This window comes from Staurois parvus, unplaced genomic scaffold, assembly GCF_062004578.1.
Source record: "Staurois parvus isolate SC_StPar_1 unplaced genomic scaffold, SC_StPar_1.0 ptg000184l, whole genome shotgun sequence".
Taxonomy (NCBI): Eukaryota; Metazoa; Chordata; class Amphibia; order Anura; family Ranidae; genus Staurois; species Staurois parvus.
In genome coordinates this window covers 7,966,848-8,099,814 of record NW_028317980.1, presented here as the reverse complement: position 1 = coordinate 8,099,814, position 132,967 = coordinate 7,966,848, and the positions used below count along the sequence as shown (strand labels likewise).

The window sequence follows — 132,967 nt, the reverse complement described above, 5'->3', positions numbered from 1 at the left end:
TTCATATTTCCTCTGCATCCACTGCTGCTTTCCTGAGTCCATCCAAGTTCAAAGAAGAGATAAATAAAAACTTGCACCCTCAGAGCCCTAAAACTCTCAAAATATAATTCCTATGTATCTGAGTAAAGAGATCTTGTTGAGACGTAAAAAAAATGACCAGCTTTTACTTCTTTCTGATATGACAACTTACCTGCTTCCCAGGGTCATACTAGACAGGTTGCATTACACCTAGGTAATGAAGCATGTACTGTGCATACACATTGGAGGTGACACCTCTACAAGGACCGGTGATATCAGAGGAGGCACGATAAACTGCATCTCCTCAAATGCTGCAGAAACACCTGAGGATGGACTGCTGGAGATTTTTTGTTAAATTATTTTTTTTAAGGCTTGATGCACACAAGTGTTTTTTGAGCTCCTAGAAGCTGTTAGCATTTTATTTTTTTTTTGTTTTTTTTGCTATTAGAAGCTAAATGGTGTTATCCTAGATGTCCATGCACACTACTTTAGGCTTTTAGGGTTTTTTTTAAGCTTCAGCATCTAGAAGCACCAAAAAAAATTTTTTTTGTAGCGTTTTTCAGCAGAAAAAAAAACGCTGAACACTCCTAAACGCTAACCGCTTTTTTTCTATATTTTGTTTTCTTCTACATGTACTGTAAACATGCTAATTAAATGCTTCTGAACACTACTAAAAATGCTATTTGCGTTTTGTATCCAGCGTTTGAGCTCAAATAAAATGCTGGTGTGCATGGAGCTTAAATGCTACAGGGAAGCGATAGCTGAGGTGCACTTTAACAATTAGCCATAAAATCAGAATGTAGCCAGCAGGAGGCTGTTATACGTCCTCTGCATATTTGCATGTATACATATGTATATAAACCCTGCAGGAAGATACTATATTCCTCCTCCGCAGCTGCATATAGCTCTGTCAAAACTTGTGAATTTTATCATTTTTGTATTGTGGATGCTAAAAAGGCTTGAAAAATTCATTTTAACTTTTTTTTTTCTTCTTTGGAGCCCTGGTTTGCCCATTTAAAGGGGCTGGCAGACTGCGCCTACCTTTTTATATCCATACTTCGCTCCTGCCTTGTTCCATTTAAAAAGGCTCATACTCATGCTTTAACATCCCAGGTTTTTCACACCGCTTCTCTGTGCCGACCTTGTTAGAGAAAATTAACTGAACTGCATTGGGCTGTATAGTGACAGGAGGGGGTGGTTGAGCAAGTCTATCAATCGTCAGACAAGGGATGCAGTTTTGTGCATTTGGTGTGTTCAGTCTTTTGTATAGTTTACTGCAGTAGTCCCCTTTTTTTTCCATAAAAGCTGGATTCTAGAAATCCCCCCCCCCCCCCCCGTTCACTTACACCAGTGGTTCTCAACCTTCCTAATGCCGTGACCCTTTAATACAGTTCCTCCTGTTGTGGTGACCCCCAACCATAAAATTATTTACCCAGTGATTATAATTCATGAGTGTCGTTTTACCTCCAATACTGCTGCTTTCAACACAGTAGCTGCTTTCAACACAGTAGCTGCTTTCAACACAGTAGCTGCTCTTTACACATCGGAAATATGTGTTTTCTGATGGTCTTAGGCGACCCCTGTGAAAGGGTCGTTCGACCCCCAAAGGAGTCGCGACCCACAGGTTGAGAACCACTGCCTTACACCTTTCTTACTAATCTCTAGATTATGTGAAAAAGAATATATCTGTCCATCTCAAAAAACTTACCTTGATCCGGGGCCACATTATGTTGTGTTAGAGTAACTCCAATTTTGTTGTTTTATGTGATCTATGTACATTGCAGGAATTTTAACAAATGTTTTGTTATTCTGAAGAAATTACTTTTTGTCTGTGTCCATGTGCAATGTGAATGATTGTGACTTCATAATTATCAATCAACTGCTGCACTTGCAGGGCTCTGAGGAAAAATTGCAGGGTCTGCATCCCTTTAGACGTGATTTGCCTTTGGGAATATCTCTCACCAATAATGTAACAGAAACAATTGAGTACTGTCCGTGATACTTTTTTTTATTTGCACTGTCATACAATTTTGAGGACAAGCTTTTGAGGAGTGTCCCCTTCTTCAAGGTCCAAGCAGTACTATACAAATCACAAAGTTTTAGCAGAATGTTAGAAGTGATGAATAAAAAAAAAAAGAAAGATAAGACACAGCAAAAGCAAAGGGGGGATGAGACAACACTTACACAGAGGGAGTCAAGCTTGAGCTGATGGTCATAAAACTGTTGGATAATGAGTGAGGAATCCCATATCCAAATTAAGGCCGTTATCTCTTGTGTCAAATAGAATTATCATTCTTAGTTCAAAAGTTTTCCTTTCCTGAATGGAAATTTTTTATTTTTTTCATCTCTTCTAACATTTTGCTAAAACTTTGTGATTTGTATAGTACTGCTTGGACCTTGAAGAAGGGGACACTCCTCAAAAGCTTGTCCTCAAAATTATATGTTCGTGCAAATAAAAAAAAGTATCACGGACAGTACTCAATTGTTTCTGTCGCGAATGCACTAATACGGCTACAATCGCCTCAACCAATAATGTAAAAAATTTGACTTTGGGAAAATGCGTAAGCCAACCACACAAGTAGGAAATGACGTATCTGGGGGCGTTCTGTATACCATCTGTATACAGAACACCTCCAAGTACCCATATTGGATTTTACAGAAAGTGACAGCACTGCAGAGTAAAAAGAAAAGATTCTATTATAATATGACTTGGATCGCAATTATTTATGCTATGTATTTTTCTTATTTGCTATATTTTCCCATGAAAGTGGAGTTACCCTTTAAAGCTGATGAGGTTTTGATGTTGCAGTTTATATATACTTTAGGAGCAACACACAATCCTAGAAATTCCACGTTGCCGCTTCCACTTGTGCTCTTTTGTTTAGTATAATTAGGGAATTCCATTATTCCATATTGTTTTAATTCATTTTCAAAGTTTAGTATGCAGCACTCCAGGAAAGGTTATTGGTAAACTGCAGACAGCCTGATCTTGTTTCTGCCAGCGGTATTGTATAACCTGTCTGTAATCTCAGACGGTGTCTCTGGGTCAATAGCAGCTATTCATCAGATCAGTGATATACAGCAAACGGTATAGCAATCAATAATCTAATTTTGTATCTTGGTCACAATCCACTAATCTTCTCACTGCTTCCCATGTAATGGCAGCTCTGCTATACTGACGGGGACCCTAGTTGCCCTCTTAAAGAGGAACTGTTCTGTGGAAAATGTGCTAAAAGAAAACAAAAAAAAAGGACAATGGACTAGTCACCAGTGTTACCTGTGGTCTCCCTGCAGCTGGTCTCTTCCCCAATAATGACTTACCTGGCATTGTTCTGCATTTTTTTTTTTGTCTTTTGTGGAAGTGTCCATCTTAGTAGAGGCAGTGCTTTGGTTCCTTGTATCATAGCTGCCTCCATCCCCCCACGTATCCATACAAAGAAAGCCCCCACAGTGATATGTAATGATGATAAATGTCCACTTCACAGTCGTGCAAGCATCAACAGCACAAATCCTCCAATGTGATGCACACTCTTCTCAGTGATTGCCTTCAGCAGCAAGAACTCTAATAGAGGGACCCTCACCTCCACAGTTGGATCTCTATATTAAAAGAAGGTCACAAGTGCATGAGATAATATCCTAGTGACTGTCATGAATACACAGTCCCATGAGCGGTCATCCCCTCCAGGAATGTGGGTTCTCAAACATAAAGAAAGGACTCTATAGTGTTCTCATTGAGGTATTTTATATTAAAACCTATAGAATCAGAACATTCACATTACAACGGTCAAGAACTGTCATATAAATCAGCAAAGTCCTTAGTCCTTGGAGCCGCTGCCTGTCCTGATCTCCCTGCAGCATGGGATCAACAGCCTCAAAAGCCATAGCACGCTCCAGACAGCGTGGTGACGTCACACCCACTACCATCTGACACATTGCAACCTGATTGCACGTCTTCAGAAATTTGGGAGTTTTCTATAGGTAACAATCAGATGGAAATGAAAACACAATGTAACAAAAGTTAAGACTATACAATATCCCACCATTTAAATGCTGCCTACCCATTGCTTCTCATGTCAGTATAAATCACAATGAGTGGCTAATGGGAGGGAATTCTTTCACCCACACTGCCGTCAACGGCTAGAATCGATAGTCTCTGGTGGGCAACATCGTGCCTCTACTATGTAATGCAACCCTGAATTTGTCCCTCCATGTTACACAAGAGCCAGAGCTTTGTAATAGAAACATTAAATAAAGACATTCGCATTGTGAGTCATGGGGAGGGTATTGTATAGCCTAAATGTCCACCTTGAGGTGGAGAACTACGGTTACACAGCTCAAGTAACCCCTAGTTGAGAATGGCTATAGTTGCGTCAGCACTCTGTGAACAGGCTTGGCCCACTGTTGTCACCATTAGGAGACCTGCCCTGAGAAATGCCATGTAACCATCGTTGTATTGTTCATTTTGAACAGGGAAATGGCTGCAGATCAGCAGCACAGAGTTGTGACCCAGGAATTGAAAACAAGTAGTTTATTTTAACCACTTCATTACTGGGCACTTATATCCCATTCCTGCTCAGGCCAATTTTCAGCTTTCTGTGCTGTCGCACTTCAAATTGCGCGGTCATGCGACACTGTACCCATATAAAATTTTTGTACTTTTTTCACACAAATAGAGCTTTCTTTTGGTGGTATTTAATCACTACTGCACCGCATATATGTGAACAGGCACAATAGAAACCATTGTTATTTCACATGTCGTGCAAATTATATGCGGTTCAAAATGCATCTAATTTGCATATATGTGAACCAGCTCTGAGAGGCCAACTGCTGCTAAGGCTGGATGTTGTACTGGGTTACTACTAAGTATGGCACAATTATTGGATTCTTTGGGAATAGTAAGAGACCACATGGTGAAATGCATACAACCATTTATTGACACAAGTCATATATTCTTTTATAGGAGCCACCTCCGCAACATCGCCAAAATCCGCACGTTGCTAACTCCAGAAACCACTAAACCGCTCATCCATTCCCTCATCATATCACGACTCGACTACTGCAACTCCCTCCTCACTGGCCTGCCTCGCCGCTGGCTATCCCCGCTTCAGTCAATCCTGAATACGGCTGCCAGACTCATTCACCTTTCCAACCGCTCCGTTTCCGCCACCCCCCTCTGCCAATCCCTCCACTGGCTTCCGATTGCGCAACGGATCAAATTCAAAATCCTAACGCTGACGTACAAAGCTGTCCACCATACTGCCCCGAACTACATCACTGGCCTAATATCCAAGTACCACCCAGCACGCACACTCCGCTCCTCACAAGACCTCCTTCTCTCTAGTTCCCTGGTCTCCTCCTCCCATGCCCGCCTCCAGGACTTCTCCAGGGTGTCACCCATCCTCTGGAACTCCCTGCCCCAACCCATCAGATTATCACCTACTCTCCTCTCCTTTAGGCGCACCCTGAAAACCCATCTCTTCAGGGAAGCCTACCCCACCCCCTGCTAACTTGCCGACCTCCTCCACTCTTCCTACCACTCCATCCCCCACAGCTATCTCCTCCTGTGCCACCATCCCCTCCCTTCTAGATTGTAAGCTCGAAAGAGCAGGGCCCTCAATCCCCTCATGTTTTGCATTGTATTGGTATTGTTCTGTCACATGTTCTGTCCCCCTTTGTAATGTACAGCGCTGAGCGAACTATCGGCGCTTTATAAATACTGTATAATAATAATAATACAAATGTGCCCCTCAAGGAAAGGGGCAAAAACCATAATTTTAAGCACAATGCCTCTCACATACATATAGACCACTAGGCACATAGTTACAGTAATTGCAAAATACATTCATCAAAAAACGGTCAATGCGTTTCGCCTTTGCATTTGGCTTCTTCAGGACTGTAGTTTGAATATCGGAGAATAGTGCTACTGCATATATAAAGAAATGCGAAGTAAATATATAGACAATTACACAAATAATAAACAAAATACATGTATATAAAATCAAATTGTTTAGGGCAGTATGTTCCATGGGATGAATACCCACAATGCAAGCAGTCTGCATTCTGGCATGTGTCCCTGGGCGCATACTTCTCTATATACAATGGTACCGCTTAGTGCACCATCCAGTCAAAGCAGCTGGTCAGCCTCAGTGTTTTACAGGCTGCTGGGAGCAGGGCCGGATGGTACGACTGTGCCTTCTACCCATACCTAAATGCCAGAGTCTCATGGGCCGGGGCTAAACACCCAGTGTACATGAGGCATCCGATTCAAAGGTGGTAGTGGAAGGAACAGGATGATTCTATTGTGGGAGGAGGACAATTGGGAGACGTACATTAGATAATTCCAAAGCAGTAAGGAGATTTTTGCCAACTTTTCTTTCACTTTCCCTCTCTGTGACAACAGTAAACAGGATAAATAGAGAGGGGGAATCTCCCTAGGGCTAGGTTCACACTATTGTGCCTCCTGAAACACAGGGAAAAGGCCGCACTGCAGTGTGGGAGCGATTTCCAATGCATGCTATAAGGATTAATGGCACACAACTCCTGTGGTTTTCTGTGTGGGTGGTTGCGGCTGTGTGATCAGGTGCGGTCCCACAGCGGCAGTCACCCGCACAGATGTGAACCTAGCCTTACAGGGACACAGATGGCAATAAAAATCTGTTCACTCTACCCAAAACTAACATTTTTTTGCCTTTTAGTTACACGTTAGGACTGCGTTCACACTTTGCAACTTTGAACGCACAACACATGTTTGGGTGCCATTCATTCTTAATCGCACCTCAAACATGCTGCGATTGTTGCATGGCAAAGGGCATCATGCAGGAGCTTAATTTTGGGTGACTGCTTTGCACGATGTGTTTCGCCACAGTTGCATGTGATTCTAATATGCAGCAAAATCGCTTTGTGATTGAGGTGCCATTAAGAATGAATGGCACCTAAACATGCTTGTGTTTTTGGCCATGATTTGGAGTCACAGCCAGAATTGCAGAAATTCTGCCTGCAATTCAAAATTGCAAAGTGCAAAATTGCAGCACAGTGGCTAAATGGTTAGCACTTCCGCCTGGCAGTACTAGGGTCCTTGGTTTGAATCCCAGTCATGGCACCATCTGCCTGGAGTTTGCATGTTCTCCCTGTGCCTGTGTGGGTTTCCTCCCACATTCCAAAGACATGCTGGTGGGTTATTTGGCTCCTATCTAAATTGTCCCTAGTATGTGTATGTATGAATGTAAGTTAGGGACCTTAGATTGTACGCCCCTTGAGGGTTAGGGACTGATGTGAATGTACAATATATATGTAAAGCACTGCGTACATTGACGGCGCTATATAAGTACTTGAAATAAAGTGTGAATGCAGCCTAAAAGGCAGTGTTATTGAAAATAAAAGAATTTTGTAACTGGGTTCCCGTGAAGTCTAGTAGGTTCAGTGTTTGTAGCTTTGGATGTGAATTGTACAGCCATATGAAAACACATTAATGGCATCCAAATGGTTAGCACTTTGTCATGTGAAATGTGCAATTAAGCATCCAATGAACAGAAGTGTGATTACCCAGTGGGGATTGTGACAAACCAGAGATTTTTGCAGAAACATATAATTTCATTTGGACAAGCTTTGCATTTTAAGCGTTGAGGGACCAAAATAGCTCCATGCACTTTTATGTAACATCCCCCCATGTTCCCATTCGTTCTCCTTTATCTTTTTCTTCTGCTTCAGAATATTTGGATTAATTGCTTTCATTTCAATTCATATTCCATACGACAGGAAGGGGAAGGAAAGGGGGGAAAAAAAAAAAAAAAAACTATTTGCGTGTCACGGGTTAGAAAATTTCACAAAGCCCCATTTTTCTGCAAATGCCAAATTGTTGCAGATGTTTTTGTTCGAGCGATGAATGCAATCGTTTTCATACATCAGATAAAGTTCCCAGCTCTCACAACTGAATAAACGTATTCAAATGTCATTTTAGATGGTATTTGTAAGAGAAGTTTGATTGCTGTGTGTGTCATAAATTTCAATACATTCTGTAGGATTGCATGATCTTACATCTTTACGATCCTGAGAGAATTGGTTTTACATTTCTTACATTTTCTACCTCCACCAAACTTTGCAGTTGCTGTTTTCTCTGCTATATTTATTAGGCTGGCTACACTGCATGTAAATGGTTACTGGAAAAGCTTGACAATAGGTGTGATGAGTTTAAAATAAAAACCCAAAACCTGATGCTTCGTTAACCAATGGGCAGTCAGTCCTTTCAGTGGCATTATTTAACCCCTTGACGCTGACGGCACACAAATATGCGGTCTTACGGAACTGGGCTTTTTTCTGTGGGGCCGCATATTTGCGTATCTGTCTTTGTGCTGGGAGTGCGACACTCAGCGCGCTCCCAGCACAGAGACCGTGGTGTCACTGAGAGCCCCGCGTCCCGTTCTAACAATCGGGCCCCGGGACTCCTGATTCTGAGTCACGTGATGGCTGTGATAGCCTCCGATTGGCTATCACAGTGATCAGTCACTGTGCAGCCCGGCCCCCTTGTATTTTCTCACTTTATGAATGGAGAAGAGAGATAAATTGTATCTCTAACTCCTGACATAGATTAAAAAAAAGTTTGTAAAAAAAAAGATAAATAAATATAAAAAAAATAAAGAAAAATACTTAGATCAAGGTTTGATCTAGTTCAGTGCCAGGGTTAGTGTTTGGGTCAGGGTCAAATGTCAGAATTTAAAAAAAAATTGGGATCAGTGGTCAGTTAGCGTTAATATCAGTGTGTTTTTAGGTAAAAAAAAAGAAAAAAAAAAAAAGACAAAAACAAAATGCGCACTATTGTTTCTGGGCTGTACTACGGGTACAAATGACATACACATATATGGTATCGTTGCGATGGTCAAGAGCTGGAGAATTTATTTTGGGTTGTTCTATGGAGGTAGGTTATGGTCGTAACAAGAAACACCGCTAAATAAAAAAAAAACTTTTTTATTCTGGGCCAGTTTCCCTTTGATAATAAAAAAAAATTTGGAGTTATCCATTACCATTTACCATCAAATGAAAGCCTAATTTGTCTTGAAAAAAAAACAAGGTATAATCCACCTGGATGTACAAAGTAGTTGTGATGATATGGACGGTTTTACTAACACATGAAACGTTGCAGAATTGTGCTTAGGCATTTAGATTTGTTTTACCCTCAGGCATGAAGGGGTTAAAGTTAACCTGCACTTCAGGCCACAACACAGCTCTTGCCATTATGTGCAATAATGCTCATTATTTTAGTACATTATCCACTTGACAAGTGCAATATGTATATCAACTTTGCATATCTTTTTTTTTTTTTCCCCCAGTCATTGGCAGGCTTTCTAATGAAAGCGGTCTGAGCTGCTCATTAGCCACTGGATGTGATGGGAAGGGATCTTTTGCTTTTAAAGGTAAAGGAGAGATTTGGGGTCTTTCTGACCCCAGATCTCTCCTTAGGGCTCGTTCACACTAGGCTGTTTTGCCAACGCTTGCCAAACGCCCCTATAGCGTTTGGCAAGCGTTGGTCCGGTGTTTGCGGAGCGTTTTTAACGCTCGGCAAACGCTCCACAAACGCCGCATGCGCGGTTTAGCGGCGTTGCTAGGCGTTTGCCGAGCGTTAATAACGCCCCACAAACGCCTATAATGCATTTGAGTGGTGTTACCGCTCCGCAACCGCGTCGCAACCGCACCGCAAACGCCGGCCGGGCGTTTGCGGAGCGGCACCATAGACGAGAATAGGAGGCTTCAAAGCCTCCTGACTCGACCAGAGGCGTCCGTTTTGCCGCGACGCGACGCGACGCAAACGCTCCTGTTAGAACAGCACCATGTGCTGTAATGTGCAGAGTTGGCAGAGGCGTTTGGGAAGCGGTAAAAACGCTTCCCAAACGCCTCTCTGCCGCCTGCACACAAGGCTAGTGTGAACGTAGCCTAAGAGGACCTGTCATGCTTATTTCTATTACAAGGGATGTTTACATTCCTTATAATAGGAATAAAAGTGATTAAAAAAAAAAAAAAGGGACAGTGTAAAATTTAAAAACACATATGTAAACGGTGTTTGCAGCATGTGAGGTATCACCGCAAACATTGGAGTGAGAGCAATAATTCTAGCACTAGACCACCTCTAACTCTAAACAGGTAACCTGTAAATTAAAGTGTCGCCTATGGAGAGTTTTAGGTACCGTAGTTTTTCACCATTAGACGAGCGTGCGCAATTTTAAAAGCATGGCATGTTGGGTAACTATTTACTCGTTGTAACATCCTCTTTCATAGTTTGGAAAAAAAATTGGAGTATGTGTATTTTGTTTTTTTCTAAATCATTAAATGTATTTTTTTACCAGAAAATTGCGTTTGAAAACCGCTGCGGAAATACCATGTCACATAAAAAAAATGAAACAATCACCATTTCATACTGTAGGGTCTTTTCTAAAAAATATGCATATTTGTTTGGGGGTTATAAGCAATTTTCTAGCAAAAAATACTGATTGTAAACAAAACGTGCAATAAAATGCTTGGTCTTCAAGTGGTCATGACAGACTTGTCTTAGTGGGGTTTATTTACTAAAGCTGGAGAGTGCAAAATCAGACTCCCTTCTGCATAGAAACCAATCAGCTTCTAACCTCAGCTTGTTCAATGAAGCTTTGGCAATGAAACCTGGAAGCTGATTGGTTTCTATGCAGAAGTGAGTCTGATTTTGCACTCTCCAGCTTTAGTAAATAAACCCCTGTGTGTTATCCTTCAACCATGCAGGTTCTACCTTCTACTCCATCGCTTAGTGATGCTGTCTTTTCCCGATCTTCTGAGTCCAGAGTCTTCTGTCTTCGTCAACTGGTTTGCATATAGATGATGCAACACAGGGGTCTCCAACCTTTTGACTTTCCTGGGCCACACTGGAAGAAGAGGAATTGTCTTGGACCACACATAAAACACACTAACAAAAAGGATAGCCGATGAGAAGAAAAAGTCAAGCAGATCACAAGTGCATAATCCCTGATATCGATAATGTGATCTTTTTTTTTTTCTATTATAAAGGTAAAAGAGGGCAGCATAAAACTAGTGTGATATTTGGCACTGTTTTTCTAACGCATCAGTATATATTTGGATGGATGTAGTTCTCAATGAATTCTCAAAGTGTTCATATTTTGGTTGCTGCACGTGCTCTAAAGCATGCGCACATCACTCCCATACTTAAAAAGCCCTTCCTGGACCCACCAACATGAACACCTTAAGACCCATCGCAGGCTATCCCCTCTTCAGTCTATCATGAATGCTGCTGCCAGACTCATCCACCTTACTAACCGTTCTGTATCATCCACCCCTCTCTGCCAATCCCTCCACTGGCTTCCCATTGCCCAACGGATACAATTCAAAACCCTAACAATAACATATGAAGCCATTTATAACTCTGCCCCAAATTACATCACTGATCTTGTCTCTAAATATCACCCAAACTGTACTCTCCGCTCCTCGCAAGACCTCCAACTCTCTAGCTCCCTTGTCTCCTCCTCCCATGCTCATCCCCAGGACTTCTCCAGAGCTTCCCCCATCCTCTGGAACTCTCTACCCCAATTTATCAGACTGTCGGCTACTCTGCTCACTTTTAGGCGATCTCTGAAAACCTATCTCTTCAGGGAAGCCTATCCTGCCCTCAGCTAATCCTGGAATCCTCTCCTCTTCCTACCAGTCCATCCCCCACAGTTACTACCTTTTGTACCACTAGCCCCTCCCTCCTAGATTGTAAGCTCCAAGGATCAGGGCCCTCCTAACCCTCTTGTATTGAACTGTATTGTTGCTGTATTGTCTCCTGTTATAATATAAAGCGCTGAGCAAACTGTTGGCGCTATATAAATCCTGTATAATCATAATAATGACATAAATAAGGCATGATTGCAAAGAGTGGGAGATTTTTATTTGGGAAGATAAAACTTATAAAAGTCCAGTATAGAGACCCTATAAAATTTTTCTTCATCCGCATGTGTTGGCTAAGTAAAAATGCTTTTTTACAAAAAAAATTAATATTTTATAATTTTCTGTTGAGCTGCATTCATAGCCATCTTGGGCTGCAGGTTGGACACACCTGATGTAACCTCTCGGCATCTGTAAATTGTAACAGACTAGGTTTTTAATGGCAGAAGAAACCGAGAGAGGTTTTGCTGCCATAAAACCATGCATAACCAATTTAAATTTGATTTTTGTTTTGCTTTAAAGATAAACTGAGCCGTGAAGGCAAATGGCAAAGTTTTGGACATCGGTATTGCCTGTAGGCACCTTGCTGCTCATCTTTTTACCATTACTTACTTATTAAGCCTTTTTCTGCATTGTCTCTGTGTGGAGGCAGCCATCTTGGTAGAGGCAGGGCTTTGCTTCCATATATCAGATTTCCCCCTGCCCCATCACCATAATGACTGGTGGAATATTCAAGACACAGCAGAGTTGCAAAGAGCAACGGTCCACAGAATGAAAAAAAAATGGCTTTGTGCAGTGACCGCTTCCTGGCAGAAACGTTCAGGTGGATTCAGACTAGGATCTGAACAAACCTGAGCTCATCCCTGTTGTGAGTGTATATGCTTTTTTGCATTAAAGCTTTACTGTTTTTTTTTTTTTTTGTTTTTAAGGTTGAAGAAGGCAGCAAAAATGTGAGACTGGGATCTTTAATTGCACTTTTTGTGGAGGAAGGGCAGGACTGGAAACAGGTTGACGTTCCAACCGTTCAGAGTCCACCATCACCAAGTTCGCTCCCTGTGGCAGCCGAGGCAACCCCGACGCCAGCGAAGGCTCTTGTCCAGCCTGCCAAACTTGGGTATGTTTTGGAAAGACCACTGTGGTCTTATATATATATTTCTGGCACTGGCCTGGTTTCCTGCAATGGGTAAATGTAGCTTTGTTTGAATAAATATCATATGAATCACACATACAGTTGTGCTCAAAAGTTTGCATACCCTGGCAGAAATCGTGAGATTTTGTCATTGATATTGAAATTATGACTTATGTTTTTTTCTATTTAAGAATAGTGAACATATAAATCCATGTTTTATCATACAATTGTTTGGCTACTTTTTAAATCATAATAACAGAAGTCACCCAAATAGCCCTATTCAAAAGTTTCCATCCCCTGGAATGATTGGCCGTGATACAGACACACAAGGTGACACACACAGGTTAAAATGGCAATTGAAGGTTAATTTCCCACATCTGGGGCTTTTTAAATTGCAACTAGTGTCAGTGTATAAATAGTCAGTTTGTTAGCTCTCACGAGGATGCACTGAGCAGGCTAGATACTGAACCATGGGGAGAAGAAAAGAACTGTCAAAAGGCCTGCATAACAATGTAATGGAACTTTATATAGATGGAAAAGGATATGAAAAGATATTCAAAGCCTTGAGTGTGCCAGTTATTACTGTCACTTATTAGGAAGTGGGAAATGTGGGGATCTGCTGATACCAAGCCAAGGTCAGGTAGACCAAGAAAGTTTGCAGCCACAACTACCAGTAGAATTGTTCAGGATACAAAGAAAAACCCACAGATAACCTCAGGGGAAATGCACAATATGTTGATGCTTGAACAGAAATTAGCTGCATGGTCGAGTTGCCAGAAAGAAGTCTTTTACTGTGCCAATGCCACAAAAAGTCCGGTTACAATATTACCGACAACACCTTGACTCGCCTCACAGCTTCTGGCATACTGTAATCTGGAGCGACGAGACCAAAATAGAGCTTTATGGTCACAATCATAAGTGCTATGATAGTAGAGGAGTCAACAAGATCTATAGTGACAAAAATACTGACCCCACTGTGAAGCATGGTGGTGGCTCACTGATGTTTTGTGGTTGTGTGAGCTCTAAAGGCATGGGGATTCTTGTGAAAATTGATAGCAAGATGAAAGCAGCATGTTATCCAAAAATACGGGCAGACAATTTTGCATTCTTCTTTACAAAATCTGTGCATGGGACGTTCTTGGACTTTCCAGCAAGACAATGACCCTAAGCACAAGGCCAAGTTGACCCTCCAGTGGTTACAACAGAAAAAGGGAAAGGTTCTGGAGTAGCCATCACAGTCTCCTGACCTTAATATCATCAAGCCATTCTGGGAAGATTCATGCAGAATGACCAGTTTGTATGACCTGAAGGCATTCTGCCAAGACAAATGGGCAGCTATGCCATCTGCAAGAATTTGGGAGCCTCATAGACAACACTTACAAAAGACTGCATGCTGTCATTGATGCTAACAGGAGCAGTGCACAGTATTAAGAACTAAGGGCCATTTCATTTATTTACTTGTTGCCATGTTTTGTTTTATGATTGTAGCATTCTGTTATGACCTGCAGTTACAGAATATAAATCCCATGAGTGTTTTGCCTGCTCACTCAGGTTTTCTTTAACCCCTTGCCCTCCAGAGGATTTACCCCTCTTCCTGACCAGGCCATTTTTTTGCGTTACGGCGCTGCGTTACTTTAACTGACAATTGCGCGGTCATACAATGCTTCACCTGAATTAAATTTACGTCCTTTTTCCCATGAATTGAGCTTTCTTTCGGTGGTATTTGATCGCCTGTGCATTTTTATTTTTTGCGCTATAAGCAAAAAAAGACAATATTTTCGACTTTTTGCTATTAAACATGTCCAGTAAAAAAATTATAAAAATCAAATTTCGTCATAAATTTAGGCCAAAATGTATTCTGCTACATGTCTTTGCTAAAAAAAAAAAAATCCCAATATGTGTAAATGAATTGGTTTTACGTGAAAGTTATGGCAGTATAGATATTAGGTTTTTTTTCTATTAGTAATGGCGGAGATCAGCGACTTTTAGCGGGACTGCGGCAGGCATTCTGACACTGGGGGGGAACTAACTTGACATATTCCCAGTGACACCAATACAGTGATCAGTGCTAAAAAAAAAAAAAAAAAAAAACGCTGACACTGTACTAATGGCACTGGGCGGGTAGGGGTTAATGTGAGGGGTGATCAAAGGGTTAACTGTGAATGTTTTACTAGGGTGAGGGGGGTGTGCTTTACTATAAGCACACTGATTAGGATGGCTGTGCTGTGCACAGCCATCCCGAGCAGTGTGCTCGAGCTGACCGAGGAAGACTGTAAACAAAACAGTCTTCCTCCCCGTCGTTGATTGTTGGTAATCACTGGGCGCAGGCGGGTAATCAACCAGTGATTGACATCCACGGCCGCGAATGGCAGCGCGGTTAGGGCACGCGCCCCCCCTACCCGTATATGCAAAATCGTGTATATATATATATATATATATATATATATATATATATATATATACGTGATTTTGCGCACAGGTGCCGCCCTGTAGCAGTATATCTGCTATAGGACGGTTAAATTGGTACATACCGTATATTACCTATTCTCAAAGGGTATGCAAACGTTTGAGCACAACTGTATATAATCTCTCATTGCAAGTATTGTAGATCCAAGATCTATGCTTGTTTTCTTTACAGATATTATTATTATTATTATACAGTATTTATAAAGCGCCAATAGTTCGCTCAGCGCTGTACATTACAAAGGGGGACAGAACATGTGACAGAACAATAACAATACAATGCAAAACATGAGGGGATTGAGGGCCCTGCTCTTTCGAGCTTACAATCTAGATATTCAATATACTCAAAGTGGACGAATCCTCAGATATTTTTTCATGTTAGGTGTATGCATCTGTGTAAAGTGTATCACTTGATTTATTTAGGTATTTGCCTGTACTTCTGATCTAAAAGGGTTTACATCTTAGGGAATACCCTAAAACTGTGTTTGCAGACTTGTATAGTGACAACACAGGAACGTCATGGACCCAGGAGTTACCCATTCTTCCCTTGTCCTTCAGAATCCAGCAGGCTTGTCTTGTGGCCGCTCAGATGTGTGAGAATCACAAGTGTTTATTTTAATTGGTGCCCTGAGCCAGCTGCTGGAGATGGATCCTGCGTCTCTAATGACGCGCATCCAGCTGTCTCCTACTTCATTACGCTGTGTGCAGGACACAGACCCGGCTAGCCCAGGGCAGCGCCGGCAAGGCTCGGACAGACGAGCTAACAGAATAATCACACTGAAAAGGTCAGCACTGTGGTGCCGCCAGTGGCTTCTCCGCTGTCTTTAAGCAGCACTGGTGGCATGTATGCTAAAATGGATTAAAATTGTGTTTTGTGCGTCAAGACGTATCTGGGAAGTATAATCTAGTGTAGTTTAGCTGCATTCTTAATATTAATTTACCCACAGGATCTACACAGTCTGATGAGCTTTACAGCTATGTGGGGGAGAGAAAACACACACACTGCAAAATGCTTAGGATTTAAAGGGCATTTGATATTAATGTAAAAACCAAGGCGTGTTAAAGCTGAACTCTAGGCAGATGTAAAAAACACACAAATGAATGCAGCCTGTAATCATTTAATACATCATTACATTTATTTTTAAATGCACGCGGTGCAAGTGCCTGAATATGACCTGGGGCTGGAGTCTGAAAGGAACAAGCAGCACAAAGAGATGATCAGTTCATGTGCTCACCAGAACCATGCTGAAAGGAGGAGAAAGCAGTGACAGATATGAGCTCACCATTGTGCTGCTTCCTCTTTCACAGGCTGGGGTTGTGTCCCCGAAAATCTGAGCTCAGAAGAAGGGGGTGGAGTAAGACTAATACCGGCCATAGACGGTTCGAAAATCGGCCAATTTTCGCACTGTTAGTGGGTTAATTGGTCGGCCGGTTTCGGGTTTTTTGGAATTTTAGATTATCGGGCATGTTGGAAAATTCGCGGAAAACGGACGATTTTCGCGGCAATGATGGCCAAATCGGCCAATCGTTTTAACGATAAAAAATCTGCGCATGAGCCGTGACCTGCAAGGGACAGAAGTTTGGCTGTTATATGGGGTGAACTTTATGATTTAGTCGGCCGATTTTTTTAATCGGTGGTAACGTCGGCTTAACGAACGACCGATTTATCGTTTGAAAAATCGGCCGATGTTCGACCCATCTATGGCCTGCACAAGGGCATCTACTTACAGAAAAAAGTAAAACTCTGGATTGGAGATGATTATTTCAACAAAAGCTGTTTTTATTGATCTTTTTGAAGCTGGCCACATACTACAGCATGATTAGATGACTATATTCACGTTCAGCATTTCAATATGGAAAACTCTTTCAGTCAAAATGTAACAAATTTCTAGAGAGAAGATATTATTATAATGTGTGTGGTCTTTCCAACACACGCGGGAACTGGTTTAGGCAGAGCTTGAGCGAGCAGCTTATAGCAGTCATGTCTGTGTGCTTGAAAGAGAAGCTCTTAAAGCCGTATTAAACCCAAAACCAAAAATGTAATGGAAAATGGAAACACAAAAAAGAGGGCCCACCGACCTAGTGCATTATCAATTAAAATTATTTATTGAAAGAACAAAGTAAGTATCATACAATGGACATGAAAACACAGGCATATCACACTGAACAAGATGTTTGATCCAAACAGCTTCTGAGTCCATACGATGGAACCCTGGATGACCAACTGGCTAACGCGTTTCGAGGACAGAACCTCCTCCTCAGAGCCAACAGAGCTAAATTATTGTAAATGGGGACACAGAGAGAAATGAAAACAGGCGAACTCTCCTTTACTCTATCCAGGGCAAAAAAAAGACTTCAAAGCTTAAAAAAAATACAAACATTCGAACCTTAATCATGAAAGTGAATGGGGAAGAGTGGTATATGTTTCTTCCTTTCTTTTTTTTTTTTTTTTTTGAGTGCTTATGATGCATTATATCTAATAACATGATCTACATGTCAGTGTTTTGTTTTTTTTGTTTTGTTTTGCAGATTCCGTATAAGTCCAGCGGCTCGACACATATTGGATACACATGGGGTGGACCCAAAAAGTGTGGTTGCGTCTGGCCCCCGTGGGATAATCACAAAAGAGTAAGTTCTTTCCTGTGACCATTTTTAGTCCTATTTTAAACATGTTAATAGATCTTCATTGTGCATACAGTGGGGAAAATAATTATTTGATCCCCTGCAAATTTTGTAAGTTGCCCACATACAAATAAATGAAAGGTCTATAATTTTATCATAGGTGTATTTTAAATGATAGAGACAGAATATCAACCAAAAATCCAGAAAAAACACACGATACAAATGCTATAAATTGATTTGCAGTCCAGTGAGTAAAATAAGTATTTGATCCCCAATCAAAACACGACTTGGTGCTTGGTGGAGAAACCCTTGTTGGCAAGCACAGAGGTAAGACGTTTCTTGTAGTTGGTTACCAGGTTTGCACACATTTCAGGAGGGATTTTGGTCCACTCTTCTTTACAGATCTTCTCTAAATCCTTAAGGTTTCTTGGCTATTGCTTGGCAACTCGAAGTTTCAGCTCCCTTCATAAATTTTCTATAGGATTAAGGTCTGGAGACTGGCTAGGCTACTCCATGACCATAATGTACTTCTTCTGGAGCCACTCTTTTCTTGCCTTGGTGGTATGTTTTGGGTCATTGTCATGGTGGTAGATCCATCCACAACCCATCTTCAGTGTTCTGGCTGAGGAAAGAAGGTTCTTGACCAAGATTTTACAATACATGGCCCTGTCCATTAGCCCCTCAATGCAGCAAACTCGGGATATACCTTTAGCAGAGAAACAGCCCCAAAGCATAATGTTTGCACTTCTGTGCTTGACTGTAGGGATGGTGTTCTTAGGGTCATAGTCAGCATTTTTCTTCCTTCAAACATGGAGAGACGAGTTAATGCCAAAGAGCTCATCTGACCACAGTTCTTTCTCCCAGTCCTTATCTGAATCATTTAGATATTCATTGGCAAACTTCAGAAGGGGCCTGTACATGTGCCTTCTTGAGGAGGGGGACCTTGCGGGTGCTGCAAGGTTTCAGTCCATGGCTGCCTATTGTGTTAGCAATGATTTGTGTAATGACTGTGGTCTCAACTGCCCCGAGATCATTCACAAGCTCCTCCCGTGCAGTTCTGGGCTAATCCCTCAGTTTTCTCATGATCATCCTTACCCCATGAGGTGAAATCTTGCATGGAGCTCCAGACCGAGGGTGATTGATGGTTATTTTGTATTTCTTCCATTTACTAATAATCACTCCAACAGTTGTCTCCTTCTCACCAAGCTTCTTCCTGATGGGCTTGTAGCCCATTCCAGCCTTGTGCAGGTCTACAATCTTGTCCCTGACATCCTTTGACAGCTCTTTGGTCTTGCCCATGATGGAGTGGGCATTTGAGTGGAAGAATTCTTTGAACAGGTGTCTTTTTTTTTTTTTTTTTTATTGTTTGTTGGTAGGGTATGAAATACTTATTTTATTCTTTGAACTGCAGCTCAATTTATAACATTTGTATTGAGTTTTTTGGGGTCTTTTTTTGTTGATATTTTGTATCAGTTAAAATACACCTATGATAAACATTATAGACCCTTCATTTCTTTGCAAGTGGGCAAACTTACAAACCTGCAGGGGATCAAATAATTATTTTCCCCACTGTACAGCTGTCAGTTTCTTTTGTTTCATTAGCACCAACATATGCAGCAGCAAAGTAGAGTGAACGCTGAATGATGCAAATCTGTCCATGCTTTACTTCTTAAGTAAAATAAAGAGCAACGTGTAAAGTACCGGTAATCCTTAAGGGCCAGTTTACACCATGCCTGCACCTGAATCGTGGTGTGCGTTCTTGTGCAATTCACATGTGTTCTGTGTGGTAAGATTTCAGGCTATTAATTTAAAATGCATTGCAACCAGATCACATGGTACAAAAGTACTATGTAATCTAATGCGGGCAACCCGCTGCAGACCGTAAATTTAGTGCATTATGCAAGCAGTTTGAATCTCACAGGAACCCACAGCGTGGTCTTGTGCGATTCAGATGTGGGCAGTGTGTGAATCGGCCCTAAAGTGACCTTGTCACAAAATGTTATATTGCAAAAGACTGGTACTCCAGTAAAGGAGTGATATATTTATCTGTCCCAGTGCTTGAGCTGCCAATCTTCAAGAGCTATGGCGTCCAGAGAATGCTCCTTAGCCCACTACCTTTCCAGCGCCTTATGTCCCTTTCACATGGGTGGACCGATCGCAGACATGTCCGCTTACACCTGTCTGCATTTGATCCGATCTGCTAAAAACAGACACATGGAGGATCTGTTCTCCATCCGTCTATCAGATGACAGTCAAATGTAAATGGACAGGCGGTCCGTTTACATCTGACCACCCATAGAGGGAAGCGAGCTGTGTGTGCTCTGCATAAGCGGAGTGGACATGGACCTATCGTCTGCCTGCTCAGCAGGGATCGGCTCGTGGAGTCCGCCCGTGTAAAAGGGGCCTTAATCATTATTCTTCTCATGAAGAGCTACTATGTCCAGAGAAACCTCTTCATTCAACACCCTTCCCAATGCTTGAGCTGTCATTCTTCACCTTCTTAAAGAGCTATGATGCCCAGAGAATCCTCCTCATCTGACCAGCATCCCAGCGCCTAAGCTAGGGGTGGGCAAACTTTTTGACTTGAGGGCCGTAATGGGTTCATATATTGGACCCGGGGGCCGGACCAAGAGTAGATGAATGATGTGTATGTGTCATCCATAGTAAGTATAGTAATATTCCCCCATAGTAAGCATAGTAATTCATCCCCCATATAGTAATTCATCCCCCATAGTAATTCATCCCCCATATAGTAATTCATCCCCCCTATAGTAATTCATTCCCCATATTAAGTCCCCAAGTCCCCCCTGTGTCAATTCACTTACCTTTGCTCCGCGCGTTCCTCTCGCCGTGTTCCCGCGCCGTTCCGGTGTAGCATGAAAATCTGTCTCCTATGAGGATCTGTCCCCCTCGACGTATCTGCGCATGTGCCAGTTTCAGGCATTAGCAGCCGATTGGCGATCTCCGGCACATGCGCAGATACGTCGAGGGGGACAGATCCTCATAGGAGACAGATTTTCATGCTACACCGGTCTTCAGGGCGGACTGTGAGAGGAGCCTAGCGGGAGCCTAGCTCCGCGGGCCGGATTAAAAGGTCCGCCGGGCCGTAGTTTGCCCATTGCTGGCCTAAGCCATCAGTCTTCACTTTCTTCAAGAGCTTTTGTGTCGGAAGAATCCTTTTCATCCAACACAGCCCAGCACCTGAACAGCCAATCTTCTCTTCATTAAGAGCTAGTGTCCTGAGAACCCTCTCTATCCAACACCCTTTCCAGCGCCTTAGCTGTCAATCTTCACTTTCTTCAAAAGCTTTGGTGTTTGGAATCCTTTTCATCCAACACACTTCCCAGCATCTGATTGACAAATCTTCACTTTCATTAAAGTGATTCTAAAGTCATTACAAAAAATATAACAAACCTATTATACTTACCTGCTCTGCAATGGTTTTGCACAGAGCAGCCCCGATCCTCCTCTTCTCTGGATCCCCACAGATGCTTCTGGTTCCTCCCCCCTGCTGATTCCCCCCAATTGCAAGCAGATGCTCCCGAGCTAGCTCTGTGTCCATTGACACACAGTGTGGCTAGGCCCCATCCTCTTGCGCCTTGCTCCCTCCTCACTGGCTGTGATTGATAGCAGTGGGAGCCAATGACACATGCTGCTGTCTCTGAGCCAATGAGGAAAGAGAGATCTGCTGCTGTCTTGCACATTTCTGGTTTGAGATCAGGCTTGGGTAAGTATGAAGGCGTCTTTGGGGGAAGTTGCATGCAGAAGGTTTTTCAATTTCATGCAAAGAATGCACGAAGGTGAAAAACCTTCTTCCTTTAGAACCACTTTAAGAGCTACAACATCAAGAGAATCCTCTTCAGCTGACACTCGTCACAGTGCCTCGGCCATTAATCTTCACTTTCTTCAAGAATAAAGATGTCCAGAGAATCATCTCCATCCAACACATTGTGGGATTGTCAGATTGCTGGCTCCCCACCAGTTTCTGTGGTTCCTTCTGTCAGCATTGCAGGCCAGGCCATATTCCTTAGCAAGTTGGCGCTTCAAGAGAGTGAAGATTAACAACAAAGGTGGTTCCAAAGGCGAGTATTCTTTTCCTTCCAAGGTGCACTTTTTTTTTAGATTGCATCAAACGAGTACTTCTTGGCTGTTGACATGTCTACCGATTTACTGGTTAGGTTTTCCAGTTCATCATAATCACTATCCTTCCTTACAGCATACAGGACATGCTCATTTGGAAATCGGACATATTTCACCTACAGACTTAGGCACATTTTATCTGGCTATCGTAGATACATTGTGCTAGTACATATTGTTTTTTTCTAATATGGGCTGAATTGGATGAAAGCATCTGTACTCAGTTCAGTTTGGATAACAGTTTAGTCATCCGCTGTTTATTTTTCTTAATCTTTACAAGTCTGGGAGGATTCGGTCACCTCTCTGCAGTGCTGACAAAACTGTCTGTATTTTTAGAATTGCCTCAATGGTGATAATGACTCGTCCCCTGGAAAGTAATGATGAAAGTGACACATTATGAAACGTGCGGCTTAAAATATCTCATAATTATAATGTTGGGACTCTTCATGACAGTTTCTTATGCTCCTAATTGCCTGAAAATCTTACACTGTGAGTGTTGGGTCAAAGCAAGCAGGTTTCGTAACTGATGACTCCTGATAGAAGAAGTATGGCCAAAATATACATCTTCTGTGAGTCACTGGAGTGTACTTAGATCTGCACTCCTGTGACCCAGGTTCAGCCGATGATGGGCTAGACTCCACTGTTGGCTGACATCACAGAGCCAGTCCATGCTCTGCAGGGATCCCAACAATAATGTCGGGATCCTCCTAGATGCCTGACCAGCAGCTGGCTCAGCCTCTCGGTGTGCTGTTGGGAAATTGAGCCATGCGCTCTCGCCCCAGTGAGCGCTGGTGGGGGCAGGGCACAGAGTAGACCCAAGAAGTGAGTGATCAACAGTCTTTGATCACTCAGTTTTCAGTGTGGAACCAGCGGGGAACAGCTGCAGCATTGGATCCACCAGGCGAGTATGAATGTTTTTGTTTTTTTTAACTGCACATCTCTTGGAAGTGTTTTACAGAACTACACTAAAGCATTTTCATGTTACTGAGCTGGCCATGGAGTGGTGGAATCTAAAGGCCCAAATCAGCCAAGCTTGTCCCAGAATTCCTGGTATAGAAACTCGGGGTTGTTCATAAAGATTGTTTTAGATGTGCCTCCATGTGACAGGTTCAGGTACCTGTTGTAAACCGTTACGTGAATCTGGGGCACGCACCACACAGTGAAGCGCACTGACACCGAAGTCTCCATATGTCCTTAGTGGAGCTGAGCATCCTCTTGCCTATGCAGTTGTCACTCGGACAGCGTAACAGCCAAGGATTTTGATGCTAGGTGGGCGGACCCTGATGGGGATTGTGATTGACAGCAGGCAGTGGGTGGATCCATACTTAACAGACAGCCTGCTATTGACTATAGAGTCCACCCACTGCTTGCTGTCAATCACAAGGAGAGCGCGGACCTGTTGGGGAGCTAGTGTCTAAACATCCTCATTAGGCTCCACTCACTCTCGGGGTCACTGGTTACTAGGAGGCTATTGGCTGTGAATTCAACAGCGTCCTTAACCAACCAGTTACAGGTTGGGGGTTGGTAGCAACGGCAAATAGGCTGCCTGCTATATACAGTGTATGGAAACAGGCACTCTGTCTGTCTCTGTCCGGCAATTTAGATTTGGTCTTGATTACCTTCAGTTTTTGTTTTCTACCAACCGGTAGTAATTATTTTTGAATTTGATGCAGTAAGAGTGTCACTCTGTAAAAGTGGTGCTATATACAGCTACCTGAATCTGTCATATATGTCGCAAAGTTACTGAAACAGGTTTGGGGATTTTTTAATCTGTCACAGGCCATTTTATAGGGCCATAGTGCCAGAAAAGTGTCTTTAGAATGTCATTGAGTTCTCGTGAGTGTTTTTCTTCTCTTCTCTCTCCTCTTCACTCATTGTGTCTCCTTTCTCCTCTCTTCTCCTTTCAGTCATTTGGGGCTCGAAATGTGGCATCACCTAACACTATAGATTTTTTGATGCATGTGGCTGGATCTGTACAGTTGTAGCTGGTGTACACGTTGAAAGCCAATGTCAGGCTGGAGACCAGGATCAGCAACTGCATTAAAGCCTCATTCACCCTGTGCCATTCACTCTGGATTAGCTGGGTCTTCCATTCTCATTAGCATAGCTAGTAGGTTACTACACCCTTGAAGATATGTGTACCTCTCTGATTGTAGTGCAGAGGCATATTTACATACCATAACTACACCAAGATGCTGTCAACTCTCTGTAGCAAGCACTAAATGAATGATTCAGGCACCACGTATGACACTTGATGGACTGAGTACCCGTGGCCTGCTGTCTGATGGCAGATTTATTGAAAGCTTTATTGCCACAGGGTGAAAATAGGTTGTTGGTGGAGGTAGGATGCTTTTTGGCATATTAAGCATGATCCATTTCTTTCTCATACATGTGCACTTTCTCTCTTCTTCTCCTTCCTCCCTCTTTATTTCTGTCTCCTCTCTTGTTTTCCTCTTGTGCCTCTGTTCTTTCCCTTTCTTCTCTCTTTTCTGCGCGCTCTTTCATGCTGTATCTTACACTTTCCTTTGCTTTTTCTTTTGCGCATGCTTTCTCTTTCTCATGCATGCTCTGATTGTTTTGTGTGTTTGCTCTTATTCTTTTGGACGCTCGCTCTTATTCTTTTGGACGCTCGCTCTTATTCTTTTGGACGCTCGCTCTTATTCTTTTGGACGCTCGCTCTTATTCTTTTGGACGCTCGCTCTTATTCTTTTGGACGCTCGCTCTTATTCTTTTGGACGCTCGCTCTTATTCTTTTGGACGCTCTCTCGCTCGTATCCTTTGCCGCTCTCTCGCTCGTATCCTTTGCCGCTCTCTCGCTCGTATCCTTTGCCGCTCTCTCGCTCGTATCCTTTGCCGCTCTCTCGCTCGTATCCTTTGCCGCTCTCTCGCTCGTATCCTTTGCCGCTCTCTCGCTCGTATCCTTTGCCGCTCTCTCGCTCGTATCCTTTGCCGCTCTCTCGCTCGTATCCTTTGCCGCTCTCTCGCTCGTATCCTTTGCCGCTCTCTCGCTCGTATCCTTTGCCGCTCTCTCGCTCGTATCCTTTGCCGCTCTCTCGCTCGTATCCTTTGCCGCTCTCTCGCTCGTATCCTTTGCCGCTCTCTCGCTCGTATCCTTTGCCGTTCTCTCGCTCGTATCCTTTGCCGCTTTCTCTCTCGTATCCTTTGCCGCTTTCTCTCTCGTATCTTTTGCGCTCTCTCGCTCGTATCTTTTGCGCCCTCTCTCATTCTTTCGTGCCCTCTTATTCTTTTGCGCTTTCTCTTCCTTATTCTTTTTCTCTCTCAATTTTTTTTGGGCTCTTCTTCTTTTGCACCCTCTTATTCTTTTGCGCTGTTATCCTTTTGCACTCTCTCTTCCTTATTCTTTTTTTTTTCTCATTTTTTGTGTTATAATTCTTTTGGGCTTATTCTTTTGCGCCTTCTCTAATTTTTTTGGGCCCGCTCACATTTGTGTGCGCTGTTGCTCTCTTTATCGCACTCTCTGTTCTTCTTATGCACACACTCCCTCTTTCGCAGCCACTGTTTCTGTTGTTCCCAATCTCACTCTTTTGCACATTCTCTTTCAAGATCTTATTCTTTTGTGTTCTCTTTCAAGCTCTCATTCTTTCATCCTCTCTCTATTTTAAGTGCTTTCTCCCTTTCTCTTTTGTGTTTTTTTTCGGGCACTCTTTCTCTCATGCGCTCCCTGTCTCCCTCCTATTTCTCACCCTGTTAAATTCAAATATACTTTATTGGCAGGACCAAATATAGCGTTGCCAAAGCAACTGAAGTGTTATGGGTTGGATTGGGGGGTGGAAGGATTAACTCCTAGGACAATATAAAAACCTCTTATTTTCTCTCCATTTTGAATTACTGAGTTCTTGTTTCTTACGGCCCCTAACATCTCCCCACGGGATTTGTCATGTCACAAAGATCTGTCTATGCAGGACAAGCCATTTGGGGTCACTGCACTCATATAAAACCATCTCCTGTAGTGTTATCCCTTATGGCCTCTAATAGCTCTTAAAATGTTCTCATGAGACACGTACCGCAAACTCAGCAGTTGGCTGAGATAATATTGATGAAAATGCATTTTTTTCTTTTTATTAGAAAACACTTATTGGCCCTTTGTGATGTCATTGATTGCCAGTACTGGTACAATACTGCATTTCTGATAACACAGCTGACAATGCAACTCGGATGTTAACACCCTTAATGGAATATTGTCCTTGTTGCCTATAATGGCCAGGCACATAGGGGTTTATTTAGGAAACCTGGAGAGTGCAAAATCTGGTGCAACTCTGCATAGAAACCAATCGGCTTTCAGGTTTTATTGGCAAAGCTTAACTGAACAAGCTGAAGTTAGAAGCTGATTGGCTGCCATGCACATCTGCCCCAGATTCTGAGTGCTCCACTTTTAGTAAATCAATTCTTGGTTATTGCATTGATAGCTTGACAATTAGTTTTATGATAATGACCTAATGTATGGCCTTTTACACTAGATCAGTGGTTCTCAACCTGTGGGTCGCGACCCCTTTGGGGGTCGAACAACCCTTTCACAGGGGTCCCCCAAGACCATCAGAAAACACATATTTCCGATGTGTAAAGAGCAGCTACTGTGTAGAAAGCAGCAGTATTGGAGGTAAAACAACACTCATGGATTATAATTACTGGGTAAATAATTTTATGGTTGGGGGTCACCACAACATGAGGAACTGTATTAAAGGGTCACGGCAGGTTGAGAACCACGGCACTAGATGAAATGTTTTCCCATGTGTCTTTTTTTTAGGTTGTACATTTTATAGCTTTTATTTAGAGTGTACACTCAGCTGTACATTTCAGATTTGCTTTAAATCGGAAATTGAGTTTTTTTTTGTTTTTTTTTTTCCTGCATAGTTACATTGGTTCAGCTTGGGCCATTGTAAGTATCCATATCTCATACCTGACCAATCCCAGTCGTCGCTACTGCAGTGATAGCAGCAGTCATTTGGTTTCAGTGCCAAGCTGCTCCAATTCTATAAAGTAACCACAGGGGGTTTCATGCTCACAACTGCTACCATTCAAGGAAAGCCTTCTATTTTTTTTTTCCACTGAATACATGTTATTCTGTGAGTAGAGAAGGTAATGACACTACTCCACCTCATCTAATCAGAGAACACCTTGTATTCACAAACAAATAAAATACAAGGCTTTCTCTGAATGGCAGCAGTGCAACCCAGCCCCCCTATGGTTACTATGCAGAATTTCAGCTGCTTGGCACTGGACCTAAATTATTGCTGCTATCGCTACAGTGATTTACAGTAGGGTTGCACCAATACCATGAGTACGAGTACCGATACTTATGCTCAAGGACTCGCCGAAACCAAGTACTGACACCTTTTGCGGTGCGATTTCAGCCCATACAAAATGAATGACCTCACAGATGTGGTGCGATTCGCATGCGGTTTCTCTCCCCGCTTCTGTGTGTACCCAGGCTGAAGACTCTATAACAAGCCTTGGGTTCACACGAGGGGTTGTGAAACTGCCTGTAATTCAGACAGGAGTCGCACCACATTTCTGTTCAAATCGCATGGGATTCTTTGTAGTATGATTTGAGCCTTTTTCGTTTTGTATGGACTTAAATCGCAGCACAAAAGTACCAGTTTAGGTATTGGAGCATTTGCACCATTACACGTACTAGTGTAAAGGCTCAGTATCAACACCGATATCCGTACCGGTGCAACCCTAATTTGCAGCTTACACAGGGGCAGTCCAGTAGGAGCCGACCGATGTAAATAGGCAAAAAAAAAAAAATATCATACAAAAACTTCAGCTTTAGGCCCCACGCACACTAGCATTTTTTTAAGCTCCTAACAGCTGTTGTTAGCATTTCTCTTTCTGCTCCAAGAAGCTAAAATAGTGTTCTCCTATGTGTCCATGCACCCTACTGTAGGCTATTGGCGTTTTTTGAGCTTCAGCTGCTAGGAACAGGAAAAAAAATAGTTTTTTGTACAGTCTGGATCGTTTGGAGCGTTTTTCAAGCAGAAATGTTGTGAACAGCTTTTTTTCTAGCTTTTTTTTTTTTTCTTCTTTTCTACATATACTGTAAAAACACTAATAAAACGCTAAAGATCCTAAACACTTCTAATGCTACTAAAACATGCTAGTGTGCATTGAGCCTTAAAGCGGAGTTCCAGACATTTTTGTGTTTATTAAAAGTCAGCAGCTACAAAAACTGTAGCTGCTGACTTTTAATAGGCACACACTTGCCTGTCCTGGAGTCCAGCGATGTTCTCTCCTGCGCCGTCCCATCTCCCCGCAACGGCGCTGACATCTCAACTGTGGGCACCAGGCTGTGACAGCTTGCAGCTTCACAACCTGGTGCCCACTGCGCATGCGCAAGTCACGCTGCACCTCCTAATTGGTCCGGCAGTCTTCTGGGACCTGTGAAAGTTCGCAGGAGACTGCGGGAGGGAGGAGGGGGCTGAATTTCCGGCTCACTTTGCCACGCCGAACTGAGCGGGAACCTGGCAAAACCAGGTACCCGCTGACCCCCCGTCCCCAAAAGGCGCCAAACATGGAAGTGGAGGGGGGAGGAGGCAAATAAGCGCAGCTTCTGCTTTTGAACGGAACTCCGCTTTAAAGTAGATGTGAGCACTAACCCAATGACGTTTGGTTCGCTAAAGCACTGGATCATATACAGTTGCCATTGGTTTTAATACATACTTTTACTCCTCCTCTGTTGCATCTCGACTCTGCTGATCTCCTGTTGCCTCTATGTCGCCACATTCATTTTAGCTATGGCTTCATAGCTTTTCTCAGGGTGGGTTTCCTGACGGGTGGCAACAGTGGAGCATGCCTGACATGTAACAATGTATTCGCACGATCTGGAGACAAGGACAGATTGTTGTCACCCTATACCAGGATCTTCATGGCAGGATCACCAGACATACTTTTAATGGAAGCTGCAGATTCAAAAATATTTTTTATATATATTTTTTTTTTTTTATCTGTTCTATTGACATGTTAAAGCTTCCATAGGATTTTAGTGATTGGGTTTATATGTGCTTTGCAATGCATGGCAACCAAACATCACTTACCCTGGTCTCCTTAGTCATCTCTGCTTCCTAATGCATATACATGGTAACTGCATTAGCAGTACTTCATCTAGTCCTTTTTTCTGTATTTATTCCTGATTTTTTATTATTTTCTTTTAGCATTTTTACTGTATACATATTCAGTGGTTGCAACTACATTATTAAAGGGATGTTACAGCATTCTATTAGATGCTAAACACCTCTGTACCGGCTTGAAGCATAAATCCAATCTGAACGAGTCTGTGACATCAATTTTATGACAATTAACAAGTCTTGTTACTTGTGGACGTCTTCAGGTTAGGTAATTGTCCAGCAAACCATTAATTTGTGTTTCCTCAAATCTGCAGGTTCTTACCCCCCCTTCATGGCGCTCCTGGGACCCCAGCACAATATAGCGAATGTGTTCTAGTTGCCATGGAAACATGCCAACCGTTTAATTGGAAACCAGAATCTTATGACTGAGTCCTTCCCTTTTATCTGGTTTTTTTTTTCGTTCAACCCCCCCCCCCCCTGTTGAAAATTAGCTTGTTTGATCTTCCTAAACAGAAAATTGTTGCATGATTTGGTTTTATTTTTAGCCACCACAGCCCTGCCCGCTTTAGTCGTCACCTTGATGTTCCACTCGCTGTCACTTGTCTTCCAGGTTAACCCTTTCAGTGCTGCACCAAGAGCTAGTATTTATGTGGACGTGAGTTTTTTCCCACTCCAGTCATCAAAGAGTTAAAACCCCTGTTTCATGCAGGAATTGTGGAGCATTTGTTTTGCAGATGGGTGCAAGCTCAGCGTCGGACTAAAAAGCTCTTGGAATTAAACGCCCCGGGGGTCCAGTGTTACTTCTAGATGAATTACTAATGAGCAGGAGAATGTATTTTTAGGATCTGTTAAATGCATACTTCCCTGTCTATTTCTGGGAATGTATGGCCTTTTTATTTATTTACGTTATTTATAGAGCACATACCACTTTACTACTTTATAGCTATATACAGTGTATGTGTGTGTGTATATGTATGTGTGTGTGCATATGTGTGTATGTATATATGTGTGTGTGTGTGTATATGTGTGCATATATATATATATATATATATATATATATATATATATATATATATACACACACATACACTGTATATAGCTATAAAGTAGTAAAGTGGTATGTGCTCTATAAATAACGTAAATAAATAAAACGGCCATACATTCCCAGAAATAGACAGTATATGTATGTATGTGTGTATGTATATATATATATATATATATATATATATATATATATATATATATATATATATATATATATATATATATATAAAAAATTTCATGGTTAAAAATATTGGCACCCCTGCATCATTGCAATTACAAATGTTTAGGCATTCTCATGTTTATTTTGTTGGTATTGGTATGACAATCACATCCTGCAACCCTCAATGTGTTTTACACCTCTCTGCTGGAATTTTGGACCACTTTTCTTTCATCAACTGCTCCAGGTCTCTCAGATTGGAAGGGTTCCTTTTCCCAGCTGGTGTTCTGAGATCTCTCCACATGTGCGCTATGGGATTGAGATCTGGACTCATTGCTGGTCAGTTCAGTCCTCTCCAGTGCTTTGTCTGAAACCATTTCTGGTGGCTTTTTGATGTGTGCTTTGGGTCATTGTCCTGCTGTAAGACCCATGACCTCTGACAGAGACCCAACTTTCTGACACTGGGCCCTACATTGCACCCCACAATTCTTTGGTAGTCTTCAGATTTCATAATGCCATGCACACGGTCAAGACATCCAGTGCCTGAAGCAGCACAGCAACCCCAAAACATCAGTGAACCTCCACAACGTTTGACTGTAGGGACTGTATTTTCTTTTCTTTTCTTTAAAGTCCTCATTTGTTTTTCTGAAAACAGTAGAATGATGGGCTTTTCTAAAAAGCTGTAATTTTGTTTCGACTGTCCACAGCACATTCTCCCAAAAGGATTTTGGCTTCCTTGGGTAAGTTTTGCAAACTTCAGTCTGGCTTTATTTCTGTGTCAGCAGTGGAGTCCTCCTGAGTCTCCTATCATAGCGTCCCTTTTCGTTCAGATGGCGACATATATAGTGCGAGCTGACACATTTGTACCCTGTGCCTGAACGTCAGTTTAAATTTGTCTGGAAGTTGATTGAGGTCCTTTAGCTACCATTCCAACAGTCCTTCGTTGTAATCTTTGATCAATTTTTCTTTTTCGTCCACTTCCAGGGATATTAGCTACAATGCCATGGGCTGTAAACTTCTTGACAGTGTTGCGCACAGTGGACACAGGAACATTAAGATCTCTGGAGATGGACTTGTAACCTTCAGATTGTCCATGCATTTCAACAATTTTTGTTCTTAAATCCTCAGACAATTCTTTGCTACTCTTTCTCTTCTCCATGTGGCACACTGAGACACAACAGAAAGGTTGGGTCAATTTTTCACCATTGTTACTGGCTGCCGGTGTGATTTCTATATCGTCTGCACCTGTTAATTGATACAGGTGAGTTTCATTACAAACTACAGGAACATCACAAACGTGGAATGCAATTATGTCTTACAATTTTGAGAAGGTGCCAATAATTTTGTCCAGTCCATTTTTGGGGTTTTGCTCAGAATGTTTCAGATTTGACTGTTTCTCCACTTTTTTGTGTCTTACCAATATAAACAAAAGAAATAAACACGAGAATGTCTAAACATTTGTATTTTCAACAGTTTTCTTGGCCTGGTGCATTAACTGACAGAAATGCAGGGGTGCCAAAATTTTTGGCCATGACTGTATATTATTGTTACAGTAGTAGAAGCTGCTACAAAGGGGGCCAAAAGCGTGTAATAAAATATACAGTGGATATAGAAAAGAATCGCCTCCCTTTTTAAAATCACATTTTGTTGCTTTGCAGCATGAAATGAAGACGCACAGCTATTCTTTAATCTAGCTGTATTTACTTAGTGCAACTTATAACATCCAAGTAAGATATCACACCAACATGTCAGAAAAAAAAAAAGACTTGTAAACTTCATCCGGTGTAACTAATCACCTTCTCAATGGCACACAAAACCATTTGACTTTCTACTGTGATCAGCTGTGGTCATTTTGATTATCTCAGCATGAAAAGAGCTTTCCTGGAGCATTATAGTCCGGAAGCGACGTGACGACGTTGCTCCGAAATGTGGTTGCGTCACTTCCGTTCATGTCGACCGCTGCATTCCACCGCACTCTACAGTTGCATTCTGGCCTTGCTTCATCTCACAGCCGGCTCTGGACCCAGTTTCTGGATATCCTCCACTCGCAGCGTATCCACACCAGTCCCGGAAGATCCCTATAGACTTCAGATGTGCTTGTATAGATCTTCCCAAATGGGAGTGTATTCTCAGCTATTTTTCAATAAAGTGTACTAGAGTCTGCACTCAATGGTGCCTTCTCTAACTCCCTTTCCACAAGGTGCAGACCTGGTCACCAGCCATACTGAAGAACACAATAGAATCTGTATGACTGCACTTCTTGATGGCTTTATTAGTAAAAGCAGTACATGGACATCATGCACACTGTGGGGGACAAGATCAGAACGTATTTCACGTCTACGACGTGCCAGGTAGGCACGAAATGCATTTCTCTTTCTCTCCGTGTAGTGCTTTTAATAATAAAGCCAACAAGACGTTCGGTCATCTGGATTCTGTTGGTGTTCTTCTGGACTTCAAACACATCTGCCTTTGTCCATCCTATTACATGGGGGTAATGGTATTAGTAGTTTGTAAAGAAAGATAAATCTGTGAAAATTGTAACCACTTCTAAAAGGAGACCCTGTAAGGTTACAACAAAGCTGAATGATCCTGCAAAAGGAGTGATGATTTACTCCCCTCTTCTCTCTATCCCTGTGTTGCAGCCTCCAACAATCTCTTTGGCTTCAGAAACTTCCAGGAGTATAGACTGTGGAATGCCAAAACCTGCATGACTCCTTTATTTCTCCCACTGTGAGCGGCCATGGCTAGGCTAAATATTTTGGTTGTCATTTTTGCTGGAAAAAGTCATTTGCATGTTTTGAATCTGGATTTATCTTAGTAGGTTAAAAAAATGCTCCTATAATCTGTTTTCCATATTTACAGCATAGTCATGTAGATGTAAATTGTAGCTTTGGGTGAATCAGGTGGTCTTTAAAGTAGGTCTAAAGCCCAAACATTTTTTCTGGTTTTGCATAGAGCAGGGAATGGTTAAAACCACTATCAGATTTGATTGATGCCTGTGTCCTGTCGGGAGTCCCGGTCTTTCAGTTGTGTTCCACAGTTGTCCCCCTGTTAGAGCATTGTCCTGTGAAAACAAGTGGCTATATTAACACACTTTACACAGGCATGCTGCACAGTTTTAGGCAGAACCTCCAATTTTTGCTAATTTTTATATTTGGGGGTTGAAGGACCTCATAATGTTTGCATGAAAAGTGAGTAACCCACAACAAGAACTTGGGGTTTCTCATGATTTAAAGTTTTCTTTGGAAGCATGAGTGCCATTGTCATAGGGACATCCAAGAAAGACCATGTTTCACTCTATGGAACATGTTACTGCACAGCTGTGGCAGTGTATATGTGAAGGCCTTTGACCAGAGTGTCTCATCCCTTGTTAATTTGGAATGACCTGAAGGGGGGGTATGGGGAGTTGGGAGGAGGTGCAGACACTGATTCCTAAGCACCTGCTTCGGGAAAGGCCATCATTCTTGTAGCATCATTACAATGGAACTTTATAATATGGTCTACTCCAGTAGTATTTTCAAGAGTTGTGTGCAAGCTCTGTGTTAAAAAAAAAAAAAAAAAAAAAAAATTTGTTGTGTGGGGGGGGGGGTGCCTGTGAGGAGACATTTTAGCTAATACAGCAATGTCCAAGAGATATCCATAAGCCTCATCAAGCCTCAACAGACTCTCTAGCAGCTCTGCTGAGCCAAAGGCAAGGATGTCTTCCTAATGACTCTGAAACACCAGCAGAAACAATAACTCACGAATGAACCCCTAACCCCTGCTGCATCATCACAGCAGTAGAGGTGGAATAATTCTACAGTAATTCCAAGATGTAAAATCAATCTGCAAATTCCTAACGTTATGGCAGCGAAATGGCAATCACAGTAAATCCAGAAGGTACACGGTTTACCTTTCAGATGGGTTTTCTGTGTTCCCTTGTGTCAGATTTCTTATAGTACATCCAAAGACTTCAACCTCTTGTTACATGAAGACCGGCTATAAAGGTCTTTTTCATGTCCAGATCTCTGTAGATAAGGTTACCTTGGTGTCAGAGAGAGGGAAATGCTAGAATTGGGGAACACTTGGCCTAAATTTTTACTATACTTTTACTATACAACACCAAACTCTGCGATTATGGTTAAAATCCTCTTTACAATTAAAGTGGAGCTCCACCCAAAAGGGGAAGGTCCGCTTTAAGCCTTTGTCCCCTGCTCCCCATTAACGATTGGCACCTTTGGGAAGCGGGAAGGGGGGGAGGAGGAGGTACCCGAATTTGACAGGTACCCGCTCCCAGTTCCGCTGTGATCGCCTAGGCGATCGGAAGCAGAAGTTGTCCTTCCCCCTCAATCCTCATAGTCTTCTGGGACACGTGAGAGGTCCCAGAAGACTACGGGGCCATTCACAAAGCGCAGTTCTTCTTGCGCATGCGCAGTGGGCACCCGGCTGTGAAGAAGCCGCAAGCTGTCACAGCCGGGTGCCCACACTAAAGATGCTGGCACCAGGGAGAGAAGACTGCTGGTGAAACCAGCGGTGGTCAGGAAACCGCTGGATTGAGGGACAGGTAAGTGTCTGTATTTTAAAAGTCAGCAGCTACAGTTTTTTTTTTTCAGGTGGAACTGTGCTTTAAGCTGCTAAGTCCACAAAAACTTTAAGAAAATTGGTGCTGTGCCACTTAAAATAATATTCCAAAATATATATGCCTTTTACCATATGTTCAAAACCATAAAGTGCAATCAAAGTATAAACTGCTGGATATCCATCCAATAAATTCCTTTGCCATATGTGCCTCCAAAACAGTCGCCCATAGTCCATTGGCAAAAATCTATGTAACCAAATATCTCACTACAGCATTCTTATTTTTAAATAAAGGTAAAGTGCTCTTGTGATGCCAGTAAAGTGCTCTCAACCAATGGCTTTATCCACAATCACTCTGGCGCTCTTGCTTCACCTTCCATCTTTCACCCTCTAGTGCCACTCACCAAATTTGATGCGACCCCTTACATACATAAGAAGGTCGAATGCGCTTGTGTAGTGCCTCCTCAGCTATCTCCTCCCAACTCTCCGCCAGTTCTCCACCAACTCCAGGCCATTCCACCATAAAGAGAGGACTTTCAATAGTGTTACGCCGTCTGGTGCTTACTGTCCAAAGCACCAACAAACTAGTATGAATACTACAGTCCATATCATCCTATTTGCTCCTTAATTCTCAGTAATCAAAATGGCCGTGCTCTACGCGGCACCTGAAGTTACACAACTGGCCGTTACGTAGCAAGTGAGGCTCCGTCCAACATGTTTCATCAGATCCCCTGATGACGTCATAACCGACGAATGTGGATAGATAAAGTATTCGGGAAGGGGGGGTCCACCACAAGTGGCAAAACATTTTAATCTTTATGCAGGGAATGCAGTAAGGTAAAAAAACATTTTACCTTTACAGGCACTTGAAGGCTGAATTCACACTTTAGCACACAACTCTTGGAGCTCTTCACTGCTCCGGCAGCTGTCCATTCCTGGCTGTGTTAGGGGGCATTGTGGTGTGCTATTCAGCGCTTCGCATACCTCCCTGTTTTTTGGAGTTTTTTTTTTGTTTTGTACAAACTTTATTTAAAGTGTACAAAACAGCTAGAATTACCATAGCGAAGTATTGGAAACAGTCGGCAATTCCACCTGACTACGGCAAAAATAAACTCAACTGGATTATGGTTAACAACAGACTCACCTGTATTCTCTATAATAATACTAAAAAGTTTGATATCCTATGGAATCCGTGGATTCAGTATATTCCTGTTCCTTGAGGATCCCGGGTTTGACCCTCCTTCCTTATCCATTTCTCTACTTTCTCTTTCTTTCTGTTTCTACTATATGTGATTAGTCGTACCTTAGTTGGTTCTACAAGGGTTTTAATGCTGTAGAGCAGTGTTTCTCAACCTTTTTTCAATCAAGGTGCCCTTTAAAATTATGGACAGCCTTGAGGCACCCCTAGACTGTCCATAATTAAAAAAGGGCACCCCATTGTAAAATGTGAAAAAAGATTCTACTAGTTTTATATAACGCAGCAACATCCACACATGTAGGACACCCAACATTAGAGTTGATTTATTCTTTCAAAGTAAATACACTTTTGCAGACTGGTACTGACTAGCATTCCATTGTTTCTCTTCTCCCTCAGTTTTCTGCATCACTGAGCTAATGTGACCCCCAGAGCTCATAGAGAGGGGCAGGGGAGGGGCAAACTAGGATGCTATGCAGGCAGCTGACGCCCTCCTTATTAACTGATGTCATTGGTTGTCAGGATGCCGGCTGCTAGAAGGTCGTAATGGTGCACAATGAAAGCCTGTGGCTTTGTGTAACTAAAAGGCAGGCTTGTTCTATCCGCTGGCTTGTCTAAAAGTTGCCCAAAACTTGTATACATTTTGCCAAGGCACCCCTGAAGAAACCTCATGGTATCCCAGGGTGCCTGGGCACCCTGCTTGAGAGAGACTGCTTTAGATGACTATTATTATTTAATTATTATTTATTTCAGGTACTTCTATAGCACTGTCAATTTACACAGCACTTTACACATATATTGTACATTCACATCAGTCCCTAACCTTCAAGGGGCGTACAATCTAAGGTCCCTAACTCACATTCATACACATACTAGGGACAATTTTGACAGGAGCCAATTAACCTACCAGCATGTCTTTGGAGTGTGGGAGGAAACCCATGCAAGCACAGGGAGAACATGCAAACTCCAGGCAGGTGGTGCCGTGGTTGGGATTTGAACCAACGACCCTAGTACTGCCAGGAGGAAATGCTAACCATTTAGCCACTGTGCTGTCATGACTATTAAAGACTATGACTTAGTCTGTAATTTCAAACTAGTGACCAGTGGTTTTCCCCTTATTCTATGTCTCCTACCTTTTCCCCTCCTGGTTTCCCTCCCTTTTCCCAACCCCACCAGTGTGTTAGCTGCCTTTTGATGTTTTTGACCGCGCATAAGTGATGTACACTGTTTTTGCGCAGGGATTAAGCATTGCCTCTAACGTTTTCTGTTCAACCCATGTACTCTTTATTGCATTGATTAATTACTATGCTACAACCATTGTTCAACTGTTCTCTTAATTGTAAAGGAAGAAAACAAAACTCTTCTTCAATAAATACTATTGAAGTATAAAGTGCACAAAACATACACCTCATTCATGGCTCTGCACAACAGCTCAATGTGCCACACAGTGCCATGCAATTCTGTATAGTGCGCTGCAATAAAGTGCAGCATGTCTGCTTTTTATCGCAGCCCTAGGATGTATTGCAGTGTGAATGGGGCACATAGGAAACAATTGTTCTCTGTGTGAATTAGCCCTAAGTATATCTTTTACCATCTGCGCTAGTTTATTAAGTTAGGAAAATTGAGTTAAAATAGATCCCCAGTCAAAACAAAAAAAATAAACCGTTGAAATCAATATGCCAGTTTGTACCTGATACAAAGATTTGAGAGATTGCTTATACCTTATTACATTTTACACAACCCTGCCACACTGGAGCCAGGAGGATCCCTCTGCTGCTTCTGTTCAACTTTAGTTCTCCATGGGTCCCCTCCCTTTATTTTGGCAGGGGAGATCATGCTGATCACTGTCCATTGAGGAGGCTGAAGGCAGAGAGCTTACACTGGAAGTTGTATTGATAAATCAGGAAAAAAAATTGTCCCCATCCTTGGAATTTCACAGACATTTAGTTTTTTTTATTTTTGGGCTGGAATGCCCACATTCTGTAGTCAGATGTTTGATAAAGGCTCCCGTAATCAACTGATATGACAGCTTTGAGTGTTACCTGGGATAACCCGGACTTGCAGGAAGTTTGTGTGCAGCAAGGAGCATGCACAGGTATTGCAGGTGTCCGTTACTTAATAAACCAACCACCCCACCCACCAAACCAAAAAACATCACAAGACACAGCCCTACGTTTAGAAAATTATAAAATTGACGAAAGAAAGAATGTTGGTTATCTAGAAACCTCCAAATTGAAAAAAATATATATTTGCAGCTAGAAATCACTAATATTAAAATGTCCCTTTTTGGAACAATACCAGGAGTTCTTTGTAAGCCTGCCTTTTATAAAGGGGCTCATGCTTGGATGTAGTTGAAAATGTTTGTTTGTTTTCTAAGGGACTATTCATTCAGCTAGTCTTCTGTTCTACAATGCACTTCCCCCAGCTACCTGCAGATGACAGTGTTATTATGCCAGAGAGGCTGCGCTGATCCTTTTCATTAACTCTGACAGATTTGTTGTGGTTTTTACCGCTTTGCATCTGATGTCGGATATGCAAGACAAGTAACTGTAAATAATGCTGCAGACTTGGCACACAGGTAATGAGAGGAATGAGCATGCAAAACAGAGTGAACAATCCAGATGTGCCAGCGTAACCTGTGATTTGTACCATGTGACTGCTTGGTACAATTTTAGATTTTATCACATAGGGGGGTGTGGTATTTTTTTTTTTGCAAATGACTTATTACTTCAGTAATTTAAATTATAAGTCATTTCTCTTATTCACATGCCTTGAAGCCTTAAAGGACAACTACCCAAATAAGAAATGTAGCGGCATAATTCAGACTCACAAATGGCAGGTTTAACGTTGGAAATTCTGTCCTTAATTCTATGTTCTAACATTTTGCTTTCAACACATCAATTTCAAGGACAACATGTTCCCTTGCCACCTAATATATCCCACCCACTTTCAGATTCCATTGTGACAAGATAATCAATGTTATTCACTTTACCTGTCATTGGTCATAGACGTTATGGCTAATTGGTGTATTTGTTAAATATCCGCTTTCTGACCCCCTCACCTAGGAGTATGGCGGCAGAGCGACTCTCCTGTGCCAGATAACGTATCTAGTACGTGATCCAGCAGTTCCGGGTAGCAGGCACGCCAGCTGTGATTAGTCACAGCACAAGCCAATCAGTGGGTGCCGGACAATGATTGGGGAGAGCTCTGTCAATGTACACAATACAGAGCTCTCTCCTGTCAGTGGGCATGTGTTGTTGTGGTTGTTTTTATTTTTCCCTGCAAGGCAGGGAATACAAACTGGCACATCCCTTAGTGAAAGCATCTCATAGTACACACACAAACACTGGTTAGGCACACATTTAACCCTTCGATTGCCCTAGATGTTTAACCCCTTCCCAGCCAGTGTCATTAGTACAGGGACAGTGTATATTTTTTAGCACTGATCCCTGTATTCGTGTCACTGGTTCCCGTCAAGTGTTAGATTTCCCGCCATATTATCACAGTTCCGCCTTACATTACTGATCACTGCCATTACTAATATTTAAAAAATAAATAAAATTCTAGTAAATACACCATAGTTTGTAGACGCTATAACTTTCATGCAAACCAATCAATATAAGTTTGGGATTTTTTAACCAAAAATATGTGGCCTGAATTTATGAAGAAATTAGATTTTTTTTATTTATTTTGTATTAGATATATTTTATAGCGGAAAGTAAAAAATTTTTTCTTTTTTTTTTTTATAATTTTCAGCCTTTTTTTTTTTTCCATGAACGCGCCATTGTCAAAGTAACGCAGTGCCAAGTAGCAAACAATTGCCTGGTAATGATGGGGGGTAAATCTTCCAGAAGTCAAGTGGATATTCCACTTGAAGCCTCCATCAGAAGCCTGTGTGACAGGAGCACAATTGGGAGATAGAGATGCTAGCGTTCTATAACAGGAGGTGATTTATCAGGAACCTTAATGGCAGGATTACTAGGCATTTTAATGAGACCCCTGGGTTTAAAAAGATTGCAGTGGCTTTTGAAATTACTTTAACTTAGTAAATGTTGAACACAGCCATTTGGTTTACATCTACTTCAGGTTGTTTGTTTGGATAATGTAATCACTCTTCCACAAACAGTGACTGGTTGTTGCACTTCTCTCTGTGATAATTGCAACTAAAGGCTTCCTGTAGCTGTCCACCAGATCCTGCTATCACAGTGGAGCAAAGTTGATTTATTCTTCCATAAACGTCTACTTTAGCTCAACAAAATCTGCAGGTCCGCAAGCAATAAGATTCTCTTGAGTTTTTGCTGATACCTCCATCACAAAGATCCTTCAAATTAAATGATTATATTAAGAAAGGGAAATTCGTACATAAATGGTCATACACCTAAGGGAACACATCTTGCCAAAACTGCAGGGGAGTTCACCGCATGTTGAGGACAGCAGCTCTTTTTAAAATTGGCCCTATGGGGGGGGGACAGTCGGCCCTATGGGGGGGAGGGGGACAGTCGGCCCTATGGAGACAGTCAGGATTTTGCATGATAACCAGCCATAATGGCCTAAATTCTAGCATGATATTTCTTGCTACATGAACTGTGCACACTTTAGTCAGCTGATGACCAGCAATGAGTTGGACTGTTATAACCACCCTGTGAAATCACTCCAGCATATATTACCCCTGTCATTCCCATTGCAGTGTTCATTTGCATTAACTGTTTATTGCCCTACCGTTCACAATCCTTACCTGCACACTGTCATACCCACCACAATCCTCTCCTGCACATACTGCTCACTGTTGTACCTTCCACAATCCTCTCCTGCATTTACTTTCCATTGTCCTACCCTCCGCAATTCTCTTCTACGCATAATTCTCACGGTCATACCCTGCCACTATCCTCTCCTGTATATACTACCTACAGTCATACTCACCACAATCCTCTCCTGCACATACTGTCTATTATCATGCCCGCCACAATCCTCTCCTGCACATACTGCTCATGGTCATACCTTCTACAATCCTCTCCTGCACATACTGTCTACTGTCGTATCGTCCACAATCTTCTCCTGCACATATTGACAATAGTCATACCTGCCACAATCCCCTACTGTACATACTACCTACTGTCATACCTGCCACAATCCTCTCCTGCACATACTACCTACTGTCATACCTGCCACAATCCTCTACTGTACATACTACCTACTGTCATACCCGCCACAATCCTCTACTGTACATACTACCTACTGTCATACCCGCCACAATCCTCTCCTGCACATACTGCCCATTGTCATACCCGCCACTATCCTCTCCTGTAAAATACTGCCTACTGTCATATCCTCCACAATCCTCTCCTGCACATACTGCCAATAGTCATACCTGCCACAATCCTCTCCTGTACGTACTACCTACTGTCATACTCACCACAATCCTCTCCTACACCCTACACATACTGCCCATTGTCCTACCCTCCACAATTCTCTTCTACGCATAATTCTCACGGTCATACCCTGCCACTATCCTCTCCTGTATATACTACCTACAGTCATACTCACCACAATCCTCTCCTGCACATACTGTCTCTCATCATGCCTGCCACAATCTTCTCCTGCACATACTGCTCATGGTCATACCTTCTACAATCCTCTCCTGCACATACTGACATAAGTCATACCTGCCACAATCCTCTCCTGTACATACTACCTACTATCCTACCCGCCACAATCCTCTCCTGTACATACTACCTACTATCCTACCCGCCACAATCCTCTCCTACACATACTGTCTACTGTCATAACGTCCACAAATCCTCTCCTGCACATACTGCCAATAGTCATACCTGCCACAATCCTCTCCTGTACATACTACCTACCAGGGGCGGACTGACAACTCATGGGGCCCCCAGGCAATAGGGGATCATGGGGCCCCTGTGTCCTTGCCCAAACTCAAAAAAGCCTATGAAAAAGGTATCAGGGAAATCTCATGGGGCCCCCTACTGACCGTGGGCCCTCGGGCAGTGCCTGAGTTTCCAAATGGTCAGTCCGCCCCTGCTACCTACTGTCATACCTGCCACAATCCTCTCCTGTACATACTACCTACTGTCATACCCGCCACTATCCTTTCCTGTGTAATACTGCCTACTGTCATACCCGCCACAATCGTCTGCTGCACATATACTGCTCACAGTCATACCCTCCTGTACATACTGTCTTCTCTCATAGCCTTCACAATCCTCTCCTGCACATACTGCCCATTGTCATACCCGCCACAATCCTCTCCTGCACATACTGCCCATTGTCATACCCGCCACAAGCTTCTCCTGCACAGCACACGGTCATACCCTCCTGTACATGCTGCCTTCTGTCATACCCGCCACAATCTTCTCCTACACATATACTGCTCACGGTCATACCCTCCTGCAGTTGTTGCCTTCTCTCTTACCCTCCACAATCCTCTCCTGCACATACTGCCCATGGTCATACCTGTCACAATTGTCTCCTACAGTCATATCCTCCATAGTCCTCTCCTGCAGATATTCATCACATTATTTCTAGTTCTATGTATAAAGAACATTGTTTCTAATATCCCTATTCTTGCCCATTATGGAATGTATAAACCTTTGCTTGTATAGAAGATGAATATCTAAAAGATCATGAGTTTGACACGGCTGTTCCATAGCATCAATAATTTTGCAGCCACTCTTAGTTTATGTACTTCTTTTTGGATCATTGCCTTGCGTTATCTGAGCCATTGATCAAGTTGTATTACCTCCTAAGGTTTGGCGTGTTGTCTGAGATTTTGCATCATTCACTTCACTTATGCACCTCTGCTCTATACGGTGCCTTATTTTTGTTGTGTTGTTCTATTGATCATCAAACGGAGGCTGTTAATAGACCAGTTTTTACTTCCCTAGCTACTGTATGGATTAACTATATCGCCGCCACAGGGCAACCCTGTGGTGTGTCCCGCCCAGTTTTAACTCTAGTAATACATCAGCTGATATTATCCATAGATTTTGTGACATAGGTTACTACTACAAGGCAGTCCAGCAATTAATCATTAGAGGGGCCACAATGAAGGTTGATGTTTATAGGCAATCTTTATGGGAAGGAATGATGGATGGTGTGTATGGTGTGAAAAATGAGCATATCTACTATTGTCTTTTCAAGGGTCAGTCTACCCGAAAGTTAGTTGGATACATACTGTTTATGTAAACCAGGCATGTCCAAAGTCCGGCCCGCGGGCCATTTACGGCCCGGGGGTCGGTTTAATACGGCCCTCCAACAGCCCTCCCTGCTCTGTGTAATGTGGCCCTCCCACGGCCCTCCCTTCTATGGCAGACAGTCTTCTGCTTGAGAGCAGTGCGCATGCGTGACTGCGCCGCGCTGGGAGCGACAGAGGGTGGTGACATCAGGGCTGGGCTTCCAGCGTGAAGTGTGTTTCTCTTCCCCTCCCGGCTGCCGAGCAGAGACTTCAGCTCCAGCTACCTTTTTCACCCTTCACATTAGTGCAGGTAAGTTTTTTTTAAATTTATTTTCAATACGTTGTGAAAACTCAGCTGTCAGTTGATCTTAATGTTATGAAATGAAAAGTATGTTGTTTGCAATTAACTTGGCATAAAATAATTTATTTGCATTTAATTGTAATGGTTCAAAGAATGTTCGGAAAAATGTTCGGCCCACCACCATGTTCACTTCATCCAATCTGGCCCTCTTTGAAAAAAGTTTGGACACCCCTGATGTAAACCTAATATACATAAGTGAAAAGGACCATGATGAAACATGTTAAGGTCACATCCTGTTTTTAACCTGATGTAAACAAAGAACATTGACCATGTTCCAGAGGCTTCCTTCTGAGCACAGGAGCCTGTAGGAACTTGGTAAAAGAGAAAGCAGGGAAAGGTGATATAGAAAAGGCAATAACTAAAGAAGGGAAAGAAAGGAGAAAATGAAAAGCAGATAAAGGGAGAGAGCTTTTTTTGGGGATTGGGTGGCCAATTAGAAGCCCAGCTGGAGAGTTCTGTTAAATAGCTGATTGATTTGGGACAGGTTCTCCATTGTTTCTGCATCAAAATTAAAGTGTAGCTAAACCTACATCATAAAAAAAAAAAACCTATCAATAAATGCTGTGTTACATGATGTTCGTACTCAGTCACTATGAGATTCATATTCTGTATTCTGCAAAAAACCTGGTTGATCCTGCTGCACTCTCTCTATCCACCTGCTTGTTCATGTCCCCAAATCGGTTAGGGATTTTGCAGCTATAGAGGCAACTCTGCACATGCTTAATTTCCAGTGAGTTTCTATGCCAAGCATTTCCTCCCTATCTCTTTTGAGCAGCCCATGTGACTATAGAGTCACACATGTGGACATAGAGTGGTAAATGACAGCCCACTCCCTCTCTCCTCCTCCATACCCACTAACCAGCTAAACACAATGGGTGTTGGGATTCTACATGTAGATTAATGGAAGAATTATCTCCGTTATTCTAAGAAACGGGCTGGAGGGGCGTGAGCCTATGACTGGCAGAAATCCACCCACATCACGTAAAGATTTGATTTCAAATATATATTTGTATGATGATTTAAAACAGTTTATTGATTTTATTATTTTTACTCTGTATTCCAAAGGCTGTTTTGGTTTTTTTCTTTTGTTTTTTTTTTTTTTTTGAACATGTGACTGGCAGCAGAGGACTTGACGCTCCTCCTGCTTATGTTTCCCTGCTGACAGGCTGGGAAAGAGTTGGGTCATGTGACGGCTGTATGTCAATTAGGAAAAAGGTACTTAGATGGGTTTTTTATTAAAATAATTACAGTGCCATCATCCACATACGAAGGAATTGTTGAAATTAAACGGTGTGTGTTTAGTATTACTTTAAAGAAAGGGGTTGATGTTCAGTAGTAGGCCATCAGCTTCAAACATAAATGTTTATAAACTGTTGCATACCTTTACAGACTACATAGTTGATGTTTTTGGAACTGCAAGAAGAAAGTGGATAAATACTAAAACATTGTGTCTATTAGAAATAAGGGATACCCCTAATATGGGCAGGTTGCAACCCTTGTATGGATTAGAGTACCTCAAAATTATCTGCCTGGGGTCCTAGAACAGATAGCTATGGCAGATTTCCAATGCTTGCTATTGCAGAAATAAGAGAGACCAACCCTGTGGCCCCATAGGGCAGCACGCAGTCCCCAAAGCTTTCATAGTGGTGGACAGCCCTAGAATGGGACAGCAATCCCTTATATTGTTCCTCAAGAGAACCTATCAGGGAAGCTGTTACCTGGCATAGCTGAGGCTCCCACGGGGTGCTGGAGGTGTGCATTGCTCCATATTAAGGAGTCATAGAGGAATGTACTAATGCTGCACAAGAGTGCTTGGTCCTAGTACTTCTTTCAAGGTTCATGGCTATAATAGTCTGTAGCACTGCCTTGTATTCAGCTGTGACTAATACCTTCTGTAAGCCCACCTTTCAGGCAGCTAGACATTGGCTTGGGAACCAGTTGGTTGACGTCAGGTCCAGCCTCGTACTGATTAGGAAATCAATGTTCTGGAAACTGTTGGCTTCGTCTTGTCGTTTTTTTTTTTTGTTTTTTTTTAACGCCCAAAAACTGATTTAGTAATCAACTACATATCACTACATAATTTATCTGAAAGTGGACATACTGTTGTTTAATTAAAGTTGTGTGTCCTTAGAGATGCTCTTCGGGCCGTGTCGCAGAAAAAGGACGTTGGGGAGAAAGTTGCACAGCCAGTTCAGGCCACACAAGCAGAAAAGATGGCACCAGTAACTACATCACAGCCGTTAGTATCTTCACCGCCAGCTTTTCCACGTCCACCTGACCCACCAATGTCTTATCCTGGGATGCCGTCTGCAGCGGTAAGAGTGTCCGTTTGACGTTTATACGCAGCCAGAGAATTTCCTTGTTCTTGTGTGTTCTCCTTTTGTATGGTTTTAGAAATATTTTCTAACAAAGAGCCACTTACTTAATTCACTGCCCTGGGGGAGTTTACAATCTTATGCTTTAAGCACTGCTGTAAAAGTGCAGATTCTAGCACAAATTTATCTGAAGAGGACATTTGCCATGATACAGCAGTGCTAACTACTGGTCCCTCCTCTTTGGGGGTGCCCCTATGGAAAAGAAAAAAAAAAAGCTTCTGTTGCTTTAAAGTGGTTCTAAGGGCTGCATGTTTTTTAACCTTCTGTGTGCACCCCCCCCCCTCAACTCTTACTTGAGCCCCATCCCGATCCAGCAACGTCCATGAGAACCTCGTTTCTCCAGGGACTCTTACTCCTGGTTGGCTGAGGCAGCAGTGGGAGCCAATGGCTGTCAGTCACAGCCAGTGAGCCAATTGGGAGAGGAAGGGGTGGGGCCACACCTTGGCTCTGTGTGTGAATGGGCATAAAGAGTCATGACTCGGTACCCCTATAGCAAGCTGCTTGCTGTGGGGCCTCCCAATAGGAGGGATGAGCCAGGAGCACCAGTAGAGGACCCAAGAAGCCAAGGATCTGGGCTGCTCTGTGCAAAACCTCTGCACAATGCAGGTAAGTATGACATGTTTGTTATTAAAAAAAAAAATAAAAAAATACTAATAAAAAAAATAATAGTATCACTTTAAAGCATGATAAATACCACAATGCTTTTGTACTGTATTTGGTCCCATTCTATGTTGTAAAATACCTGGTTAATCCTGCCTGTTCCTTTGTCCCCTCTAGGTGTACTGACCATGGTTATCATGGCTGCTGATCCATGATACGTGTCTCCATCACCCCCTGTGTGCTTAGTTTCTCACTCTCCCTCCCTGCCTGTCATTTCTGTGTGTGAGTCGATCTCCTCTCCTCCTGCCGCTGTTCCCTGCTGCTGTAAAGTAACATTTACAAATAATTGGCATCCCCTCTGTTGTATGAAGATATAAAATACTGTGTGCTAGTTTTTTTTTAAATTATAACCCTAAATACCTCTTTGCACAGCACCACTGTGCGTTCACATGATCTCCCTTTGCTGGCTGGCTGACATTAAAGGGGAATCTCAGCCCCTCCCACTGCTCTCCTTAGATCAGGGAAGGAGGGCGGAGGGAGGTCACATGACTGCACAGTGGCGTTATGCAAAAAGGTATTTTGGATTATATTTTTTATAAAACCTTGACACACAGTACTTTATATCTTCATACAACAGAGGGTATGCCAGTTATCTGTAAGTCTTACTTTACAATCACTTTAAGTGTGCAAAAAATTGTTTCCAAATATAGTCCAATTAAAATCCGCAGTGCTTAATCCTTGTGTGTGCATCCATGCAACTCTGACTGCCAGTGAGTCCATTGGTCTTCACAGTGATTGTGGCTCTACCACCTCTGTGCCCTTTTTGGGTGGAAGCTCACATATTTTGTTGGACCTCATTTTTCAAGTAAGGTCAATCACAGCTCAGTTTGTCGTTCCTCCCATTGAATTCTATGAAGTGTGGTACATTCTTGCTCCCTTGTTGTTCACACCATCCAGCTTATATAATCAGCAGCCCAGTTAGAACTTGGGAGGAACAACAAATTGAGTTGTGACTGACCTTAGTTGAAAAAGGAGGTCCATCAAAATAGCAGAGACTGGCCTTATTTCAATCCATGTATATGACCGTTCCCGATCTAGACAAGTTAGTCTAATTATCGACGTCTCTTATATTGGGAATGCTGGAAAAATTTCATTTGATCAGCACCTTCGGCCAATTGGCTGCAGTGCTAATCAGTGCAGGGGCGGACTGACCACTCATGGGGCTCCCGGGCAATAGGGGATCATGGGGCCCCTGTGTCCTTGCCCAAACTCAAAAAAGCCTATGAAAAAGGTACCAGGGGCATCTCATGGGGCCCCCTACTGACCCCGGGCCCTCGGGCAGTGCCCGAGTTTCCAAATGGTCAGTCTGCCCCTGAATCAGTGTATTCTAACAGCGGAGGAGTGCCCATCGTCCCTGCCGTCAGAATATTAAAGCACAGCGACTAGGATTCCTCTAAACGCCTTTTTGTGTAGATGGGGGAATCCGTTTTTTTTTTTTTATGATCATCCTTCTGGCTAAATAAAATAATCTATCTATTGCCAGCTTTAGTCTACCCTATATACTAGCTCAAGTGGATATATGTGAAAGAAAAGGGGGTGGGGGGTCTTTAAAATCACAGTTTATATCTATACACAAGCCTGTGATGTCACTAGACACAGTACTTTGGAGAGTCCATGACAGATATTAGTAAAGGGAAAAAAAATATCTGAAGAAAGGCCACAGCTCAATCATACATTACAAAGACATGCTCTGGCCAGTGACTTGAAAGATTCACCTGTGAGCTGTCTTTACTTTGGACCAGGTATTTTATATCCCATTATATCTCAGTGAGAAAACCTTGCAGAGTTGCGTTGGGTGTGGCCAGTTATGATTTTCCACAGTCTCTTATTTTACAATGCCAGAGTTTACAGCCTGTATGTATCACTTTGCTTGAGGTGTCTGCTGACTACAGCATATGACGTTGGTGACGTAATTATGAATGCATTATCTTTAATGCCCCCTAATCTCACCCCTTTAGGCAACATTTTCTGAAATACCAACCAGCAACATCCGAAAGGTTATCGCCAAAAGGTTAACGGAATCTAAAACCACCATCCCTCATGCCTATGCCAGCACAGACTGCGACCTTGGAGCGGTTCTCAAGCTGAGGAAGGAACTGGCTAAAGGTCAGTAAGCAGGTTCATAAGGAATCACACCGGAGGGCGGGGGTCTGGCACAGGAGCCAGTTATTCCCAAGTAAACTAATTTGTGTGTGTAAACTATATGCTCCAAGTGCAGCCATAAGGGTGATCTCTTCTATAAAAACTGAAATAAAAAGGGGGTGTAGCCCATAGCAGCAAATCGGATTCCATTTAGTTTTCCCATTGCCAACTATGAGGTATGACCTGATTGACTGGCTGTAAGCTGTATTCTTTTTACCTTGACCTGTTTATAGAACTCTACAAAATCATGTCAAATCTAAAAAAAAAATTTCACATTTTATATGAATGTGATTTAGCTTAAAGTGTTATTAAACCCACAACAGTAAAATCAGCCTGTATATGCAGTAAAGCATGCTTGTTATACTTACTGTGGAACCTAAGGGGTTAATCATATTGTGTAAAAAGGTTGTTTGATCCTTTCTTCTCTGATCCTCCCCTTCTTCCAGTCTCCAATCCATCGGCTCATAATACAGAGCTCTAGGAGTCGCACTGCACATGCTCAATTTGGTGTGTAAAGCTAGAGAGCTTTTTACTTTGGGGAGGGTGCATGTGATCAGCACAGGGCCTATCAGCCGTGTCCAGACAGAGGGTCAGGGGTTATGTAGGCTCATAGGACAGTCAGAGCAGAATGAAAACTCTTCCTACAAGATTAACGAGTGCTCTGTAGAACATTTAATAGAAGTCACAAGACTGCTATATACTGTTGATGAGAAAAGGTATTTAGAAGTTTATATTTCCTAAAATAATTGCATTTCCATGTTCTGTGTACTGTGGGAGGCCAGATATGGTGAATGGGGGTCCTGCGTTTAGTAACTCTTTAATGCAGAAAATTGTATAACTGAGTATTAATGTTTCAAATCCCGTGTTATGTGTGTTTACACAGAAGGTCTGCAGACCCCGGAATTTTTGTGAAGAGACTTTGCCAGTAGAGCCTCTGAGAGATGCACTATACAGCCAGCTCTCAAAATTGATTTCAGATGTTTTCATTGAAGGGTGCTAGTAATGCTACAGAATGCAACGTCATTGTAAAGAATTTAGCATTTCTAACTGTATGGTTTAGGATAGGCCTTCTTCTGTTCCAGTATGGCTGTGCACAAAGCCAGCTCCATGAAGATATGGTTTGATAAGGTTGGTTCGGAGAAAGCTGAGTGCCCTACACAGAGGCCTGACCTCAACCCTACTGATTACATTTAGGATGAACTTGACTGCCAATTGCAAGCCAGGTCTTTTCATCCAACATCAGTACCTGACCTCACAAATATTCTTTTGGCTGATTGGGCACAAAGTCCCACAGACACATTCTAAAATCTTGCTGAAATTCTTCCTAGAATAGTGGGGCTGTTAAAGGATAAGTTCACCTTTTTGGACAAAAATAATAAATGCACATTTTTTTTTGCAGGTAACAAAATGTGCATTTATTTTTGTCCAAAGGAGCCTAGAAAGCATTACCATGCAGGTCTCCTGCACACCTGTCAGAATATCTGCTTGCCGTACGGGATGTACGGTCAAGCAGATATACTGACAGGAAGCTTCAAGGACCTACCATGGCGTTCCACAGCACCATGGTAGTTCATTGAAAACTACAAGCCGCCAGCCGCTAAGGCTGTCAGGACTTGTAGGCTTTCATTCATGGAATTCTGTGAAGTTTCCCCGTACTATCTGTCAGAGGGAAGGGGGGCGGTGGGTGTGGCTGCAGCTACGAAAACATGTTACATGTTCCACATAAAAACGTGTGGAGCATGTAACATGTGCCAAAGGTGAACTTATCCTTTAAGCTTTAATGGCAGACAACTTTATATTAATGCCATGGTTTTTGAATGAGATGTCTGACAAGTCCAGACAGATGTGGTGGTGGCCAGTTGTCTACAAATTTTGGCCACATAGTGTACTGCATATAACAGGCTGAATGAAAATTTTGAATCTTTTGTTTTTCACATCATTAGTGTTCCAGCTGTTACATGCTATTTTTGTGCTGCAAGCGAAAGTGCCTTCTATAACATTATGGATTTTTATTTGAAAAACAAAACCATTGATGGCACAATTGTATGAACTATTTTCGTTTTTCACTTGACAGAACTTTCGGATTTCCATCCCTATACCTAATGGCAGAGGTCTGTGTGTCCCTCCATGTATAAGCCTCCCCAGACCATCACTGACCCATCACCAAAACGGTCATGCTGAATGATGTTACAGGCAGCATAACGTTCTCCACGGCTTCTCCAGACCCTTTCCCGTCTGTCACATGTGCTCAGGGTGAACCTGCTCTCATCTGTGAAAGGGACAGGGCACCAGTGGCGCACCTACCAATTCAGTGGCAAATGCCAATCGAGCTCTATGGTGCCGGGCAGTGAGCACAGGACCCACTAGAGGATGTCGGGCCCTCAGGCCACCCTCATGAAGTCTGTTCCTGATTGTTTGGTCAGAGACATTCACACCAGTGGCCTGCTGGAAGTCATTTTGTAGGGCTCTGGCAGTGCTCATCCTGTTCCTCCTTGCAAAGGAGCAGATACTGGTCCTGCTGATGAGTTAAGGACCTTCTACAGCCCTGTCCAGCTCTCCTAGAGTAACTGCCTGTCTCCTGGAATCTCCTCCATGCTCTTGAGATTGTGCTGGGGGACACAGCAAACCATTTGGCAATGGCACGTATTGATGTGCCATCCTGGAGGAGTTGGACTGCCTGTGCAACCTCTGTAGGGTCCAGGTATCTCCTCATGCTACCAGTAGTGATGACACTGATCCTAGCCAAATGCAAAACTAGTGAAACACAGTCAAAAAATGAGTAGGGAAAAAAATGTCAGTGGCCTCCACCTGTTTTGGGGGTTGTGTCATTGTTGCCCATCTAGTGCACCTGTTGTTAATTTCATTAACACCGAAGCAGCTGAAACTGATTAACAACCCCCTCTGCTACTTAACTGACTAGATCAATATCCCAGGAGTTTCATTGACTTGATGCTAGACTCTGATTACAAAGTGTTCCTTTAATTTTTTGAGCAGTGTTCATAAATAATAAGTAATGCATAAGCTGTGTATATCTTCTCTAATTCCCATATAGTATATCACTGCATTCCACTATTTGTGATACTTCACAACAACATATATGGTGATACCCACCACCATTCACCACTGTGCTCACCTCCGAGATTGGACACGTATAATTACAGGTCTCAAATGCCTTTCCCCTTATTTAGGACTCCTTCCAATAACTCTTCCGTTAATGCAAACTCAGATGTTTACTCATAAGATGTTCAAACGCAAGATTCATATGTTCCATATGTGGTGGTCTTCACCTTTTTAAATCACGATCCCTTTTACTTTTGTATTATCCTCTCATAAAGCAAAGAAGTTATTCATAGTGTAATATGTTCGCATAAAGATATTTATTGTTAAAATGCACTTACAAGTGAAGTAAAAACACAAGCCCTCATAAAGACAGCGGGGTCGCGGCTCCCGCATCACTTCGGGTTTTGTTACCAGTGACTCCCGGCACCCCCTAGATGTGTGTCGTCACGTCATGTGACTTCTTTCTCTTTATTCCCGGAAGCTGATGTAAGACAAGTATGTGTATATAACAATGGGCATTAAAGTATACATAGAGCCTCTCCTTGCAAAACAAACTGTTCAGTTTAAAATTGAAATGAAAAGTAAAACATTTGTGTATACATTTAAAAAAACATTAGAAATACCCTTCTTTCCCGTTTTATGTAAGTGATCATGTTCCCTCTATGCTCCTTATTCAGCTAAGGACAGAGAGGTGGGGGAGGAGAAACAGCATGACACTGAACTTTTAAGTGAATGAGCTGTGCAGGGGGAGGAGGGAGGTGTCAGTTCAAGTCTTATTGTTGGAGGAGAGCAGACTGAGTTCCCAGCACAGCTAGAGAACTGACCACTGTGCTCTCATGCCAGGCATGGACACCAGGGATTTCACATAAAGAGAACAGGATACTTTTCCATACAAATAGATGGTATAACAGGCAAATATCAGGAATATGAATCATTGGGTTTACATACTCTTTAAAGTTATCGTGTTGCTTTTCTCTGTGTCATGTCTACTGAGATGCGGACACTGCTGGGGGTGGTAAATGTCTGTGTTCCCTCAAAGTTCTTCTTGCTGATCCATACGTCACAACAGGACTGTAAGGTTTGCTGGTTGAACCATTGAGAGCCATGGGGGAAGAAGAGATCAGCGCTCCCGGAAGTGTCGTTTTCCAGCAGACTTCCAGCGAGGAGTTCTCTTTAACAGAGCAGTGCATGACAGCAGGGGCAGTAGGAGAGGGGAGTATGTATATTCTGCTTTTGAAGAGAGAGCTTTTTGCAGACCTTTATTCTCATGACAAGGTCACTATGAAAGGAACCATGGATAATGTCTAAGACATAAACAGCTATTTCTGAATTCATATAATACAGTTATAAAACAATGTAGCATGGGTTAAAACTAATACAGCTTTGCTCAAAAACATTTTTAGATTATTCAGTAAAAAGCCATCAGATTACGAAAAATAGGTTAGTCTTTTTTTTTTTTTTCCTCTGCGTGGTTTCTATAATCCTGTGTGTTCTGCTCAGTATTGGCCTCGTGGTTAATGGAAGGGGTTTAAATGCTGACAAATCATCCATCTTCTCAGACGAGGGAGAGTTTATTTGGTTGCTGTGAATTGTTTTAAACCAAAGTTTTGGATCTACGTACTTTGGCACAAGGTAGTGTAATTAGGAGGGAACAGAAAGTATCCCATACCATAACTTCATAGAAATATATTTGCTGTTGGCAGTACCAAGGCATGCTATTATGTTCTGTCTAGAGTATGCATCTGTTTCTCTTGAATTTCAGTTTGCTGTAGTAAGGAATAAAATACAGCAGACTGTTCTACTTTGGTCTCAAATGGCTAAGAAGCAGTTTCCAGTTTTCTCACATTAAAACTTGAAATTGTCTTATATTCTTAAGGACCTTTTCACACTATGGTGCAGCTGACGTTACATAGCAGCTCTATGAAAATGCAGTATGTTTTTAAAAAACACTTAATGAGCTTTAAATGGATTCCATTACAGCACATATGCTTGAATAGCTGGTTGTTAAAGTGTTACTAAACCCACAACAGTAAAATCAGTCTGTAGATGCAGTAAAGCATGCTTGTTATACTCACTGTGGAACCTAAGGGGGTAATCCTCTGCATTGTGTAAAAAGGCTGTTTGATCCTTTTTTTATCTGCACCTCCTTTTGTTGAAATGTCCAGGTGATACAGACGGAATCCATAGGCACATGCTCACTTTGCTGTGTATTGCTAGAGAGGTTTTTTTTTTCTTGGGAGAGTGCATGTGATCAGCACAGGGCCAATCAAAACTGTCCAGGCAGAGGGTCAGGGGTTTCACATCCTCCTAGAGCAGAAAGAAAATGCCTCCTACAAGCTTTAACCGGTGCTCTGCTGAAGTCACAAGACTGCTCTAACTGCTGATGAGAAAAAGTATTTAGCAGTTTATATTTACTAAAATAATTGCATTTCCATGTTGTGTGTACTGTGGGAGACCAGATATAGTGAATGCAGGGTCCGGGGAGACCGGCTATAGTGAATGCAGGGTCCGGGGAGACCGGCTATAGTGAATGCAGGGTCCGGGGAGACCGGATATAGTGAATGCAGGGTCCTGGGAGACCAGATATAGTGAATGCGGGGTCCGGGGAGACCGGATATAGTGAATGCAGGGTCCTGGGAGACCAGATATAGTGAATGCAGGGTCCGGGGAGACCAGATATAGTGAATGCGGGGTCCGGGGAGACCAGATATAGGGAATGCAGGATCCGGGGAGACCGGATATAGTGAATGCAGGGTCCTGGGTTTAGTAACACTTTAAGAACGTTATCCGATGCTCTTTCCTTCACAACCAGCTATTTATTGGTTGTTAAGTATGCCAGTGGTTGGTTGTTATGGAGCTGGAACCCGCGGACATCCTTACTCAGTGATCATGCCTTCCCCAGTACCTCCTTGGTGGTCCGCATGCTCCAACTCCACTTGTGCAGGAGCGATGCTACCACTGAAACGGAAAGGCGCCAGAAAGACAGTGGGTTGCCCCTTCTCCTCCCCTTACATTCTTAGAACAGCGGCTCCAAGAATGTGAGGGAAGGAGCGGGGGTGACCAAACCACAGGAGCTGGATGGCTAACAAAGATGGCAGAACTCCTGCACTACCTCATCAGGGATGGAAGGTATTATTTACATATCCACTGATTAAGGAAGCTGCCATGTGCCAGATCCTTAACAATCAGCTATTCTTGGTTGTGAAGGATGCCAGCGAGTGCCCGCGCATTAACAACATTACATCTTTGTGCCATGTGACCCCAAAAGCTCACTTAAAAACACACCCTTGGGGTGTTTTTGTTGCATTTTTAGTGCATTTTCCATTGACTTAAATGGAAGGTGCATCTTTGGTGCATGGAGGACTTTTCAAACCACAGCCCAAATGCAGTGCAGCAGTGTGAAAAGTGACATGATTTAAAGGGAAATACTTTTGATGCACTTCTGTAACGCTGGAAATGTGCCTTTTAGCCTTGCAAAAGCTCATAGGTGTGAAAGGACCCTAACATTTGACTTTTATAGTAAAAAGCATTATAGACCCTACACTGGATGGGAGAGTCACTAACTGCCACTGATGTCTCTAGTGATATGAATGCAGTGATCAGTGATAATACGGCAGACTAACACTACTAATGACAGTAGCTGGGAAGGTGTTGACATCAAGGGGCAATCAAGGAGTTAACTGTGTGCCTAACAATATATGTAATGTGCGCTGCTTTTACTTACTAATCTGGCTGTTTTTTCCCCTCTTTTCAGGGAGAAGAAACAGCCAGATTGCGGTTTGTAAACACAGACTCTGTATGTGATTGGACCCAGCCGATCAGCAGGTTTCAGCCCAAATCATTGGCTGAAATCAGCTGCCAAACTCATGTTGAGTCCAACCACAGCACGGGTCGGCAAGCAAGCCCGGCAATGTACATATACGTTTCCAAGCCTGCAAGTGCTGCCCGCTCGCAATAAATTTTCTGTGAATGGTGGGCAGGAGGTTAATGAGGATGTGCATATTACATGAGGCTCATTCATTGTGCGATATAAGCAGCATAGCCCCTATAGCTTTAATTTTCTCTATTATTTAGATCAAGACCGTATGTACACAATAGCAGACCCGATCAACCCCATGGTACATCCTTCAATCCAGACTGCATGGATGTATACACATCACGCAGTTCCAATGCGAACACAGCAATGCTTTTTTTTTTTTTTTTTTTTTGCATTTTGGCTCTGCAGCGCAGGAAATGCATAACTACAGACGATTGCGCCTTCCCTAACTTGAGTTGTTTGTGAAGGCAGAGCCTAGAAAACCTGACTACTTTTACTGAGGCCGCTCTGGTAATTTATCAGCGATCCCTAACAGGTCACTGCCTCGGCTTGACAGCTACTAAATAAAGCACGTTTCCCACAGTCTGCTGCTGGCAGCTGTGGTTTCCTGGTGAAGGGTTCCAGCGAGGGCAGCATGCGCGCAGCACAGGGGACTCTGAGATGGATTATTAAATCAGAATTGTGTAACAGCAAGTCAGTGTCCTCTTCCACAGAGATTACAGGCTTATCCGCCTTATTGTTACCAGGCACCTGGAGCTGCCTTCTTGTTTGCTTGGCAGATCTCTGTGTGTATTAATTCTCTCCTTTTTGCATCACACCTCTGTGGGGGAAACCGTGTAAATCTGTATGACAAAGCGTATCTGTCATTTAAAGCTGATGGAAAGGACAGAAACAAATGCAGTCCTGTAATCAATTAGACGTCACTAAATGCATTTTTTCTTAAATGCTAGCGTTGTAAGCACCTGAATTTGACTTAAATCGGTTGTAAAGGCTCAAGGTTTTTTATCTTCATGCATTCTACTTACCTGAGCCCCAACGCGATCCATCGATGTGCACAACAGCCTCGGCTGTCCCGGGTCTCTGCCTCCTCATTGGCTGAGACTGCAAGCGGGAGCCTGAAGAGAAGGGGGCAAGGAGCTGAAATTACATCAGTGAGGAGAACTCTGAATGTTGATTGGAGGAAAGGGACACACACCCCCTCCACACAGCACACACGAACAGAGATGAGGCTGTCAGTCTGCTGGAAGTCCCTCCCCTGTCACCATTTTTCTCTTGGTGTCTCTAAACCTCAGAAGCAACTCATGCTTATAGCAGAGGAAGGAAATAGAAGACAGCAATGACACTTAGTATTCTGGATTGAGACAAGTACACACGTTGGAGGAATGTGCTTTGTTCATACTTCATGTCTGAGGTTTACAACCACTTTAAGTCAGGTTGAATGTTCTTGGAAAGCCCAGAGTTAGTGCACTCACTTTTCCAGTGGCTTGCATCTCCCATCTTCCTTTCTTCTAGTGCTATAGCCTCCACCAGTCTCTTCAGCATTCAACTCTTTGGGGAGTGTCAGATGCCTGTTTTCCCCACCGTACCCTGTAGTTCTTTCCCCTGACCCCTACATTACAACAGGACACCATAAGGATGTAGAGGACAGAAGAAGGATCCACAGCATCCAACATTTCTGGAGGTTTTGAATTCTAAGGAGATTGGGAGAGGCTGCAGAGCTGAAACAGAATGATGGTAGGAGATATGGGTCGCTGGAGAGGTGAGTATAGTACCTCTACTCTTGCAGGGAATTTTCAGCTTTTTTTTACTTTTCATTTTCCGCTTTCAGTAAAAATTGCTGGTGATCCCGTCCTTGTGCAGACAGTTCAGGGGTGAGCACACTCTTGCCGGTCTCCCGTTTGTTCTACTGTGTCATCGCCCTGTCACTTGGGCTTTTGGTGGTGGCTACAGCGAGCCTTTAAAAAAATAAATATTATGTAGACATGGTCTACCATCAGGAAATCCACCCTGAGAAATACTCTAAAGCCACCTCTGGAGTGAATGTAGACAGGAGGAGGCTGCAAGAGATCATCAGAACTAAGATCTATCAAAACTATGAAAATATGTGAAAAAAAGGGTTTTATTTAAAAGTAAAATGGAAGTTGTCTGTAATACAGGGTGCTGTAGCACAACATTTATCAACATTTTTTTTTAGTCACGGAACCCTTTAAAAGGATGCAAAATCTTGAAGCACCAAGTCTTAAAACCTAAAAAACATAAATGTTACTGATCAATGAGAAACCTGAACCTGAGATGACGCACACAACTGTCTTGATGAAATTAGCTTCACACCAAGTCCCCTCCAACACATCGAGTCCCCTATTACATCAGAGGGCCCTCCATCATATCATAATCTCCCCTAAACATCTCCCCATCATATTAGAGTACCCCTATGATAGAATCCCCCTAACACATCAGAGTCCTCCACTGGTTACTGAGCTCCTCATCACAGAGCCCCCCAATCTCAAAGTCCCCCCCCCCCCAATTAAATTAGACCATACCTTTTTGGTGGAGCATATGGGTTTTGTTCTCTTCTAATTACTGTGGGTGGGCCTATGTGGATCAGCATCTTGCTTTGCGGGCAGGCTAGCTGCTAACGCCATAACAATGAATGACACCATGCGTCCTGCCTTAGACCATCATTGGTTGTTTGGTGCTGGTGACCGTCCCATTAACACTCTGGCAAATCATGGCGCTGATCCAGGGCAAAGTGGGTTTTCTATTCACCGCATCCCAGAGGTGTCCACACAGTGCCATGTGTCCTTTAAGAAAAAAAAAAAACACTGTAAATGCGGTAAAAATTTGGCAAAAATGCATATGTGTTTTTGCCGTGAATCAGTGTGAAAGTATCCTAAATCTGCTTTATTTTTCCTTTCCTTTGTTAGCATCAACATACTAAAGTGTTTTTAGAATAAAACGTTTCCGTTTTCATTACATATCCTTTATCCTCGGTGTAATTTTTTGGTCTTGTGCTTCTCTATGCAATGCAGAGAGGTCATGGCTGGCAGGGTACTGGAAGCATCACTGCACCCTGCCTCAGTACTCCTCCGAAGAGCCATCAGGCCTGATGCAAGCAGTGAACTGGATCTTGGGAGGAGTTGTGGAAATGTTAAATGCCTTTTATGAGTGGATTTCAGCCTATAGGAGGCGGTGTTTTTAGGCAGGCTGTATTTACATTTTAGACCAGCTTGTAATGGCCACATTGAATACTGAGCCTGCATGATTGAGAGAACGGAAATGCAATAAATGAAAGGCGTGGGCAAGGGACATTCAGGCTGGGGAGGAGAGCGCTAAATGATGGGCATCCTCCAGCCCAGAAATGAGGTGGGCTCTGTCTGACTTGCTGTGGCTTCCAATGCGCACTGTGAGCAGTGAAACTGGAGTGCAAAAGAATTTTAACAAAATAAATTGGGTAGTACAGTGGTGGGCAACCTTTTTTTTCCAACTGAGCCAAATCTCGCCAAAACCACGATTGAAATTTATTTTGAGAGCCACATTTTTAAAACTGAAAATACATAGGATGGTACACTGTTTTTAGTTTCAATAAGTTTTTATAGTAATTCATCCCCCATAGTAATTCATCCCCCATATAGTAATTCATCCCCCATATAGTAATTCATCCCCCATAGTAATTCATCCCCCATATAGTAATTCATCCCCCATATAGTAATTCATCCCCCATATAGTAATTCATCCCCCATATAGTAATTCATCCCCCCTATAGTAATTCATCCCCCCTATAGTAATTCATCCCCCATATTAATTCATCCCTCATATAGTAGTAGTAAGTAAGTAGCAAGTAGTAAGCCAAGTCCCCCCTGTGTCAATTCACTTACCTTTGCTCCGCGCGTTCCTCTCGCTGTGTTCCCGCGCCGTTCCGGTCTTCAGGGAGGACTGTGAGAGGAGCCTAGCTCCTCTCACGTTTGTCACGCTGCCCCGCCTACACACATCCTGACAGCCAATCACTGGCTATCAGGATGTGAGTGGCAGCGAGACTGGCCAATCATTGCATTTGAGCGCGCTGCCCTGGCTGTTTTTTTTTTGGATCACGCTGCAGAGTCCCTGCCGCCCGAGAGGAGGGAGGGGAGCGGGCGCCCGGCACACAAGAGCCGCATTAAAGCGTGTAAAGAGCCGCATGTGGCTCGCGAGCCGCGGCTTGCCGACCACTGGGGTAGTATATTGTGTTTGTGCACTAAAACTAATTGGAGAATTTTATACTGAGAATATAGATGTGATAAATAGAAATGCAAATATAGTGTAATGTGCATTTAACGTCTGTGGGGGGGGGACGGCAGTCTCTGGCAAGGAAAGGGTTAATGGTAAGCGCACAGATGTGTACCGTGCAGCAATAAGCACAGACAGTAAAATGTTGAGTGGACTGGTTTTCGACCTTCATCCAAGGCATGTCAGCATTGGTGGGTGAGGCCATGGCATATACAGTATGTTGTGTATATACACTGTATATACTGGATATGTAATGATCAGTCTCATTTCCCATGTTACCCTGTTAGAACGTCTGCTACCATGTTGTCCAGTTCCAATGAACTTTGATCCCACTCAAATTAACTAATTGCTGTCCACTCCATAGCATATATACAGCTACAGGGTGGCCGCGCTGTGCAGAATCATGTGCACAGCCGTGGCCAAACGTTTTGAGAATAACACAAATATACATTTGCACAAAGTCTGCTGCTTCAGTGTTTTTAGATCTTTTTGTCAGATGTTTCTATGGGATACTGAAGTATAATTACAAGCATTTCATAAGTGTCAAAGGCTTTTATTGACAATGACATGAAGTTAATGCAGAGAGTCAATATTTGCATTGTTGACCCTTCTTTTTCAAGATCTCTACAATTTGCCCTGGCATGCTGTCAGTCAATTTCTTGGCCACATCCTGACTGATGGCAGCCAATTCTTGCATACCCAATGCTTGGAGTTTGTCAAATTGTAGAGGTTTTTTTTTTTTTTTTCGTTTACCCGCCTCTTCAGAATTGACCACATGTTCTCAATGGGATTAAAGTCTGGGAAGATTCCTGTCCATGGACCCAACATTTCGATATTTTGTTCCCCAAGTCACTTAGTTATTATTTTTGCCTTATGGCAAGGTGCTCCATCATGCTGGAAAAGTCATTGTTCATCACCAAACTGTTCTTGGATGGTTGGGGGAAGTTGCTTTCGAAGGATGTTTTTGGACCTTTCTTTATTCATGGCTCTGTTCTTGGGCAGAATTGTGAGTGAGCCCACCCCCTTGGCTGAGAAGCATCCCCACACATGAATGATCTCAGGATGCTTTACTGTCGGCATGACACAGGACTGATGGTAGCGCTCATCAAGGTTTTTTCCAGATGCCCCAAACAATCAGAAAGGGGATTCATCGGAGAAAATGACTTTACTCCAGTCCTCAGTAGTCCAATCCCTGTACCTTTTGCAGAAAATCAGTCTGCCCCGGATGTTTTTCATGGAGAGAAGTGGCTTCTTTGCTGCCCTTCTTGACACCAGGCCATCCTCCAAACGCCTTCACCTCCATTTGCATGCCAATGCACTCACACCTGCCTGCTGCAATTGCTGATCAAGCTCTTCACTGGTGGTGCCCCGATCCTGCAGCTGAATCAACATTTGAAGACAGTTTGGGCACTTGTTGGACTTTTGTGGCCGCCCTGAAATTTTTTCACAACAATTGAACCTCTCTCCTTGAAGTTCTTGATGATCTAATAAATGGTTGATTTAGGTGCAATCTTAGTAGCGGCAATATTCTTGCCTCTGAATCCCTTTGTGTGCAAAGCAGTGATGATTGCATGTTTCCTTGCAGGTAACCATGGTTAACAGAGGAAGAACAATGATTTTGAGTGCCACTGGCTTTTTAAAGCTTCCAGTCTGTCGTTCTAATTCAGTCAGCATGACAGAGTGATCTCCAGCCTTGTCCTCATCAACACTGACACCTGTGTCCTTTGTGGCAGCACTGAAATGCAGTGGAAATAAATTATTTTTTTTTTAATTAAGTTCATTTTCGTGATAAAGAGGGACTTTGCAATTGATTTCAAATCATCTGATCAATCTCCATAACATTCTGGGGTATATGTAAATTGTCATCATAAAAACTGAGGCAGCAGACTTTGTGAAAATTATTATTTGTGTCATTCTCCTAGATTGTAAGCTCGAAAGAGCAGGGCCCTCAATCCCCTCATGTTTTGCATTGTATTGTTGTTGTTCTGTCACATGTTCTGTCCCCCTTTGTAATGTACAGCGCTGAGCGAACTATTGGCGCTTTATAAATACTGTATAATAATAATAATTAAAACGTTTGGCCATGGCTGCATAAACGTGATTCTGCACTTCCTGGTAGATGCGTTTGTTTTGGGGTACAAATGTATTGTGTTTATCCAGTTTCATTGATTTTAACAATGTCTGATTTTTACATAAAATCATATGTAAAAAAAGTGATTTTTATGTAATACATATATTTGTGTTGTAAAGTTTGGCACCTAAAAAGTCCCATTTTATTATTGTTCTTTGAGTTGATCACTAACTGAAAATGTCACCAACCTGACTCAAGCTTATCTTCATGTCACGTTATCTATTTAAACGCTTAAGGGCCACCCTATAGCAGATATACTGCTACAGGGTGGCACCTGTGCACAGAAACACGTGTGTGTGTATATACGTCATTCTGCATTTCCGGGTAGGGGGCACGTGCGCTCTACCCGTGCTGCCATTTGCGACCGCGGATGTCAATCACCGGGTCCCAGCCGGTAATTGACATCCTTCCCTGCCTGTCAGCTCAAGCACACTGCCATCCCAATCAGTGTGCTTACAGTGAAGAACACACACCCCCTAGTAAAACACTCCCAGCACACAGTTAACCCCTTTGATCGCCTCTCACATTAACCCCTTCCTGCCCAGTGTCATTAGTACAGTGCAGTGCTTTTTCTTTTTTTTTTTTTTTTTTTTTTTTTTTTTTAGCACTGATCACTGTATTGGTGTCACTGGGGTGTCATTGACACCAAGTTGGTTCAGAATGTCCACCGCAGTCCTGCTAAAAGTCGCTGATTGCCACCATTACTAGTAGAAAAGAAAAAAATACCATTATCTATACCGCCATTTGTAAATGCTATAACTTTCACGTAAACCAATTCATTTACACGTATTGGGTATTTTTAGCAAAGACATGGAGCAAAATACATTTTGGCCTAAATTTATGATGAAATTTGATTTTTTTAAAAATTTTTTAGGACATGTTTAATATCAAAAAGTCCAAAATATATTTTTTTTCTCAATTTTCGGTCTTTTTTTTTTTGCTTATAGCGCAAAAAATTAAAAATGCACAAGCGATCAAATGCCACCTAAAGAAAGCTCAATTTGTGGGAAAAAAGGACGTAAATTTAATTTGGGTGCAGCGTTGCATGACTACGCAATTGTCAGTTAAATTAACGCAGCGCCATAACGCAAAAAATGGGGTAAATCCTTAGAAGGGCAAGGGGTTAAGCAGTTTTTTTCCCTTGCATGCACAACAGTGTGGCGTTGAAAGGGTAGAGGAGCTTTGCTAAAGTAAACTTCGTATGTTCACGTTGATCTTTACCATTTTTCTACGTCACATAAAGGTCACCCAAATATGATCTCATTTCAGTTAGCAGACTTTATCAATTATCCCTCATCCCTTTGCTCTCTCCTCCTATCAGCAATATGTTCCTTGTGCTGCTGCACAACTGATCAGCTCCTTGTGCTGCTTCTGCCTCTTTTTGAGCTTTGCTGCTCAGCGATGGTAAAAAGCTGACATCAAGTCCAATTCAGGCACTTGTGCTTCTTTGACTTCAACTAAATATTTATGGAGCTGCATTGATTTGAGTCTTTTGTTTCTGGCTGGAGTTCAGCCTGAAAGGATTTCCCCAGGAAATAGAACTTGCAAGTGCAGTGGGAAGTAAGGGTGATGCATTAATTATACTTGCCTCTGGGCTGTCCTATCAAAGATCCAAGTCCCCCAAAATGGTTCTGGGATGGCATGGGTGCTAATTAGTTCAGTTCTTAAGTTTTGTGCAGTCTCCATTTCCAGTCCTTGCTATTTTTTAATGAAATTCTTTGCCTCAATTGGTGGCCCCCATAGACTGCCATTGCAGCGGCTAATAAGGGTAAGGCTAGGTTCACATCTGTACGGGTGGTGCTGCTGCAGATCCGCACAAAAATCCATGCAACTGCACCACCCGCACAGAAGAATGCGGAACCGCAGGTGGGCGACAGTTCTAATGGCATGCCGCCCGCACTGGAAATCACATCCGTACTGGGAACCGAGGTTCCCGTGTGGGCTGCGGTTTCAGAAGAAGTGCAGGGACTTTTTCCCTGCGTGTCCCGGGGCACAGGAGTCCATTCAAATGAATTGGCTCTCGTGCCCACGCAAAACAAGACCCACACGGCCACATATATGTGAACCGGGGGTAAGCGAACAGAACACATGGCTCTGAAAGCATTAAGTTAACAGGTGCCACATGATTCTAATCATTTCAATAAAGACACTTTAAAATGATGGCGGTAGAGGTTGATTGATACATTTTTTGTTTTTCTCTTTTTTTGCAGATAATATAAAAGTCTCCGTAAATGATTTTATCATCAAAGCCACAGCTTCAACCCTCAAAGTAAGTTTCTAACATGTCATTAGCTGATTATCAGACATGTATTTCTCCTACCTGTCATCCTAAATACACCTGAACATTTCATATCATTCACTCTCTGGCCTAGTATATATTATCACCCCACTTGCTTGCCAAATACTGTGCGTTACCTCATTTTGCAGTAATCCACATTAAAAGGAAAAGAATCGGGACCTAAGGGCTCATTCAGATGGTCATCAGACCCGTCCTCTGCTTTGAGCCACTATCTGCTGTGTGTGAATCCACCTCAGAGCTGCATGCAGGCAGCCCATAGAAGTGAATGCAGACGCTGCAGCTGCATGAAAGTCTAACATTCTAGCAGGATCTGGTGGACGGATCCAAAAGCAGACATTATGGGGTTGATTTACTAAAGGCAAATATACTGTGCACTGCAAGTACAGTTGCTCCAGAGCTTAGTAAATGAGGTAAACCTTCACTTTGCAAAACATACCTAAACACATGCAGGGAAATAAAAACAGCATTTTTCTTACACATGATTGGATGCTAAAAATCAGCAGAGCTTCCCCTCAGATCTAGAGCAACTTCGCTTGCAGTGCTCAGTATATTTGCCTTTTGTAAATCAACCCCTGTGTGTTCGGTCCTGTGCTTCTGCTCACATGCCTGATTTTGACATGTGACTTTGTCCGTGCAGCCGCTGTATTTGCAGCCACTCCTGTGAGCTGCCTGCATGCAGCTCCAAGGTAGATTCACATGCAGCAGACGGCGGTTCAGATAGAAGGCTGGGTATGATCACTCGTTTGAATGAACCCCAAAAGTGGCCTTCGTTGCCTTAAGTACTATTTCCCCCCCCCATCCCATCCTATCCCCACCCCCACCCCCACCCCCTTCCTCCTGGTAAGTCCTACACAGAACTTATGAACCCGATGAAGTGTTTGGATGCCTGAAACTTTCTTGTTCAGCATACCTGCCTTTGCACGTTCCTTTGCAGTTTCAGAACAAAAATACATTGTATGAATATGCTCTAACTATATATATATATATATATACAGGAAGTGAAAAAACTAAATAAATAAAAAAAATGAAATTTGTCCTAACCTAACCCCCCCGCTGCACAAAATATATACATGATTAAAGGTGCACTATTAATGAAAGAACTGTAGCTGTCTTCAGTGCTGGTCTTGCGATGAAGTACTGAAAAATTGCCCACGGGAGCTTAACCACAGCAGAGGTTCTTTTTTCAGTCAGACCCACTAAGAGGGGCCTTAAAAGACTTTTTTTTTTTCTCCTTTTGATTTAACCAGCCATTTGCTAGTTCTGGCTCAGTGACGTAAAGCCCAGGTCTGGGGAAATAAATATTAATTGCTCGCTTAGAGAAAGAATAAAAGGTTGTTTACATGGTCCCCACAGTGGCTTCACCCCCACACCCCAGCAGTGGTAGGGTCCTAACGTCATCAAGGTCCATAGTCATGAATATGCCAAGGGGCATTCCACATTCAGATAGTAGGCTGGATGAGAAGATCAGGTAATCAAAGGGTTTCTCCTCTTTACTAGACAAAATTAGCAATTAACACTTGCAGTGCAGGCACAGCCCAACTGCAAAGGCTAATTTTATAGTATCAAAGCCACGGGCGGCCAGGCAGTTAGCATTTTAGTAGATAACTATATTTCTCCCAAGTACAGGTTATTTAGGGGAGCAAAAAAAAAGGAAGAAAATGTTAAAGCTGATCTCCAGGCAAACACCTGAATACACAGGTGAAGTGCATATATGGGAGCTTTTTTATCTGCTAAAGAATTTGTATTTCACACAGCACATGGCACAATTCTGTCTAATAGGGCAGGAGAACTGATATTTCTCTACTGCAGTTAAATGATACATCTAGATCTCGTCTCTTCCAGCCCTCGACTGGATAGTGAAAGAGAAAGCAGTAGCCTGGTGAGCTTATCTCGCTCACTCTGCAATCTCCTCCTGTCCGCATGTGCCCCTTTTTACTGCAGCACAACGTATCACTCCTTGTTCTGCTTCTCTCTCTCCTAATTTGATTTCTGCACAAGACTGATATCAAATTCAGGTATTTGCACTGCTTGTATTTGAAAAAATACATTTAAAGGGTAAGTTCACCTTTAAAAAAAAAAAAAAAAATAAATAAATGCACATTTTTTCTAAGGAGCCTCCGGAGCATTGCACCCACGATCATCAGATCCAAGTGCAGTCTCAGGATAGCTGTCTGCCCATACCTCGTATGGGTAGGCAGTTATTTGAGAACAGGAAGAATCAATGGCGCACAAGAGCACTCACCAGCTCCCTCGCAGTTCATTGAGAACTACAAGCTGTCCACCGCAGTGGCTGATGGTAGTTGTAGACATTCATTCACAGGAAACTGAATAAATGACGATGAGCCCCGCATGGTTGCGTTATTTTCAAATGGTGACAGCGGGTTCGGGGATAGGATCCCCAGCCTGCTGTCACAGGGTGGGAGGGATCAGGGGGAGAGGCTGCCAATGCTGGAACATGTTACATGTTCTACCCTAAAAACGGGAGGAACTTGTAACATGTTCCAAAAGGTGAACTTATCCTTTAAGGATGTATTAATGAATACACAGCCTAAAGCATTTGTGTCTGTTATATTTGCCTGGATTTTAGTTTAAATCAAAAACTAAGCAGTGATTTCTTGAGGGCCTATGTACATCTTTGTGGTGCTTTAACGCACAGCATGCCTGCTGTAATGTGTGAAGGTGGCCCTGTATATAAGGTAGGAGGGGTGCTTTATGCAGTATCCACCTACTTTAAAGGAACCCCATATTGAGAGAAGTATGAAGCTACCCTTAGCTGCCATTAAGGAAACTAGTCACCTGGCTGCCCGATGTGCCAAAAAAGTTGCATGCTCCTTCTTTTTTTTTGCAAAGCAGCATACCACAACACATTTAGGGTGCATTGAGATGCCATTTATGATGCAGTTCACCAGCACTCATGAAATGTGCTGTTGGGTGTTGGGTTACCGCAGCACAGCTGTTGTGTCTACATACTTGCTTTTAGTCTGTGCACCAGAAGACATTACATTCATTGGATTCTGCATGGCAGCCAGGCATTTTCAGTAGGGGTTCATTATGGCAGACTTCATATTTTGTCAGTGCAGGTTTCCTTTAACCGCCTTCTGCCCGCCATATAGTAATATGACGGACGCAAGATGGTTCTCTCATTCTGGGAGGACGTCATACGACGTCCTCCCATTCTAACCACGCATGCGCAGCTCCCGGAGCACGCAGCATAGTGATCGGCGGTGCGCTGTGTCCCTCGGATCCACGGAAAGTGCCGAAGATGTCGGCTCGGTCATGTGATCAGCTGTGATTGGACACAGCTGATCACATGTAAACAGGGAAATGCCTGTTATCGGTATTTCTCTCCCCGCGAACTGTCACGCTGACAGCTCGAGAGGAGAGCCGGTAATCTGCATTCCTCGGAGGGGACATGTACACAGATCATCAGTGCACTGATGATCAGTGTGCCCTGATGATCTGTGTAGCCCCAGCAGCGCCACCTGTCAGTGTCCATCAGTGCCACCTGTCAGTGTCCATCAGTGCCAGCTCTCAGTGCTCATCCATGCCACCTATCAGTGCCACATTTCAGTGCCCATCTGAGCTGCCTTTCAGTACCACCTGTCAGTGCTGCCTATCAGTGCCATCTAACAGGGCAAGTCAGTGCCACCTATCAGTGCCATATATAAATGCTGCCTTTCAGGGCCCATCAGTGATGCCTGTCAATGCCCATCAGTGGCTCCTCATTAGTGCCACCTATCAGTGTCCATCAGTGCAGCCTATCAGTGCCCATCTCTGCAGCCTCATTAGCGCACATCAGTGAAGGAGAAAAATCACTTATTTAGAAAATTTTATAACAAATACTAAGAAAAAACTTTTTTTCAAAATTTTCAGTGATTTTTGGTTTGTTTAAGAAAAAATAAAAAACCCCGAGGTGATTAAATACCACCAAAAGAAAGCTCTATCTGTCACAAAAAAATGATAAAATTTCATATGGGTACAGTGTTGCATGACCGCGCAATTGTCACTCAAAGTGCAACAGCGCTGAAAGCTGGAAATTGGCATTGGCAGGAAGGGGGTATAAGTGCCCTGTAGGCAAGGGGTTAAATTGACTTGTAGCTATGGTGATCTCTTCCTGCTGAAAGTAGTAAGTAATATCCACATCACAGGCACTAGCAGATTGGGAGTCAACCTATTAGTGAATTTATACTTGGCAATGCCAACTCCCTGTGATAGGAGAGATTGCAACACGTACTGTACACGGGCGGGCAGTGTGTGAACAGGGCCAAGTGTGATGCATTGGCAGCAGCACTAATTGTGTGGAGTCACTTTACAGTAAATATTACATCAGTCACCTTAACCCCTTCTTTTCTGCTTCACTGTAAAATATATTATCTAATGATCACGTGATTGGTGGTATCCTTTAAAGCGCACCTGTCAACATTTTTCAATGCAATATGTTTCTGCGGTGCATCTGAAGTTAGCTGCTGGTCAAGTTTGAGGCCACCTGTTCAAGTTTGTTTGATATCTCATTGTAAACCCATCCAATAATACAGAATTGCCCCCCTCTGTGTCTATAACCGCCTTCACTCTTCTGGGATGGTTTTCAATGAATGTGAAGTGGTTCTGTGGCAACCTTTGCCCATTCAAGCAAAGGAACGTGTGGAGTCATGTTGAATGAGAAGACCTGGTTTGCAGTCAGCCTTCCAGTTCATTCTAAAGGAGTTTACTGGGGTTGGGGTCAGGAGTCTGTGCAAGCCATTTGTGCTTCTCCACCCCAAACTCCTCAAACCATGTATCTATGGATCTGACTTTGTGTACAGAAGCACAGTCATCTTTGAAGGGTAAAGTATTCAGTAGGGTTGAGACCAGGGATCTGTGCAGGACACCCACGTTTCTCCACACCAAACTCATCAAACCGTGTGTTTAATGTGCACAGGGGCACAGTCATGCTGGAAGAATAAGTTGTTCAGTAGAGTTGAGGGCTGTGTGCAGGCCACTTGCATTCATCCATGCCAGACATGTCAAACTTCCCCTTTGACGTTCCTGTTGCTACAAGGTTGAAAGCTCACAAAATGTCTTTGCATGCTGTTGTATTAAGTGTCATGGTCTTGCGTCCACCAACCTTTGGCCTTATAGTGCCGGAAAACTGTTTGATAACCATAACTAATTTACCTCTCCACCCCTCCAGTCTCCGCCCGTATCACCCACCTACTGAACGACATATCAGACTGGATGTCGCTCCATTTCCTCAAATTGAACCTTTCCAAAACCGAGCTCCTGATTTTCCCCCCAGCCCGTGCCCCCCTCCCCCCCACCCTCTCCATCATGACCAACAACGCCACCATCAGTCCCACCCCACAAGCCAAAGTCCTAGGTGTCACTCTGGACTCAAACCTGTCCATCCAACCCCATGTCCAATCGTTGGCAAACTCATGCAGGCTCCACCTCCGCAACATCTCCAAAATACGTTCGTTCCTAACCCCAGACACTACTAAACAACTCGTACACTCCCTTATTATCTCACGTCTGGACTACTGCAACTCCCTTCTCACCGGCCTGCCTCGCCGCAGACTATCCCCGCTTCAGTCTATCCTGAACTCAGCGGCCAGACTCATCCACCTTACCAACCACTCCGCATCTGCCACCCCCCTCTGTCATTCCCTCCATTGGCTCCCGATTGCCCAACGCATTAAATTCAAACTACTAACACAGACATACAAAGCCATTCATAACGCTGCCCCAAACTATCTCACCGACCTGATACCCAAATACCACCCTACCCGTAATCTTCGCTCCTCACAAGACCTCCTACTTTCTAGCTCCCTGGTCTCCACCTCCCACGCCCGACTGCAGGACTTCTCCAGGACTTCCCCCATCCTCTGGAAGTCACTACCCCAATCCATCAGACTGTCACCTACCCTCCTCACCTTTAGGCGCACCCTGAAAACCCATCTCTTCAGGGAAGCCTACCCCGCCCTCACCTAACAGCCGATCTCCTCATACCACTCCATCCCCCACAGCCACTTCCTCCTGTGCCACTATCCCCTCCCTCCTAGATTGTAAACTCGAAAGAGCAGGGCCCTTGACCCTCTCGTGTATTGTCTCATGTTCTGTCCCCCACTACAATGTACAGCGCTGAGAATACCTTTTTGCGCTATATAAATACTGTATAATAATAATAACTAGACCGTCACCTTTGCCCTGTTTATAAGACTGCAAAGGACATGGAGTACAGCCACAGTATGGCCATGCCAGACTCATCAAACCACCCCCTGGACTTTTCCCAAACTGTTGCTACAAGTTTGAAAGTTCTCAATTGACTAAAATGTCGTTTGCGTGCTGTAGTGTTAATAGTTCTCTTCACTTGAAAAACCTTAACTCAAACATTTGGAGGGATGTCTACAAACTTGGCCATATAGTAGGTATCATGGTCATGTGTCCACCAACCTTTGGCCTTATGGTGCCTGAAAACTGATAACCATAACTTGACTATCACCTTTGCCCTGTTGTATATGTCTGCAGTGGACATGTACGGCCACAGGTGGTTAATAAATCTCCGCCAGTCGGCACATGTTGTGCTCCCCAATCCCAGCAGATTCTCCTTGAGCAGAACTTCTGTGTGTATGAGCAACGGCTGAGTCCTCTTCGCCCCCCCCCTTCCAGCCAACAGCTTAACAGCCTGCTCATGTCTGCCAGTACAGAACGCCTTCTCCGTTGTGTGTACTGGATAGGAAAATTCATTTTACTGACACGGGGCATTTCACAGTCTACGGGAAACAAATGTATTCCTTCTGCCGTTGTTTTAGTTTGTAGAAGTTAATCTTCGGGGAGTTCCGGATGACTTGCTCTTTTGTTCCACTCGCTGGCTTTGTGTAAGCAGAGCTCGGTCCCCTCTCCTGTTACTGTATCACAGACGTTCCAGACAGGGATTTACCCATATGCCATGTTTTGTATAGGAGAGGAAGTAGATCTGTGTCTAAGGCATCCTGCTCAGAGTGCTTGTAAAATCAAATTTCCACATAATACGCTGGAAGTCTAACTTACAAGCTGCTTTAAAGGGAAAGTATGAACATTTTCTTCTCTTTAGATATGCATGTAAAAGAGATCAGCTTGTAAATTTCAGCCAGCAAGGGAGCGACACAGTAGGGGGTAGGTAAGTGCTCTATAGCGATCCTGTTACTGGGAAGTTGCCACCAGTAAAGGAATTGTTAAAATGTGACATAACCCTCCTGAATCACATACATTCCCTCTCTAGCACTCATCTGATATCAGCTACTGTGATTAGCCACTTTGCTTAAAGCAAGTCTCTGGCCAAACTTTGGACATTCAAGTATTTACATATTCTTCCATAGTAAATGAGCTGTGAAAGTGGATCTCAGTGACCTCTGTTGTTGCAGACACTGTGGATCAAATTATCCTCAAGTTTCACAGTGAAGACCTATAAGCCTCTCTTCCTCCCTCCCTCCCACCCTCCCTCTTCCTCCCGCCCTCGCCCTCCCGCCCTCTGTCTCCCTCCTGCCCTCTCCCTCCCGCCCTCTGTCTCCCTCCTGCCCTCTCCCTCCCTCCTGCCCTCTCCCTCCTGCCCTCTCCCTCCCTCCTGCCCTCTCCCTCCCTCCCGCCCTCTCCCCCTCTTTGCTTCTCTCTCCCTCTCCCCCTCTTTGCCTCTCTCTCCCTCTCCCCCTCTTTGCCTCCCTGTCCCCCTCTTTGCTTCTCTCTCCCTCTCCCCCTCTTTGCTTCTCTCCCCCCTCTTTGCTTCTCTCCCCCCTCTTTGCTTCTCTCCCCCCTCTTTGCCTCTCTCCCCTCTTTGCCTCTCCCCCCCTTTGCCTCTCCCCCCCTTTGCCTCTCCCCCCCTTTGCCTCTCCCCCCCTTTGCCTCTCCCCCCCTTTCTTTCTCTCTCCCCCCCTTTCTTTCTTCCCCCCCTTTCTTTCTTCCCCCCTTTCTTTCTTCCCCCCCTTTCTTTCTTCCCCCCCTTTCTTTCTTCCCCCCCCCTTTCTTTCTTCCCCCCCTTCCCCCCTCTCCCCCCTCCCCTTCCCCCCTCTCCCCCTCCCCCCCTCCCCTTCCCCCCTCCCCCCTCCCCCCTCCCCTTCCCCCCTCCCCCCTCCCCTTCCCCCTCCCCCCCTCCCCTTCCCCCCTCCCCTTCTCCCCTTCCCCCCTCTCTCTCCCTCTCTCTCCCCCCCTCTCTCTCTCCCCCTCCTCCCCTCTCCCCCTCCCCCCCTCTCTCCCCCCTCCCCTTCCCCCCCTCTCTCCCCCCTCCCCTTCTCCCCCCTCCCCTTCCCCCCCTCTCTCCCCCCTCCCCTTCTCCCCTCTCTCCCCCCTCCCCTTCCCCCCTCTCCCCCTCCCCCCTCTCTCCCCTCCCCCCTCTCTCCCCCCTCCCCCCTCTCTCCCCCTCCCCTTCCCCCCTCTCCCCCTCCCCCCTCTCTCCCCCCTCCCCTTCCCCCCCTCTCTCCCCCCTCTCTCTCCCCCTCCCCTCTCTCTCTCCCCCTCTCTCCCCCCCTCTCTCTCTCCCCCTCCCCTCTCTCTCTCCCCCTCTCTCCCCCCTCTCTCTCTCCCCCTCCCCCTCCCCCTCTCTCTCCCCCTCCCCCTCTCTCTCCCCCTCCCCCTCTCTCTCTCCCCCCCCCTCTCTTCCCCCCTCCCTCCCTCTCTCTCTCCCCTCCCCCCCTCTCTCTCCCCCCCTCTCCCCCCTCCCCCCCTTTCTCTCTCTACCCCCCCTTTCTCTCTTCCCCCCCCTTTCTCTCTTCCCCCCCCCTCTCTTTCTCCCCCCCCCTCTCTCTTTCTCCCCCCCCCCTCTCTCTTTCTCCCCCCCTCTCTTTCTTCCCCCCCCATCTATACTTTAGAGGTTACAAAGGCAGTAGACTACTGAGTTACTGCTGGTAGGGAAGAGCAGGGTGAGCTAAGCTGCCAGGTCACTACTAGGAAGGAGGAGCAAAGCTGCTAAGTTATTTCTGGCAGGGGAAAGCTGGGTGAGCTGAGCTTCCCAGTCACTTCTAGGAGGAGAAGCAGGGTGAAGAGAACGTCTGAGTGTCTGCTGGGATTGGGTAGTATGGTTTGCTTAGGTGTCAGGTCACTACTTGAAAGGAGGAGTAAGGAGAGCTGAACTGTCAAGTCACTACTTTGAGGGGGACACAGGGTGAGCTAAGCCTCCCATTCACTTCTAGGAGGAGAAGCAGGGTGGGCTGAGCTGCTGAGCCACCACTGGGTGGGGATGAACAGGGAAAGTTAAGCTGTTTAGCCACTGCTGTCTGGGATGGGGGCTGGAGTGGAGTTGGGGGGTTGAGTGAGGGCTGACAGGGTGTTCTTAACTGCCAAGTCACTGTTAGATGAAGTAGCTGGGCTTCTGAGTGGCCTGACTTGAATTACTTCAGTGCTTCTGGTGTGAAATTTAAGGATGAATTGCTCCACAGTGCCTGCAGCTACAGAGGTCAGTGAGAATTTGTTTCAAAGCTCAACCAGTGCTCATTCAGAATACATAAATATTTGAATGTCCATAGCTCTGCCACAGATTTGCTTTAATGAGTGTTTAGGTGTGCTCAACTAGCCTTATAGATGGGGTCTGATTTTCATCCTTGACAGATCTGACTAAAAGTTGCAATGAGAGGAGAGAAGCAGAGTTGCCCCCATGTGTATAGATAACTGCAAACTGTACTAAGAAACAAGCATTTTAAAACATTAACACACATTGATAAGGGTAAGTTACATTAAAGTGAGCACACTAGTTTATACCCTGCAAAAAGGGCTGTAAATTCACTATAATGACAATGTTGCCTTTATGGTAATTTGTTAATGTAGAAAAATGGTCATATCCATTATAAAGCCAAAAGATTACAATCTTTGCATCCACATTTTAGCTTTTGTATTGCGCTCACTTAAATTATCTGGTCTTCTGAACAGATCACTCTAATGGCATCCTCCTTTCTACCCCCAGCAACTGCCTGAGGTGAATGTCACATGGAATGGAGAAGGCCCCAGCAAGTTGGAGTCCATTGACATCTCCATCGCCGTGGCAACCGACCGAGGCCTAATCACTCCTATAATAAGACAAGTCAGCAACAAGGGAATTCAAGAAATTGCAGAGACTGCAAAGGTGAGACACATTAGTGACACGTGCCCCGAGTGTGTCACCGCTGCTTGACAGCTGCGTCTGAGCTATTTTCATCGAGAAGAAGAAAAAAAAAAAAAACATTTCTGCTTAAAGCGCCATCCTTCTGTTTGCTGCAGAGGAAATAAGTGCTAGTCAGTAGGTGTAAATTGCACTGACTAAACATTTAGCAGCTTGTCATAGGCTTCATGAATAGAAGTACCTGTGCTCGAAACAGGCGCTGGTTGTTATGAACAACAAGAACAGTTTTTCTGTCAGACACATAGTGCCTTTACACACCTATAGAGGAGAGAAAAAAGGAGGCGCCAAAAACTAAGTGCAGATTATTGTTGTCACATTTAACCCCCCTGGCGGTATTCCCGAGTGTAGCTCGGGGTAAAGTTTCAGTACCAAAAGCGGTAACCCCAAACTACACTCGGGCTTACCATGCGACACTGCTCCAGGATCTGTTTTTCTCTTACCTTGTCCTGCGCTCCCACGATGTCCCTCCTGCAGTGTCCCCTGTAATGTCCTCCAGCGGATGCCGGCATCTGTCTTCTGGGTTCTGCGACCTCGGGACATACGGGGGACGGAACAGCGGGAAATTTGAAAATGACAAAAAGTAACATTCACTAAAATCACATAGTAAAACATTCCTGTATCAAACCATTTCACATACATTTTGTCCCGAGTGCTTTGTCCGGCGCCCTGACTGCATTTTTACTGTTCTTTCTGCCTGGAAACTGAGAAACATCCATGGCGTCCAAAAAGCGTCCCTTTATGTCAAAAGCGGTTTTAGACCGGCTAGAGAACAGCGATAGTAAATTAGAACCACTTGCAAAATTGAGTGATAATGATTCGTGGGGGAAATTCATCATCAGACACTGAAAACGATTCTGCGACTTTGCTCAGTGATGTGCGAACTTGGAGCTATATTTCACATTTCAGTGTTTTGGTTTGATTATATTATTAAATTTATTATTATATTATTTTTTATGATTATTTATTAAATTATAATTTATGATTTCGTGTTTCAAATTTTAACATACTCAGGATATTTACTAGACTCTTGTTCAGACATATTTCAGTGGGTTGTTCCTAAAAATTACAGGTCTACAATAAAAAAAAATATGTATTTCCATGCAAAAAAAATGTACCGCTTTGAGCACAGAAATACGGACATAATCAGACCACTAGTGAGGTTAATGGATAGGTATAAAAACACTCACAAGAACAAAGATATAATAAAGCTCATCTGTATAAGACCACTCTCCTCTGTCCTGTAGGGTACCGCCGGGCAAGCCAAAGTGACAGCTGGAGCCGTGGGTGTTGTGGAGGGAACTCCGCTGGGTATGTGGCTGAGCTGAAGCTGATCAATGGCGTCTGTATCCAGGAAGTGGTCACATGACCAGCATGGACGTCACCGGAAGTGGTAGAGTCAGTAGGAAGATCTCGGGAACACAGAACAGAACCCACGGCTCCAGTTGTCACTCTGGCTTGCCCGGCGGTACCCTACAGGATGGAGGAGAGTGGTCTTATACAGATGAGCTTTATTATATCTTTGTTCTGCACTTAGTTTTTGGCGCCTCATTTTTTCTCGCCTCTATTTCTGCATACAGAGTTGGCCTTGCTGTATAGGATGGCAGCCATTAACCAATAACCACATCATTATACAGAGACTCTTTACGGGCTTTATTTATATACCACTTTGTGCCTATAGAACTTATCATGGTTTTTTGCTAGTTCATGTTGAACTATACTATTTACCTTATCCTAATTTCCCAAACCTCTTTCCCCCCCCCCCCCCCTCCCCTTCTACAGAATTGTGGAGTATCTATGCGCTGAGCGCCAGATCTTTCTCTGCCTTTACACACCTATGCATGTGCAGTTAAAGTGCGTTTTTATGTCTACTTATTTGCATTAATGTGGAAATCTGGGCCAACCCTAACTACTCTTAAAACTGCTCCCTACCCCCTCCTGACACCTATACATATTGCAAGGTTCTGGAGGACACACTGGCCAAATGACAGGTATTATTGCAGAGGCAGCAATAACGGCTCTCAGTGTGTTTTCCTTTCCGGATACCTCGCAAATGGATATCCTTTCATCCTCTTTATACTGTAAAAAGAGGAACCGGAGTGCTCTAAGATGGACCAAACACCCAATTTTCAAAAGTAGCAGCAACAAAGCCTGGAACATCAGCAGGGTAATTTTACTGAGGAATGAGCTGTGGTTTTAGCCTGGTAGGTTTCCCTCTGTATTGGGAAAAACACTTTTTTCATGGACACGTGAGAAGAATTTTGGTGACATGGATAAAATCACAACAAGGTCTCTTTAAAGCATAGCAAGAACAGACAACAAATATCTCTGCCTGTCTAGGTAGGAGTTTAGTTAATCTGCTTATTATCAGAGTTTTGGGTTTTAGCATCTGATTAGTTGATAGGAGATATGTGGAGATCTGTACAGGCTTGCTATTATAACCTATTATTTAAAGCTGGCAAATTTACAGATGAAATACATATATGGGAGCTGATTCACCAGCCAAAGGATTCAAATTGCTGTGCATCCAGTTCCTTGTTTAATATGTATTTTTATATGCGCTATTAGTCTGTTACGCCACACTTTGTTATTCATTTTGGTACAGGTGTTGTGACGTCACTAACAGTGTTTTAGCAACAACTATATAGAGCAGCCTTTCTCAACCAGGGTGCCTTGAGGTTTCTTCAGGGCTGCCTTGGCAAAATGTCCAAAAATTGCCCAAAACTTGTATACAAGCCAGTGGATAGAACAAGCCTTTTAGTTACAGAAAGCCATGGGTTTTCATAGTACACCATTACGATCTTCTAGCCGCCAGCGTCCTGACAACCAATGACATCATCAGTTGATAAGGAGGTTGTCAGCCGCCTGCACAGCATCCTAGTTTGATCATCCCCTGCCTCTCTCCATCAGTCCTGGGGTCACATTAGCTCAGTGATGGAGAAAAACTGAGGGAGAAGAGAAACATTGGGATACTAGTCAGTACCAGTGTGCAGAAGTGTATTTGCTTTGGAAGAATAAATCGTCTCTAATGTTGGGAGTCCTACGTGTGTGGATGTTGCTGCGTTATATAAAACTATTAGAATCGTTTTTCACATTTTAGAATGGGGTGCCTCAAGACTGTCCATAATTTTAAAGGGTGCCTTGACTGAAGAAAGGTTGAGAAACACTAATTTAGAGCAGTATCATATTATTTTAGGGTGTGTTGCGCTGATTGAATAGGGGTTTACATCCAGTCCCTGACATTTCCATAGTTCTGCCAGACAGGAGAGCCAGGCTGGTGTCATGATTTTTAATGCAGTTAAGCAAAAAAATGTAGGTTACTTGCTTGCCCCCAGCCTGTGATTGGACAGTGAAGGAGCAGCAGCAGTTCACCCTCTGCTCACTCTACTCTTTCCACTTGTCAGCATGTTCATGGTCAATGAATTTGGATACAACACGCCTGACTATGGAAGGTGAGTCTGTATGGTTGGGGGTGAGTTGAGCTATGGTGATCCTTTAGATATATCCCAGAATGAGGTCTCATGCTGAGGTTGGTGATGAACTTCAGGTTGTTGGTAAGGCCCTTTTTATATGGATGTTCTGATCAAGTTCACTTGTCAGTTTTTCAGGCGAATCTGATGGGAAGGTCCATTCATTCCTATAGACAGGTGGGTGTAAACGGATTTGTGTCCATTTACACCCGACTACCTTCAATCTGATCCAGTCTGCTCAAAAAATGGAAGGAGATTAGTCCTCTTCCTTTTAGGTTGAATGGATCGGAAGGTAGGCGGGTGTAAACAGACAGAGGAATCTGTTGACTTCCATCTGCATATAGAGCAGAGTGGGCTCTGTCCGTGTCTGCTCAGCATTAACTGAGCATACATGGTTGTGTCATTCACCCGCTCTGATCCAATCAGCAGGGAATCTGTGAGTGAATCCCCTGCTGCTCAAAACAAAATCTGCACCATGTGAAAGGGGTATGCAGAGGCCCACTTGTTCGCCTTTTACATCAAAATGCTGTTTTTTCATCCAGGATTATATACAGTAAAGCAAGCCTTACACATCACTTTTTTTTTTTTTTTGTTCAACCTGTGGAGTGAACAAAAAATTTTTAGTTTTTTTAATTTTCCCTATCCACGTTAACAGCGCAGATGTACGAATCTCCAACTGCGGCTATTGACAGCCAGCCCCGCTGAGTGATTTGATGCAGCTGCTGTTGAGCCAACAATTATCTGCCCATTTTTGGGTTTTTTTTAATCCAGGGATGTTGGGTGGAATCAGGCCAACGGGGCCACCCACTTAGCGAATCTGTACACTGTCTGGCCAGCTTAAAGCAGAACTAAACTCCCGAATATACTCGCTTTTCCCTTTCTAACAATGCAGTGGTTACACCCTGCTGCCATCTTCTCTCCGGGTGTTGGTTTTTAGCCTCTTGATTGGCTGGTGGATGCTGTCATCCCATGCATATGCGTGGGTGTCAGTCATTCCAGCAGAGTTGCAGTGTGACGGGAATACATTCTGAGATCCACATACGCAGCTATGTATATGTTACGTATAAAACTGCAACCTGGCAGGTAAGTGTAAATTATTACTGAAGAGACCTAGAATGTCTCTTCTGCATAAAGAGCTGCCTGCTCGCATTTTTCTAAAAGTTAGGTCCACTTTAAACTGTTGCAGACACCAGAGCACCACTTTACAGCTGCCTATTTGGTAGTCACCAGGACCAGAATGAAGAGGAATTTTCCCTTAGAACTGGTTCACATCTGTACGGTGCACCATAGCTGAGTTTTATTTATGTTTCTGGCAACCTACAATTGAAAGTGTTACGAAAGGTTCTTTTTTTTTTTTTTAAATTATATTATATTATGTCATACCTACTCAATGCAATGGGTTTGCACCAGGGTGGATTTGATTTAAATCAAACTGATTTAAATCACGATTTAAATCACTAGTCAGTAAGGCTTGATTTAAATCCTAGTTTTCTACATAAAGACTCATTCTTGCTGGTATACCTTTAATATACAAGTAGATGAAGATTTTTAGAATAACAACTTTTCATATTAGTTTTTTTATCCCCAGTTTAATAGGTTAATCATTCATATTTGGACAACTTTTCTGTTGTACTTAGGAAGGAGAAAAATATTCATTACCTTAATAATAACAATTTAAAGAGATTTATTCAACTGAAACAATAACATTCCAGCATATGTGATTTGCTTAAACATCCATGTTTGGTAACTAATTTGGCTAAACAAAATATATATATTTGAAGAAACTTAGACTGTCAGCCCCTTCCTCCTCACACTTAGTTTCACTTTCTTCTTGTGCAGATCTATTCCACTCCAAACAATCAAAAACATATTGTTTCTATTCTATTCACTGAACTTCTTGAAACTTAGCACTGAAGGGGTTGATTCTGTATTCATAGGTTTGTAGAAGTTAGGATGAAGGTCTTTTTCTTAACTCTGTTCAGGTTATAACATTTTTGCTGTGAAGAAGAGGCATGTGATCTTCGCTGAGTCAAATTCAGTTTTGAGAACTGCAAAAGTAAACCAAACATCTGTGATAATATCTTGTAGGCAGAGAAACTGCCCAATAATCTTACAAAAACCTCTGGAAGAGCATGACATTGTGAATGGATTCATGGAATTTATTTACCAAAAACATTAAACATATACAGCCTTATTCTACATAATTAAAAAAACTAATCTTTATTTCATGATGGAATAACCTTTGGATAGTAATATATTTTCCTCAAAAAGCATTTTTTTCAAAAAAATCCGATTTAAATAAAAAAAATACGATTTTTAAAAAAAAATCATTGATTTTTATCTACCCTGGTTTGCACAGAGCAGTCCTGAACCCCCTCTTCTTAGTTCCCTTGCCATAGCTCTTGGCCGCCTCTCCCCTACTGAGTGCCCCCCATAGTGATCTGCTTGATAAGACACACAGAGCGTGGCTCAGCCCCTCTCCCCACTTTCTCCTCACTGGTTGTTGACAGTAGCAGGAGTCATTAGCTTTCACAGCTGTCTCTGAGCCAATGAGGAGGGTGAGAGCTGGGAAAGCCATTGCTCTCATGCACATTGCTAGATCATGATCGGGCTCAGGTAAGTATAAGGGGGGCTGCACACAGGTTTTTTACCTTCATGCACAGAATTTATGACGGTAAACAAACCTTCAGCCTTTAGAACTACTTAAACTTTCATGAAAGTGTATCAAAGATCCTCATAGGCGCTGTGGAAAATGCTCTCAATCGAGCACTTTAATGAAGGTGCATCTTTATTGGGTGAGACAAGGTAGCAAATATAATAAAATATGACCAGCTTGAAGTGAACAGTGTGACTCCAACGGACAGCCCGTCTGCTCTGAAAGGAGCTGGGATCGGAGAACGCTCCTGTTGGCTTCAAATCACGTGGTGTCAGCGTACCAGCGTCCCGGGTGGTGTCACCATGGCAAGCGAAGGCAGTGTCCGACGTTTACTTCAGCGTGTGTTTACTGGGAGCGTGTGTTGGGTTACATTTCACGCAGTTGCACTTTATCAAGTCTCTGGTAGCCCTGGCCAGCGGCCATTATATAGAAGACCATTAAAGGGAAGGCTGGCTGAGTGTAATTAGCAGGGGATGGGGTGTCAATCAGAGCGGACGGCTCATCCTGAAGCAATGCTGAATACAAATTTAAAAGTACAAATTGCAAATTATAAAAAGTGGTGCCAATTAATGGAGTGATATGTATAAGAACACTATTGGAAAACATGATATACTTTTATCTTTAGCAGAATGCAAATGATTAACAAGGCAGCAGTGGTGATCTCATGATTAACTGTTCTCATGTTGCCACCTGGAGTGGCCTCTCTGCGCTCATTTTGTATGAGTTTCCCTATCAAAGATCCTCACCTGTCTGCTGTTTAATGTTTTTCCAGGAGTTCCACTTTAAATTTGTTCTGTACTAGAAATGACTTAAAACTCGTGTCTCTTTTAATAGCGATCATACGTTGTATGGGCAGTGTGTTGATGAGGTGCATTTCTTTGTGGTCTAGTTGGGCTCGGCCATGGTCAGCAGGGTTGGTTTGCCCTTGCCAAAGTCTGACACCAACAGCCTAATCCGGTATAATTATATTATGGAGCTGAGAATTGTAATCTGTACAGGGATGCGGTTTATCTGTGATCAGGTCTGCTGCAGCATAGAACTTCCTGTTTTCACTCCAAGAATCTGTACATGTGTGTCATTTCATTTTATTTATGAGATAGTATTTCCTTATTTTCATGAAACACCTCCCTGGTGATGCCAGGTTTCGTTTAGTGAGAAACCTCAAGCTATCTCCTTGGCATCAGCAGCAGCTCTGTTTTACCAATATGAACCTAACTTAAAGCTGACCTCCAACCTTTCCTTCAGGCTTGCATAGTTGTACAGGTTACTCTTCTGTACCAAAATTTCCTCCCCTGATTTCACTGCACAATGTGAGTTTTTCACGGTGTGCATTACAACTTCAGCATGTCAGACAGATCCACCTCGTTTCCTGACTGGAGGATGTCCAGTATCATCTAGCTCTTTCCTCCTCAACCTTACTATCCCTGGCCCTCCTCTTTCATATATTAGATTTCAGTTTTAAGTCATAGAGGCTCAGCATCTTATGTGGGCGTTACCTTTGGCAGTCTGATTGGTAATACAGAAAATGTATATTATATAGGGCGCACTTGTTGGAGCCCAACCTCTGTAGCTGTAAGATAAAGTTGCCAGATGGATATCAGGGATGGATGGAAGCAGTAACACTGAGGCAGCTCTACTTAGAGTGGAAGGAAGGCTCTAATGCAGTAACAAGAAAACGAGAGGAAGGCGCTTCTAAGTGCAGTATTAACAATTTATTAGTAGACAATGGAAAATTTGCACTTACAAGATAAACGGTTAAAAAGACTCATCAGACCTCTTCTGAAGAAGGAGCCTATTGAGCATGCTCCGAAATGCATTACTGCCCCCTTCACCTGCTACATCTGACTGCTCTCCAAGCTTCATTTTTGATGCACAGCACATCCTGGACTCTACTTGCTGATCCTATAGGCATAGCTTGCTGCTGGACGGCTGGATGTCCCACCTGGATCCAATTACCACACGATGAGTCTTTTTAACCGTTTATCTTGTAAGTGCAAATTTTCCATTGTTTACTAATAAATTGTTAATACTGCACTTAGAGGCGCCTTCCTCTCTTTTTCTTGATTGCAAATACAGCCTACCTAGAACATCAAATGCTCCAGACTGACATTCACCTATTAACACATTTTGGTATCTGAATAACTATAATAATTAGGCCTTAAAGTGATTGTAAGAAAAGAATAACAAACCTGTTATACCTACCGGCTCTGTGCAATTGTATTACACAGAGCAGCCCCAATCCTCTTATTCTTGAGTCTGCTGCTGGCGCTCCTGGCTCCTTCCCCTCCCTGAATGCCCCCATAGAAAGCCGCTTGCTGTAGGGCACTCGTGCAGGCTCACTCCCAAGCCCTGCTCTGTGTGTCCACATTGAGACAGAGTACATCCTGGCCCCTCCCCCCGCTCCTTCACTGGCCATGATTGACAACAGTGGATGCCAATGGTTCTCTTTGCTCTTTCTGTGCCAGTGCTGGATCGGGATCAGGTGAGTATGGGGGAGGTGGGGGGGGGGGGGAGTGCTCTGCATACAGAAGGTTTTAAAATGCATTAAGGTAAAACAAAACTTCAGCCTTTAGAACCACTTTAAAATTCATACAGGGAGCACAGCCTAGCTATTATCTGATCATTTGGGACTGCCCCAGTTGGACAGGAAGGGCTCTTTCAGACAAGCGGTAAACGTACTGTCTTGTGAAAAGCAATCTGCAGTGGATCACTTTTCAGGGGGCATGTTTCTTAAATTCCTTATCACTTTTACATTACAGGACTGTGTCACAACAGCAAGCCAAGCATTTCTCTCATGGGTGCAGTGTTCTCCGTTGATCTCAATGGGCAAGTTTGACAGATGGTGCCGCCTAAGTTAAAGCTTCTGCTGCTACAAAGCAAGCGCTGTGACCTCTGGATAGCCCTGTCAGGCTGTATTGTTAGAGTTCTGGTGGGTGGCTGGAGAGGTGGTAAAGTGCAGCTCAGCTGCCTGTTTTTACTGCCACAGCCTGTGGAATGCAGAGTACACATTGGGGGATCCATGACCTATAGGAGGCCATCAGTGGAAATGAGCCATATATCCACCTAATTGAATAGTTCCCTTCTTTCTGTGATCTAACCAGGGCACAGGCAGGTAGTGGGCTGAATTGTGATGCTCCCTCTCCACCAGGACAGGAAGAATATGTACATTTCTACTTCTAGTGTTTAATATTGTGCTTTGTGCCCTCACTGCTCCTCTGATTGGCTAACATAGCAGTCAGTCATTGGGCAGAAGTGCATAACATGTCCCATCAGCAATTTAGCCGCAGCATAAGTAAACAATAGTTTGCACTAACTTTACATATACATGAAATATTACTGTTTAAGTAAAATAATAAAATATATATCTTCTATAATTTATATGATAATATATAAATGTAATTAAAATAATAGATACGGTATAAGTGTTTTTAAAACTTGCAATAGGCCAATGTAACATTGAAGGCGGAGTGTTCCTTAAAAAGTGCACTCCGGCACTGTTTTCTTGTTCACGTTCTCACGATTGAAAAAAAATTAATACAAAAATTGTTATGTTTATTCCGACAAACTTGTAGTGAAGCAGTAAACAAACATAATTGTGGAAAAATTCCATTCACATCAATGTTCCTTACTGCATTTGTGAGATATTTACTTCCCAAGTTGGTAAACTTGACACCTTATGTTCCATGTTGTTCATGGTGATCATGTGAATCGCATTCAGGCGAACGCCGGACATCCAGAACAAACAATGGTCACTTTATGGTTCTGTGAAATTGTTTGGACCTCGGAGCCCATAAATACATTTGTATAAATTCAGAAATATGTTGTTTCCTTGTGCCTATAAAACACTCCCATCCTCTGTGTAGAGAGTGACAGTTGCAGGCCTGTGGTCACAGCATGTTGTGACTTTTCAGTCAATGACCAGATCTAGTCCAAAGACAAGTAAACAAACAACAACCATCAGTGCCATTCACAAATGTTTGATCGGAAAGTCCTCATTTGGCATGGATTCAGATACTTTAATCTAAGGATATTGATTAACATGGAGCAGCATGAATACAATCATCCCTGTTCTTTATTTTTGTTGTGATGGGAGAAATTAACACTGTGCTTCAGTTAGCGGCAACAAAAACTATTGGCTATCCCTTTACCCGCTCTGTGACAACCTATAGATTTTTTTTTTTTTTTTTTATTTAACCAAGACCGACCTATTCTTATCATAAAGCAGAACTTCGCCCATAAGAGGAAACTCCGCTTGTCTGACCGACCCCCCCCCCCCCTTTGGATTTGGCACTCATTTTTTTTGGGGGGGGGGTGGCTACCTGGTTTCGACAGGTACTCAACCTCATTTCCACTCAGATTGCTGGGCAATCCAAGCAAAAGTTTTGCCCCTTCCCCTGCAACCTTCTGGGATGCATCACAGGACCCAAAAAAATAGGTGGACAATTTACAAAGCACAGCACAGCAAAGGCTCCTGCATGTGTGGTGGGAAGTCGGCTGTGAAGCCGCAAGCTTCCACAGTCAGTCACTAAAGATGCCTGCACCGGTGACCCGAAGAGCCAGCTTTGGTGAGCACCATGCTGAATCCCTGGACGTGTAAGTGTCCTATTAATAAAAGTCAGCAGCTACAGTATTTGTATCTGCTGACCTAACTTTTTGTTGCTAGTGTGAAGAACCACTTTAAGTGCTCATTCACACCATGGTGCAGAGACGTCAGTTTTTCTGCACGCGTTCTGCAAGGGCAAAACAAAAACATTGGTTCTCTATGTGCCCTGTTCACACCCCAACACTGGTATCATGTGCAGATTTTTTTATGTGCAGGGATTTGCAACATGCATAACACGAATTGGAGCGCACATATAAACTGATTTCTCTACAAGTGAAATCTGCGCATCAGTTTCCTTCAGTTTTAATGAACGAATGGTGGGAACGACTCCTAAGGGTTACTTCACTTTTTACAAAAAAAAAAACAAACTGCTTCTGCAGGTATAGAAGTTGAATTATGCCCTTGCTATAGGTGTAGGCCTTTTATTGTCGCTCCTGAAGCCCGACTCTGCCTTCTACTCTAGGCCTGGGATGCCGGATCAGAGATGACACAGTCATGTAAATTACAGATTACAGTGTGGTCGATCGCTGGGAGAGGAAAGACTGAGGAAATGCTTCCACCCACCCAAGGCATCTCAGCCTAGGCAGGGTCACTTGGCTGGAACTTGGGGCCCATTCGGTACACGTTTCCCGCACCACCTTCAAAGCGCATTGTACTTGCGAACTGCAGTGAGTGTCAATTCAATGCTAACGACACCCCAAGTGAAGGTCGCAAACAAAGTGTGTTTCACTGCACTAGATCGCATGCTACAGAAGAATGATGCCATCCAGTTACAGTGTGTTTATTAAAGTATTACATTCATTACTTTTGGTACAGTGCAGTGCAATTTCAGCCTATTCAAATGAATGGGCTGAATTGGAGTTTGCCTGTTCTCCCTGGGTGGGTTTCCTCCGGGTACTCCGGTTTCCCACACTCCAAAGACATGCTGAAGGGAGGCCTGGAGGGCTAAATGTCCTTTTATTAAAAGTCGGCAGCTACAGGATTTGCTGACTTTTAATTTTTTTTTTCTTCCAGAGTGAATAACTGCTTTAAGGAATGCTTTTTAATGTAAGGTGCAACTTCTTTGCTGCATATTTTGACATGTCAGGAAATTATGATGATTTATAAAGTTATTAAATTATCTTCCTTTTAAACATTATTATTTTCTTCAGAACTTCGTGTATCTTAAGAAGGAAGCATGGACTGGGACCCCTCTGCATAGTAACAAAATGTGGTGGAGAGCGGACAATACTAGGACACACATACTCCCTAGAACATAATGGTAGTTGCAGCAGTGTGAATTTTCACCAACAGGGGTACTGCTATTGGGTACATATGGGAACAGATGATTGCCGGATTGGTTGGAAATTTCCAGCTTGGGAAATCCCCTTTAATGCAATGCAAATACAATTTTGTTTTGGGTAAAGTCCCTGCTATGATATATCTCACCATCACACTTATGTAAGGATTACATGCCCTCATTCTGTCATCATTTTTTTTTTTTTTTTTTTTATTAATGCCTTTTTACACCACATATACATTTTGTATGATGTCACCATCCCTCCCCTATCATCACCTCCCCCACCCACAAGTGTGTTATAATTTCATTATAGCCACCTCTAGATGTGGTCAGAGCCACCTCTCCCTTTTCTGGTGAGGATTTTTTTTTTATAGCCATCTTCTTTTCTTTAGCAGCCAGGAGAGATGATAGGAGAGCAAAGGGTTACTGCACCGTGCACAATAACAGCACTCTTTATAGTGTTTAATGAGCTATTATTGGAGTGTTTACCTTGAAGTGAACCTGTGGCTTACTATACCTTCTCTTCTCTCCCCATTCACTGCCTTGTGACTCATTCCACTTCCTCCCATATGCTTGATAATTGGCTGCTCAGACATCTTACGTTGTCACGTGGGGGCAGAGAGAGATTCCTCTGTTCTGTACAAGCGCCGTGTCATGTATTAGGGCCCATTCACAGTATGGCATTGTAGTAACCCATGCTATACTGCAATGCGCATTAAATGACTTGATGCAGTGAGGTTCATTCAGAACGGGATCCTTATCCAGCTTCTGGCAGATGTGCATTGCAGCTCGTGCATGGGCCCTTAAGCTGGCCAAACACTAATAGATTTTTTTTTTTTTGTCACCAGCTGTCACAATACCCAAACAGCGCGTGCTTCTGCTGGATGTTAATTGAACAAACATCTTTTGTCGAGTGGAGCAGTGCCAGCAGGACCATGTACTGCTCAAATTTCAGCGGATCCAGCAAGAATCAGCCAAGATATAAGTAGTGTATAGCCAGATTTAGAATTTAATCTGATGCCACCCATGAAACACACGTGTGGCGGCAAGGAGGGTGGTTTTTAATGCCTACGCGCTGCACATATGCATCCATGGTTTCCTGAGGTTTCTATGTAGTGACTGAGCTGTCAGACAGCTCCCGAAGGCAGTGTAGAGGAGCACTGGATGAAGATTTTCCCAGATTATCAAAATGTAGTCATTACTGGAGCCCAATTGGCCTGTATTTGGCACAGCAGCTGAGATTGGGATCAGCCAGAAGAGGGCATTCACCTCAGTGGAGAAATCCAAGTGTAATGGGTCCAAAGACAGCCAATGCATTTCAGGGGCCACACAGTCCCCCCTTCATCAGGGCTGAGTGAAATGGCAGAATGTAAAAGATGGTCCTGATGAAGTTACGTGGGACATGTGACGCAACGCGTCGATACGCTACGTGGTGACGTCATTGGGCCGGCAGCCATCTTGATGCACCCAGAATACATGTGGATACACTAATAGTATGAGGTGGAATGCCTTATTAACCTCCCTAGTGGTATGATTATTTCAGATTTTTGGTGCTGAAAGCGGTACCATTTTTTTGCATGGAAATATGTAGTTTTTTTATTGTAGGCCTGTAATTTAGGAATAACTCCCTGAAATCTGTCCGAACAAGAGTCTAGTAAACATCCCGGGTATGATAAAACTTGAAACACAAAATCATAAATTATAATTTAATAAATAATCATAAAATAATATAATAATAATACATTTAATTAAATAATATAATCAAACTAAAAACACTGAATTTTGAAATATAGCGCCAAGTTCGCACATTGCTGGGCAAAGTCGCAGAATCGTTTTCAGTGTCTGATGACGAATTTCCCCACGAATCATTATCACTCAATTCTGCAAGTGGTTCTGATTTACTATCGCTGTTCTCTAGCCGGTCTAAAACCGATTTTGACCTAAAGGGACACTTTTTGGACGCCATGGACAGTTTCCAGGCAGAAAGAACAGTCAAAATGCAGGCAGGGCGCAGGACAAAGCACTCGGGACAAAATGTATGTGAGATGCATTGTAACAGCAATGTTTTACTATGTAATAATCATTTTTAAAAAAAATTACATTTTTTTAAAATTTCAAATTTGACGCCAGTTCCGGTGCCCGTACGTCCCGACGTCACAGGGACCGGAACACGGAAGCCGGATGCCGGCATCGGCCGGAGCAGATGGCCGGGGACGCTGCAGAGGACGTATTGCGGGAGCGAAGGACAAGGTAAGTGCTGCAGGGACTCCCTATGCAGCGCCGCATGGTAAGCCCGAGCGTAGCTCGGGGTTACCGCTTTTGGTACTGAAACTCTACCCCGAGCTACACTCGGGAATACCGCCAGGGAGGTTAATACTGCATAAATGTGAGTGTATCTACTGGCATTTTTTGGTCTGATTACTTGTGTTAAACAATATTGCACTATGGAAGTATTTTTTCTTCTTTTATGGGCATGTTTGAACTGAGAGCTGGGCAGAGTTTCTGTGAGTAGGCTGGAGTTAGTAAGATCACCTGCCTATCAATCCAGGAAGGGGATTACATACTTGGTACAATTGGAACCCTGTGTATATGGAGGTCGGCCAGTAAGGAGATCTATACCATAGGATCCGGGTGTGATCCAAAAGCATGATGACCCGTAGGGTCACTTATTGAAGGTGAGCAGGCATTTCAGCCATTTTGGGATTTATTTGGGAGTATACACCACATGGCACCAGTTCCCTGTTGAGAGTGGAGCACTGTCTTTTTAGTGTGGAGGATTCCTACAGCACTATTGTTGGACTCAAAAGGACATTTGCTGCTTTGTTATGATCAGTTTTTCACTATAATTGTTTTTTCAATGTATTTTTAATATTTGTTTGGCTCACTACACATATTTATTGGTATTGTATATACACTTTGTATATTGTGATTTGGCACTTGTCACTTTAAGATTATCCCATTTTATGGGATTCACCTTGCTGATACAATTTGGTGTGTATCATCCCAATTTTGGATTGGGTTTTTTTGTTTTTGCGCGGCATATAGGGTCTGAATTTGTGACCCATCTTTAGATATTCACACAGTTGCACTTTATATATTTTTGCACTTTATTTCGGATCGCTTTTTGGGAATTTATAGTTTTTATTTATTTAATATTGTATCATTTTAACATGTGTATTTATTTTTAGCGCTGCACCATATGTACATTATTTAGAATGTAAAAGTGTCAATAAAACCCACATCATAAAACGAACAATGAATGTTGTATTACATGTTGTATTACATGTTGTTCATATTCAGTCACTATGAGATTCATTCTCTGTATTCTGCAAAAAAAAAAAAAAAACTGGTTGATACTGTTGTTCTGTATCTCCCTCTCCAATCCATGTCCCCAGTACAGTTGGGTATTTTGCAAAGCAGTGTAGGCAACTCTTCACATGCTCAGTTTTTGGTGAGTTTCTATGCTGAATATTTCCTCCCTATCACATCTGAGCAGCCCATGTGACTATAGAGTCACACATACGTGATACACATTGTATATACACAATGGTATATGACAGCTCCCTCATGCCCACTAACCAGCTAAACACAATAGGTGTGGGATGTTACATGTAGATTGATGAAGGCTTCACCTCCCTGTTCTAAGACACGGCCTGTGACTGACAGAAATCCCTCCACACCACGTTATTGCCCAAAAATAATAAAGATTTGATTTTAAATATATATTTGTATGATAACTTAAACAGTTTATTGATGATAATTATTTATTTTTACTCTGCATTCAAAAGTCTGTGTTTTTTGTTTTGTTTTATTTTTTTTTTCATTTTGAGCATGTGATCAGCAGCAGAAGCCTAGAAGCTCCTCCTGCTTATGTTTCCCTGCAGACAAGCTGGGAAAGAGCTGCGTCATGTGACAGCTGTACATCATATAGGAAAGAATGTACTTTGATGTTTTTTTTTTTTATTATTATTAAAATAATTACAGAGCCATCATCCACATACAGAAATAAAAGGCACCATGTAAATTAGTGTGTGTTTAGCATCACTTTAAATGGACTCAGCAGTACTTCTAAGCAGACTGATCTGCAGGCAGAGGATGTTGCAGATCCATTTCCATGTCCATTTAACATTTTGCCAATTTACGCAGCCCTGATAAAGGGGGATTGTGTGGCCCCAGAGCGCATTGGATGTCCTTTGCCCTACTTGTTGTAACCAGTTGAACAATATAGACATTGAACTCCCAAGGATTTTTCATTTGGCACTCACTTTGACAAAGACAGCTCATGATTTCTAGTAATGATCTGGAGCCAAAAAGACCGGTTCCTGATCATGTGACTACTGTGACAATCACCACAGTGGTCATTTAATTGGGCAGACCTTTCTGCCCACTGGGCATAAGAGCTCAGTTAAAAGGATGCTGGGCGGGGAGGGGTAAAAGTGGTTCTAAAGCCTGCGGGTTTTTACCCTGAATGCATTCAGGTTAAAATAACCTTGAGTGTCACATACTCCCCCTTTATACTTACCTGAGCCCCAGCATGATCCAGCGCTGTGCATGGGAGCTGTGGCTCTCCTGACTTTGTCCCTCCTCCCTGGGCAGATCGATAGCAGCAGGGGCCATTGGCTTCCTCTCCTGTCCAGGTGCGGACTGACAACTCATGGGGCCCCCGGGCGATAGGGGATCATGGGGCCCCTGTGTCCTTGCCCAAACTCAAAAAAGCCTATGAAAAAGGTATCAGGGGCATCTCATGGGGCCCCCTACTGACCTTGGGCAGTGCCCGAGTTTCCAAATGGTCAGTCCGCCCCTGCTCCTGTCAATCAACTCTAGTGACAAGGGAGCAGGGGGCGGGGTCGAGTCCCGCTGTCTGTGTCCGTGGATGTAGCAGATTGACTCGAGAGCGAGCCTGCGCAAGTGCCCCCATGGGAATCAGCTTCCTATTGAGGGCACTGAACAGAGTGGAGGAGCTAGGAGCGCAGGCAGGGGACCTGAGTAGAGGAGGATCGAGTCTGCTCCGTGCAATTCTGTTGCACAGCGTAGGTAAGTATAGACATGTTTTGTTTATTTTTAAGTTTTTCTTTTATACAACCACTTTCACAGGGCTTTCTCCCTCTGCTGTCAGCTGCAGGGGAGTGAGGGGTGTGTAAGTATGTACTGCTGGGGGGGGAGGTGCGAACTTGATGCTTTACCCTCCATGGACAAAGCGCTGCTCGTCTGCAATTTTCACTACCCCAGGATTCCTGGGTAAATTTTGACACTTCCTTCTGATGTCAGACATTGCTCCACCTCCTGTGCATTCCTGATAGCCAGTCATGCCATCCAAAATATCTAAAGTTTCCAAGTTTGCATACAAAATGACATAATGGTGTCTTTGCGACACTCCGTGATCATCACGTGATCATCAGATAGGAGTTGATGTGTTCCTGTCACAGCCAAAAATAACAAGACAATAATTAGCCCATTAAAAGATAAAACAACAAATCCAGCGTTTGTAATATTCAGCTTCAAAGCAAAGATTTCCCCTGCAGTACTTTCTTACTGCTGCTAGATGTCTTTGGTCTGATGGCTCGCATCCTTCAACCTACTTCCTATGAGCTCAGGCCGTTCTGGTCCCACCTCCACCCTGTGATTGGACAGTGAAACAGCACAGCGATGAGCTCATCTCTCAGTCACTCTGCTTTCTCCTCCAGTTAGGATGCCTCTTGCCAGCACATGAGCTCATTGGCTCTGTGTGCTGCTTCTTTCTCTCACACTCCAGCTGTGCTGTACAGGAGCTCCAAACTGCTGATTCCAGGTTACATTCAAACTGCCTGCATTTAGAAGTACATTTATAAATGGGTTATTGATTACAGAGATGAATTCCTTCACAGGTTTTATATCTCCCCTGAAGTTCAGCTTTAAGAATCTGTATTATGAGTAGTTGTTACAGCAACACGGTTCTTCTTCTTTCAGAAGTCTGTGAATGAGACACTGATGGATCATGAGTACTATCTGAGGAAGCTTGCTGTAGATCAAGAGAAGTGCAGCTTGTCTGCTGTATACGGAACATAATAAATTATTATTACGCCATGAACCCGGTGCAATTGTCTGCAAGCTGAGAAGGCAATAAGAAGCTTGTGTAACTCCAAATAGACTCTTTAACTGACGGCCACACCCGGCCTACAGGAGGATCAGTGTCTGCCTCATGACTGGGTGCTTGGCCATTTTCAAAGGGCGCAATCTCTCTCTCTCTTTTTCGCTCTCTCTCTGTGTGGAAATGGGCGTTATCTGCGATGCTTCGCCCTCACCGTGCATTGACATGTTCAGACAGCACTTGCTGCTTTTTGTATTTCTCCATTAGATCAGTCCACACCCCACAGGTTCACACAGGCCAGGCTGCTGCTCTCACCTTTCCACTGGTTTTATATATACCTCTTTAAAGTGTGTGCATACCTAAATAGTGACCATTTTATTAAATATATAGTTGTCAGCATTTTGTTATATCTTTTCATATAGTGTAAAGAGTCTCCTGTTGATGCGGCCAGAAATGTAAAGTGGTTCTAAAGGCTAAAGGTTTTTTACCTTAATGCATTTTAAAACCTTATGAATGCAGCTAGAACCCCCCCCCCCCGAACCCCCATATAATTACCTGAGCCTGATCTCAATCAAGCGATGTGCATGAGAGCAGCAGCTCTCTCCCTCCTCATAGGCCCAGAGACCAATGGCTCCTGCTGCTGTCAGTCACAGCCAGTGAGGACAGGGTAAGGGGCGGGGCGGGGCTGAACTGTGCTCTGTGTGTTTATGGACACATACAGCCAGCTTGGGAGTGAGCCTGCAAGAGTGCCCCCCCATAGCAATCGGCTTGCTATGGCGGGCACTCGGCATGGGGGACAAGTCAGAAGTGCCAGTGGGAGACCCAAAAAAAGGAGGATCGGGCTGCTCTGTGCAAAACCATTTCGCAAAGCAGGCACGTATAAAATGTTTATTTAAAAAAAAAAATTGTAATTTTACAATCCCTTTAATGCCGTTCTGTGCACTCTGCAGTATTATCCTGAGCAGTGTTATCGGCTTCGCTCAGTGCAGCTTCGTGGACTGCAAAACACCTCCTACCTATGTTATGGAAGTGTTACCAGCAGAGACTCCAGGTGAAAATAAAGTGGGGGGTGGGGAGGAGCCTGAAAAAACTGACAATGAATTTAAAGCCCAGTTCCCGGAAACATGAAAATTTACCCTTTCAGTGAAACTTGTTCCTTGTACTGCAACGGAAACTGCTTATTTAGGTTAGAGGAGGAGCACGTTAACTTACCTAAACCTCTGCTCCCCTGGCAGATAGTGCTACCCCATGCTCTGGCGATGGACTGTTCAACGTCATTGCGTCCAATGCGGGGCTTTGGACATTGTATTGGTCTGGATGACATCAGGATGTTTGACCGCTGGAGCATAGGGGAGGAGACACTGCGGTGATCGGTCTAGCAGCCGGGAGGAGCGGGTGAGTAAATCTACTTTAAAAAGTCCCCTAGACCTAGATGAGCAATAAACGCTTGCAGTGTGGCTGCAGTACCACTGCAACCTATCGGTTTTATGCTTCCTGGACTTTTAACAGCTGCTAGGCTGCAATTCATTACATTTTTGTTCTAGGGATTACGTGCACCTAAAGCACACCACCTAGGTCAGGTGTTCAAACTGGCAGCCCTCCAACTGTTGCGAAATTACAAGTCCCATTATGCCTCTGCCTTTGGGAGTCATGCGTGTAACTGTCAATCCTGCAATGCCTCATGGGACTTGTAGTTTGCCAACAGCTGGAGGGGCCGCCAGCTTGACACCCGTGTTCTGGGTAATGACACAAAAGGGCTGGATTTTGTTGTTCAGAGGTCCGAGGCATGCCTACGGCTACTCTGGCTTCCGATCATTGGAATTGATCTAAAACCATTATTATTATACAGTATTTATATAGCGCCAACAGTTCACTCAGCGCTGTACATTACAATGGGAGACAATACATGAGACAGTACAATAACAATACAATGCGATACACGAGGGGTTAGAGGGCCCTGCTCCTTGGAGCTTACAATCTAGGACTGTCAGTATACCACATTGGCTCCTTTTGGTTGTATCACCTCTTCCAAAGAATTTGCATTCTTCTGGATTGTGGAAGCTGGTTGAGTGGACCAAAGGCTTTAGTAAGTTATGATTTACCTCGTGTGACTGTGGAGTTGACTTTAGTTACTTTAACATAATAAAAACCTTCCCTTATCTTTTACTGTGTTTTTAATTGTATTATTTTTCCGTGGCTCTATAAACATTGTAGGCACTGTATTTAATTTTCCAATTTTAGGGCTGCAGTTCTGTAGTAGACAGGAGGTTGGGGATAGTCGATGCTGGATAGTCGATGCTGTACGGTACTTAGATCTTTCTGTGATGGAAATTTAAGGTTTTCTACCATGATGTTTCTTGCTATCCTTGCAGCACTAGTAGGCTACTCTGTGGAAGAGTTGAAAAAAACCTGTACTGAGAGAAATATAGGGGGAGATTTACTAAAACTGGAGCGTGCAAAATCTGGTGCATCCATGCATAGAAACCAATCCGCTTCCAGGATTTATTGTTAAACTTTAATTAACCTCCCTGGCGGTATTCCCGAGTGTAGCTCGGGGTAAAATTTGAGTACCAAGAGCGGTAACCCCGAGCTACACTCGGGCTTACCATGCGGCGTTGCTCAGGGAGTCCCTGCAGCGCTTACCTTGTCCTTCGCTCCCACGATGTGTCCCCTGCAGCGTCCCCAGCCATCTCCTCCGGCCGATGCCGGGCATCCGGCTTCCGTGTTCCGCTCCCTGTGACGTCGGGACGTACGGGCGCCGGCGGCAAATTTGGAATTTTTAAAAAATGTAATTTTTTTTAAAATGATTATTATATAGTAAAACATTGCTATTTCAATGCATTTCACATATATTTTGTACCTACTGCTTTGTCCTGCGCCCTGCCTGCATTTTGACTGTTCTTTCTGCCTGGAAACTTAAGAAAAGTCCATGGCGTCCAAAAAAGCGTCCCTTTACGTCAAAAGCGGTTTTAGACCGGCTACAGAAAAGCGATAGTAAATCAGAACCACTTGCAGAATTGAGTGATAATGATTCGTGGGGGAAATTCCTCATCAGACACTGAAAACGATTTTGCGACTTTGCTCAGCGATGTGCGAATTTGCCTCTGTATTTCAAATTTCAGTGTTTTTGGTTTGATTATATTATTGAATTAAATATATTATTATTATAATATTTTTTATGATTATTTATTAAATTATAATTTATGATTTCGTGTTTCAAATTTTATCATACCCGGGATGTTTACTAGACTCTTGTTCGGACAGATTTCAGTGAGTTATTCCTAAAAATTACAGCCTACAATAAAAAACTACATATTTCCATGCAAAAAAATGGTACCGCTTTCAGCACAAAAAATCGGAAATAATCATACCGCTAAGGAGGTTAAACAAACTGAAGTTTACTGAACTGATTGTTTACTATGCACAACTGCTCCAGTTTCTTAATATTCCAGTTTTAGTAAATCTCCCCCATAGTTACAGATCCTCTCAGTTTACACGTGAAATAATTAAACCTGACCTACTAATAATTTTCTAAATCTGCATAAGTTCCTGACATGTCACAACGTACCTAACAGTATAAACTGTCCCTGAGCTCTGTTTATGTGACCAGTCTGATTAGATGTCATCGGTCTGCTGCTGGCAGGAGGAAGTATTTCTTCAGTCTCCTCTAATCCAGTGATCACTATGACTGCATATTTGTAGAAAGTTACCACCAAGAACTGCACAGGCACCATGATTTACTTGACACTGTCATGTGATCCAGAATAGCAGTCCAGGATGTAGATGGTGACCATGGCTGATGCCTAAACAAAGATATTACTGTCCTTCTGAAGATAAAGCAGATGAAGCCTTTGTCCTAGGGGAGTATTGGTATCCATGTGAGAAGTAATAGGTACCTGAATGTGTTAAGCTGGCCATACATTATACAATTTCCGTGTTCAATTTGGTTTAGTAGTTCAAGGGGCCTTGCCTGATTGTGTACAAATTGTTTAGGTTTGACTTCATTTTCTATGGTTTTGGTAAATCTAGTGGAAAATTGTTCAACAAAATGTTACAATGTATGGCCAGCCTTAAACTTGCACATTCTTTAGCATACATGTTCTAAAACTCGTCCATGTGTGGCCATGCATCCTAAACTTGGCATACCCTAGCAAGTCTCACTCGGTGTAAAGCAATGTTTAACCTTTTTTATGTACTATAAGAAGCTGTGCTGCTTGCTGCATGTGACACATTGGAGGCATTGGTCATGGCACATTTTGAAGAGAAAGTTCCCTGTGCTGATTATTGATGGCTTTCCAAGTAGAAGGAAAGTCATCATGGATTATTTCAGTGATTTCAGCAGATCCTAATTTTAAATTATATCTAACTTTCCATCAGTGCAAGTTTATTAAACATGATACAACATTCTGTAGTTCCCTTTAAAAATGCCGCTCTGTATCTGATCCTCTGTGTAGAAGCAGCACTTCTGATGCTACTGAAGGGTGTGGACCTCAGGCGGCTAGAGAACTGTCAATGGCATGAACTTCACGCTCTGTTGTGAACAGCAGTTGCCGCACCATGTTTAACAGATGTAGCAGCTTGACTTGGTCCCAGTACACAGAGCCCAGTCTGTGACGAGCATCAGCAGCTGCCTACATTTTTAGGATAGCGAGGAAAATGCAGCAATGTCGATGTCCAGTCTATAAGAAGAGACACAGATGTCACATAGCTGCCCTATTATGACCGTAATTGCATTATAAACCTGAGTTTAGTCTATTACTTTAGTGCTTATTGACTTATATCAGCCTATATTATATAATTAACTGCTCCGTGTGAGACACTATCACAACAACCGCCGTGGGGTGTGTGTATATTTATATTTATTATGTGTGTGTGTGTGTGTATATATATATATATATATATATATATATGTATGTGTGTGTATATATGTATGTGTGTTTGTGTATGTGTGTGTATATATGTATGTGTGTTTGTGTGTGTGTGTGTGTGTGTGTATGTATGTATGTATGTGTGTGTGTGTGTGTGTGTGTATGTATGTATGTATGTGTGTGTGTGTGTGTATATGTATATATATATATATATATATATATGTATATATATATGTAAACTTTTTTTTCCGGTTTTTAATTTTATTTAAGGTACTTGTATAGCACGGTCAATTTACGCAGCGCATTACATATGTATAGTGCATTCACATCAGTCTCTAACCCTCAAGGGACATACAATCTAAGGTCCCTAACTTACATTCATACATACACATACTAGGGCCAATTTAGACAGGAGCCAATTAACCTACCAGCATGTCTTTTGGAGTGTGGAAGAAAACCGGAGTACCCAGAGGAAACCCACGCAGGCACAGGGTTAACATACATATACACATTTTTCCCATTTATTTAAAGCAAAACCTTTTTCCCAGGAGGTTGTCTGGGGTGCACAAATGGTTGTGGTTTGAGGTCATAGGTTAGGCTGAAGAAATGTCTAAGCTGACTCTAATACTGCACTGTGACGTGTCTCTATGGAAGATCTCCTTGGGGTAAAATCCTGGTTTAACAGAATATCATACTCCCCCCATTATGGTTTACAGAAATAAGAACCTCATGCTGCTCACCTTTTTAATGCTTTTGCAATGATTCTCCTTGACCACCTTTTTGGCCGCCATGTCAGTTGTACTTCACTATACAGTTTTTGCACATGATGAACTTTTGGGCCAATAAATATGAATCTGAAATAAACTGAATTCTTTGTTCTTGTTTCACAGATTTTGGCACAGAAAGCAAGAAGTGGAAAACTGTTACCAGAAGAGTATCAAGGAGGCTCATTCAGGTATGAAGAAACATCTCAGATACACATGAAGTGGGTCCAAGAAGAGCAGAGACTATCATTAGATTTAAGGAGACCTCATTTCCAATAATTTGCGTGTCAGCAATGTCTCCTGCTTTCAGTAAATGTCATTGTTATAAGACTGAGTACTTCAAAATATTTTAAAGGTATACCCAAACATAGTTAGATAATGGTAAACCAGTTTATTTTGGGCTCTTAAAAAGTTTTTCTCTTGCTTTCCCATATATTTAAATTGCTTCTGTGTGGGTTCAGAGAGGAGTACCTCAAATGAGTCATACAAACGCTGAGTTTGGTTCCAGTCTTTAGTAGAGTCTAAAGTAGTCTTTGGTAGATGGCAAAATTCATCCTACGCATTTCAGGGGATGTGGCTTCCCCTTCTTCAGGGGTCATGTATAGCTGTAGCTTACCACAAACGTTGCACTATGACAGTATCGAAACTTGAAAATGTTTTTTTCTCAGTTACACTGTCACTTATATTCCCCATGTAAGCGTCACTGACATTTTGTGCAACTAAAACCACGCTTGACCCTGAAGAAGGAAAGGGGGGGGGGGTCAAATTCCTCAATACGTTTTGGATGTAATATTTTACTGCTTACCAATAAAGTCTGGAATCAAACCATGCGTTTGCACGTCTTTTACTTTTGTTGCTCCTCACCGCAACCACACAAAAGCCTTGTTCATCTTGAAAACCAACACCAAGTCCTGGACCCTAACATAGTCCCACTAAATACAGCCAGGAGGGATCCACAAAGTTGGGTCTCCACCAGTCGAGTTAAAACATATTTATAAATCTATCCAGCACTGCCATTGACACCCACATATATTTGCACAGCACCCTCTTTAAAGTGATTGTGAAGCTTTACCTTTTTAAAATTAAAATATTAAACATCTCATACTTACCTGCTGTGTGCAATGGTTTAGCACAGAGCAGCCTCGATCCTCCTCTACTTGGGTCCCCCTCTGGTTTTTCTGGCTCCTCCCTTCAGCGAGTGCCCCCATAAGAAGCCACTTCCTATGGGGACACTCATGCAGGGTCACTCCTGAGCCCCGCTGCATGCGTCCATAAACAGACAACAGGACTTGGCCCCGTCCCCTGCTCCCTCATCAGAGTTTGATTGACAGCAGCAGGAGCCAACGGATCCTGCTGTTATCGATCTGCCCTGTGAGGGGAGAGAGCTGCTTCTCTTGGGCACAGCGCTGGATTGCGATGGGTCTTAGGTACGTATAGGGGGAGTGGGGCGAATGCATTAAGGTAAAAAACCTTAAGGCTTTAAAACCACTTTAACTCCATCTGGCCTTAAGAGTTGTCTGCTATAGCTGAACCTAAAAAATATATTCTGTTTAGCAGTGGTTGACTGGAAACTTGAGCTGTAAAGAGAGTGGTGGCTATTCTTCCATTTCTTTGTAAGTTAAAAGCCTGTGAACCCTTACAGACCTGTAATAGGTCAAAGAGGAAGTGATTTTATAGCTTTAGATGCTTTAAACTCTGCTGTTAATTGGCTGCTGAGCAGAGCCAGCTGACATCTGGCTGATGATAAAAGTAATGATTTCCAGGCATGCAATGTATCTTGTCACTGCTGCATTTACTTTGCATATATTCAGGTAATTTACATTAGTAGTAACTGCTGCTCATTTTAAAAGCAACATGTTATAAACACGAAATCCCACTTAAAATGTATCCGTCCACCCAAAAACTGGTATATCAAGTTTTTATTAACTTTAAAATACAGATGCTGGATGCTCAAATGTTGTTTATGTTGAATGCGGGATGAAATGTGTTGTTTTTGTTTTTTCATCATTAACCTCTTTTTCGTTCTGTAGTATCTCCAATCTTGGCATGTTTGGGATTACTGGATTCAGCGCAGTAATAAACCCTCCACAGTCCTGCATCCTGGCGGTTGGACGCTCCCGAACTGAGCTGGCCATGGCAGAAGATGATGAAGGCAAGCCCCAAATCTGTCAGAAAGAGTTGATGAGCGTTACGCTGTCTAGTGATGGTCGCCTGGTGGACGATGAATTGGCGTCTATGTTCCTGGATCGGTTCCGAGCCAACTTGGAGAACCCAATCAGATGTGCCCTAGTGTGAATGAATGTATATTGTACCTCGTATGGAAAATGTTACAGAATTACAATAACTACAAGCGAACAAATTGTGCCAGGTGGATTAATAAAGCAAACTAACTTATTGGAAATGGCTCACTGTGAAATGTTATTTTTCTGTTTTGTTTAGAATAGAAAATGACTATTTAATTGGCTTGATGAAAATTAAAGCAAATATATTGATTAGAGGCCGGCTATATCACCTATCCATTTTCTAGATACCAATGACATCATTGACAGAACATCCTACTCATTCACTAGAAACTGGTGACATCACTAATAGTGCAGCCTATCCATTTATTTGAGAACACTGACATCACTAACCATGCAGTCTATACTTTATCATATTTCCTAGAAACACAATAGAAGACCAGGGTGACCCTTAAAAGTATCATTATATCAATCTTTGAAATATCCATTAATAGTGCTCACCTTTTCATTTGGTTTAGATAACACATAAGTGTGATCATGGTAATTAGTTTATAGAGAAACTTCTAAAACTGGGAGTAAATTCCTCCTCTTTACCCATTGTTAACAAGGTATCTTCTATGTGTAGCGATACCCACGTAGGAGCTAGCAGTTAGGTCCCTGAAGTCTATTCCCAAAGTCTGCCCTGCAGCCAGGCATACAAACACAGCTTCTCTTTGGCTCAGTAAACAGTCCAGGGACATTTTTATTTTTGTGGGGTTTTTTTATTTTTAGGGATGGGGATGAGTAGGATGCTCCAAAAAGAACTGATGAGGGCACTAGCTTTCTTCTGCAGGACTGTAAGCACAATCCTTGTAGGGGCCAGTAGTAGACTTGGCTCAGATGAAGATGAAGGCACAAACTTCCTTTTTTTTTTTTAAGCCACTTGAGTATAGTCCCTTTTAACACCGAACGAGATGGATGGAGTTCTTCAGGATACCAGCCAGTATCTCTTTAGCACACACAGCTGAAGTCTCTAGCACCACAGGGGTGGTAGCAGCCCACAGTCTCCAGGAATTTTCACACCAGTCTGTACTCACAAATTATTATTATACAGTATTTATAAAGCGCCAATGGTTCGCTCAGCGCTGTACATTACAAAGGGGGACAGAACATGTGACAGAACAATACCAATACAATGCAAAACATGAGGGGATCGAAGGCCCTGCTCTTTCGAGCTTACAATCTAGGAGGGAGGGGATGGTGGCACAGGAGGAGATAGCTGTGGGGGATGGAGTGGTAGGAAGAGTGGAGGAGGTCAGCAAGTTAGCAGGGGGTAGGGTAGGCTTCCCTGAAGAGGTGGGTTTTCAGGGTGCGCCTAGAGGAGAGTAGGTGATAATCTGATGGGTTGGGGCAGGGAGTTCCAGAGGATGGGTGACACCCTGGAGAAGTGCTGGAGGTGGGCATGGGAGAAGGAGACCAGGGAACTAGAGAGAAGGAGGTCTTGTGAGGAGCGGAGTGTGCGTGCTGGGCGGTACTTGGATATTAGGTCAGTGATCTAGTACGGGGCAGTATGGTGGATGGCTTTGTACGTCAGTGTTAGGATTTTGAATTTGATCCGTTGCGCAATCGGAAGCCAGTGGAGGGATTGGCAGAGGGGGGTGGCGGAGATGGAGCGGTTGGAAAGGTGAATGAGTCTGGCAGCCGTATTCAGGATCGACTGAAGCGGGGATAGCCTGTGGTGAGGCAGGCCAGTGAGGAGGGAGTTGCAGTAATCGAGTCGTGATATGATGAGGGAGTGGATGAGCTGTTTAGTGGTTTCTGGGGTTAGGAACGTGCGGATTTTGGCGATGTTGCGGAGGTGGAGTCTGCATGAGTTTGTTAAAGATTGGACTTGGGGCTGGAAGGATGTCTTCAGATGAATGGATGCCTCCTTTCAAAGTCCTTCAGACACCTCCACCAGTGACCTCAAACCAGACCCTCATATGAGTCTGTCAGCTTTCAGGCCTCTCAGCTGAGGCCTCATGAACAGCAAGCACATGGCAAGACAGCAGGCCCTCTAGGCTGTACTTCTCCAGGACGAGACTAGAATGCCCCAGGTCTCAGACTATTTATACCCATTTCCCAGCTGACACCTGTGTAGGGCCCACCAAGATTGGCTGGGACAGTATAAATATTCATCCTGTCCATTTACATTACTCCACACCTATGTTCCACAACTATCCAGGAGGGTTTGGAGACTTAAAGTGAGAGCAATTAAATCTGCAGCCTATGGGCTAGTTCACACCACATGTAGTCCAGTGCATTTTTTTCTGCATCAAAAACACATGGAAAGTAGGTTATATGGTTTCTAATGGCATAGTTCACACCAGTGCAGTCAGTTCCAGGACGTTCCAGTTCCAGAAAAAAAAGAGTAGAACATGCTGCATTTTTCCTGCACTGGACTGTACTAGAACGTGATAAAAACACACTAGAATACAACAAAAATGCACCAGACCCCAGTACAGTGGAAAAAAGTATCTGGAATGAATCCAAAAACGCATCGGAACGGGCGGACTGACCATTTGTAAACTCGGGCACCGCCCGAGGGCCGGGGTCAGTTGGGGGCCCCATGAGATGCTATTGCCATGATGCGTTACCTACATGGCCATTCGCTCGTTTCCCAATAGTCATACTTGGAGGCTATTCTGTTTTATTCAGCGATATTGCCATCCACATGTAGCACCCTTCTAACTAGGAGTAGATCGATTTAGTTCTGGCTCACTGTATCCAGTGGAGCTATGTTTCTGTTAGGTAAATTTAGGTGGTCTCACTGTAATCAGTGTGGCTGCAGTTCTGGGTAAGGAAAATTTCGTTCCAGCTCACTGTAGCCAGTGCAGCTGCATGAGTTTGTTCTATGTCTCACAAAAACACACTCCAGATCTGTTCTGTTTCTGCACATGCATTTTTAATGCATTCCGATGCAGGGGCGGACTGACAACTCATGGGGCCCCTGGGCAATAGGGGATCATGGGGCCCCTGTGTCCTTGCCCAAACTCAAAAAAGCCTATGAAAAAGGTACCAGGGGCATCTCATGGGGCCCCCTACTGACCCCGAGCCCTCGGGCAGTGCCCGAGTTTCCAAATGGTCATGAGCAATGAACACCTGACAGGGGTTCTAACTACTCACCACTCTATCCTATGTAATAGAATTTTTGGATATACTGTAAAGTACTTATTTCTAAATGGCCAATGTTTTAGCCAAGTCCTCAGTCTTTGTGTTGGAGGAAAGGCTCGCTGTCGAATTCATTATGGAGGGAGAACTTTAATTTTGCTGCCCTTTGCACTTCAACTCTCTCTGATCTGATTTAACCAACTCGTTGCTGAAGAATGTCAGATGCTTGTGTATAATAAACCAATGAAATTCTGCATTGAGTTAATAAAGTAGCTGTCCTGCTTGGTACTACAGCAGTGTCTCCTCCATCACCAACTAGTGTGCTGACCTAAAATGTGTATGCCAGGCGGAGTGCCAGCCCCTGTATCTGCCTGACTCAATGGATCTCTTGTATTGCACTGAAGCATGGCCTGTTTGTGGCAGTTGGCCAGCCTTTTCCTGTTGTATCTCTGAGCTGCTGTTGTATGTTGATTGCTGTCCTTTGTATCTGTTCCTAGGTGAACCAATCACACTTATCCAGTGCAGCTTCCCAGGCTTAAAGCTGAACACCAGGCAACAGCTAATGACACAGATGAATACACAAAAAGGAGTTGTATTAGCTTCTAAGGATGTGTATCTCTATCCATCCAGTCCTGAGGTTTACACAGCTCTACCACCCACAGAGGTCCTGGCAGGCCAGGAGACTTGCATTTTGTTTTGCTGCAGGTAAGCAATACTTACTTGCCTTGTCCTTCCCCCAGCCTGTGACTGGACAGTAAAAGGAGAAGCAGCAGTCTGATGAGCTCATCTCTGTCCTGCTCTTCTCCTATAAGTAGTCCTTGTTAGCACATGAGAATAACTGATTGGCTCCTTGTGCAGCTTCTCCCTCTTTCAGTCTGAGCTCTACTGTACAGAGGGGACTCCAAGAGGCAAATACGTGGTCCAAATCAGGTACTTACACTGCTTGCAATAAAAAAAATTAATATGAGTGAGCTGTATTATGCTGGAAAGATGGAAAACTGCTTGCTTATAGGAATCAATGGTGCCCTGGAAAGATGGGCCAACAAGCCACACAGTAAAGATCGATGGAATGGGAGGCACTGTAAGTATTACAGCAGACAGTATAGTAAAAACTTCAAAGCTAAAGTGAAAATCAATGGAATGGAAGGCACTGTAAGTATTACAGCAGACTGTATAGTAAACACTTCAAGGCCAAGTTCAAGCAGAGGAACTATCTAAGCTAGCCTTTTTCAACCAGAGTTGCCTTCTGGCTTCTTCGGGGTACCTTGGCAAAATGCCTATAAATTGCTCAAAAATTGTCAACAATGGATCATGCCTGCCTTTTTTTTTTGTTACACAAAGTCACCAGTTTTTATTGAGCAGCATTACAATCCTGGGCACCATGTGGGACAGCAGACAGCTTCCTAATAACCGATGCCATCATAGGTTGATAAGGAGGATGTTGGGCGCATTAGGACGTCCTTGTTTGTCCTTCCCCACCCCTTGTCATTATCATTGGGGTCACGTTAGCTGAATGAGGGAGAGAAACTGAGGGAGAAGAGAAATGCTGGTTACTAGTCTGTACCAGTGTGCAAAGGTATATTGCTTTGTAAAAAAAAAAAAAACTTAAAATTTTGGGTGTCCTACACATTTAGTGACCACTGAATTATGTAAAACTATTAGTTTAGTTTTTTACATTTTAGAAGGGGGTGCCTTGAGATTGTGCATGATTGTCAGGCACCGCCCGGCGGGATCTCTAGTGACCCACAGAATAGGATTCCCCAGGGCGCGGAGTCTAAGCCCCAGTCTGCCTTTTCACCAGAGCCCCTGATGGTGGGGATGGACTTGGTGCGAGACTGAAACCAGGTCGCGACCCCTGAGTGCACCCAACTGTGGTAGAGGGGTCCCGCTGAGGGTACGTGGCGGGGGGGTGAGCCTGCTGTGAAGAGGCTGACAAGTCCAGGTCCCGAGCGGGATGGATGGATCACAGTCAAAAGGTCCAGGTCCCGAGCGGGATGGATGGATGACAGTTAGGAGTGAGCGTAGTGAGACTAGCCAGGTCGGTAATGGTGGAGGCAGGTAGGTACCAAACAGTAGACAGAGAGCAGGTGGGTCACGAGCCAAGGTTCAGCAACGAGAGGTCCAATAGTAATATAACAACAGGCAGGAGAGTAGTCAGGGACGAGCCGGGGGTCAGAGCAGGAGAAGGTCAACACAAATCAGGACAAGCAGGATCGGCAACAGGAACACACTTCAGAACACGGGTACAGGAACTAGACCTTGCGGCAACCTAGTCACCGTCTGGCCAGTTTATGTAGTGCGCCCTGCACAGTCATTGGTGCAATAACCGACGCCCAGGTCCTAGTGCCTGCACATTAGTGCACCTAGGCAATCTGTGTATGTGCAGACCTGTGCGCTGCTGCGAGACCCGCAGTCCCTGACAATGATTGTAAAGAGTGCCTTGACTACAAAAAAGTTGAGTAACACTGATCTAGATAATTAATACTCCAAAGGCTTTGCTGCCATTTCTTTGAATTTGTATGTTCTCCGCATATACAAAGCCAATTTACCCTTTCTGCCTGGCTTAGAATTTCAACAATGTACATGGGTGGAGTTTCCCTTTAAGGTAGCAGGCTATCCCTGATAACCTCTACAAGCTGCAGGTTACTAGAGCCTGATGGAAGCTGTCTATGAGTCTATAATGCTTCCTGCTTCATGCTCGTATGAGCTTTGTGCAGAGTACACACCCTGAATCTTCGGTGAATGGCTCCATCCATGTGGAATGCATTTTTACTGTTTGACTTAATGCAGATGCTTCACTTTCCTCATCTGCTATTTTTATCCTTGGGATGACATCCTGTGCAGAATAAATTAGCTCTTTGGATCGGTGCCTTTGTTTTAGCTCATGTCATTGCTGTATGTAATATCTGGCCATGCATTCAGAGTTATTATGAACTTTATCGATCGGGTTCAGTGCTGAGTCCTTTTTTTGTGACAAGCGACTTACACTTCTTTTGCTGTGTCTTAGATAATGGGAAGTTTTACATTAATTTTCAGGGATACCATACAGGTCACTTGAAGTGTCTAAGCACACAACATGTAATGCTCTTTTAAAATTCTAAATAAGTCCCAAATCTAGTTAATATGTGATGCACAAGCCTCATAAAGTAAATGAAATCTTCATTTACCTGCCCTTGACTGAGCCAGATTCTCCTTCCTTTGTGTCTCATGCACTCGCCCTCCCAGACACTGCAGCTCACAGTGGGAGAGTTTCAGCAGTGCATGAAGTGCTGTCATTCATAAGACTAGGTGTGGCCAGGGTTGATTGACAAGCTACAGCAGGGTTTCCCAACTAGGGTTCCTCCAGAGGTTTCTATGGGTTCCTTGAGCAATTTCTGCCTCTCAGATAGGTTCCTACTGACACCATTGATCTTTTTTAGCCATCTGTAGGGAGGGAATTCTTCCAAATGACCACACATGTAAGGGAAATTCTTCCCACTGACCATCACACTAATGTATCATGAGTTGTAGATATAGTAATTTTTAGCAGGGGTTCCCTGAAAATAGAACATTATTTCAAAGGTTCGTTTGTGTTGAAAAAGTTGAGAAAAGCTGAGATGCAGGCTTGTAAATCAGCAGTGAAAATGCTGATAGCCACGCCCCCTGCCACATTGTTCACCCCTCTGTAGTGCAAGAAAGCACCGTCTACATGAGATTGGCAAATCTGCTCTGAGTTCAGGAGCAGTGCAGCATTGTTCCCACAGCATCACAGTAAGCTGTATTAGGTGGAATTCACTGGCAGGTTCAACGGCTCTTTTCAGGAAGACTTTCAGAAATCTGTAAGTGCAGATGCATCAATAATTAAGTGCTGAAGCACATTTTTTTTTTCTGGGAGGCCATAGCTCTACCTTAAGAACCACCTGCCCAATTGACACAACACATTGATAAAGTGGTTTTAAAATTGCTATATAAAAAAAGGATCTGTGGTAAAGCTGGAAGGAGGAGGGTCTGGTCAAGCAAGCAGTCAGGGTTATGTGATTGGCCTCTCCTCCAATTATAGAGCTCTCTCCGCAGCGTGAACCATAGAGAACTTTGAAGGACACCACAGACTCTAAGCTGAGGCCTGCCTTTTATGAATTGAATGTAAAATGTAGGCTGCTTTTAGCGCTGTCCTAATATTAGGGTGTTTTGGTCGGAGGTCATTACCTTCATCCACTCCCTGACCAGTACCAAGGTCCCCCAAACAGTGGAAGTGTGCTTACTGGGCCTGGTTAATGCTCTAGCATTCACTAGGGCGACTAGAACACTACTAGGTTTGTTGGTCTTCTATGCCAGAAAGGCTATAGTGTTGAAATGGAAGGCCAACCAGCTCCCAGCCAGGGGCGGACTGACAACTCATGGGGCCCCCGGGCAATAGGGGATCATGGGGCCCCTGTGTCCTTGCCCAAACTCAAAAAAGCCTATAAAAAAGGTACCAGGGGCATCTCATGGGGCCCCCTACTGAATCTGGGCCCTCGGGCAGTGCCCGAATTTCCAAATGGTCAGTCCGCCCCTGCTCCCAGCATTGAATAGCTGGAAAGTACTAGCTGACTTGGTTATTCCACTCTATAAAATGACCTATATCTCAAGGGGTGCCCAAACAAGTTTTATAAAAAATGGAACATTTGTCTGTAATTGCTCTCTACTGTTAACAATAATGATACATGAAAAGAGGGAGAGAGACCTTCAACTTAGGATGCTCTGCTCCTGCCCAGTGAATAGTGCTCTGTATCCAAGTTATGGTTTACTGACCCTCTGAATTTTCTTCATAATGCAGTGTAAAGTAAGTGTGTTAGCTGGTTTATGGTTACCATGACCCCTTCCAATATATGCATGCTCCTTTATGGATCCTATAACAGTCATGGTCATCGGGGAGTCGAGGTTGGTTAGTAGGTGAAGTTGTTCATTGTCTTATAGTTTCTCTTTTGTCTCTTGGTTGTACCATGTCGAGCCAGAGTACTCTTTAACTTTTACAAACCTAATAAAAAGATTTTCTATAACAAAAAAAAATGTAGGCAGTGATATGGAGTAACCAGGGGTGGACTGACAACTCATGGGGCCCCTGTGTCCTTGCCCAAACTCAAAAAAGCCTATAAAAAAGGTACCAGGGGCATCTCATGGGGCCCCCTACTGACCCCGGGCCCTCGGGCAGTGCCCGAGTTTCCAAATGGTCAGTCCACCCCTGGGAGTAACCATGCTGTGTCTAGTGTATAGCAGAGTCCACTCTCTACCATAAATAGACTCCTAAGTCCAAACTTGGGCAGCTACATTGACAAGGTAACACAGCCAACACGTTATATGCCGCAAACCATTTTTTTTTTTTTTTTTTTAGGTGGTGAGGGGTTAGAACCTTGTCATGTTTATGTTGCTGTCTGTGTCCAAGCTGGAAAGATTTCCGTCTCTCTATTTGTTCTGGTGGCCATTGTCATTGAAACAGAAAGTGATGGGAAATCCAACATTTTATAGTTTTTGTCATGAGAGCATGAGGCAAGGTTTATCTGTGGTTACTAGATTTTCTGAATAAAATCAGGGGGCGCCTTACTGAGCATGTCCATTTTTAATCATCCCCCATTACAAAAAAAAAATACATTTGTAGCCACACCCACAATATGACATCCCCGTTTTTAACACAACATAAAAAACTGGTTACAGACTTTTGTAACAAGAAGCAGACATTCAAAGTATGAATACGAAATACATTTCAAATAAGAGGAACCAAATAGGCATGAGAGTGTCATTTATTTTCTCCAGTATATGCGGAGAGCATACAAATTCAAAGAAATGGCAGCAAAGCCTTTGGAAACAAACATGTAACAAACTTAATGTACAGTAAACCAAAGTGCATTACAACAACTGATCATTGGGCTGTGGTGGGGTTTTTTTTCTTTAGAGAATAGGTGCAGATTCCACCCCCGAGTCGCCCCTTGTCTCCACCCCCTACCTGCCTCCGAGCACCATCCCTTGTCTCTCCAAAATAAATAGCACTTTCTTCCTCTACCAAAAACTTAATGAATTGCTTAACATTCCTTCCCCTGAAGTACAAACATAATAATAAAATAAGCAAACATAATGAGTGACTACCCAAACAAACAAAAATAATATAACCAGAAAAATAATATAACCAAAAAATTCTATATATCAAATATAAATAAAGTCCCATACACCTAAAGTCCAAATAAAGTATAAAGTCCAAAATCTTTATAAGTGATCTCTCAATATGTCTTTATCCCCGGATAGGATTGGTGATATATTCCAGATAATCTTCCAGTGCCTCAAAAAAACAAAAAACTCAACATAGTGTGTTACCCTAAAAAATATGTATATTAAGTGCCACACGTGTAACATGCAAAATACACAATAAAGGTGTCACAGCAATCGTGAAATCTTCAGGGTATAATTTAAGTAAATAGCTTCACTGTACACAATAGATGAAGTGCATAATTACCCCCATCAAAGATATAATCAGCATAGAATCCATATTAGAGGTGAAAGTGTCTCCACACATGGATCAGATAGCGTCTCCTGCCTTTGCCCACAGACCTCATAAAATAGACCAGGGATCAGTATATATATAAAATATAATCAATTTTATTGTAGCAACTTACACTTAAGTTAGATGAGTACAGCTTCCATACACTGGGAACGTCCCATAAAGAGAGCCCACTCCTTCGTGGTGGCTGTTGACAGCCCCTTATTCCTAAAGCCGAGAGAGCCAGGTGACCATGGGAGTCTCAGGGGTTGGAACTACCGCGTGTTCCCGAATCCAAGATGGCCGCCCCGGTACTTCCGGAGAACGTCAATACGTCACAACGTCACGTGCTGTGACACCTTTATTGTGTATTTTGCATGTTACACGTGTGGCACATAATATACATATTTTTTAGGGTAACACACTATGTTGAGTTTTTTGTTTTTTTGAGGCACTGGAAGATTATCTGGAATATATCACCAATCCTATCCGGGGATAAAGACATATTGAGAGATCACTTATAAAGATTTTGGACTTTATACTTTATTTGGACTTTAGGTGTATGGGACTTTATTTATATTTGATATATATAATTTTTTGGTTATATTATTTTTCTGGTTATATTATTTTTGTTTGTTTGGGTAGTCACTCATTATGTTTGCTTATTTTATTATTATCCCTTGTCTCTGCCCCCTGCTACCAGGTATCATTTTGTGGTAAAAAGTAATTTATGTGGAATGTGTGAATAACAAAGGCAGTAAAATTAATCCCCTGCAGAAAGCAACAATAGACCTTCTAGGAATAAAATAAACCCATCAGCAATAGATCCCCCTGCAGCAAGCATCAATAGACTCTCCAGCAACAATAGACCCCCCCTAGAAAAATAGACCTCCCCTGCAACAGAAGATACCCCCAGCAACACTACACCCCCAGTGACAATAGATTTCTCAGTAGCCAGCATCAATAGACCCTCCAGCACCCCTTGCTAGTACATATATTCGATGCTGAAGGTGCTGGAATTGCACACCACAATGCTTCTGATGAAAAAAATCCCTGGTCTTCAGCATCAAGAGGCTGAATCAATATGGCCGCTGCATCCCCAACATGATGTCGTTAGGTTTCTCCCAGCCTTTTATATTTCTGAGCATTTCTCTCATCCAATTGAAACCATGTTTCTTTACTTGTTTGGTGCAGGAGTGCTGCATCTGATGCACCATATTGGGGTAGCATGTCCTCAGTTTGGCTGGGCAGTACACAGGAAAGACTGCGGTAACTGTTGGCATGCATGTATGACAGGATCCAGCAGCACCATGTTGGGCTGGAACCTGCGATTTATATTGGAACTCAAATGCACATATTTGCCAGCATACTACGGATTGTCAAATAATTTCTGAATCTTTTTTGCAGTATGATCACATCACAGAAGATAGATAGTGCAACGTTTTGGAGCAGCGCAGGCTTGCCTGACGAAGGGGTCCTGCGCAACTCTGAAACGTTGCACTATGTTTTTGTGCTGTGATCATTCTACAATAAAGATTCAGACATTATTTGTCGATCCGTGGTATGCTGGTGAATATGTGCATTTGATCTGCGATGTGTCCAGTTCCAGCTGGTTATTGCTGAGGCACTCGCTACTCCCAAAGTCTTATCCAGGAAAGTGTGCGATCGGAATATAAATACTAGTTTGTACTGGAACTGCACCCAACATGGCAACACAGCAGTGCAAGATAGCAAATGGCAACATAACCAGGAAGGTTTGTTTGCTGGGGAGAGACCCATCAAAATGGAGACTGTCCCGACAAAACAGTGACAACCACAGTTTTATCATCCAATAGGGACAAGTGGTGACTACTCTCCAACGTGGGAATTCCCCTTTGGTGAAATTTAATTTCTTTTTTTCTTTCTCCAGGACAAGGAAGTGTGGGACAAAAAACAATCTGATAAGGGTTTTAGTTATTCTCTAATCTAGCAAAAAAAAAAATTGCAGGTTGGCAGATTTGCGATATTCCATAATCATTGAATATACCAAATCTGGAGAGATTTCTGGTTTAGGTGAACACACTGAATTTCGGGGAACATTCAAATTTTTTTTCTGTCCAAACTGCCATGATCTAAATCTGTATTTATTTAAAGCCTGAGAACCATCTCAGGCACTCTCGTTCTTATGCCAGCCAGTAGCAATAATGTCATTCTTTTATAAATTTTCATCTCGTGACTTTTAGGCGTTCACCAAAAAATGTCTGCAACCAGATATCCTGTGCTCTATTTTCTATGGATAAGTCACAGAAAAAGTCTTATTAGTTTTTGCATGTAATTATAATAAGGAAAGATTAGATTAAGACAAAATGCCCTTGGCTGGCCCTTCTTAAAGTGTCACTACAGCCAAAACTTTTTTTTTTCAGTTTAGGATAGCAATAGGACGGGCTTAAAACCCCTTGAGGTTTCATTGCTGTCTGTGTCCCCATTGGGGAGTTTCTCTGCATTTGTATCTGCAGAGGCACAACAAGAAATTAAAAGCTCCCCAAATTGAGGAAACATCCCACCTCCTAAAGTGGAACTTTATCCATAACAAATGATGTGTTTAGCAAGGAACATACATGACACATTAGGAATTATGCTACCAAAATTAGTGTGTGCTGTAAATTCCCTCCAGCACAGTTCCTGTTTCTTCTTTCTAGAGCAGGGGTGGGCAAACTTTTTGACTTGAGGGCCGCAATGGGTTCATATATTGGACCCGGGGGCCGGACCAAGAGTAGATGAATGATGTGTATGTGTCATCCATAGTAAGTATAGTAATATTCCCCCATAGTAAGCATAGTAATTAATCCCCCATAGTAATTAATCCCCCATATAGTAATTAATCCCCCATATAGTAATTCATCCCCCATAGTAATTCATCCCCCATAGTAATTCATCCCCCATATAGTAATTCGTCCCCCATATAGTAATTCGTCCCCCATATAGTAATTCGTCCCCCATAGTAATTCATCCCCCCTATAGTAATTCATCCCCCATAGTAATTCATCCCCCATATAGTAATTCATCCCCCATAGTAATTCATCCCCCATATAGTAATTCATCCCCCACATAGTAATTCATCCCCCATATTAATTCATCCCCCATATAGTAATTCATCCCCCATATAGTAAGTCCCCCATATAGTAATTCATTCCCCATATAGTAAGTCCTCCATATAGTAATTCATTCCCCATATAGTAAGTCCCCCATATAGTAATTCATTCCCCATATAGTAAGTCCTCCATATAGTAATTCATTCCCCATATAGTAAGTCCTCCATATAGTAATTCATCCCCCATATAGTAAGTCCCCCATATAGTAATTCATTCCCCATATAGTAAGTCCCCCATATAGTAATTCATCCCCCATATAGTAAGTCCTCCATATAGTAATTCATCCCCCATATAGTAAGTCCTCCATATAGTAATTCATTCCCCATATAGTAAGTCCCCCATATAGTAATTCATTCCCCATATAGTAAGTCCCCCATATAGTAATTCATTCCCCATATAGTAAGTCCCCCATATAGTAATTCATTCCCCATATAGTAAGTCCTCCATATAGTAATTAATTCCCCATATAGTAAGTCCCCCATATAGTAATTCATTCCCTATATAGTAATTCATTCCCCATATAGTAAGTCCCCCATATAGTAATTCATCCCCCATATAGTAAGTCCCCCCCCTGTGTCAATTCACTTACCTTTGGTCCGCGCGTTCCTCTCGTATTCCCGCGCCGTTCTGGTCTTCAGGGAGGACTGTGAGAGGAGTTCGTCACGCTGCCCCGCCTACATCCTGACAGCTGCAGAGTCCTGACGTCCGAGAGGAGGGAGGGGGGCGGCCATCCGAGAGGGGGGGCGGCCATCCGAGAGGAGAGGAGGGGAGGGGAGAGGAGGAGAGGAGGGAGGGGAGAGGAGGAGAGGAGGGAGGGGAGCGGGCGCCCGGCACACAGGAGAGCCGCATCTAAATTTGTAAAGAGCCGCGGCTTGCCGACCACTGGCCTTGCGGGAGCCTAGCTCCGCGGGCCGGATTAAAAGGTCCGCCGGGCCGTATACGGCCCGCGGGCCGTAGTTTGCCCATTGCTGTTCTAGAGGCTGCCATTCTGATGAAGCCCAGAGCCCCTGAGCAGCAGTATATCTTTAGGCTGTCAATAGATCGGCCTCTAGTATCTCTGATTTTCGGCACAGTGCTGAGAATAGAGAACATCTGGGTTTTAAACAGTGTAGACACAAATTTTTAATGTTTTTCATAGCCATGCCTACAAAAGGACCAGCATGAAGTGATCTAGCAGGACTTAATTTTCTGAATAAAGTTTCACTTCAAGAACTGCCACTGAAACAACTGTCCCTATTGAAAGATACACCACCTATTCCTGTTTTGGCGCCAACTGTAAAATTTTGGATTCCTGCCTCTCTTTTTTCTCAGAGAATACAATTCTCAGGATAAATAGCAAGGATTGATCTCCCCAAAAAGAACAAGGAAATTTTAAACCTTATTTACAGTATTAAAAACTTTAAAAGAAATATTGTGGCTGGAGTTATACTTTAGGGGCCATCTGAACAGTTAGTTTACATTCTGTGTGAAAGCAGTGGTCTCTCTGCTGAAGTCTTAGGGCCAGGGGTGGACTTACAACTCGTGGGGCCCCCGGGCAATAGGGGATAATGGGGCCCCTGTGTCCTTGCCCAAACTCAAAAAAAGCCTATGAAAAAGGTACCAGGGGCATCTCATGGGGCCCCCTACTGACCCCTGGCCCTCAGGCAGCGCCCGAGTTTTCTAATGGTCAGTCCGCCCCTGCTTAGGGCTCATGTACACTGCAGCTCCTAAACTGACGTTCAGGAGCTGTTCAGCGCTTTTTTTCAGCAGCCCCTGAACTCTCCTTTGTTTTCCTATGTGTCCATGTACACACAGTCATTTGCAGGCAGTTGAGTTTACAGTAATTTTTTTTTAACGCACCAAACTTGTGTTCAGGATTAGATTTTATTGGCGTTTCAAACACAAAACTTTTGTAAACGTGAGTAAACGCGGTTAACCGCATTTACATGTATTTGCGTTTAGAAGCATTTTTAAATGTTCCATGTCCAGATGCTGTCCAGAGCCTTTTTTCATCATCAGAAATGCATGCAAAGCATTTTCCATGTATTCAAATGGACCCGGTACACCAGCGCAGTCAGTTTAAGGTTTCGCGTGAAGGAAAAAATGGTAGAACGTGACGCATTATGCTCATGATGGGATCCATAGTGAAAAGACAGGTCATCTCAACACATACTGCTCTATCTGCTTCTGCTCTCTCTATTCCTCTCAAAATGTCTGAAATAGTTACATTTTTACTATTTTTCAGTGCATTCTGGGCATTTGGGAAGGTCTTCTGAGGTTATCTTTTAAAAACGCTTCTAAATGCACATAAACGCAGTATGCAAACGTGGCTAAACTGATGTTTTTTAACCTACGTTTTCCAGCAGTCAGTTTCCGTCGTTCAGAAGAGTTTTCCAAACCCCCCGTGTATGAGTCCTTACATGCCACCTTACATGCCCAACCAGTCAGAGTTGGAGCTCTAAATAGGAGTTTTGCTGATCGATCAGCTATAGGTCTTACCAGTAGGGAAGTGTGTTGGACCTCTGCAGAGAGATCACTATTTCTACACAGAGTGCAAGAGTCCTTATCTGTAGCATGCTGGCAGGGGATAGGTTTTCTATTCAGACTGTGGCTGCTTTTTAAAAGAAACCAACTTTTAAGGGCTAGTTTACAAAATGTTGTCCTCTGTGGAGCAATGAGGAGGCGTTGTGTCAGCTCGTCACCGCCTGTTTTAACCTCTTAAACCTCTTAAACTCTGCACTTGCACTGTAACTGCGTACATTGCACATGGTTGCAAGGCGCTGCCATTCAGTTTAATGGGTCGCGATCAGCAGGCGGCACTGCCTGCTGAAAGCGACAGCAGGGATCACCCTACTCTGCTGCCTTTGCAACTTAAGGGGGAGTTTTTGGGGCATGGTGAAAATGCAGCTAAGCCGTGTTTTTTTTTTTTAATGCTCCCCAACCACAGTGTAAATGAGGCCTAAGACTTTGCACACCTTTGATTTTTGCACACATGGAATATATTTAGCCAATTTAAAGTGAAATTCTCATTGTGCCGACAGTTAATTGTCCAGTTGAAAAAACCCTGTAGATTGAGTGAACATTAAAGTGATTGTAAAGGCTGAAGGTTTTTTAGCCTCATGCATTCTGTGCATGAAGGTGAAAAACCTTCAGTGTGCAGCTCCCTCCACAGCCCCACCTAATACTTACCTGAGTCTGATCTTGATCCAGTGATATGGACGGGAGCCTTGTCTCTCTCCTCATTGGCTGAGACACAGCAGCAAGAGCCATTGGCAATCACAGTCAGTGAGGAGAGCGCACCTCTATGCGTCTTATGGGCACATAGAGCAGGGCTCTGGAGTGAGCACATACCAGTGGCTCCACAGCAAGTGGTTTACTGTTGGAGGCACTGGTCAAGGGGGAGGAGCCATGAGCCCCAGCTGGGCACCCAAGAAAAGTAGGATTGGGACTACTCTGTGCAAAACCACTGCACAGAGCAGGTAAGTATGACATGTTTGTTTTTTTTTTTAAATAACTGAAACTTTAATATCAGTTTAATCTCTTAAAAAGGACTCTTCTGTGTTTTGATTACTACTAATCGTCAATATTGAATTATTAAAATATTAATTATTACAATGTATTGTAACTTTAATGGCAAAAATCCCCCCCATCTCAGGCTGCGCCAAGTAGCTGTCCATCTTAGCTAAGACAGAACCCATTACTGGTCACACACCTTCTACACAAAAACAAATTGTTCCCGGGGCACTTTTACTACAAGGACACTGAAATAGATTGAGTGCTGCATTGTTATAGGGAAATAAACACATCAAAATTAAACAAGGAGGTCCAGGGTATACTTCAGACACTCTTCACCCATTGACTAATGGAAATTTCAGCCCTGCTTAATCCGATTGTTTATCTTCTCCAGAACAGCCGTTGAAACTAGTGGAAGTTTCTTTTCTACCGCAATGCATTTTTGTCCTCTGACAATTCCACTTACCACTCACTAAATGTTATGATTCAGCTGAGCTGCCTACAATGGAAAATGTTATAAGAAGAATGGATGATGAGTCAAGGGTTATTCTTCACTTCATAGCTGTGGATCACCCACTCCTGGTCTAAGAGGAATCAGGGTTGAGTCTCTGTGGACCACTGTGTTAGCTGTGCAGCTCCCAGAATGACCAAAAGATAATGACATCAGTATTATTCAAAGGGGGACCAAAATATGAAGCCCCCAAAATCATCTAAGATTATGACATCAGTATTACTCAAGGAGAGAACCAAAGTATGGAGCCCCCAGAATAATGAAATGATAAGGACATCAGTATTATTCAATGGTGGAACCAAAATATAGAGCCCCCAGAATAACAAAAAGATAATCAGTATTATTCAAGGGGGAATCAAAATATGGAGCCCAAAGAATGACCAAAAGATAACAACAGCATTATTCAACGGAAGAACCAACATTTGGAGCCCACAGAATGACCTAAAGATCAGAACATCAGTATTATTCAAGAGGAGAATGAAAATATGCAGCCCCCAGTATGATGAAATGATTAAGACATCAGTATTATTCAAGGAAGGAACCAAAATATGAGTCCCTAGAATAACGAAAAGATAAGGACATCAATATTATTCAAGGAAGGAACCAAAATATGAAGCCCCCAGGATGACAATAAGATAATGACATCAGTATTATTCAAGGGGAAAACCAAAATATGGAGCCCAAATAATGACCAAAAGATAAGGACATCGGTATTGTTCAAAGTGGGGGGGGGGGACCAAAACATGGAGTCCTCAGAATAACCAAAAGATAATGACGTATTATGCAAGGGAGAGGGAGGGGGATCAAAATATGCTGCCCAAAGTAGTACCAAAATATGACATCAGTATTTTGCAAGGGTGGAACCAAAATAGGGAGCCCCCAGAATGACCAAAAGATAAGGACATCAGTATTATTCATGGGAGGAACCAAAATATGAAGCCCTGAGAATCACCAAAAGATAATGACATCATTATTATTCAACAGGGGAACCAAAATATGGAACCCAGAGAATGACCAAAAGATAAGGAGATCTGTATTATTCAAGGGGGGACTAAAATATGAAGGGTGGGCTGGTTAAACTAGCAACATGGCTCTTCCAGGTTGGGAGGTTTGCTACTGGATGCTATAAACAATGGCGCATGTGATATAGTGAACCAATATTTACTGCCACTCAGAAACATCTAGGAACCCATGGCTAATGTTGGCAAAATCCTGTCCCTTCCGCTAATGACTTCATTGCTATTTTCATGAAGCCTCAGTTTTGACATGCATTCTTTAAGACATGGAAGTCATTATGACCAGCCAGGCACATTTATACCTTCATATCCACAATTATACAACCATGAAATATCCCTCTAACATTAGACACGTGCTGTTTAATGGTTATTTTAAAACTGAACTCCAGCAATTAAACGTAAAACTGAATTTCCTGCCCATTGGGGCTCAGACTAGAAGAGGCATGGCCAGTGCTTTGAACCTACGGGGTTTCAATTTCCTTGCACAGCATTGTCAGTGTCCTTTCTTGAGCATGCTTGCAGAAGGGGTTAACCTCATCAGTCTGCTTGGGGGGACCCAAGCATTACCCCCTCAGGACTTTTTTTTCTTCCCGTAACCACCCTTCTCCCTCCTTACTAGAGTCCTTCCCCTTTGGTACTTTATCTTATTGAGACATTTATTAAGGGACAGTAGAGTGTTTCAGGGCTGGACCGACTCAGAATCCACTGACGTCAAAGCATCAACATGGCCGCCAGCTAGTATTTTCAGACAGCACAGTCAGAAGTATGTTTGTGAAGTCCCTCCTGTGTTTCTTTCCATCTCTCAATATGAAAAAAGTGAAAACAAATATTTTATCTAAACAAAATTAAAATTCCTTACAATACACAGTGCATTACCAAAGTAAACATCATTCATTTTGGGTTCATGTCTACTGGAAGTATAATTTTTGATTTGACTAAGCCTTCATTAGGACCAGCCCCTGGCAAGTGGAATGTTTTTAATGTAAAAGGCTTTAGATTGTGACAGGAGTATACCTGCAACATGGTAACTGATTCCTATAGAGTTTGGCACTTTATGCATAGGGTGAAAAAACCGGTCTGTCAACCTGCATGGCATCCTCCCTGGCATCTTGTCCCACGTGCGGTCATGCTTCCTGGTATGCTCTGCCAATGGGTAGAGGTGTCCTTGTAGCAGTATTTTCCATGAGATGTCAAATCTGACCCATAGTTACCTCACTAAATATCTTGTTTTTTTTATGGGATAGGGAGGGGCAGCAGCTCAGCTAATGCACGGTTTAATCCACAAGTGTGCCCTGGGCAAATATCTTCTTGATGAGCCCTCGGAAGCTGCCAGCTTTGTATAACACTTTAGATTTTAAAGGTGTGTTTTGGAGCCTTTCTTGCATCCCTCACCACGTTCAGTGGTTCCATTTGTCAGTCTCCACATCTGTATAGGACTCAGTAGCAGGGGCGGACTGACAACTCATGGGGCCCCCGGGCAATAGGGAATCATGGGGCCCCTGTGTCCTTGCCAAAACTCAAAAAAGCCTATTAAAAAGGAACCAGGGGCATCTCATGGGGCCCCTTACTGACCCCGGGCCCTCGGGCAGTGCCCGAGTTTCCAAATGGTCAGTCCACCCCTGCTCAGTAGTGATGTAGGGGCTGGTAGGAGAAACCATATCAGGGGATGCAGATTGTCCTGGGGGCTGTAGCTCTTGAAGCAAGTATGAAGACTTGCCCCTGCTGGAGAGGGAAGTATGTTAAGTCTTCATTTGCAGGGTTTTTTTCCAATTTTTTTTTTCAAGTGACAAAGTCACTTTAATTCTTGGATGTGTACGGAGGAGTGCCTGGTATAAAAGTTCATATGGACTTTTTGAAACAATTAAGGGTAAGAGCATAAGATGCAACCAGCACAATTTGGGGGCATTAGGAAATGCTAGTCTTCATCAAGCCTTAACACAGGTCCCTTAGTGCATTCTATTGTAATTTAATTAATATCAACTGCTCAAGCACTGAAGGGTGGGGGTGCTTTTCCCCCATGTTGGCTGTATCTGATGCTCTTAACCAGAGGTCTCAAAACTAGCCCTTTGCTAGCCTTTATCCAGTCCTTGGGGCACTATTCTTTCCAATGATATGAACCACTCTTCCCACTAATTCCAATGATGGAGCAATACTCTTCCTAATACTGACCCCCAACCATGAAGGCATGTTTACTTTCACTGATACTGGGCCTGGGACATTTTTTTCTCCCACTGGCCACAATTCGGCCCCCATAAAGTCTGAAGTCTGAAGTCTAAACTGGACCCTTGTTTGAAAAGTTTGGAGACACCTGCTCTTAACCTTCAAATGTTTCAAAAAGTCCTTTAGGTGAGATAATTTTTTTGTACCAGTCGCCCCTGCGTACACAAACACAAATTTACCATCTGACCAATGCTTCCTTTGTCGCTACCAGATAGGTAGCAACCTAGAACCATAACAGGATCCACCCATGCTATATTTCAATCACGGATCTGCTTCTTTAAAGGAGAAATCACTTTATGGTATATCCATTGAAACCAACTTTCATTTCTCTTTATCAAGGACTATCACACATGTATCAGGCAAAGTCACTTTAGAAAACTTGCCATTGTCACCTTCTTCAAATGCCTGGCTTGTATGCTGTCCCTTTGGCTTCAAAACATTGGGGTTGATTTATTAGGACTGAAGAGTGCAAAATCTGGTGCAGCTCTGCAGAGAAACCAATCAGCTTCCAGTTCTTTTTTTGTCAAAACTTAATTGAACAAGCTGAAGTTAGAAGCAACCCCATTAAGTCATTAACCTGAAACAAATACTCTGACATGGCCTTCTAACTTTTCTCTGACTCCTGATCTCCATCCTTGTTCTGCTATGTGATTTAGACAATACTGAAGCCAGAGGATCGGAATAACTTGCCACGCAGCTAGTATTTTCAGAAGAAAGAGGTCAGCGGTGGTAGCCCCATCTTTCTTAGTCATTACAGGTTTATTGTACAGAACAATGTCACAATCTTTTAATGTCACAAGTTTTTATTGCAGTGTCCTCATGGCTTGACCTCATAGATATGTTATGATATACAAAGAACATTTTCTCATAAAACTGCTGGAGAAACAACAGATAAAACCATCAACTACACTTTACAATTCCATAAAAATGTTACAAGGATATTCTAAACAACATAGCGATGTTCTAAATTTGTACTTAATTATGTTGTTTAATGAGACTCTGTCACTTTGCCTATTCAGACATGTTGCCAATATTCTGTACGTCCGGGGTTGGGGGAACATTAGACTTCCTACCGATATGTATTGTTCAGATATAATCCACCAATCACCAGGGCCCAACACTATAGCATAAGGGAAGGAGTGACATCCTCAACCCTGTGTAAGCTTCAACCGTATCCAACACAGCGCTTACATGGGGTTGGGACTGCGAAGGAACAGAGCAGGGGGGAGCGCAAGCAAGTACAAGAGAGTTGGGCAGTGGACTTGAACGTCTTTCTGCTCACTTTATGAATATGTGGTTCAGCAAAGTGGGTGGATTTTAATGCCCACATGCCGCTGGCAGCAAAGAGGGTGGGCTTTAACGCCCATTCACTGCATATACTGTATGTGTCCATGGACAGCAATGGACAGCCAAGGTTTCTATGCTGAAAGCAGCCTCACTGCAAGCTCCCAAACTCTCAGACAGCTCTTGTTATGGTCAGGAGCCAGAAGGACAGGCTTCAGGTCAGGTAGCCACTGTGACAGCCATTCACAGTGGAAATCTGTTAGGGAAGTCCATCATGTATAGACCCACTTAAATATCTGAGCAGGAAGAGATTAACAAGACCTAAAAGTGTAAAGTGACATAATCTCTTTGATGGTTGTCTATTGCTGTCTAAATCCCCTTGGGATGATGTGCCTTTACTTCCAAAGTGGTCACTGAAACAGGAAGTGAAAAGGTTGAGAGCCGCTGCCACATTTTATGTCTATCTTAGGCGAATGTCCCCATAACAGACATACTTCCTCTCCTGGTGTCACTGGGACAAAAAAATGAGGGTACATTTTTGTATTGTGGGTTCTTGAATAGGTGAAGTGACAGAGTCCCTTTAAACAGCATAATAAAGCACAAATTTAGAATATCACTGTGTTGTTTGGAATATCCTTGTAACACTTTTATGGAATTGTAAAGTGTAGTTGATGGTTTTATCTGTTGTTTCTCCAGCAGTTTTATGTGAAAATGTTCTTTGTATACCATATCTGTGAATTAAAGGCATTACCAAATGTGTTTTGTTGTTTAGCTAGGTGTATTAGTGTAGTTATATTCCCTGTGCTGTTAGTTTGCCTTTTTTTGTAATGATGGGCTCACATGATGTAGTCACAATTTGTAGTGTTATGGCTGATTGATTCTCCTATGTCCATGTATTCATTCACCTAGCTTGTCCCCTTTTCACTAAAGGGATAGGCAATTTTTGTTCCGGGCCATGCAACATCCAATCCATGCCTTGCGGTTTCCTCTGTGTTGCGTTACTAATGTGAGAGTGCTAATGTGTTGAAACACATTTTCTCCAGAATGGTGATCTCTCTGTTGATTGCTTTGCCTCTTTGTGTCTGTGTCAGATCTAATTATTGTTTAGCTGTCACCTGCACTGGTTCTAGACTGCAAATCTCAGGTATTCTGGGATATAGTTTCTTCACAGAAGGTGTCAGTTCTTATATTACAGACAGAGATCACACATTAACTAGTGCAGTGCCATGCCTCATGTTTGAACACAAACAGAAACTTCTGACACCAAAATGTGAAGATTTACTTACATTTTGGCCGTACGTACAGTGCAACAAATGACACCATGAGACTGCATGATCAACGCATATGATCAATTTAGGAAGGTTTAAATGCTAGCAATCCTATGAGAAGGGGTTTATGTCTATAGAACTCCTTTAATGAGTCAAGCAAGATGTAAAAATACACCCGACATCCAGCGTTCTATATTAAACCATGAAGGGGAAGACGACAGCTGCGGTCAGCTGAGGAAGCCCCAGAGAGCCTCAGCCCAGCTCACATCAAGTCATCGGAGTTCCACTTCCCTGGATACAGTTTCCATTTGTACAACAGCTTTGTATTTTGTGGTTTGACATCATACATCCCCAAGATCTGATTTATACAGTAAGGTCTCTCTGCGGGATGATGTATCAGTCATCCAACTGCTGGTCTATTACCCAATAATCTCTGCATTCCATCAGTTTTATAGTGTGGCAGTCAGCCCAGTGCCGGTAGACTGCAGCCCTGACCTAGATCTAACAAACTTCCCAATTCTTAAAATGGAATCCACAGTGCTTTTACATTTCCCAAAGCTGCAACTGCTAAATAAGCATTTGAAATGTATTTGTCAACAGATCTGCAATTGCTTTTGGGCATTCTTATGCTCCAGACAACATAGCCAGGTTGGTGACGCTTGCATTCTCTTATGTTATTATGCATTACAGCTTGGTCACCAATCTGCCCCCAGATTGTGATTGGGCAAAGGAGAAGTGGTGATTGAGGCTCAGCCAGTAGACCTTCCAAAAATTATTAAGATACAGGATTTAAACAGCGCCAACAGTTTGTGAGTGCTTTACCATATACACTGTATGCACCCTATCAGCCATGAGAATGTAGCCTAAAAGTTCAGTATTTAAAAGCTGGATAGGCCATCTTGTAGAGGTGAGTGTGACGGAGGAAAGGCAGGACAGAACACGCAGAGTGGATGGCAGACGCACAAAGCTTTATTGAGACAAACAGACGGCAGTCCTTCAATACAGGGGGTGGCAGAGAGGGTGGATTTGCCACTAAATGGTAACGAGGGGGCCCCACCCACTTATAGTCCACTAGGAGAGCCAAGGGGGTGTCCCTGTAACAGGGGTAGTCCGACACAGGAGAGGGGTGCGAGGAGTCACCACCGCAGCAGTTCAAATAACACAGTGGGGAAGCAGTTACTCACGGATCCAATAGGGTGCCTGGTCTCCCAGGGGTAGAAGGAGAACGCAGGTACCTGTGGAGTCCGGATCAGGCGGGTGGCCTCTGGCTCTGGCAGACGGGCTGTGGTAGTCTCTCCCCCTTCTGTGGGGTCTCTCGCAATCGCAGGCAAGCTTTCTCTGGCCGCCTCTTCCCTCCTGTGGGGTCTCTGTGAGGCTGGGGAGTAGACTGGCAGAGTCTAGTCAGAAAGGTCTCGCCAGAGCTTGAGATCCTTTTGCTGACTGAACACCGGAATGCAAAACGGAGCTTCTAGCATCAGCCTCTTAAACTGCTGTAGGACGCTCCCCGGTCACCTTGGCAACCGGGAGGGGGGAGGTAATACTAGACCCCAGGGAGAATCAGGCTGGTTACAGGGACATCCTGGGGGGCAGAGATGATGTCTGCATAGATGAAAAGCAAGTTGGGAGATGTGCAGAGAGCTCCCAGCCAGCTGGCCGGGAGGGAGGGGGCCCAGAGTAATTTAATTAGGCCATTTGGCCTAGTGACACAGGGGACAATTGGAACAATACAGAGCAGGACTCTGAGGGCATGTGATACAAGGCATTAATAAGGGGATTAATAATTGGCAGGCTCCCATACTGTGACAGTGAGTTTTCAAGGATCACCCAAAGGTGGACAGAGTAAGACATAATTGGACAAAGTGGAGTAGGGAGCTCCAGAGAATGGGAAAGGCTCTGGAAAAGTCTTGCCAGCATGTGAGGAGGTGACAAGGTAGCTAGGGAGCAGGAGGTCTTGGGAGGGGTGGAGAGGACGATTTGGGTGATATTTTGGGATGAGGTTGGTGATTTAGATGAGGCTGAGTTGTGGATGGCTCTTAGTATTTTAAATTTTATTTGTTGGATGATCAGAAACCAGAGGAGGGATTGGCAAGGAGGGGTGGTGGGCACTGAATGGTTAGTAAGGTGGATGAGTTTTGCAGCAGCATTCATGATAGACTTAAGGGTGGGCAGATTGTGTAGAGATAGGCCAACGAGGAGGCAGTGGGAAGAGTCAAGGTGAGAGATAACGAGGGAGTGAATTAGTAGCTTGGCGGTGTAGTTGGTTACACTTGTATTGCAAGTGAAAATGCCAGGGGCCTGTCCACAAGCCAAGAGTCTCAAAAAGAAGAGAATACCAGCTGGCAGAGGAGTGAGGGATAAGGTAAGTAAAAGTTCTTTTGATTGGTACCCTAGACAAAAACAAGCATTTAAAGTGGTTGTAAACCTCTGACATGAAATATGAACAAAGCATATCCCTCTATAGTGTGTACTTGTCTCGATCCAGAGCTCTAACTGTCATTTCTGTCTGCAGTCTTGTTACTCTGTTATCAACATGAATCAGTTCCGACCAGGTTTCCTGACACCAAAATGGAAACAGGTGACAGGGGAGGGAGCTCCAGCACACAGACTGTGTCTGACAGCCTCAGCTCTGTTCCTGTGAGCTGTGTGGAGGGGGGAGGTGGCTCTTCCCTCCAATCAGCTCCCAGAGCTCTCCTCACTGAGCTCTGCAGAGTGTAACTTCAATCCCCCACCCTCCTGCTTTCTAGAAGCTCAGACAAGCTGAATACATTTTGCACTTTGAACAAAGATGCTGCAGATAAACAGGTACAGCTTATATAGGAGTATTTGTTTTATCTTCATATATCACCTAAGGATAGTCACTTCACTGGATATATAAAAGGGTTTACAATTACTTTAACCCTTGCAGTGTGGATAGAGTCCCACTGCTTGGGTAGTTTTGTAAACTTTCAACTTTAAGTTTACAAGTCTGCATGAATAAACTTCACAATATACAACAGTTTAAATGTTTCATAAAAGCGCCACCTTTCATCAATAAAAATCCATCCTTGAGCTCCAGTCCAGTGATTCCGTCATTCTGCTGCAGGCAAGGGAAAGCATTTCCTCAGTCTCCTTCCCCCTGTGTTTAGACTGCGACATTGTAACTTTGCATATTACAAGGTGCAGCTGAGGCAACAGGAATTACATGATCATGTCCTCTCAGAGTCAGCATCTCACCCCAGAAAGTACAGTATATGCTAACTCTGGGTGATGCCAGAACAAAAATGGCTCAGTCCTTCTGGAGAGAGAAGCAGATTATTATTATACAGGATTTATATGGCGCCAATCATTTGCTCAGCGCTTTGCAATATAACTGGAGACAATACAGTTCAATACAAGAGGGTTAGGAGGTCCCTGATCCTTGGAGCAGATGAAGGCATTGTAAGGGGGAGAACTGTGATCTCTGTAAGTCTAGGTTCACACCCTGGGGCGGACCGACCATTTGGAAACTTGGGCACTGCCCGAGGGCCCGGGGTCACTAGGGGGCCCCATGAGATGCCACTGGTACCTTTTTCATAGGCTTTTTTGAGTTTGGGCAAGGACACAGGGGCCCCATGATCCCCTATTGCCCGGGGGCCCCATGAGTTGTCAGTCCGCCCCTGTTCACACCTATACAGTTTGTGTTTGATCCGTTTCTGCAGTGCGTTTTGCATTTTTGCACATGCATTTTTTTCTTTTTTCCACGTGTTGTTGGGCAGAATAAAATGCATCAAAAACGCACTACATGCTTTTCTGCAGCATCTCCATTGAAGTCTATAGAACCAAAAACGCAATGTTTCGCGTTTAAAAAAAGTCTCTGACCCTTTCCAAAAAAAGCACCGGGTGAAAACATGGGTATGTGAACCTATCCCATAGGAAATCATGTTAAATGGACTGTACTGCGTTTCTGTAAAACGCAGAGGAAAGCGCACAGGTGCGAACCTAGACTAAGTGGGCATAAATACCTGGAATTGTTATACTTTACAAAGTACTCGGTATGCATGCACGTCATGTGCAAGGGCGGACTGATCATTTGGAAACTCAGGCACTGCCCGAGGGCCCGGGGTCAGTAGGGGGCCCCATGAGATGCCCCTGGTACCTTTTTCATAGGCTTTTTTGAGTTTGGTCAAGGACACAGGGGCCCCATGATGCCCTATTGCCCGGGGGCCCCATTAGTTGTCAGTCCGCCCCTGGTCATGTGTAAGATATATCTGATGCTAGACCTGCTTTAATATGAGGAACAATTCTCCGGGCTGAAATGTATAAAGACGAATCCCTCCGCCTCCCCCTGTAGCAGTGTCACCGACCTTCCCAGCCAGACAGTTGGCAGCGATGTGAATCAAATCTAGAGGAGTAATAAACTGGCCGTGTAAAGGAAGCGTGCTACTGATACAATGTAACACTGTACAAACGACTCTTCAGGAATCGACTGCGTATTTGTATTCATGGCGGAATGAATACTGTAACGGAACAGCAGTGAATCAGCCTTTTATGAGCAGAATGAAAAGATTTCAGTCTGAGAACCCATTTATCACTGAGCAGTCAGTAGTCAAAAATTTAGACAATGTCATGCCCTACAGAATATATAGGGTGTTCTGGTCTAGGAAAACTATGGGGCGCTTAAAGCTGAACTCTGGGAATTAGACAAAATCTACCCATGAAGTGGGGCTCCCCTGCAGTGCAAGGGTTAAAGTGGTAGTTCACCTTTTACAAAACTTCCCCTATACAGTTCCAGATCCCATAGATAGGTTACACTGGTGCTGCTCATCTTAAAATGCTGCTCCTGCTTTCCTTTACATATGCAGCCATCAGGGGCCTCGCCACAGAAACTGCCGACCCCCTCGATCCTCCTTCACCCTGCCATTTGCAGGAAGGTACAAGTGTGCGCCCCCTATTGGCCAATCCAGCTTGTTCAAACTGCGTGCATGCGCAGTGCGATCTCTTCTTCTCCAGGTCCAGCAAGCTCAGCAGCTGAAGCTAGAGAAGGTGAGAGCACACCAAAATGGCTGTTAGGGGGCGCATACTTGTAGCATCCAGCTTGTTCTGCAAACGGCAGGACTGAGGGGGATCATGGGCAGGACCTGCACCAAGCCTATGTGATTTGGAGGTATAATGTCAATAGTGTGACAGAGAAGCATGGGACCAGTATTCCCTGTGTAGCAGGAGATATTAATCCTGTCTCATGGCTGTGATCTGCTGACTGGCCTCTCCTGTGTAACCTGACACTTGCCCTGACACAGACAAAGCAGTGAGGGATTTCAGCCCCCCCTTTCTCCTCTCAGACTGTAAGAGAGAGAGAGCCAATTATGAGAGCCATTAAAGGAGCCAATGACAAGGACTCTTTCAAGCAGGAAGTGCAGCTGCAAAGCATTGTGGACGATGGAGTTTTGAACAGAAACGGCCTTATAGGCTAATATGGAGATAGAATTAAAAAAGAACCACGAAAGCCATCATGCTTAGAGAGAGCAGAGTGAAGGGGCCATCTTGGGTTTTCTCCTGAGGGAGAGGGAGATTGCATGTGGCAGGAGAGAGATTGGACCTGGCAAAGAAGTGCTGATGGGCAGTGCACTGCATGCTTGGTGATCTGCATCAGACAAAGGAACATCCAAACTGAGGGAAGTGGTCTACAGTACAGTGCCTACACTGACAGTGTGAAGTGCTCATCGTGAGGTGACCAGAGGAACCTGTCATTTCCAAGACGATCGTTTGGGCCTTTGTCACAGGATCTGGTGAGAGGGATTTCTCCCACTGTCAGATGACAGGAACATTGCACACATACAGAGACATCATATCTTGCTCATATTCACCAGGCACTGGGTTGTGTAGATGGCCCTGCTGAACAGACACCGTGTTCACTTTGCTATACAAATACTGCCACAGGATTACAATTACACTTTAAGTGTTTAAGGAGTTTAAGTGCACCAACGAAAGTGGCTAGCTGAAGATCCCAACATTCATCCAGTTACAAAGAGACTGAAGTTACTGGTGCCATACGAGCACGCGCATGCGTAGTCAGGCCTCTATATTGCATGGTGTGTGAGGGAATAGCTTTACCTTGAAAGTAGCTATTAAGCATCAGTTGGGTACAGTGTTTTCCTATTGGGGTCATGGTGTCGAGGTTTAGAAGGGAGAAGTCTGACACAACAGGGAGTCATTCTTCTGCTCTCCTCCTGCTTGGACATCACGGGGCCAAATTTATGAAGAGGAGTTAAATCCACTTTGAGGTTGCCATTTAAGTGTTTGCCTCTGCTCTTGGGGTTATTCATGGTTGGAATCCCCTGAAAGCAGCCCGAGTGTAAAAGTGAGTTATATTGCTTTCCGTCACAGTATTTGTTGTTTTCTTGATTCTCCTAACATATACTGGTTGTTAATGTTTATTATTTCCCATAGAGGTCTACAGTAAAGCTGATCTCTGTGTTTTATTATAAAGTGTGTGCTTTTCATTGGTCCTTGCACTTACACTATTGCCAGGTGTGCCAGTGTGGGCTGAGACAGTTCTTGGGGTTGAAAGGAAGAGTGGCGGAGTGAACAAACTTAAGCAGCCCTTTCGGGGGTATCGCTACATGTGGGGGCTCGTCCGGGATTACTTGCTGCTCAATCACCCAACAACCACTCAAGCAGTGCCCTATACCAACTCCTAAGATGGACGTCGCAGCTGCGACCAAGTGGTGCAGCAGGGAAAATGCTTGCCCAGAACGGAGTGTAGTGGTCGAGTTCCCCAGAGAAATGGGGACCGAAGAACAGATTACCAAGATAGTGAATGCACTACCCACAGAGGGAAAGAAAACGTGGGTGATAGATGTGATACCCGCCTCAGACACCACCCTGGCATATGCCCTGCTAGAGTGGAAGAAGGGGATCCCTGACAGTTTCCAAGGAGCCAATATCCAAATAGAGGATGGGACAAGGCTCCAGTTACTTCAGTTGAATACCCCCGGGCCTAGTTGTGCAAAACCTGAGAGGGAAGAACCCCTGTCCCAGACACCTCTAGCCACCATAGGCCCGGAATTCCTCACTGCATTGGGGGACTTCATGTTAAAATGCCGCAAAGACCCCTCTCCATACACAGGGATGTATCGGGAGCTCCGATTCTTCTCGGGTAGGCAACCAATACCTACTGGGGAGGATGGCTTTGAAGAGTGGCTAGACCAAGCCATGCAAGCACTAAGTGAATGGGACATTCCTGAGGCCCACAAGAAACAGAGGATTACGGAGAGCCTAAGGGGCCCTGCATTGGAGGCCATTCGCAACCTAAAACTTAGCAAACAGGATTGCACTGCTCAGGGCTATCTAGATATTTTACAAGATGTATTTGGGCGCACTGAAAAGGCTTCAGACCTCATCTATCAGCTAGAGCATACCTACCAAAATGAAGGGGAGAAACTCTCCAGTTACATGGGACGTCTAGACAAGATAATACACCAAATTCTGCTAAAAAGGGGAATAGGCCCTGAAAGAGTAGATGAGGTTCGGGCGCAACAAGTCCTACGGGGAGCCAGGCCCCTAGACCCTATTGCCATTCTATTACGAACTCGGCGAGATGGTGGCCTCCTGAACTATCCAGACTTGATCCGGACTGTGAGAGAGGAGGAAGCCATGTTGGATGACAAAGAGAGACAGTCAGACTCTGTTGTAGGGGTCCGGGTAGTCAATGTGGGAGGTGACACCCCTGAAGTTGAACTCCTTAAGACTCAGGTGTCCCAATTAATGGAGATGGTGACCTTACTAATGGCGGGACCGTTGGGTTTAGCAAGAGAGACGAGAGCAGTTTCTGAAAACCTGTCAGGAGTTGCCCCAACGCAAGCAACTAGTCCCACCATTCAAATGACCTGCTTTAATTGTGGAGGGACCGGACATGTCAGGAGAGTCTGTCCGAGCCCCAGGAAGCCTGAAGCTAAGCGCCAAAAACCGGCGGAAAACTTCAGAGGGCCCTGGTGAAGGAGCAACCCAGGGACCCCACCACCACAGCTAGCTCCACTCAACCAAGTAAAAGGGGGGCGAGGAGAAAATCTGGTCCTATCCAGAAGGACCCCACCATCCCTTACAAACAGCCTAGGGAAGATGCCACTTCACCTCAGGGAGTCAGTGCACACCTCAAACCTGGGAGTCAACCACGGCTTAGGCCGAGCCAAAACTCCCCCAGGAGGAGAGTAAGGATAAGAACTGCAGAACAGAAGAAGACGACTACCTGTTCACCACTCCCTGAGAATTTAGTGGGACCCTCCCCTGTCGTCCCGATTCAGGTAGAAGGGATTTATACCAGGGCTCTTCTGGACACCGGAGCCCAAGTAACCCTTCTGTATCGAGATTTCTATGACAAGCATCTGAAGCATTTGCCCTTGCAGAAGCTGGAAGATCTGGAAATATGGGGCATAGGAACCCAGAAGTTTCCCTATGATGGTTACCTATCGGTCAGACTAACTTTTGATCCTTCCATGACAGGGAAGGCTGAGACTTTCGAAGCCTTAGCCATCATCTGTCCCCGGCCGCCTGGGGCCAATAGGAGTCCCCTAATTATAGGGACCAACACCAATCTTGTCAGAAGGCTGTTGGCGCCATTGGTCGAAGAGCCCAATGATCAACCCACTTCTGTACATCCCATGCTGAGGCAAGCATATCAGCGCCTGGTACAAGAAAGGAGAACCCCAGCGGAAAGAATAGGGAAGATATGGCGCCTGGATCAACATGAGAAGGTGCTACAACCCGGAGAGGTGGCGTGTTTACAGGCATCAGTAAAATTGACCTGGAAGCAGCCAGGCCCCTTCATTGTCCTTGAGGCTGGTGGCTGTGAAGAGAACACAGGAGTGGAGATCCTCCCGGAGGTAGTGTCAACAAAAGCGCTACGGAGGAGCCACGGAAAGGTTTCGGTCAGTGTTCATAACCCAACTGCTGCCCCAGTGAAAATCCCAGCTCGGGTGCTGTTAGGACATGTGGATCCTGCAACTCCAATCTTGCCCACTGAGCTAGGGGACGGAAGAGAGAAAGAAATCCCTGTCGATGCGTTTTACCCAAGGAACACCCCTCTTTCCCCGGAATGGAGAGAGAGAGCGAAGAATCAACTCCTAGGGTGGCGGGCTGCATTCTCCAGAAGTGAGTTCGATGTGGGGTGTGCAGAGAGTGCCCATCATCGGATCCGGCTTCGAGAAGACGCTCCATTCAGGGAAAGGGTTCGACGAGTTCCATTGGGAGATTTGGAAGACCTGCGTGAGCAACTGGCAGAGTTGAAGAGGACAGGCATCATCAGAGAGTCCCGAAGCCCATACGCCTCTCCGATAGTGGTGGTCCGGAAGAAGAACGGATCTTTAAGATTGTGCATCGACTACCGGACGCTAAACCGAAGAACTGTTCCTGATCAGTATACCACCCCCAGGATAGAGGATGCTTTGCAAAGCCTATCAGGGGCAAAGTGGTTCAGTGTGCTGGACCTGAAGAATGGGTATTACCAGATCCCCATGCACCCAGAAGACCGAGAAAAGACCGCGTTCATAACCCCAATAGGGTTCTTTGAATTTGACCGGATGCCTCAAGGCTTGTGCAACTCTCCAGCTACCTTTCAAAGGCTGATGGAGAAGACGGTGGGTGACATGAATTTAATTGAAGTACTGGTATACTTGGACGACATCATTGTGTTCGGGAAGACCCTAGAGGAACATGAGGAGAGATTGGAGAAGGTACTCAAGAGACTTCATGATGAGGGACTGAAGTTGTCTTTGGAGAAGTGCCAGTTTTACCAACCCTCGGTCAATTACCTGGGTCATATCGTATCTGCCGATGGAGTGGCCACTGACCCCAAGAAGCTGGAAGCTGTTACTTCGTGGCCGAGGCCCACAAATGTCACAGAGCTCAGATCTTTCCTGGGGTTTTGCTCCTATTATCGCAGATTCGTCCAGGGCTTCGCTCGGATAGCCCGTCCACTCAATGAACTGCTCAGAAACGAAGAAGACAATGATGATGCAGATCTTTCTAGACCTGCAAAGCCAGCAGT

At 43.6% G+C, this 132,967-nt stretch overlaps 1 protein-coding gene across 1 annotated transcript; it reads left to right on the top strand.

Moving 5' to 3' along the window:
* Positions 1-12,626: 12,626 nt before the first annotated feature.
* Positions 12,627-100,590, top strand: LOC149462171 (pyruvate dehydrogenase protein X component, mitochondrial-like; the record flags this gene model as incomplete). Its single annotated transcript, XM_089677357.1, has 8 exons — positions 12,627-12,811; positions 17,819-17,917; positions 45,771-45,954; positions 48,633-48,780; positions 64,298-64,356; positions 74,291-74,449; positions 98,316-98,380; positions 100,220-100,590. Coding segments are annotated over 8 exons (1,164 nt in total), but the record flags the coding sequence as incomplete, so codon positions are not given.
* Between the last annotated feature and the right edge of the window lie 32,377 nt (positions 100,591-132,967).